We start from the raw sequence: 144179 nt of genomic DNA on the forward strand, positions 1-144179 counted from the left end.
GGGCGTGACCCCCGAACAAGAGTCTTTTCTCAATGACCCCTTATTAGAGCAAGAAGTGCAGGAGGCTATGCAGCAGCTTCAGAGTGGAAAGATGCCTGGTCCTGATGGACTTCCCAGTGAATTAGAACATAGAACATAGAACATAGAACATAGAACATAGAACATAGAACATAGAACATAGAAGAATACAGCGCAGTACAGGCCCTTGGGCCCTCGATGTTGCGCCGATCCAAGCCCACCTAAACTACACTAACCCACTATCCTCCATATACCTATCCAATGCCCTCTTAAATGCCCATAAAGAGGGAGAGTCCACCACTGTCACTGGCAGGGCATTCCATGAACTAACGACTCGCTGAGTGAAGAACCTACCCCTAACATCAGTCCTATATCTACCCCCCCTTAATTTAAAGCTATGCCCCCTTGTAATACCCGACTCAATACGCGGGAAAAGGTTCATACTGTCGACCCTATCTAACCCCCTAATCATCTTGTACACCTCAATCAAGTCACCCCTAAACCTTCTTTTCTCCAGAGAAAACAGCCCCAAGTGCCTCAGTCTTTCCTCATACGATTTTCCTTCCATACCAGGCAACATCCTGGTAAACCTCCTCTGCACCCGTTCCAATGCCTCCACATCCTTCCTATAGTATGGCGACCAAAACTGCACACAATATTCCAGATGCGGCCGTACCAGAGTCTTATACAACTGCATCATGACCTCAGGACTCCGGAACTCAATTCCTCTACCAATAAAAGCCAGTACGCCATATGCCTTCCTCACCGCACTATTTACCTGGGTGGCAACTTTCAGAGATCTGTGTACATGGACACCAAGATCCCTCTGCTCATCCACACTACCAAGTATCCGACCATTAGCCCAGTACCCCATCTTTTTATTATTCTTCCCAAAGTGAATCACCTCGCACTTAGCTACATTGAATTCCATCTGCCACCTTTCTGCCCAGCTCTGCAGCTTCTCTATATCCTGCTGTAACCTGCCACATGCTTCCTCACTGTCAACAACTCCTCCGACTTTCGTATCATCCGCAAACTTGCTCACCCAACCTTCTAACCCCTCTTCCAGGTCATTTATAAAAATGACAAACAGCAATGGTCCCAAAACAGATCCTTGCGGAACACCGCTAGTGACGGCACTCCATGAAGAAACTTTGCCATCAACTACTACCCTCTGTCTTCTTCCATCCAGCCAATTCCTAATCCAAACCTCCAACTCACCCTCAATGCCATATCTCCGTATTTTCTGCAGTAGCCTACCATGGGGAACCTTATCAAACGCCTTACTAAAATCCATATATACCACATCTACCGCTTTCCCCTCATCAACCTCCTTCGTCACCTTTTCAAAGAATTCAATAAGGTTTGTGAGGCACGACCTGCCCTTCACAAAACCATGCTGACTATCCTTGATCACATTATTCCTATCCAGATGTGCATAAATCCTATCCCTTACAATTCTCTCTAAGACTTTGCCCACAACAGAAGTGAGACTCACCGGCCTATAGTTACTAGGGCTATCCCTACTCCCCTTTTTGAACAAGGGAACCACATTTGCTATCCTCCAGTCTTCTGGGACTACTCCTGTAGACAAAGAGGACACAAAAATCAAGGCCAATGGCTCTGCAATCTCCTCCCTTGCTTCCCAGAGAATCCTAGGATAAATGCCATCAGGCCCAGGGGACTTATCTATTTTCACCTTTTCCAGGATTTCCAACACCTCTTCTCTACATACCTCAAAGCCATCCATTCTACTTATTTGTGCCTCAGTATTCTCATCGACAACAATGCCCTGTTCCTGAGTGAATACTGAAGAAAAGTATTCATTCAGTGTCTCCCCAATCTCTTCCGCCTCCACACGCAACTTCCCCCTACTATCCTTGACTGGACCTATTCCTACCCTAGTCATTCTTTTATTCCTAACATACCTATAGAAAGCCTTAGGGTTTTCCCTAATCCTATCTACTAAGGACCTTTCATGTCCCCTCCTTGCTGCTTTTAGCTCTCTCTTCAGGTCCTTCCTGGCTACCCTATAACTCTCAATCGCCCCAATTGAACCTTCACGTCTCATCTTGAGATAGACCGCCCTCTTCCATTTAACAAGGGATTCCAATTCCTTATTAAACCACGGCTCCCTCGCACGACCCTTTCCTCCCTGCCTGACAGGTACATAATTATCAAGGACACTCAATAGTTGCCCCTTGAACAAGTTCCACATATCATTTACACTCTTGCCTTGGAGTCTACTTTTCCAAGCCACACATCCTAAGTCATGCCTCACCGCATCATAATTTCCCTTACCCCAGCTATAATTCTTGCCCTGTAGTACACACTTATCCCTCTCCATCACGAGTGTAAAAATCACCGAATTATGGTCACTATCCCCAAAGTGCTCACCTACCTCTAATTCTAACACCTGGCCTGGTTCGTTACCCAGAACCAAATCCAGTATGGCCTCACCTCTTGTTGGCCTGTCTACATATTGTGTCAGGAAATTCTATAAGGAATTTATAAACATATTGTCAGGCCCAATGATCAACATGTTTAATGACTTGTACAGTCATGATTGTTTCCGACCACCTCTAAGAGAGGCCAATATTTCACTTATTCTTGAAAAAAGGGAAGGTTCTGAAGGACTGTGCTGCTTACAGACCCATTTCACTCTTAAATGTAGACTTTGAACTCCTCTCTAATACTCTTGCGTTAAGGCTGCAGACTGTGTTACCTTCTATTGTTAAAGAGGACCTGGCGGGCTTCATAAAAGGCCACAGATTCTCCAATAATATTAGGAAGCTGCTTAATGTAATTCAAGCATGCCAACAACAGTCAAAACAGGGATTGGTGATTTCTGTAGATGCAGAGAAGGCGTTTGACTGAGTTGAGCAGCCATATCTTTTTTATACACTGGAGCGGTTTGGCTTAGGTGAAGCCTTTATAAGATGGGTAACAGTTCTCTACAGTGTCCCTTTCCCTGTGGTCATTACCAATGAAATACAATCAAGCAATTCTAACATTTTTAGGGGCAGCCGGCAGGGCTCTCCCCTTTCGCCATTGTTTTTTACATTGGTGATTGAAGTGTCAGCGGAAGCCATTTGTAGAGATCCTAATTTATCGGCTCCACAAGTAGGGTCAAAGTTATATAAGATTTCATTGTACATGAACGATATCCTCACTTTTTTGTCAAATCCAGCAGTTTTGGTGCATCACCTGATACAACACATCTATTCGTTTGGCAGCTTTTCAGGATACAAGATTAATTTGCAAAATCAGAGGCTACGCCTATGGGTGGTCTTAGAAAGGTGCTAGGTCTTGAGGGCGAATCTCAATTCCCATTTAAGTGGTCACAGGGGGTTTTTATGTATCTGGGCATATTCATCACTCCAGTTTTTGATCGGTTGTTGTAAGCTAACTTTGTTCAAATATTCAACAAAATCAAACAAGACCTTCAAAGATGGGAAGCACTTCCAGTCTCATGGTTAGGTCAGATAGTGCTTATTAAGATGAATATTGTCCCCCGCTTGTTGTAGCCTGTACGGATGCTCCCCCTGATTTTTGATAAGCAAAAGTTCAGGAGACTGAACGACTGGTTCAGCTCTTTTGTTTGGCATCGTAAATGGCCCCATATTAAAATAGCTTAACTGCAATCGCCTCAGAGATTGGTGGGAGTGGCTGTCCTGAACATTAACTACTATTGACTACACTCGCTTTTATCTTACATGAGTGCTTGGACTTATGGGGACCCTCCTTCAATATGGTTAATATCGAAACCTCTCAAGCAAAGTGACTCCTTACTAGCTTGCTGTTTTTGGACAAAATGAGGACAGTTAAGGAATATTGCCACAACCCAACAGTTACTTATACTGTTAAAGCATGGAGGACAATTCGGCAGAGGGAAGGTAATATTGGCAAAACATCTTTTCTTACACCTGTAGTGGGTATGCTGGATTTTTAACCAGGGATGATGGATTCAGGATTCAAACATTGGGCAGCTTGTGGTGTGTCTTGCATGAGTGATTTATTTGAGGGAGACATAATGACGTCCTTTGATCAGTTAGCATGGAAATAAGTGCTATCTAGCAGGGACGTCTTCCGTTTTTTTCAAGTTAGGGATTTTATTCAAAATAAGACTGATCCCTACAAATCCGACATAGAGAAGAGGGTGCTCAGTGTGAAGAGTACACTTTATGTCAACACTTTATATCATCATTTTGGGGGAGCGGCCCATCAGATAGTTTCGATCGACTCTGCAGAGTGTGGGAGAGAGAGCTATGCATTGAGGTCACCTGGGATGGGAAGATACTTGGGAAAATGCAAGAATGATATCAATTTGCAATTGGACCCATGTTTTACAATTGAAGATTCTCCACAGACTCCACTTGGCTCAGATTGTTTGCCAAAATTTAAACCGGGGCATCTTCAACATGTCACAAGTGTAAGGTTGGTACGGCACTCTTACCCATTATCCCTGATCCTGTGATAGGCTTCAAACATACTGGAGTGCTGTAGCGGGTGCAATGAAGGGGAGTTTGGGTGTAAAGATGGAGAACAACCCAATCTCTCTTCTTCTTGTCTTGCTCAGTGTGTTCCCTGTAGATGCGCATAACATAAACTTTACAACATTCACACTTCCTGTTAGGTTGGGTATCCAAAAATCTCCTGGGCCCGTTGGGTTGGCGATTTTCTCACAAGTATTTCTATAAGACATGGCAGCCCTTTTTGGAATACCTGGACACAAATTTGTTTGCCACACCAAAAGGGCTTTTATATAGCCATTTACGATCCAATATCCAGAGAGAAGGAGCTGCGAACATATGAATAGGTGAAAATTAATGCTGTCAATATACAAGAGTTAGTGTTTTGTTTGGCTGAGCTGTATTATTATTATTTATTAGTTTGTTGTTAGTTATTATTTATTTAGTTAAGTAGTTGGAGTTTTAAATTTTTTATACATATTTATACATTTGTACATGAGGGTGGTTTGGGTTTTTTTACATTATTTTGGTGCTCTTTCTTTGTATTGTTTTGAATTGTGTTGTCTTGTATTTGATGTAATATTAAAAAATCTATTTTCAATAAAAATATAGTTCTAAAAAATGATATCTTAATGTGGAAATGGAGACCATCACATACTCAGACAGATGAGAAATGGGCAGAAGTTCATCGAGTCGTGTTTCCAGTGGGTTATAGAAAGGAGGTGTTGCACGTAGTGCATGAACTACCAGTGGGAGTTTATTTAGAGGTAATAAAAACTCAAACTAAAATGCATAAACATTTTTACTAGCCTGGATTGCATAAGGATGTAATTGAATTTTTCCAGACATATCACACATGTCAGGTAATTGGAAAACCTCATGCATGAAACCCTCACCTTTAATACCCATTCCGACATTTGAGGAACCGTTTACAAGAGTCTTAATTGATTGTATAGGACCCCTACCGAAAACAAATCAGTATTTGTTGACAATAATGATGTGTCTACTGGATTCCCAGAGGCCATTCCATTATGCAATATCACAGCTAAAGGGACTGTAGAAGAGTTACTCAATATTCTTTCTTTGGTTTGTGTTTCAACTGTAGTGTTTAAATAAATTCTGTTTTGCTTAAAGGCAAGTGGTTTGCCCAGCTGCATCACACCTGGAATATTTTAAAATAAGGAAAAGTTAGTTTCTGGGTTAGTTTCTTTTTTAAAAAGTATATGTTTATTGAAAAGCTGATGTTTTAATATTACAACAAATACAAAACAATACAAAGGAAGAACACCAAAAAAAAGTAAAAAAAACCAACCACCCTAATGTACATATGTATAAACATGTATATATATAAAAAAACCCAACTACTTAACTAAATAAATAATAACTGACAACAAACTCATAAATAATAATAATATAGGTCAGCCAAACAAAACACTAACTCTCGCATATCAAGAGCATTAACTTTCACCTAATCATACGTTTGCAGCTCCCCCGTCTGGATATTGGCTATATAAAAGCCATTATTAGTGTGGCAGACAAATCTGTGTCCAGGTATTCCAAAAAAGGGTCACCATGTCTCATAGAAATGCTCAGTTTTGTAGTGTACCATACTTGTGAGAAAATCCAAGGGGATATGCTCCATAACAATCTTCCGCCAACCCGGCGGGCCCGGGGGATTTTCGGATACCCAACCTCACAATTTGGAGATGCCAGTGTTGGACTGTGGTGTACAAGGTTAAAAATCACACAACACCAGGCTATAGTCCAACAGGTTTAACCTCACAAGGTATTGTTATGAAGATGTGGGTGTACCACATGTTAAAAGCAGCAGAACTGCCGGACAGCACTAAGTGTTCTCAATAAGGCAATAACGTACATAACATTGGGTTGAACAACTTGAGTAGTTTGTTGCCTGGAGACAAAAACAAATTTGAATCTGGCCAATCAGTTTCAATTATACCCTGATAAAAATACCAATTTCCAATCAAGTTTAAATTGAGTATATTGACAATCTTAAAAGCCAATGACACAATTTGATGCTCTTGGGGTATAAGACCGAGGGAAAATTGAACAGTTGAGGGGAGATCTGCCACATCTAAGCATGGAAGAGACTGCTTGAAAAAAAGGTCTCTGAAAAGTCCCTTTTCAATCAGTAACCTGTAATGTGGAAATTCCTAACAAGGAGAAAAGAAGACACAGGAAGCTCAGAAGACAAGAACTTACAGCTGCTTGGTTTTGAGATAAGAAGTGTCGTTTTGTAAATCTTAATTGGGTGTTTTATCAGACTAGTATTATAGAAAGGAAGCTATAAGATAGGTTAGAGGAAAGAGTTGTAAATAGTGGTTAGTTACTTATTCTCTGTTATACATTAAAAAATAAAGTTGTTAATTTTTACTTTAAATAGTTGTTGGCCACTCAAATTTTTACAGATTACTGCACGGGATAAATCTTTTCTGTGTTGCTGGTTTTAAATTTAGCAGGAGGGTTTACCCCATGTCAGAACAGTTTGGGGACTCGGGTCGCACTGAATAGGAAAACTCACCCCCTGCCCAAAGGGGCATCAACACATCCCAGAACCCATCTTCCCACTCTGCTGCCAATACTGCAGCCAGGGCATTTAAATATCTGATCCAGGCATAAAATGCCCATAAATAGGCATTAAGCCATCCCAACCATTTTCCCTCCTCCTAGCTGGAGCCGCACCACAAAGACAAGTGTAAAATAAAGAAAATACACCACAAAACAACAATGTGAAAAAAGAAATTTTGAAAAAAAAGGTTAAGTACCCACCCATCCTCTGATATAACTTAAATTAGAAATTGAAAATACACATCCCTACTACCCCTGAACATAGTTTAGACCAGATTATTACCAATAATATAAAATAGGAAAAGAAAACCCGAGCTGGACTTCCTCTTTTTCCTAAAGGAAAACAGAGACATACATAAACAACCACTACTATTTATACATACTAAATTGTTCAGATTAAGTTAATTTGTCCACAAAGTCTCTTGCCTTCTCCGATGTGTCAAAGAGATGCACAGATCCATCTAAGGTGACCTGAAGCACTGCCAGATACCTCAGAGAGTACTGGATCCTGAGCTCCCTCAGTCTTCTCTTGACACCATCATAGGATTTTCTTTTCCAGATCACCTCGGCTGAGAAGTCCTGGAAGGACATGATCTTGGAGCCCTCATAAACTAGGGCCTTTAGATCCTTCCCCTGGATTCTGGAAGCTTCCATGGTTCTCTCCTTATCTCTATAGTGATGAAACTGCACCAAGATAGGATGAGGACATCAGTCTAGACCTTATCTCTGCACCGTGACCCGGTAAGCCCACTCAATCTTCAAGTCTCGCATTCCTGCCTCGAAGTTAAGGAATTTTGGCAACCAGTCCTCAATAAATTCCATCGGTCGCTCACCTTCCTTACCCTCCGGCAGACCGATGATCTAAATATTTTTCCACAAGGCCATCAACCTGGTCAAGCAAAGTCCAGATCTACGTCTCTAGGGCCTGGATCCTATCCTTGGAAGACCCGGTATCAGCTTCCATGACTGCGATTCTGTGTTCTACCTCAACTGCCCTTTTCCCCAGGTCTCCCAGCTGCTGTTCATTCTTCTGCAGCATGATAGAGATTGGCCAGCTTCTCCTCTAACTACTTGCCCAACAACTCGCGAGATTTCACAAGCTCCTTCACCAGGACCTCTTAAGTAATCGAGTCCAAGGATCCTGCAGCTTGGGGCACGGGCCTGGCCTTGGACATATCTCCTCCCTTCGTTGGCATCCCTGGATAGTGAAAACCAAGGTAAGTTGCTCTCTGACCGTTCCCTGGGACTCCATGACTTTTCCAGTGTCCCACAATATTGCGGTGGTCAGAGTAGGGTGGGCTAGGACTTTGTCCCACTTGCAATGCAGTGCGGAGCTCTGCAACACAATCATCCTAGACCGCCGCCATCTTGAATCCCCTCGGCTACCTTCTTAACATATTTTGAAGGAGTTCTGGCCTGGTCCAAAACACATGTATGGCATGTCTTACAATACTGCATTATGTCCTTATGAAGTTTTGCCCAGATAAAATGCTTGTTTATTGATGCTTGAGTTTTTTGGTTTCCTATATGCACTGTTGTAAAGATTTTTTGTGCCACTTGCAATGGCTTATACCAAAAGAGAAAATGCTGGAAAATCTCAGCAGGTCTGGCAGCATCTGTAAGGAGAGAAAAGAGCTGACGTTTCGAGTCTAACTGACCCTTTGTCAAAACTGTTTTACACTGAGAGAGAAAAGCAGTGAAGGTGGACAGGGGGAGAGAGAGACAAACGAAAATCCTGTCGGAGAGAAGAGCAGTACTTCTTCAGGGTAGGCATTCCTGGAAGAGAGGTGGCATTGGGTTAAACACTGGATACAAGCAAATTACTGCGGATTCTGGAACCTTGGTTTCAGATTCCAGCATCCGCAGTAATTTGCTTTTATGCAATGTCTTATAGTTGGGTATTCGTCAAATAGTGGTACCACTCATCTATTCCTTATTCACATGTCTCTTTGTGTATTTTGGTTAGCCATTGCTCTGATTACCACATGAAGAAAAAAATACATTGAACTTGTTTCTGTAACTGTTCTGTATCCTCATTTGGGCTTTCTGTGATTGGAGGCAAAGCAATAACTTTTACTTCCATCATATCATTTCTAAATGTAAGCCAACTCTATCCGTGGGTAATTTATTCACAACTGCTACTGTCACTGTTCTGGACACAGCACTTGACACAGTTCAACTTGGATATATTCCATGCTTATCCTGTTCATTGACACTTTGGCTTTCATTTCATTATTTAGAGGGAAACCTGTGCCCTTCTCCCTCAAAAGACTTCGACCAGATTCTATATCTCTAAATATGATTATGGTTTAGCTACATCATGGTGACATCTTGAAAAATATCCATATTACAGAGGAGGAGGTGGTGGTTTATTTGAAAAGGACAAAAGTGGATAAATCCCCAGGATCTGATCAGGTGTACCCCAGAATTCTGTGGGAAGTGATTCTGTGGGAATTCTGGCTATTAAGGGAGTGCAGCGTAGGTTCATGAGGTCAATTCCTGGAATGGCGGGATTACCTTACACTGAAAGACTGGAGCGACTAGGCTTGTATACCCTTGATGTTAGAAGACTGAGAGGGGATATGATTGAGACATATAAGATTATTTAAGGATTGGACACTCTGGAGGCAGGAAACATGTTTCCGCTGATGGGTGAGTGCCGAACCAGAGGACACAGCTTAAAAATACGGGGTAGACCATTTAGGACAGAGATGAGGAGAAACTTCTTCACCCAGAGAGTGGTGGCTGTGTGGAATGCTCTGCCCCAGAGGGCAGTGGAGGCCCAGTCGCTGGATTCATTTAAGAAAGAGTTGGATAGAGCTCTCAAGGATTGTGGAATCAAGGGTTATGGAGATAAGGCAGGAACAGGATACTGATTAAGGATGATCAGCCATGATCATATTGAATGGTGGTGCAGGCTCGAAGGGCTGAATGGCCTACTCCTGCACCTATTGTCTATTGTCTATTGTCTATTGCTGGGATATTTGTATCATTGATAGTCACAGGTGAGGTGCTGGAAGATTGGAGGATGGCTAACTTCATACCACTATTTAAGAAAGGTGGTAAGGAAAAGCCAGGGAACTACAGACCGGTGGGACTGACATCAGTGGTGAGCATGTTGTTGGAGGGAATCCTGAAAGACAGTATTTACATGTATTTGGAAAGGCAAGGACTGATTAGGGATAGTCAACATGGCTGTTTTTGTGGGAAATCATGTCTCACAAACTTGATTGAGTTTTTTGAAGAAGTAACAAAGAGGGTTGATGACAGCAGAACGGTGGACGTGATCTTATATGGGAGACTAGTTAGCAAGGTTAGATCACATGGAATACAGGGAGACAGAGCCATTTGGATACAGAAGTGGCTTGATGGTAGAAGATAGATGGTGGTGGAGGAGGGTTGCTCTTCAGACTGGAGGCCTGTGACCAGTGGAATGCCACAAGGATCAGTGCAGGGTCCACTACTCCTTGTCGGTTATATAAATAATTCGGATGTAAACATAGAAAGTATAGTTAGTAAGTTTGCAGATAACACCAAAATATGATGTGTAGTGGACAATGAAGAAGGTTACCTCAGAATACAATGGGATCTTGATCAAATGGATTTTAAGTTAAATAATGCGAGGTGCTGCATTTTGGAAAAGCAAATCAGGCAGGACTTAAACACTTAATGGTAAGGTCCAAGGGGGTTTGCTGAACAAAAGACCTTGGAGTGCAGGTTCATATTTCCTTGAAAGTAGAGTCACAGGTAGATAAAATTGTGAAGAAGGCATTTGGTATGCTTTCCTTTATTGGTCAGAGTATTGAGTACAGGAGTTGGGAGGTCATGTTGCAGCTGTACAGGATGTTGATTAGGCCACTTTTGAATATTGTGTGCAATCCTGTTCTCCTTCCTAGTAGAAGGATGTTGTGAAACTTGAAAGGGTTCAGATAAGACTTACAAGGATGTTGCAAGGGTTGGAGGATCTGAGCTATAGGGAGAGGCTGAATAGGCTGGAGTTGTTTTCCTTGGAGTGTCGAAGGCTGAGGAGTGACCTTTCAGATGTTTATAAAATCATGAGGGGCTAGATAGGATAAATAGAGAAAGTCTTTTCTCTGGGGTGGGGGAATCCAGAACTACAGAGCATAGGTTTAGATTGAAAGGAGAAAGATATAATAGAGATCTAAGGGCAACTTCTTCACACAGGGCATGGTGTGTACATGGAATAAACTGCCAGAGAAAGTGGTAGAGGCTGGTAAAATTGCAGCATTTAAAAGGCATCTGGATATGTATATGAATAGGAAGAGTTTAGAGTGATATGGTCCAAGTGCTGGCAAATGGGACTAGACTAGGTTAGGATATCTGGTCGGCATGGATGAATTGGACAGAAGGGTCAGTTTCCATTGCTGTACATCAATATTACTCTGTGACCATTTGAAGAGTCATATTTCCATTTGACAAAAAGTCGCAAATGTAATACACCAAACATAAATATTAAGAATTATTGCATCCAGATGGAAAATAACATGGACCTTCAAGACGCTTGGCCCTTACAGTACACTACACCTCCTTCATTATACTCATTACCAGAAACAGTATCCAGTTTTTGAAGTAAATGTGAGACAGGATTCAGATAACTAATGGGAATTCCCTTATATTCTTCTCTTGAGTCTCATAAATGACAATCTGTAGGGTCAGAATCTTAATTATTTTCCAATTGACAATCCCAAATCTCTGCTCTGCTGTTATAACAACACCGAATGATATTACTAATCCAGCTAAGCTTCTAGAACATAGAACATAGAACATAGAAGAATACAGCGCAGTACAGGCCCTTGGGCCCTCGATGTTGCGCCGATCCAAGCCCACCTAAACTACACTAACCCACTATCCTCCATATACCTATCCAATGCCCTCTTAAATGCCCATAAAGAGGGAGAGTCTACCACTGTTACTGGCAGGGCATTCCATGAACTAACGACTCGCTGAGTGAAGAACCTACCCCTAACATCAGTCCTATATCTACCCCCCCTTAATTTAAAGCTATGCCCCCTTGTAATACCCGACTCAATACGCGGGAAAAGGTTCATACTGTCGACCCAATCTAACCCCCTAATCATCTTGTACACCTCAATCAAGTCACCCCTAAACCTTCTTTTCTCTAGTGAAAACAGCCCCAAGTGCCTCAGTCTTTCCTCATACGATTTTCCTTTCATACCAGGCAACATCCTGGTAAACCTCCTCTGCACCCGTTCCAATGCCTCCACATCCTTCCTATAGTATGGCGACCAAAACTGCACACAATATTCCAGATGCGGCCGTACCAGAGTCTTATACAACTGCATCATGACCTCAGGACTCCGGAACTCAATTCCTCTACCAATAAAAGCCAGTACGCCATATGCCTTCCTCACCGCACTATTTACCTGGGTGGCAACTTTCAGAGATCTGTGTACATAGACACCAAGATCCCTCTGCTCATCCACACTACCAAGTATCCGACCATTAGCCCAGTACCCCATCTTTTTGTTATTCTTCCCAAAGTGAATCACCTCGCACTTAGCTACATTGAATTCCATCTGCCACCTTTCTGCCCAGCTCTGCAGCTTCTCTATATCCTGCTGTAACCTGCCACATGCTTCCTCACTGTCAACAACTCCTCCGACTTTCGTGTCATCCGCAAACTTGCTCACCCAACCTTCTAACCCCTCTTCCAGGTCATTTATAAAAATGACAAACAGCAATGGTCCCAAAACAGATCCTTGCGGAACACCGCTAGTGACAGCACTCCATGAAGAAACTTTGCCATCAACTACTACCCTCTGTCTTCTTCCATCCAGCCAATTCCTAATCCAAACCTCCAACTCACCCTCAATGCCATATCTCCGTATTTTCTGCAGTAGCCTACCATGGGGAACCTTATCGAACGCCTTACTAAAATCCATATATACCACATCTACCGCTTTCCCCTCATCAACCTCCTTCGTCACCTTTTCAAAGAATTCAATAAGGTTTGTGAGGCACGACTTGCCCTTCACAAAACCATGCTGACTATCCTTGATCACATTATTCCTATCTAGATGTGCATAAATCCTATCCCTTACAATTCTCTCTAAGACTTTGCCCACAACAGAAGTGAGACTCACCGGCCTATAGTTACTAGGGCTATCCCTACTCCCCTTTTTGAACAAGGGAACCACATTTGCTATCCTCCAGTCTTCTGGGACTACTCCTGTAGACAAAGAGGACATAAAAATCAAGGCCAATGGCTCTGCAATCTCCTCCCTTGCTTCCCAGAGAATCCTAGGATAAATGCCATCAGGCCCAGGGGACTTATCTATTTTCACCTTTTCCAGGATTTCCAACACCTCTTCTCTACATACCTCAAAGCCATCCATTCTACTTATTTGTGCCTCAGTATTCTCATCGACAACAATGCCCTGTTCCTGAGTGAATACTGAAGAAAAGTATTCATTCAGTGTCTCCCCAATCTCTTCCGCCTCCACACGCAACTTCCCCCTACTATCCTTGACTGGACCTATTCCTACCCTAGTCATTCTTTTATTCCTAACATACCTATAGAAAGCCTTAGGGTTTTCCCTAATCCTATCTACTAAGGACCTTTCGTGTCCCCTCCTTGCTGCTTTTAGCTCTCTCTTCAGGTCCTTCCTGGCTACCCTATAACTCTCAATCGCCCCAATTGAACCTTCACGTCTCATCTTGAGATAGGCCGCCCTCTTCCATTTAACAAGGGATTCCAATTCCTTATTAAACCACGGCTCCCTCGCACGACCCTTTCCTACCTGCCTGACAGGTACATAATTATCAAGGACACTCAATAGTTGCCCCTTGAACAAGTTCCACATATCATTTACACTCTTGCCTTGGAGTCTACTTTTCCAAGCCACACATCCTAAGTCATGCCTCACCGCATCATAATTTCCCTTACCCCAGCTATAATTCTTGCCCTGTAGTACACACTTATCCCTCTCCATCACGAGTGTAAAAATCACCGAATTATGGTCACTATCCCCAAAGTGCTCACCTACCTCTAATTCTAACACCTGGCCTGGTTCGTTACCCAGAACCAAATCCAGTATGGCCTCACCTCTTGTTGGCCTGTCTACATATTGTGTCAGGAAACTCTCCTGCACACATTGAACAAACACTGACCCATCTAACGAACTTGAGCTATAGCTTTCCCAATCAATATCAGGAAAGTTAAAGTCCCCCATAACAACCACCCTATTACTGTCACTCATCTCCTGAATCACCTTCCCAATCCTTTCTTCAATGATTCTAGGACTATTAGGAGGCCTGTAAAAGACTCCTAACAGGGTGACCTCACCTTTCCTATTCCTAACCTCAGCCCAAACTACCTCAGATGGCAAGTCCTCATCCATCGTCCTTTCCACCGCTGTAATACTATCTTTCTGTTCAATTATAAATTGCAGGCTGTTCCTCACTGTGAGTTAGTAAAGGCAATATAGTTGAATGTAAAGGCCTTGCCTGTATAGACTCTTTCCCATTTGAACCGAGCTAGTGCCTGATATTCATGTGGAACATATCACATGCAGCACTCATTTGATCAAATCCTGGGTTAGGAGCACTGGGGTCATGTTGACAAATGATCTAAAGATAGAACTAGGTTCCATGTCCAATGAGCTTCTTTGTCAGGAACGAAAGTATGCATGGGTGTAGTACAGGCTCATCAGTGAAAACCGATGCACTGTGCTCCTTCTAAACTGGACTGGCGAGATAATTTGGGGAGGAATTTATCTCATCCAAAGGATAAGTATCCTGTAATATATCATATAGGAAATCTTAGTGAGTTTTGAGAAGATTTGTATCTCAGGTTGAGGTTCTGGATGTAGGTTTGCTCACTGAGCTGGAAGGTTCATTTTTAGACATTTCACTAACACCTATGGACGCAATAAATAAGACCAACTTCCAAAAAATGAAACCAGATGGATCCAACGCACCATGCTTCTACAGATTACCTAAAATTCACAAACCAGGAGCCCCTCTCAGACCCATAGTCTCACTACCTGGAACACCAACTTACTGATTGGCCAAGGAACTACACCGGAAGAGAAAGTGAGGTCTGCAGATGCTGGAGATCAGAGCTGAAAATGTGTTGCTGGAAAAGTGCAGCAGGTCAGGCAGCATCCAGGGAACAGGAAAATCGACGTTTCGGGCATAAGAAGGGCTTATGCCCGAAACATCGATTCTCCTGTTCCCTGGATGCTGCCTGACCTGCTGCGCTTTTCTAGCAACACATTTTCAGCAAGGAACTACACCAAAGACTAAAGCACTTAGTAGATAACTCACACCACTCTATCCACTCCATCCAAGAATTCCAGAAGACCATCAAAAACACTAAGATAGAAGAGGATGAAATAATGGTCTCCTTTGATGTAACAGCCCTGTTCACATCAATCAACATCAACCTGGCCAAGGAAACACTGACTATACTATTAGAAGACTCAAAGACACATACCAACTTCATCAGCAAGGAGAGTATCGTCAAGCTTGTGGACCTATGCCTTACCACCCACTTCACCTTCAACAACAAAACCTACAGACAAACCAACGGAACACCCAATGGATCTCCAAAATCAGCGTTCTTAGCAGAGACAGTAATGCAGAGACTTGAACAAACAGCTCTGCCAACCATTCAATCCAAACTTTGGGTCCGCTATGTGGATGACACCTTTGTCATCACTAAATGAAACAAATTAAAGTCTGCTGAACCTACATACATACTTTCAGCAATTGGTATACAAGAACATCCAAGTCTCATTGTACCTCCCCACTGCCCAATCTATCACCATTCAGATAATAATCTGCTTTCCTATTTTTGCAACAAAAGTGGATAATCTCATATTTATCCACATTATACTCCATACACCATGCATTTGACCATTCACAATTTGTTCAAATCACACTGAAGAATCTCTGCATCATCCTCAAAGCTGAGTGAGAGAGAGTTATCTATAAATATGGAAACATTACATTTTGTTCCCTCGTCTAAATCATTAATATATATTGTGAATGCTGGGGTCCAAGCACTGATCCCGTGGTGCTCCATAGTCACTGATTTTTTTATTTATGCATTTGTTGGATCTAGGCTTCACTCGCTGGCCATTTATTGCCTGACCCTAGTTGCCGTTGAGAAAGTGGTGCTGAGCTGCCTCTTGAACCGCTGCAGTCCACCTGCTGTGGATTGATCCACAATGTCATTAGGGAGGGAATTTCAGGATTTTGACCCAGTGACAAAGAGGGAATGGTGATATATTTCCAAGTCAGGATGGTGAGTGAATTGGAGGGGAAATTGAAGGTGGTAGTGTTCCCATCTATCTGCTGTCTTTGTCCTTCTAGTGGGAAGTGATTGTGAGTTTGAAAGATGCTGTTTGAGGACCTTTGTTAAATTTCTGCAATGCATCTTGTAGATAGTACATACTGCTGCTACTGAGCGTCGATGGTGGAAGGAGTGGATAGTTGTTGTTATAGTGCCAATCAAGCAGGCTGTTTTGTCCTGGATGTCAAGCTTCTTGAATATTGTTGCAGCTGCAGTCATTCAAACAAGTTGGAAGTATTCCATCACACACTTGACTGTGGACAAGCTTTGGGGAGTCAAGAGGTGAGTTACTTTCCATGCTGTTCCTAGCCTCTGACCTGCTCTTGCAACCATTGTGTTTATGTTGTGAGTCCAGTTGAGTTTCTGGTCAATGATAACTCCCAGGATGTTACAGTGGGGGATTCAGTGATGGTAACACCATTAAATGTCAAGGGGAGGTGGTTAGATTGTTTCTTATTGGTGATGGCCATAGCCTGGTATTTGTACGGCGCAAATGTTACTTGCCACTTGTCAGCTGAAGCATGGATACTGACCAGATCTTATTGCATTTGAACATGGACGGCTTTTCAATTTGAGGAGTTGCAATTAGTGTTGAACATTGTGCAATTATCAGCGAACATTCCCACTTCTGACCTTATGATGCAGGCAAGGTCATTAATGAAGCAGCTGAAGATGGTTGGGCCAAGGATACCACCCTGAGGAACCCCTGCAGACATATCTAAGAGCTGACATGACTGAACACCAATAACCACGACCATCTTCCTATGTGTCACGTATGACTTTAACTGCTAGAATGTTTGTCCCCAGATTCCCATTGATTCCAGTTTTGCTAGAGCTCCTTGTTGCCACACTGGGCTGAATGCAGCCTTCATGTCAAGGACTGTCATTCTCACCTCACTGTTGCAACTCAGGTCATAGAGACAAAGATTCATAGAGATACACAGCAAGGAAACAGACCCTTCGGTCCAACCTGTCCATGCCAACCAGATATCCCAACCCAATTTAGTCCCACCTGCCAGCACCCACCCCATATCCCTCCAAATACTTCCTTTTCATATACCCATCCAGATGTCTTTTAAATGTTGCAATCGTACTAGTCTCTACCACTTCCTCTGGCTGCTCATTCCATACATGTACCACCCTCTGTGAGAAAATGTTGCCTCTTAGGTCTCTTCTATATCTTTCCCCTTTCACCCTAAACCTATGTCCTCTAGCTCTGGACTCCCCCACCCTAGGGAAGAGACTTTGTCTATTTAGCCTATCCATGCCCCTCATAATTTTGTAAGCCTCTATAAGGTCACCCGTCAGCCTCCAACGTTCCAGGGAAAACTGACCCAGCCTATTCAACCTCTGCCTGTAGCTCAAATCCTCCAACCCTGGCAACATCCTTGTAAATCTTTTCTGAACACTTTCAAGTTTCACAACATCTTTCCAATAGAAAGGAGACCAGAATTGCCACAAGGATCACTACTTTTCGTCATTTATGCAAATGATTTGGATGTGAGCATAAGAGGTACAGTTAGTAAGTTTGCAGATGACACCAAAATTGGAGGTGTAGCGGACAGCGAAGAAGGTTACCTCAGATTACAACAGGATCTTGATCAGATGGGCCAATGGGCTGAGAAGTGGCAGATGGAGTTTAATTTAGATAAATGCGAGGTGCTGCATTTTGGGAAAGCAAATATTAGCAGGACTTATACACTTAATAGTAAGGTCCTAGGGAGTGTTGCTGAACAAAGAGACCTTGGAGTGCAGGTTCATAGCTCCTTGAAAGTGGAGTCACAGGTGGATAGAATAGTGAAGAAGGCGTTTGGTAAGCTTACCTTTATTGGTCAGAGCATTGAGTACAGAAGTTGGGAGGTAATGTTGCAGCTGTACAGAACATTGGTTAGGTCACTTTTGGAATATTGCCTTTTGTCCATGTTTGAACCAAGGTCAGGAGTTGTGTTGTGTGACCCTAGTTGAATCCGAACTGGGCATCAGTATGTTATTGCTGAGCAGGTGCTGCTTGATAGCATTGTTGATGATACCTTACATCACTTTCCTGAGATTGAGAGTAGATTGATGGAGTTGTAATTGGTTAGGTTGGATGTGTCTTTTTTATGCACAGGACATACTTGGGCAATTTTCCATATGGTCAAGTAGAAACCAGTATTGTACGAGAACAGCTCGCCTAGGGGACCAGCATCTTCTAGAGGACATCTTCAGTGCTATTGCCAGAATGTTGTTAGGGCCCATAACCTTTGCAGTATCCAGTGTCTCCAACTCTTCCTTAATATCATATGGAATGAATCGAATTGGCTGAAGACTGGTAACTGTAATACTGGTGGCCACTGGAGGATACCAATTTGGATCATCCACATGGCACTTCTGGCTGAAGACTGATACAAAAGCTTCAGCCTTATCTTTTGTGCTGGGCTCTTCCATCATTGAGGATTTGGATATTTGTGGTGGATCCTCCTCCAGTAAGTTGTTTTATCGTCCACCACCACTCAAGACTGGATGTGGTAGAACTGCAGAGCTTAGGTCTGATCCATTGGTTGTGGGAATGCTTAGCTTTGTCTATCACTTACTACTTATGCTGTTTGGTGTGCAAGTAGTCTTTTTTGGTGGTGTCACAAGGTTGACACCTCATCTTCATGTATGCCTGATGCTGCTCCTGGCCTGCCCTACAGCACTCTCCATTGAATGATGGTTAATCCCTGCTTGATCATAATGGTTGAGTGGGGGATATGCCAGGCTATGATGCTACAGATTGTACTGGAGTACAATTCTGCTGCTGTTGATGGTTCACAGTGCCTCATTAATGCCCAGTCTTGAGTTGCTAAATCTGTTCAAAATCTATCCCATAGCTTGTCACTTAGAAAAATGCGTTTATTCCTACTCTTTGTTTCCTATCTGCCAAACAGTTCTCTATCCATATCAGTACACCATAAATCCCATGCACTTTGTTTACATGTGAATGTCTTATGTTGGATCTTACCAAAAGCTTCTGAAAATCCAAGCAAACCACATTCACTGGCCCACACCCATCAACTCTACCAGTTGCATTCTTGAAAAGTTCCAGATCTGCCAAATATGATTTCTCTTTTGTAACTACAAGCTGACTGCCTGATCCTATTATTCATTTCCAAGCATTCTGCTATTAAATCCTTGATAATGAGCATCTTCCCTACTACCAACATCAGAAGCACTGGTCTATAATTCCATCTTCTTACTACTGTCTTTTTTCCAATATGGTGTAGTTACAGTAGTTACCTTTTAATCCATAGGACTTGTGCCAGAGTCTATTGAAAGAAGATTGCCAAAGCATCTTCCATGTCTATGGCCACTTCCTTATATACTCTAGGATGCATATTATGAGCTCTGGGGATTGTAGCAGCCTTTAATCTCATCAATTAGCCCAAAAGCATTTCCTTACTCATACAGATTTCGTTCACTTTCTCACTTTCCTTGGACCCGATGTTTCCCAATGTTTTTGGGATGTTGTGTCCTCCTTTGTGAAGGTTGAACCAGAAAGTATGTATTTAATTAGTCTGCCATCTCTTTGCTCCCCATTATAACTTCCCCTCTCACCAAAAGCAGGAATGGACATGGGAAGGACCGTGAGCCAGAAAAGGTGGGTACTTTGAGTAGACGGAAGTTGGGAGGGACAGGTGTTTTGCTAGGTTGCCAAGGAGTGCCCATGATATATTTGCACTGTTTTATTATTTGGTTTATCAGACTGTCTGTGTGAGATTGCATTTACTGTTTCCTCGATCGACATAAGGTGGGATTCGAGGTTCGTCCTCATTTTCCTGTGAACTGATTGTATGATGGGTTTTGGCTTTGCTGCCCCTTTCCCCTATAAACAGCTGGTTCTTGTATATAGCTGTTAACATTAACAGTTTGTTTGTAATTTGTATTGGTTAATAAAATATAACTTCCCCTCTTTCTGACATTTGCCAGAAATAATATTTGCCTTCGTTAATCTGTTCCTCTTCATGTGCCTATAGAAACCTTTAGTTGTGGTCTCTGTAAGCTTGCTCTCATACTTTATTTCCTCCCTCTTAAATAACCCCTTGGATCCCTTCAGCTGATTCTCTGATCAGCTGTTTCCTTTTTAAATATGTCCCTTTCTTGGATTTAAATTTCCTTATTAAGCATGGTCAGGTCATCTTTTTCATTTTATGCCAGAGAGGAATGAATAATTGTTGCAATTCATTGCTCATTCACTATCATCACTTTAAGTAATGACAATGTTCCTCAATTTATCACAGACAGCTTGAGCCTCATACCATTATAGTTTCCTTTTATGGCCAATCTTCCCCAAGGGGATCGCACAGCTAAATTGTAAATTATCTCTTATTTGTCTTTGTCATTTTCCTCTCTCGTGTCTTCCGGTCTTGTACCTTCCAACTCCATACCTTAGTGCCATTTTTCAAGGATCATGGCTACAGCTAAAAAACATTTTTCTTATAAACCGACAGGAATGACCAAATTATTTCCACACATTCAAAATTCCCAAAAGGCATCTCCATCTCAAGGGTGTGGTACTTTCCAGTGCAAGAAGGCCCTTAAACTGACTGTTCAGACTCAGAAATCCACTCATTGTCAGAAATGACCATTTAAATGAGAAATTTCTTCAACCACAGGGTTGAGAATCTTTGAAATTATCCACTCTAGAGGTCTGTAGATGCCTAGACAATGGATATGTTCAAAACATCACACCAAAGAGATTAAGGGATTATAGATATAAAGTGGATAAGTGAAGTTGAGATGGAATTTTAGCCTTTTCTTCCACCAGCTTGAGAACCAAAATTTCTATTCACCTTTAAGTATAGCTTTGTATTTATCCCTAATTTTCAACACTCTCCGCTTAATAGATATGCTATCAACTGTCTTAATCCAAGTATCTGGATTCCATCTCTAACTGTATGTGCCTATACTCCTTTAAGAAATTTCTTAAAACCTTCCTCCTTGCCCAAGCTTTTGGCAATCTATCCTAATATTTTCATATATAACTTGGTATCGTTGGAGCAGCGGTCGTATCCCCACCCATGGCCAAGAGGCCCTGCTCCAACTCCCACCAGCTCCAATAACATCTCTGAACAAGACAAAGGAAAACATTGATGACTTGGTGGAGAAAGTGAGGACTGCAGATGCTGGAGATCAGAGCTGAAAATGTGTTGCTGGAAAAGCGCAACAGGTCAGGCAACATCCAAGGAACAGGAGAATTGACATTTCGGGCATGAGCCCTTCTTCAGGAATGGAAGGGCTCATTCGCCAAAACGTCGATTCTCATGCATTGATGACTTGGTGTCAAGCTTTAACAAGAATCTCCTAGAATATCTTGGGACATATTACATTCAAGCTGCTACATAAACCTAAGTTTAGTCAATAATAGCAAAAGTATCATAAACTGTAACACTTACTCAAATGCCTTTGCTGTTTAGAAAGCAGAAGGGTTATTCACACCAATGTATAGAACTTGGCCTCTTGAGTTATCTGCAGCAAGATTTACAATAACATTGATCCAAAAGTGCTACCCCTTCCGACTCACTAGGAAAAAAACTAAAGATTCAATTGCCCAATAACGCTATCCCAACACTGAGCTGAAGGATGTACCGAACGTGTTAACTGCAATACTCATTTTGAGTGTTAACACTAAATTACTTTTGTTAAAAATAAATTGTAATATCCTGCTGGTAACTATAAGTAGTTGAGATATGCAGAACTCGAAATAATCTAAATAGAAAACAAACTGAATAAATAATTTGAAAGCCAAGATATAAACTCGCTTCTATTGTACATTTCTGCTTTAAAAAATGTGGCTGAAACCCCACTACTCTACGCTGAGTTCATCTTTAAATAAAATGTCATGAATAGTCTTCCCAAATTCCATGAGCTTTAGTACAGACACAGAAATTAACTACTATAGTAATTCAGAAACTTTTAATCATTGTGCTCCAGACCGACTGTTCATGCAGTTTCGTCTGAAATTGTTTTGGTTTCAGATTTTTTTTTTTTTAATCATGGTTTAAATATGGACTCTTACAAAGGTGAACAATGTACAAAAAATGTAAACTATTGGTTACATGCACAGCCTCAATCATCACCATTTTGGTTCAGTGTGCTGCTTATACAAGATTCTGGAAAATAAATACAACAGACATTTTACATTACAATAACCAGGTACTGTACATCTGTAAATATTTTATGTTTACCACCTTGTAATTATGTTGGCAAGACAATAGAAAATCTGCATTGCTTTCATATGAGGTAAATACTGGAAAAATGTCCATGTAATAATGCGTTGCAGGCAATCACAAGATTACTTCTTTGACAGGAAGTCTCTTTGGGTTAAGGTGTTGGTAACACTTTTCATCACTACTTGGTAATAGCAAAGAACGATCAAACATGAATTAACTAAGTTTGTTAGTTTATCTCAACCTTTGAGTACCAATACCTTTTTCTCTGCTTCCCAGGTACATATAATTAAAATCTACTTCTGTACAATCTGATATAAGGAAGTACCTGATAAAAGCAAGGATTTACCCAGTTCATATATGTTCCTGACTTTGCCTGAATTGATATAAGCATTCCCATTATATACAAGTTTAGATATATGCAACATTGTGACATATTGCATTTAACAATTATACTGTACACATCATCTGTTATAGTATTTGTAGAAATTGTGTAAATTTCAAAAGTGGATTATAAAATACAATCACTGGAATCTAAACATAGAATTGCTTTTTATGTCACAGTACTGTATTTTTTTCAAAACTGTTGACTTCTTTTGTTGCAGGAACGTCATTAAGTCTTCAAAAGGTTTAACTGGTGAGTGGAGAGACCTCTGTCAGTTCTGAAATGTGTAAATGGAAGCATTATCACATTGTATTAATACTGTATGATGTGTGGACTCATCTTTGCTCACAACGTGTGAGTCAACTGTTCCTAGCTGTGTGGGTTAAATCCAAAAGTCCTTGGTGATGTACACAATGGCTGGGATGTCACTGGCCAAACACTGCAGATGCCCTACCTGACCCCAGACATCTCTGATATAAACAGGTCCCACCCCACATCCCTCCCCTACTATTCCCCTAAAATTAAAATGCTTCAAGGCAAGAAGCAAACAAAAATCTTCAATGAAAGCTCACTCGTTACTAGATTTCATACAGCACTATCCTTTGTACTTCAAAGTGGAGCTACAGCCAGATAGTTACTGGGATTGTGTCATCAGTCAGGGTTCAGATAAATCCAGACACCACATTTACTCTAACCATTTAAAAGCAAATATAAAATAATTTAAAATTGCATTCAAATTACACACTAATGTTATTGACAAAAATAACATTCATTTTCACGCATTATCATTCTCCTATCTCTCCTATGTGCAAGAGAAAACTCAAGAGTGCCTTGGGTGATGCTGTATTGAGTAATGCACTCTGCGTTACATTCCTTTTTTTGCAATATATCTTTTCTTTTTGCTGTAAAATTCACAGCTTCTGTAACATGGAAAGCTTTCCATTACCACTACCTGCTAATGTCAATTCTGCTTTACATTTACTGGAAAATCTACTAAGCATATACGGATTCAAATTAAGACTTTTTTTCCCAAAGCTGTCATCAAAAATATTTTGATATGACATAGGCCTGCCTACCTATGCATGCTATAATATTTTTCGTCACCTAGCAACATTGAAGTTCAGACTAAATTCAAAAGCCCAATGAAGGTTTGTCTTTCCATTAGATAACATTGACAGAACAAAGCAGAGCCAAATTCAATACAAAAAGAGGGCAACTACCACAAAATGCCAACAATCCTCAAATATATATTTCTGAAGAATTTTAATCACAGCTGGAGAGAAAAATATAATGGAATAATCAATGTGATTCCTCCAACATCGAGACCTGAAAATAAGCAAAGAAATTATTTCCTAATTTCAACGTCCTACATCTAATTTAATGCTTGGTCACAAGTGTATCTTTTCATAGTACTTCTGAAATTATAGGCCACCTATAGGTCATTAAAAATTAAAACCAGTCAGAACCTTTGTGAGAATGCAAGCTGAAAGGAGAAATAATTCACTTTGCATTAACCTGTCAGCAGTAACTTTTATGATATATTCCCTTTAATTATTTTGAGAAGATTTATTCCCTCTTGCATTGAGGGGAAAGTTAAATAATAGGAAGGAATGATAGTAGTATGTCTTTCTTGTCTTATCAAATGGTTTGATTTGTCCTGGATTTGAGGAACAGTGAAAATATTTTTCCACACCAAAAGTAAAAATATACATATTTAGGGTGTGCTTAACCAAATATCAAGCTCTACATTTGCAAACTAAATGGATAGGAAAACTTAATTTTTCTTTAAACAAGTCCATTTACCTGAAATTTAGTTATGTACAGGCAAGCAATTTTCAGCAGAACTAATTTTCTAATGGACCACATTTTCACTGTATTTTATGTACAGCCAAGTATTAAATTCATTCTTTATAAATATGTTTACAATTTTATTACATCTGACATGAGTCTCCTATCAATCTGCTAGCAAATGATAAAACTGAGTTACTGAGTAGCCAATTAGTGTTCAATTACTACATACATTCATATCAAGAACAGAACTTTTCTAGTGTGATTATTTTGAAACAGGAATCCAGAAATGATTGAGAGGAAATTATTATACCACACTAACTAAAAACCTGTTGACGCAAAACCTTATTATTTATGGAGAAAGTTTAAATTCCATGGAGATTCCCAACTTCCCAAAAGGAAAGCTGTTCTTGATCTAGCTCAAGATGCAGGAGGTTCCACAAATGGCCCAGCTTTCTGAGTTTGCAGTGAATTGACTTAACAATGACAAATGGCTGAAACTAAAACTGTTTATATAAGAAAACACTATAGAGGTAGAAAATTGTACTTCTAGGCAAGTTCAATTTCTCGGGTTTCATGAACTTATTGACTGTTCTACAGACTATCAATACTCTACTGAACTCCTGACTCTTGTGTAATTAATCTCAGTATGTTATTCAATCATGAAGATATTAAAGTTTAATCCTGTCCTTTTTCACTCAGCATGACCCAACTTTCCAATTCACAGCAATTAGGAGTCAGAATCATGACTGCTTTAATCTGACCCTAACCCAAAATGGACTAATGCCAATTATAACACCCCTACATTGTGCCAAAATGGCCAATTATAGCACTCCTGCATTGTGCAAGTTGCATTTCTTCATCCAGTAGAGCCCAAAAAACAAATTATACATGCATGGTCTACAGTTACTCCCTTTTTTAAAAATTTCAAATGCTGTCAACTTGCACTGTAACATAAGTCATTGTTTCACCAAGCCAATGAAATTAGATTACATAAATCAAAATCACATCATCCATCATTCAATAGATATGATTCTTTTTGAACACTTCCCTGACATAAATCATGTAAAGTGGACCTCTTTTGGTAATTAGAATGGGCAAAATTATAGCCCCATCAACTTTTTGTCTATGTAACTGCATAACAGAGAATCTTGAAGTTGTGGCATGCAATTTAACTTCAAGATTATTCTTTAAGACTACTAGCTAAGTTGATTTATAAATTCAATCAAATTTGCTCAAGTCTAACATTTGACACTTATTGTACTATTTTATTAATCTCACCATCTTCATCTGTTTTCAAAGTCCAGATCACTTTCCAGATTTGACTATGTCTTTAATCCATAAGTAATTTATTAAAAAAACTATAATTGCAAATTCAATAGCTACTAGTACCTTTACTAATAATGTTAACTTTAAATGCCACTGTTAGGTCAACTTGTGCAAAAAGGGATCTCAATACATAAAAGGCCAGGTTTGCAATGGTGAGGTACAGTTATGTAAACATCTGGGAGGAAATATGCATTTTAAGTTTTGCATCATATATTTCTGCACAACAAAATTAAGTAGAAAAACTTGGAATAAACAAAATATGAAACACTGAAACAAAGAATCAGATCAACTGGTACAAATACCAGCCCTTTGGCAGACCAGTGTGAAAGTTAACTACCAAACTGGTGGACATCCTATTTGGTGTGGAAGACCAGATAGATGTTGTTGATTAAATTGTCAACGTAAAACTTTAACAAAATTATAAATTCCGAACAGAAACTGAAATAATAATCTAGTTTCTTATCTTGCCAATAGGATTGGTATTGCATGATGCAATACACCTATTGCAATGTCACTGGACCTGAATAGTGCCATATTTATGTTACCATAGCAGCTAAAAGGTCAGTAAAAGAGGTAGATGTGTAACCTCACACATGGAAACTAAAAGGTCTCCTTACATAAGTTCAGAATAAAATACTCTTTTTTTTCTATGAGTGTTAAATATATACAAGAATGCAAGTTGCATCTGCAATGAAAAGCCAGTGAGCTCTTAGATTCTCCATCCATATTTAAAACCATATAGTTGAGTATTTTAGTTCCCATTAATATACATAGTTCTCATTTATTCTGCATGTTTGCTTCAGAACCATCTTACATTTTGTCATAGAACTATATAAAACCAATTAAAATGGTTTTTAACAGACAACACATTCCCATGCACAGACCAGGGATGTCCCAGATTCAATGCCAAGTCAATTTTGCATTGGTTAATCTTAACTGAGATGGCAACAGTGGGTTCTAAAAAATAGCTCTAGCTTCCCAAAATTTGGAGGGAAACAAACTGGAAGCCATTCCTAATTCCATGATTACTGCCAAGTGGCTCCAATTGGACAAGCAGGTGTGTGAACATTATGTGATGGTACAAATCAGGTTATAGAAGCCTGGCTGCAACTCATTAACAATGGTCACAACTTTCAGCAGGCAAAATCCCAAAAGGAGTCATATCAGCTGAGTGAGTGTCTTAAAGATAGGGAAGTAGCAAAAAAATAAATTTGGACAGTTTAGTAAAAGCTATTATACACTTAGTCAACACTTTGAGAAAATTACATGAAACTGTGACCGTGCCCTGTTAAAACTGCATGTTTACAGGACTTGATATGAGGTGGCAATTTAGTTACCACCTAGTTCGTTCTTTGAAACAAAAAAAGTGAAAAATATCTGCCGAGGTCTTTTTGAGCTGTGACATTAATAAATCACACCCTTCTGGATTTTTCAAAATCCCAAGCTATGGTTTATCCTACATATTAGGACAAGTAGCTCAGAGGAGATAAGGAGTACGAGCACCAATAAGAACACATGCAAATCCAGACCATACATTTGAGGTGTTTTTTTGAATCTTCAAATAGTAACAAATTACAAAACAAGCTGCCAGCATATCTATGCAATTTATAAAGTAAACAGGATTCTGCAATAAACAAAAGGACTGGTACTGATGCTGCTGATGCTTTTAACAAAAGCCATTTACAAAGGCATTGAGAAAGAGGACTATTATGACGTTTGACTGGCTCTCCATGCATATAAATTTTTCGAAGTTAACAAAACAACATTTTTCCCATGCTATGGCATTTCACTTTGTATTGAGTGTGTGCACGCATTATATACACAAAACTGAATGAGTTTCAACCAAGGTTTCTACTTTTTGCTCTAAACTGAATCAGTTAAAATAAACTCCAGTATCCCAATGCAGCTGCTACTCAGTTGAAAAGATTTCTTGCAGCTGTAGGTTCAAGGACTGAACTTAACAGTCTTTCCTTTTTTTGAGCAATTGCTCACTTCAAGTAGCTGGTCATCAGTCAAGCTTCTATTATCAATCTGCCACAGAGTTCACCTCAGTGCCAGCTTTATTTCCAGAGCTTTCTAAGATCTGAAGCTTCAGTTCTTTAACCATGGCTTCCAGTTTTTCTCGAGCTTCACGCTCACATCTCAGTTCTTCTTGAAGTTCTCGGCGATCTGCTTCTGCTCGGTCCAGTCTCTGCCTCAACTCTGATAACTGTACAATATAGTGGAAACGAGGGGATAAGAACAGACCGAAGTTAAAGCTGGACTCAGAGCTACTTCAGCAGCAAGTTTATTTGACTAATATTTAAATAATATTTCAGTAACAACTTAGAAAAAGAAAACAGAAACTTCTGTCAGACTGCGTGAACTTCATGTCTGGAACATGCACAGTTCGGAATGGGCAACCCTACCAAAAACTGTAATTTTCTGCCATTGCTACTATCCCATTGGAGGCCAATAACTTTTAATAATAAATTCAAACTATCACTCATTAACAGAATTGCTACTCAAGGTTTCACATCTTAAAGAAAAATAATTACTGTACAGGTTTGAAACAAGGCAAGTATTACTAACAATGTTATTTCATAAATGCTTATTTATGTCAAAAAAATATCAACAGACACTGCCACTCTACTTCAAAAGATCTTCTGAACAACTAAACCACTCTATACAATTCCTGGGATGATATCCAAATGTGCCACATTTCTGAAGGATTCATTCTGATTCTCCTCAGTACTCCCGCAGCTGGGATATGAGATTTCCTGGGGCCTTTACATTAAGATCTGACTAGACAAACCCAAACACTTAACTATGTATTCCACGGTTCAAGCATATGCTTCACGTCCTTTTTGCTTAGTGATTCCAAATCTGATAATACCTTTGCTTTCTGATAACCTTCTGTTATGGGTCTACAGCTTTTGCTTTAACAAACAGCTCCTGACACACTAACTCTTATCTCAAGCTGCTCCTAAGCTGACTACCAGCTTCTGCCCAAAATCTCACTAATAAACCCAAAACAAGAAAACTGCTTCCAGTCTATCTCTCATGGCAACTTGGCATATCTGGGATGTCAGATACAGAGATGTGACAAAAGTAACTTAGCCTTCAAATCATCCCTTCAATTCTGGGACCCAATTTGTAACTTTAACGGGAGTAACTGCAATCTCACCAGGTTCACTCATACCCTTATAAACTAAGAGAGGACCACCTGCTGTTGAAGGTTTTTACACCTCTAATTCTAATCCCTTTAAATAAACATGCATTTTATCTTTAAAAGTGGAAATCTTGGGCGTGTTCACCTGTTTATCAAACACAGGTTGTCTCATCGTTTATTCACAAACATTCAATCCTCAAAATATTGTTCAAAAAGCCCTTCATTAATGAGATAATGACTTCGCTGGCTAGGCCAGCATTTATTGCCTATTCATAGAGGCCCAGAGGGCAGTGAAGAGTCTACCTTGTCACTCTGGATCTAAAGTCACAAGTAGACCAGACCACGTAAGGATGGCAATTTCTTGCCCTGAAGGACATTTGTGAATCAAATGAGTTTTTCTGACAAACAACAATAGATTCATGGTCATAATTAGATTCTTAATTCCATGCTGTTTTTATTTAATTCAAATTCCACCATCTGCCGCTACTGTTTTGCTTTAAATAGAAATTCAGATACACACCAGTCATGATTTCCATCCATTAAAAAGAGTGGTTATAAATCAAATCTCTACTTGACAAATTACTATTTTGCAATGAGAAGCATTATTCTAACACACAATGTCATGCAGATCCAAAATAGATCTCAATCAAAAAATTCACGGGTATCTTCCAAATATAGTTGAGTCTGCATTACTGATTCAAACTTAGAAATGTTCTCTATAAAGATATGTGTTGCAAATATAGCATTTTATTTTTCATTTCTTTTAAGCTTAGCCATGAATTTATAAGTCTTGTTTTCTTTTTATTTCTATTGTAAATAACACTTTCAGTAAGCCTATACCTGTGCTGTGTACTCAGCCTCTTGGCTCCTTTCTGTTGTATGGTCACACAAACAACCCTGCTTCAGCTGATCCAGTCGCCACTCCAACTCTGCCTGTTCATCGCAGACTGCATTCATTCTCTGAGCATGCTCAGACTGCAGAGAATCCAGCTCTTGCTGCAGCCCAAGCTTCTCTTCAGTCAATTCTTTGAGTTTCATTCGCTTTGTAACTTGCAATAATTCCACTTCCTGAACAGAAAATAAGCAGAGATTTAAATTATATGTCTAATAGATTGGTCACTTGATCCAGGTTTTCTACACTCCCACTCTTTGTAACTGTGCAAAGCAATAGATAATCCTGACCACAAATTCTAGCCAGTAAACCCAAAAATATTATTGCACCTGTGATTAAATACATAAATTTTATAAAGTAGGTTAAAAGTTACTTTTGTTACTTATAAGAAAATGGTATTTGTTATGTTAGAAAAGCAGCTTTAGATTCTTCAGTAGTTGTCATTCATTTATGCAGGTCAATGTCACAACAAATGTGAAATTATCAATATTCAAATACTCAGTAACAAGCATAGATCTTGGAATCAATCTTAAAACATTAGTTTTAATACACGAGAGCAAATATGCTCATATGCATGGTCATCTTAATAAGCAAATGCTTATTATAAATTAACACACTGAAATTTTACGCTATTTATGATCATCTTCCATTGTGATACAAGTAGTCATGATTCAAAATAACAAGACTTCCAGTTCAACTTCTACTTCTGGTTCAACATGTAGTTCAGTTCTGAAAGGTCACTCAACCAAGAAACACTCTGATCTGACTCCACAGACGCTGCCAGACTTGCTGAGATTTTCCAGCAATTTCTGTTTTTATTAAACTTGGTGGTTAGTTTTTACTCTGCAAAATTGTGCTGTCTAACCAATGTAATATTTTATGACAAATCTATGCCAACCTGTTTAAAATAGAAAAGGCTAGCAAGTAATGACAGTGTAAAGAAGGTTCGTGACATACTAGTTTTGTTTGGAATTTCGACTTCAAAACTGGACAGAACAGTGTGTAGCTTCAAGTTTGATTTCTGTTGTTTCATTAAGGAGGACAGCATTAGGAAACCTCCTACTGATTACACTTCTTCAGCTGTTCAGTCAGTTCCTCTCCATGTTGAACACTATTTGGAGGAAGCACTGAGGGAGAAAAGGGCACAGCATGTACTCTGAATGGAGGACTTTGATATCCATCACTCAGAATGGCTTGATAGCAACATAACGGACTGCGCTAGTTACACCCTAAAATTTAAGGCCACTAATCTGGCCCAGCAGTCAGTGGTGAGGAATCCAACAAGAAGCCATCATGTATTTGACCTCATACACCCAAATATATGTGTCACAGATGCAGTTACCCAGGTCAGTATTGGAAGGAGGGACAACCACATGGTCCTTGTGGAGAGAAAGGACATTGAGGATACTATCCATCGTCTGTGGTGCTACCAACATTTTGAATGGGATAAACTTCTAACTGAAACTAGGCATCCAGGAGGTATTAAAAAGCCCAACAGCAAAATTCCAATACTTACTCTTCAATTAATATCACTTCTTTAAAAAAAGCGTTTGGATGTTATTAAACTGCTGGGTTGTATTTCTTAATAAAATTGTGGTCGCTCTGAGCATTTTGCTGCATTTCGTACAACAGTAACTATACCTCTAAGGCACTTTGTTGAATGGAAATGACTTTGGAATGAGCCATATTATGAAATGTGCTACATAAATGCATTCCTTTCTTTCTATTGGCAAAAGAACACCATACAGCCCTATGGCAGATGCAGATTTTAGGTCAATTCCATTATAACTCAAAATTCATTTTTTTAAAAATATATTGCTTATGAAAGCTAGTATACATGCTTCCTCATGTACAAAACTTTTTTAAGTAAACTGTTGTTAATATCTAGTTTATGGTTCATATTAACATTTTTGACGTAATGCTTAGTTCTAGCAAGATTATTGTTGTAAAGATAAGGTAATTAACATGTAGAATCTAGTTTTAGCCAGAAACAAAACATGGCATTCTGTGGGATATGCATTTTTGTCTCCATCCTGGCTCTACTTAAGAGTTATAAAACAGCTGATGGAGTACTCAGTTGAAGACATGATGTCTATAATGCTTGCAAATAAAGTAAGTTCCTAAAGAAGTTTTTGTTTTGGGAATTAGATCTAAATTAATTTAAGAGCCTTCAGAAAGCCTTGAAAGGCTGCAAAACCCTTTTACTTCATCAGATTTTTAAAAATCATAAATGTGGGATAATTATTTTAGAAGTTAGTTTAAGATAGTCTAAAGCAGGTACATTGTCATGAAGAAAGGTAGAACTTAGGAAGTCTCTCTGGTTTCAATTTATCTGAATTTATCAGTGGCTGCCAAATGTTAGTTACATTGTTGACCTGGTGCAGTTTTCAGCTCAATGACAAAAGTTAGCCACAATAAGTGACAGCTAGACAGACCTGCGCCGTAAGCCGAGAAAGACCCAAATTCATTATCAACTGTGTAAAAGGAAAGTGAGACTTATTCTTTGAATCTTGCGAATAACACAAGCTGGAAAATTACCTAATTTGAAGCTAGTAGGAGAATATACAATAGTCTTCATAGTGTTTTATCAGAAAAGGAATCAGCAGTTTAGCTTGGACATTTTGAAAAGTTATCAGAGTAAGGTGCCGTCAAGACAAGGCAAATGAAAGTTTAACGTCTGAGAACAGATGAAGCGGAGGAAAATTCTTCAGCCGATTGTCAGTATATAGTGTTACCTACAAAAGTAAATAAAATTAAGATTCATGGGTCTGATAAAAGGAGAATTATTGGAAGCAAAACTAAATAAACCTATGACTTACATATTTATAAACCTTATCAATAGTGCTTTTGTTTAATTTTTTGTACACATTACCTTTTGTTTGTTTTTTGAAAAAAAAATATTAAATCTCGTGGTGTAGTTCTATTGGTTAAAATAAGATATTTGGGTTTCTTTTTGAAATGTTAATGATCCTGAACCAGTTGGTAATAAGTTGAGTGTGTGGTGCTGGAAAAGCAAAGCAGGTCAGCCAGCATCCGAGGAGCAGGAGAATCCATGTTTTGGGCAAAAGCCCTACATCAGGAATTCCTGATAAAAGGCTTTTGCCTGAAACATCAATTCTCCTGTTTCTCGGATGCTGTCTGACCTGCTGTGCTTTCCCAGCACCACACTCTTGACTTTAATCTCCAGCATTTTTTCCAGTTGGTCATAATAGCCAGTATTGCTCTTTACCATTTGTAAATGTTTCTTCTGTTGAATAGTTGTGTTTAGCTTCTCTTGCTGTTTACAGTAAGTTTTCATAATTTGTTCCACTATTTTTTCATTCTCCTCTTCCACATTCATTCCAATGCGTTGAGGTGAATTCCCAGTCTCTCTGTTAGCATTTGTATTTTCATTCGGTTCCACAGCAATCCCGTGTTTATTTTTGTGGTTGGAATGTTTAGATTTTATGTATTCTTCTGCATGTTCAGTAGAGGGCTCTGAGGCTCGATAACCTATGAATGAGATAAATAAACCAAAATTTCAAACACCACCTAGATGGTCCTAAGCGCATATAAATCACCACATTTAAAGGTCAATATAACAGGACCAGTGAACTCATTATTGCCACACAGACTAAAACAGAAAATAAAGTTCCAAATTGTATAACCAAGATCTCAAGAAAATACTTTTCAAGGATCACAAATTAAGTCACCATTAAAATAAACTGGAAGTTAGGTAAGGATCTAATCCAATAATAAAAATGAAATTTTGTCATTTATATAAACGATTTGGGTGTGAGCATAAGAGGTACAGTTAGTAAGTTTGCAGATGACACCAAAATTGGAGGTGTAGTGGACAGTGAAGATGGTTACCTCAGATTACAACAGGATCTTGATCAGATGGGCCAATGGGCTGAGAAGCGGCAGACGGAGTTTAATTCAAATAAATGCAAGGTGCTGCATTTTGGGAAAGCAAATCTTAGCAGGACTTATACACTTAATGGTAAGGTCCTAGAGAGTGTTGCTGAAAAAAAGAGACCTTGGAGTGCAGGTTCATAACTCCTTGAAAGTGGAGTCGCAGGTAGATAGGATAGTGAAGGTGGCGTTTGGTATGCTTTCCTTTATTGGTCAGAGTATTGAGTACAGCAGTTGGGAAGTCATGTTGCGGCTGTACAGGACATTGGTTAGGCCACTGTTGGAATATTGCGTGCAATTCTAGTCTCCTTCCTAGCGGAAAGATGTTGTGAAACTTGAAAGGGTTCAAAAAAGATTTATAAGGATGTTGCCAGGGTTGGAGGATTTGAGCTACGGCAGAGGCTGAACAGGCTGGAATTGTTTTCCCTGGAGCATCGGAGGGGAAGGGGTGACCTTATAGAGATTTATAAAATCACAAGGGGCATGGATAGGATAAATAGACAAAGTCTTTTTCCTGTAGTGGGGGAGTCCAGAACTAGACGGCATAGGTTTAGGGTGAGAGGGGAAAGATATAAAAGGGACCTATGGGGCAACGTTTTCATGCAGAGGTTGGTGCATGTATGGAATGAGCTGCTAGAGGAAGTGGTGGAGGCTGGTACAATTGCAACATTTAAAAGACATTTGGATGGGTATATGAATAGGAAGGGTTTGGAGGGATATGGGCCAGGTGTTGGCAGGTGGGACTAGATTGTGTTGGGATATTTGGCTAGCATGGACGAGTTGAACCAAAGGGTCTGTTTCCATGCTGACTCTATGACTCTAAATGATAATTCATGCTTCACTATCAAAACTGATTATATAGGTCATTCAGCCTCTTCACCCCATTCCATGATTCAACTAGATCACGGTCTAATCCTATCCCTAACCTAACCTGGGGAGTAAGTTTCAAAGTACACCCTCTATGTCACTTTTTGTGAAATATAAGATTATGAAAGGATTGGACACTCTGGAGGCAGGAAACATGTTTCCGCTGATGGGTGAGTGCCGAACCAGAGGACACAGCTTAAAAATACGGGGTAGACCATTTAGGACAGAGATGAGGAGAAACTTCTTCACCCAGAGAGTGGTGGCTGTGTGGAATGCTCTGCCCCAGAGGGCAGTGGAGGCCCAGTCTCTGGATTCATTTAAGAAAGAGTTGGATAGAGCTCTCAAAGATAGTGGAATCAAGGGTTATGGAGATAAGGCAGGAAGAGGATACTGATTAGGAATGATCAGCCATGATCATATTGAATGGCAGTGCAGGCTCGAAGGGCTGAATGGCCTACTCCTGCACCTATTGTCTATTGTCTATAAGTATTTCCTGATTTCACTCCTAAATGGATTAGCTCTAATTTTCAGATAGCATCTCCTTCAAGACCATTCAACTACTAGAATCAACATTTCCACTTGATCTACCCTATTGAATCTAACACTCAAGTTAAATCATCAGTCACTTCTCAACCGTATAAAGTCAAGGGAACACAAATCAAGGTCATGCAGCCTGTGCTCAATTTGAATCTTTCAGCTTTAGCATCATTCTGGCGATTTTTCAGGGTCAAAACTGCCGAAGGATTTTGCTGCAGGATTTCTTCGGGACAGTGTTGCTCTGAGGCCCAACAATTTTCAGCTGCTTCACCAATGACCTCTCCAGCATATAACCAACACTCAGAATATTCACTGACAGTCTTGCAATCCAATTTGCACCTACTCAGATAAAACCTAGCAGTTTGTGCCTGCATGTAGAAATAACAGGGCATCTTTTGGGTTGGAGCTGATGTGATGCAAACATAATTTACAACTTAAATAGCAGCCGGTGAAAATCTCCAAGACAGAATAAAACTTACAACCTTCATGTTCAAGGGTATCAATTTTGTTGAATCCCAACTATCAACATTCGGGGTTACGACTGACCAGAAACATAACATATAATCAAACAAATATTGACCAGAATGGTTATGTAAGAACTGTGGCTATGGGATCAGGTTAGAGACCAGGAATATTGTGAATAACTCACTTTTTGACTCCCCAAAGCCTGTCCAACATCTCTAAGGCACAGGTCAGGAGTGTGATGGAATACTCCCCACCTGTCTGGATGAGTGCAGCTCCAACAACACTCAAGAAGCTTTACATCATTCAGGACAAAACAGGCCAATTGATTGGCACGACATCCACAAAGATTCAGTCCCCCACCACCTATATTCAGTAGCAGAAGTGTGCATTTCAGAAATTCCACCAAAGATCCTCAGAAAGCATTTTCCAAACCCACAACCACTACCACCTAGAAGGACAAGGGCAACTGATGTATGAGAACAGCACTACCTGCAAGGTCCCTCCAAGCCATATCACTGTTCCTTCGGGGTTGCTGGGTCAAAGTCCTGGAATTCCCTGTCAAGTGGCATTGAGTGTACCTCTTCTGGGCAGCACGGTGGCACAGTGGTTAGCACTGCTGCCTCACAGCTCCAGAGACCCGGGTTCAATTCCCGCCTCAGGCGATTGACTGTGTGGAGTTTGCACATTCTCCCCTTGTCTGTGTGGGTTTCCTCCTGGTGCTCCGGTTTCCTCCCACAGTCCAAAGATGTGCAGGTCAGGTGAATTGGCCATGCTAAATTGCCCGTAGTGTTAGGTAAGGGGTAAATGTAGGGGTGAGTTGCGCTTCGGCGGGGCGGTGTGGACTTGTTGGGCCGAAGGGCCTGTTTACACACTAAGTAATCTAATCTAATCTAATCTACACCAGACAGACTGCAACAGTTCGAGGTAGCAGCTTCTCAAGGACACAAAACCAGCAATAAAGAAAGCAAATGAAATGTTGGCTTTTGTAGCTAAAGCAATAGAATATAAAGATAAGAAGTACTGTTGAAACTATACAAGGTATGGGTGAGACCACAACTGGAGTATTCTACACAGGTTTGGTCCCCTTATTTGAGGAAAGATGTAGTGGTATTGGAGGCAGTTCAGAGGAGGTTCACTACATTGACCCCAGAGATAAGGGGCTTGTCATATGAAGAGAGATTGAACAGTTTATGCCTACAGTCTTTGGAATTTAGAAGAAAAAGGGGAGATAAAATTGAGGTATTCAAGATGATGAAAGGTATGGATAAAATAGACATGGAGTGATGCTTCCTCTTGTGTGGCATTCAAGGACAAGAGTTCATTGCGTTATGAAGATGTGGATGTACTGTACCTATAAAAAGAGTTAAAAGCTAGCAAAACCTACCCAACAGAACCAAGTGTTCTGAAAAAAAAATGTAACATTTGGTTGAACAACTCGATTAGCTGGTTGCCTGGAAATGTCAAAACAGATTTGAATTAGGCCAATCAGTTTAAATTATACCCCTAAAAAAAAAACAAACTCCATTCCAGTTTGAATTTAATATATTGACAATCTTAAAAGCCAATGACAATTCGATGCTTTGGGGGTATAAGACTGTGGAAAATTGGACAATTGAGAAGAGAACTGCCAAGCCAATGACATGTGCACACTGCCCAGAGAATAGTTCTCTTAAAAAGGTACCTTAAATCGATCAGTAACCTGTGAAGCAGACTCCCAAGAAGAAAAGAAGACAGGAATTCAAAGAAAAATGAAAGCTGCCTGATTTGGAGATAAAAAATGTTGTTTTGTAAATCTTAATTGGGAGTTTTATCAGACTGGTATTATAGATTGGAAGGTAAAATATAGGTTAGAGGAAGTAAATGTAAATAGTGGTTAGTAAATAATTCTCTGTTATACTTTAAGAAATAAACTTGTTAGTTTTCACTTTAAATACTTCTTGGCCTATCAAATTTTCACAGATTACTGCACGGGATAAACCTTCTGTGTTGTTGGTTTTTAAATTAACTAGGAGAGTTTACCCAGTGTCGTAGTAATAGTCTTAGGATAAAGGGGTAGCAAATTTAAAACAGAGTTGCAGAGAAACTAGTTCTCCCAAAGGGTTGTAAATCTGTGGAATTCACTACCCCAAAGTGCGGTGGATGCTGGGACAGAGAGTAAATTTAAGGAGGAGTTAGACTGATTTTTAATTTGTAATAGGTTGAAGGGATATGGAGAGAAGGCAGGAAAATAGGGGTGAGGAGCATATCAGCCATATGGCAGAGCAGATCTGATGGGCTGAATGATCTAATTCTGATCCTATATCTTATGAACTAAAGATGGACAATAAATACAGGCCTAGCCAGCCACAGCCACATGCCATGAATGAATTTTTCAAAAAAGATTAATGCTACAGCAGCAGGTTATATTCTGGAAATACAATGTCCCTCCACCATCTGCAGGGCACAGGTCAGGAATGTGATGCAAACTCTTCATTTGCCTGTATGTGATCAGTTTCAATTACACTCAAGAAGCTCAACATCATTTGGAATAAAGCAGAGCTCTTGATCAGCACTTCAGCTAACACTTTCAACACAACCAATGCAGTAAATAATGCTCTGCTGCATAATTTATAAGGTGTACTGCAACAACTTGTCAAGACTCCTTTGGCAGCACCTTCTCCTGTGATCGCCAACGGTAACGGATGCGAGGGAACACCATGATCTTCAAGTCCCTCTCCCAGTTGGACACCATCTGCCTTGGAATTATATTGCTGTCCCAGACTGCCACTAAATCAAAATCTAGGAACACCCTGTCTGAGAGCATTGTGGGTGCAGCTACACCATATGACCTTGCCAGCCTTTCTCCCATGAATTTAAAAAAACATGTTCCCCAAGGTTCAGAGTCCAATATTTAATATGTACCACAGTTGGGGTTACGTTTTCACATTTGATTTCCAAACTTCGAGTTAAAGTTGACATCCCATTAACCTTATATTTACTTTCAAACTGTATCAAATTTTCGTGACTTAAGTGTATGTACACTATAGATCCTTTGCTTCTCCACAAAAGCCTAGCCTCTCAAGTAAGATCTAACCCGATTTGACTTTCCAAGATCAGATTGAATTATGTCTTTTTTACAGTTATACAGTGTTAGAGATGTACAGCACAGAAACAGACCCTTTGATCTAACTCGGCCATGCTGACCAGATATGGCTCCAAACCACCCCTATTCATATACCCACCCAGATGTCTTTTAAATGTTGTAATTGTACCAGCCTCCACCACTTCCTCTGGCAGATCATTCCATACACACACCACCCTCTGCATGAAAAAGGTTGCTACTCCGATCCCTTTTAAATTTTTCCCCTGCACCCTAAACTTTTGAACTCTAGTTTTGGACTCAACCACCCTGGGGAAAAGACCTTGGCTATTTACCCAATCCATGCCCCTCAATTTTATTAACCTCTAAAAGGTCATCCTTCAGCCTCCAATGCTCCAGGGAAAACAGCCCCGGCCTATTCAGCCTCTTCCTATAGCTCAAACCCTCTAACCCTAACAACATCCTTGTAAATCTTTTCTGAACCCTTTCAGATTTCACAACATTCTTCCTGTAGCAAGGACACCAAAATTTTATTTCCTTAAGTGTATGAGTCCTGCCCTGACTTGACTTTCCAAAATGCTGCACCTCACATTTATCTAAATTAAACTCCATCTGCCCTCCTCTGCACATTGATCAATCTGATCAGGATCCCGCTGTATTCTGAGATAATCTTCTTTGCTATCCACTACACCTCCAATTTTGGTGTTTCCTTATGTTGAAATCCAGTTTCCACAGTTTTCTGCAATAACTTTATGACTTTACTCTCTTCTTTAAGAACTTTTATGCTATTAACATTGTCTCTTCAAACTTGCATATGCAGTTATCTATTATCTTATTCAAGTTAATATGCACAACATAAAGCTGAAGTCACAGACATATTTCTAGGTTTCACACTTTTAATATCTTGGAAACTTGAGAATAAAAAATTTATCACTGGGTTTCACCTTGCCAAAGAATTTCCAACTCATGACAAGGCAACTTCGAATTCCACACGCCCTAGGTTTTGCTTACATGCAAAGTATTTAATGCTCAAAATCACTTGAAATTAATTTTATTTTTTAAGACATTATCAAATAATCCAACCACATGTTTATGTCCCGTTGTTACAAAAGATCCATTTGAGACTCAATAGCCATATGAAAATGGATCTGTCTACAGAAAATAATGTAATATCATCATACTGAACTCACATGGATTGTAGGAATCTGCACTCGGAATGTTATTCACTTCCTCTTCTGGAGAGGATGCAAAACGAGAAATCAATTTCTTATTCTTATTATCCTTCTGACGTTTTGCCTCTTCTTCGAAGGTTGTTGGTGCGCTCATCACAGAATCCTTGTTCACTGACTTAGTAGCATCTCTACATCGTTGTAAAGGTGGAGCCAATGAGACATTTGGAGCTATCACCTTATCGTACATATAGAGAAGACAGCTGCAGAATTTCAAACACAGCTTTTTAGTAAAAATAAATTATATACATACTTGTATCATATATTGTGAAATCTGTGCATCTATCCTAATAGCCTTGACAGGGATACCAAATTTTGCTTTTTAATAATGTGTGGGGATATTTTCCTGCATTAAACGCAAATTGTTACTGTTGTTGCACTAGTCCTTCCAAACAATGGCTAAAGTTAGAATGCTGTTTCCATTCCCTGGGAAGCTACTTCAATGAATTAAGTCTTTTTCACATTCCAAAGCTATGAACTGTTATTGCATTTGATTTTGTATGTTAATGTCTTTGTAATTCATTTGTTTTCTTTCTTCAAAGAAATTAAGCAGATAAAACTGGTATTAGCTTGCAGGCTCCTTTATAAAATCCAGCTGTGCTATACGGTCGCACTGAATTGACCTACTAAAGTGAACTTCCAAATAACTGCTTAAGCTTAAAACTGGTATTGCAGTTCAGCTGCCTGTTATGCCCAAATGGAACTCAAGACCATTTTTACAATGGTGGAAAGGTCCAACCTGCCACACCAGTTGCACACCCAAACAGCAAGCTATCCACATTATTTATAATTCTACCCAATTTTATTTGAATCTGCAGCCTATGGGCAATGTTTGGTGTCTATCTGAATGAGACAACATGAGACAAGTCTAAGTAGTTGTAATGGAATTAAGATAAAGTTAAATCCATAGATCGGCATATATTCTTTGGGAAAGCAGAGGAGGAGTCCATTTATAGAAATTGGGTTCAAATCATTAATGTGCAAACAGTGCAAAAGAACTTAAAATTGCAACAGTTCGTTTCATTATATTTAAAATTGATTGAGAATTTAATAATTCCCAGCTCCATTACATCTATAACTTTTGACTCTTGCTTCAACCAACATCTATTTGAATAGATATAAAACAAGGCAAAGTGAAATAATTAATATTTTCTTAAATAAGTGCTACCAATACAATTGGATCGTTTCTGGTTCTAAATGGTTTCCCTATAATTCTTCTTCATTAATGTCATTTAATTATTAGCCACTAGGTGGTGCCCAAGTGTAGGTGACAGCTGTCCACAAAGCAATGCACTTTAGATAGAACTAAAAATCATTAGTTACATTTTCTCAATTACATTAATTTAAGAAAGAATAAAGATAAAATGTTGAGCTCCGCAAAAGACAAACTCTTCCTAATTTAGAAAAGCACCGTTTAATTGCACTGGGTTCCAAATGGTGAAGAAACCCAAGACTTTCAGGTTTAGAATCAAGTGTCACAAAAAGATTGCAAAACTTGCATGCAACTACAGTATCCTGCAATCACATACTAAACGTCCAATTTCTGATTCTGAGTCAGAGGCCATTCAGCCCATTGTGTCTATGCCAGTTCTCTGTAAAGCAATCTAATCAGTTCAATTTTCCAGCTCTAGCCATGTGATTCATTAAATTTAATTTTCATTCAAGTGCAAACCTAATTTCCTTTTGAAATAATTAATTGTCTCTGCTATTATCATCCTTGTAAGCAGCAAATTCCAGGTTATTACAACTCACTGAATAGAAAAGTCCTTCCTCAATTCACCCTCCTGCCCAAACCCTTAAATCTGTGCCCCTGAATGTGCAATTTTAAATCCAAATATGATTAGCATCAAACTTTCATATACATATTATTATTACAGAAGCTTCAAACGTTTATTTGGACAAATATTCAGAAAGAAGCCAGAAGGAATAATATACCTGAAGTTTAACTGAAAGCTTTAGTGAAGAAGTGAGTTTTCATAGGTTGATAAAAGATGGACCAGCAGAGAAAAAAAATCAGTTCCAAAATTTTTGATTTTGCCACTGAAACATCCTTGCTTTGAGGGGGCAGGACAGGATGCATGAGATGTCAAGGTCAAAGAATCAACTAGTTGAGGAGATAATAGAAGGCTACAAAGACTGTGGAAGTAAGAGTGGAGTGATATGACAATATGGGGTCTATAAGTTGAGAAGAGGACTTTGAATGCATTACATTGTGACTCATCAGACTATGTAGATCTGCAGTCATTGTTTTTACCTCAGACTATGTAGATCTGCCAGGATGGGATGATGAGTGAACAGAGCAATGTGGGACAGAACATTAATAAAAGAAGTTTCAACAGTTTATGGTGGGTGAATCATAAAGCAGCAGTAAGGAGAAAGCGATGGACAAGTCTAGAGGTGACTTTAGATGGACAAGTCTCAAGGCATGTCTAAATATTCCAGGAGTAGAGGAGCTAAATAGCCAGCAAGGAGGAATTAAATTCTGGAGTTGAAAGCAAGCAGTCTACACAGTGGAGGGATTTCAAGCTCAGTTCAGGGTTGAACAGAATGTTAAGAATGCAAACAGTCTGATTCAGTACGAGAGAAAGTGACAAAAGAGGAAATAAAAGTGAAAATTCACTAAATATGGGGAAACTGAATCAGAGACAAGGAAGCACAAATTGTACTATTGGCTGAAGGTTTTGGTCTGACTATGGGCTACAGTATGGATATGTACCATCTTATTTAGTTTGGATTTGTACTCCTTTGTCTTAGTACTGTTGGAATGGTCTGCAAATTCAGCTGTGATCAAGAACTATACTAAATTAATTACACACATTGCATTGGCATCTCACTTTTATTGAATTAATGCCTTTCTATAGAAAGGCTGCTGTTAAAATTGAGAGGGTGTAGAAATGATTTACAAGAATGTTGCCAGGACTGGAGGGTTTGGGCTAAAAGGAGAGGCTGAATAGGCTGGGGATTTTCTCTTTTTCATGGAGCACTAGAGACTGAGGTTATATAAAAGTTTATAAAATCATGAGGGGCATGGATAAGATGAATAGGCAAGAACTTCTTCCTATGGTCAGGGAGTCCAAAACTAAAGAACATCGAAAAACTAAAAGATATCCCAAGATTAACTTTTTCACGCAGGTGACGCACATCTGGAACTAGAGGAAGTGGTGGAGGCAAGTACAATTACAACATTTAAAAGACATCTGGATGGATATATGAATACAAAGGGTTTAGAAGGATATGGGCCAAATGCTGGCCAATGGGACTAGGCCAGATTGGGATGGCTGGTTGGCATGGATGAACTCAACTGAAGGGTCGGTTTCTGTGCAGTGCGACTCTATACAGAGGAACCTCGATTATCCAAACGTGATGGACGAGCAGTATTTCATTTGGATAACTGATTATTCGGATAACTGATTCAATGCCTCTCCTCTGGGACGTGGAGTTTTCTGAAGTTGCCTTTTTCCTCACTCTGTCTATCATGCTCCCTCTTTCTGTCTCAGGGTTTGTTTCTGAGCAGACACCCACTTGTGTGCAAGGGATCTGCAGCATAGCTGAAGTTTCTCCCCGTTGCTGCTTCACTTCAATGGGACTGAGAGTGAGCACTTGCTATGTCCGTTCACACTTCAGGAGACTAGGCAGCAGCACACAGCACAACACCCCCACCCCACCCAACCATGCCCTCAACCTCCCCACCCCGCCCCCAAATGGAGACAGCAGCCGAAAATGACACAAACAGCAAGACACTGCTGCCTTTGGGGATGAGTCTCAAAATGGCACGCACACAACTTTTTGACAAGTTCCCACTCTGCCCTGTACAGGACAATGTTGGGGAGATTATCTAGGGAAGGGGGCTTAAGGTACACCCTGTGTAGAACTCTGGGGCAACTATGGGGAAAGAGGGGGGTGGCGGGAGGTCAGTCATTTGGAGATGGTGCCTGGTTCCCATAGATGTCCAGGACTGTTCTTGGCAGCATTTCAGTAAGCCAAATTCACCTTTAATCACTATAAACAAATGATGCGATCAGTGTTGGTAACACCTCTTTGACGTAATGTTTCTATCAGGACCTTGAGATCTTCTTCAGATAATCCCAAGTTTGGATAATTGATACTTGGATAATCGAGGTTCCTCTGTAATGGGCAGAAGTTCCCAGCCCTGAATGACATGAGCAATGGTGAGTCAATTGGGAAAATATGAAATGATCAGAATAATGAGATTCTTGTCATCAAGAAAAAAAAAGTCAGCATTTCCATCCAAGGTATGAAAGTGAACCAGGAATCTTACTAGTGACTGGCATTATTTAATTAAACTTCATTTATATACAGCTTCTAATATTCCACATGATGTGGAGGAGCCAGTACTGGACTGGGGTGGACAAAGTTAAAAATCACACAACACCAAGTTATAGTCCAACAGTTTTATTTGGAAGTACTGGCTTTCAGAGCGCTGCATCTCCTTCAGGTGGTTGTGAAGCAGGACCGTAAGACCCAGAATTTATAGCAAAAGATTAGTGTTCCGTAAGTAAAAATGATATATTTAACAAACTTAGATTGCTGTTGAGTGTGTGTTGCTGGAAAAGCACAGCAGGTCAGGCACCATCTGAGGAGCAGGAAAATCAATGTTTCGGGCCGGAGCCCTTCATCAGGAATGAGGTTGGGAGCCTCGGGGTATTGCTGTTAAGTCTTTCATCTTTTAGAATGGGTTACAGGTTTTGGTTCATTAGCCATTAACATTAAAGATTTGGATGTGAGCATAAGAGATATAGTTAGTAAGATTGCAGATGACACCAAAATTTGAGGTGTCATTGACAGCGAAGAAGGTTACCTCAGATTACAACGGGATCTTGATCAGATTGGCTGAAACGTGGCACATGGAATTTAATTTAGATAAATGTGAGGTACTGCAGTTTGGGAAAGAAAATCTTAGCAGGACTTATACACTTAACGATAAGGTTCTAGGGAGTATTGCTGAACAAAGAGACCTTGGGGTGCAGGCTCATAGCTCCTTGAAAGTAGAGTCGCAGGTAGATAGGATAGTGAAGGCAGCGTTTGGTATGCTTTCTTTTATTGGTCAGAGTATTGAGTACAGGAGTTGGGAGGACATGCTGCAGCTGTACAGGACATTGGTTAGGAATATTGAGTGCAATTCTGGTCTCCTTCCTATCGGAAGGATGTTGTGAAACTTGAAAGGGTTCAGAAAAAATTTACAAGGATGTTGCCAGGATTGGAGAATTTGAGCTACAGAGAGAGGTTGAATAGACTGGTGCTGTTTTCCCTGGAGTGTCGGAGGCTGAGGGGTGACCTTATAGAGGTTTATAAAATCACAAGGGGCATGGATAGGATAAAATAGATATAGTCTCTTCACTGGAGTGGGGCAGTCCAGAACTAGAGGGCATAGGTTTAGGGTGACAGGGGAAAGATATAAAAGAGACCTAAGGGGCAGCTTTTTCACACAGAGGGTGGTACATGTATAGAATAAGCTTCCACAGGAAGTGGTGGATGCTAGTACAATTGCAATATTTAAAATGCATCTGGATGGGTATATGAATAGGAAGGGTTTGGAGGGATATGGGGTGGGTGCTGGCAGGTGGGACTATATTGGGTTGGGATATCTGGTCAGCATGGACGAGTTGGACCAAAGGGTCTGTTTCCGTGCAGTAAATCTCTATAACTCTACGACTATGACTCTATGTAAATCCCAGAACTTCTTTTAAGTCACATTCTCAAGATAACTTAAGGTTTTATACAAAAAAAAGGTGACATCTCAGCTCAGACAATGCATTAAAGGTCAGAGTCTGTCTGGATTCCAATCTGGAGTCAGACTGGTCCTATTTCCAAAGTAAAATTTACAAAATATTATGTGGATTGACTGGCTGCAATGACCGCCTACAGGTTGTGAATTTTTTTTGCACAAAATAGAATGCATCTGCAAATATAATTCAGCAAATGCATAAACACATGAGTTATTTGTATGTGCAGGAATGAGTGAGTGTGTGAGAGAGTGTGTGTTTGCGTATGTGCAAGCTTGGTAAAGTGTGTGAGAGAGTGCACGATGGGGTATAAGCCTGAGTGAGAGGGTGTGTGTGGGTATGTGCGTGTGTGCTTGCGTGTATGAGAGAGCGCGCGCGAGAGAGCGCGCGAGAGAGAGCGCGCGAGAGAGCGCGCGAGAGAGAGCGCGAGAGAGAGCGCGCGAGAGAGAGCGCGCGAGAGAGAGCGCGCGAGAGAGAGCGCGAGAGAGAGCGCGAGAGAGAGCGCGAGAGAGAGCGCGAGAGAGAGCGCGAGAGAGAGCGTGTGACAGAGAGCATGTATATGAGAGAGGGTCTGCATAAGCATGTGAGTATGTGGACGAGAGAGTATAAGATGTAGTTGAGTCACCTGTAGTGTGACATGAACCCAAGGTCCCAGTTGAGGCCATCCTCATGGGTACCAAATTAATTTCCCACATGGCAGACAGAAAGCAGATCGCAACAGCTGTCAACATGAGCAACCCCTGGCAGCTCTAGCTTTGCCCCCTTGCTCTTCTGAGCCTCCACATTGGCCAACAGTCCTCAATACCTCAGGGCACAATTCCTGGGTAGCAATTACCTGAAACTTTGCATCCATGGAGACTGACATCAGACTTACACTTGCCTCACCACGTCATGGGCATATTTGCGACTGATTTAGAATGTAGTACCTACTTTCATGCTGCAGTGTGAAGTGCAAAGACACCTTTCATTACAATTCTGCTGCAGGCCTCTTTGTGCACCAGGACCAGCAACCAACTCATGCAACAGTGTAGGAGCGCCTCAGTGTTCTTCGCTTGCTATCTTAGACGTTAATCATTTTATGTCCACTTGAATGTTCACAGCATTTCTGCCTTGCCTTTTGCATTGATGGGTAATCTTATTTAAACATCCAAGATTTTGACAGGACTTGATCGAGTGGATACTGGGAGGAGATTTCTTTTTTGTGATAGATTCTCAAACCAGGGGCACCGTTCAAGAATAGAAGAACTCCCTTTTAAGGCAGAGAAGTCTTTTTTCCCCCTCCCAGAGAGTTCCTAGTCTGTGGCGTTCTCTTCCCAGACAGTAGTGTAGGTGGGGTAACAAATGACCCAATTGCGTTCTTAATTCCATGTTCCTAAGTGCTATAGGCGATGTAACTTGTAATGCAAGCTTGAAACTGATACAGGTTTACTTATTGCATTGATGGGAGAGAATTCAAAGCTGTTTTAATTTAACAATAAATATAAATTTAGATGGGTTGATTACTGTCAAAGTACAATACATCATTAGGTTCAGCAGATAATTTGTCATCATCTATTTCCAAAAGAAGAAAATTAGTCAACAAAGTGTATCCAAGTTTTTCCAAGTCATTTTCTACAGCAGATGTTGACTGAGTAAATGTAATCCAAATGATATTTACCTGGGATGGATAACCGAAGTATGTTGCTGAGTCAGATGATCCATTTCTTGTTTGATGACTGGATACCAGTGCTGGAATGTCAAAGGATGCTGGGAGTCAGCCTGCAATAAAACAAACATGGAAGGAAGAGAAACATTGACAAATTTAGAATAAAACAGATGCCAATACCATCTCAAACCACCATTTCTAAAGTACCAGTCTTTTGTGACACTAAATTAACAACAGCTTCCATTACATCAAAAGTGACACCTTTCAGCAAATCATGTAAAACTAAAACATTACAGCAGTATTTTACGGTGATGATAATATGATAACTATAGCTGCTAAGCTGTTCTACAAAAATGCTTTGAAAATATACTGGACAGGAGCAGATACTACTGCTATTCATTTAAGTGAGAAATAAGTAATTATAAAACCATTAGGTATAGGAGGAGAAGTAGGCAACTCAGCCGACTCAGCAGAGTCTGCTCTGCTATTCAATGAGATTATAGACGATCTGATAATGCTCATGCTTAGGCAGCATGGACTGCTGTCAGTACATTCAACACAAACTTCATCACTTAAGGAAACAGCAAGTTACTAACAGTTTAGAAAGACTTGATAAATTGTTGGTGGTGTAACAATGATTTGTTGGGCAAACAACCATTCTCATGCAATTGAACTGGAAACCACAAGACTATAGCGATTGAGTTTCTTTCCTCAGCATTTTTATTTCCAAAATTACAAACTAAAGCAAAAGAAAATGGGTGGAGTAAGATCATTTCCAAAATGCTGAAATCTTTCTAGTGATGCTGAACCACATCCCAAAAAAAGAATTGGGCATTGCATTTATAGAGTACCTTTCTGTCAAGACTTTTCTCACACAGCTCATCCTGAGGATCTTTATGCTCCACCCGCATTTTTTTCAGCTGAAGTTCTTCAGAATCAGATTGCTACAAAAGAGAAAAAAAAAATTACATTTGAAGAATCAATACATTTGGCGAACATAAAAGTCCATACTTCTTTGTTGTATTGTGGTGTTTTCATGTATTTGCTGCCCTTGTCCTTCTAGATGAAGTGGTTGTGGATTTGGACTTAGAGACTTTGGGATGTCAGACGGTATTTATATAGTTAGTCCAGTTTAGGTTCTGGTCAATGGTCATCCCCAGGGTGTTGATAGTGGAGGACTCAGTGATAGTAACACAGTTGAATGGTAAGAGACCTGATTAGATTATCTCTTATAGGAGATGATCAGAGCCTGGCATTTATGTGTTGTGAATGTTACTTGCTACTTCTCAGGCCAAGCCTGGATATTGTCCAGATCTTGCTGCATTTGAACATAAACTGCTTCAGTATCTGGAGTTGCAAATGATGCAATCATTGGTGAACATCCCTACTTCTGACCTTATGATGGCGGTAAAGTCATTGAAGAAGCAGCTGAAGGTGGTTGGGCCTAGGACACTACCCGGAGAAACTCCTGCAGTAACTGGCTAAGCTGGATATGTCCTGATTTTTGTTTATAGGACATACCTGGGCAATTTTCAATATTGTTGGGTAGATACCTGTATTGAAAGACCTTAGCTAGGGGAGCGGCATGTTCTGGAACACAAGCCTTCAATAATATTGCCAGCATGTTGTCAAAGCTTTTGCAGAATCCAGTGCCTCCAACTGTTTCTCGATATCACACTGAGCAATTTGAGTCAGCTGACGTCTGGCATCTGTGGTGTTGATGACCACTGGAAGAGTCTCTGTTGCCAATACAATAGGACATATCCAGGGATGACGAGATGGTATCTGGGGCATTGTAAGGTTTGATTCTGAGTGTGTGACTATCTCATGATGTTGCTTGACTATGTGAGACAGCTTCCCAAATTTGGCGCAAGTCCTAGATGCTGGTAAGGAGGACTTTACAGGTTCGATAGAGCTGTTTTTGAATAAATGAATGATTTATTGTAACATACAGGTTTTTCTACTGAAACATGCATTATGTTAACGTGAATTTGCTGTTAAGTGATTGGCGAGTTGGGGACATTTATTCTAAAGTGCAAACTTTAAAATGTGTGTTGGCTGTAATGTGATTACAGCGCCAACATTTTAAGCACTATTTCTAAATTACGATTGTTCTATAATATGGGGTTGCACAAGAATGCAACCATCGTGTTATAGAAAAACTATCTGTTTATTTAGGGAGATATAGTTAAAAGTGTTCTGTCATCACAATCCGGTACGATTTTGAGGTATAAAGGGAAAAGAAAAAGAAAACACTCACATAGACATTGGCTGGTGTCCCAAACACAGCTCCGGGACATCTGCAGGGTTCCGACTCAGGGCCTACCACAACAGGAAGCCTCTGCTCTAGGCACCGGCACCACCACAGTTGATGCCTGCTGCTGCTTGCTGCAGTCAAGAGTCTCCGCTGCGCCATTCCAGGAGGCCACACATTGGGCCTATGAGCCAGGAGTCACTGCTAACACCATTCTGGCCAACTCGACTCCAGTGAAACATCCACAAAGAGAATGCTGTTCTCATTTCTGGTGCCTAAGTTGATGCCAGATGGTCTATCTGGTTTCATTTCTTTCTTAAGTATGAAAGGTTTTGGGGGGGGGGGGGGGTGTAAAGTGTTTTAAAATGTACACAGAAGAGCTCTTTCTGTCAAGACGTAAAGTGGTCCAACAAAGTATGCTGCAGTGCTGGTCCTAATTCTGGAGAATGAAGCTAGACAGGTGTTCGAGGTGGCAGTGGGGCAGCATTTTAGCTATCATAATTTCTTTAAGAATACAACATAATTGTCTAATGTTGACAAAAGGGGGTAACATGTTGGAACAACTTGAAGATGACCAATCTTACTCTGACAGGTTTGGCAAGCATTTGTCAGTAAAATTCTGGGTGATCAATATTACCTTTCCTCTTCAAATTTTAGTTTAATGTTTGCATCATGTTTTCCCTTGAATTACTGATTTGCTGAGAAGTGCAGCAACTGTGTTACTATCACTGAGTCCTCCACTATCAACACCCTGGGGGTGACCATTGACCAGAACCTAAACTGGACTAACTATATAAATACCGTTTGACGTCCCAAAGTCTTTAAGTCCAAATCCACAACCACGTCATCTAGAAGGACAAGGGCAGCAAATACATGAAAACACCACAATACAACAAAGAAGTATGGATGCTGAAGATCTTAAACAATACCTGAAATTGTTGGTGAAACTCAGCAAGTCTGGTTGCATCTGAAAGCAATCAAACATAGTAGTGGAAAGTTGTGTGTTAAATCCGAGGACATGGGGAAACGCTTAAATGAATACTTTTTGTCAGTATTCACATTGGAAAAGGGCAATGTTAGAGAGAATATGGAGATACAGGTTACAAGATTAGACGGCATTGAGGTTGACAAAGAGAAGGTTTTATCAATTTTGGAAGATCTGAAAATAGCTAAGACCCCTGGGCTGGATGGGATTTATCTTCAGATTCTCTGGGAAGCCAGGGAGGAGATTGCAGTGCCTTAGACTTTGATCATTATGTCTTCATTGTTGACAAAATTAATGCCATAAGAGTGGAGGATAGCAAATGTTGTTTCCTTGTTTAAGGAGGGGAGTCGGAAGAACCTTGTAACTATAGGCCAGTGAGGCTTACTTCGGTTGTGGGTAAAGTGTTGGAAAAGGTTATAAGAGATAAGATTTATAATCATCTGGAAAGGAATAATAGGATTAGGGATAGTCAACACTGTTTTGAGAAGGGTAGGTTATGCCTCACTAACCTCATTGAGTTCTCTGAAGTGGTGACAAAACAGGTGGATGAAGGTAAAGTGGTTAATGTGATGTATATGGACTTCAGTAAGGCATTTGATAAGGTTCCACACAGTAGTTTCAGGATTGAAGGTGATTTAGCGGTTTGGATCAGAAATTGGCTAGCTGAAAGAAGACAGAGGGTAGTGGTTGATGGGAAATATTCATCCTGGAGCTCAGTTACCAGTGGTGTGCCTCAAGGATCTGTTTTGGGACGACCACTATGTCATTTTTTATAAATGATCTGGATGTGGGCATAGAAGGATGGGTTAGTAAATATGCAGATGGCACGAAGGCAGACAGCATTGTGTTCAGTGCCAAAGGATCTTGTGGGTTACGAAGGACATAGATAAGATGCAGAGCTGGACTGAAGTGGCAAATGGAGTTTAATGCAGAAAAATGTGAGGTAGTTCACGTGAGAAGAAGTGATAGGAAAGCAGAGTATTGGGCTAATGGTAAAATTCTTGAACAGAGATCTTGGTGTCCTGGTGCATAAATCCCTGAAAGTTGCCACCCAGGTTGATAGGGTTGTTAAGGTGGCAGATGATGTGTTGGCGTTTATTGGTGGGGGGATTGAGTTTCAGAGCCATAAGGTCATGCTTCAGCTGTACAAGACACTAGTAAAGCTGTACCTGGAGTATTGAATACAGTTCTGGTCACCACATTATAGGAAGGATGTGGAAGCTTTGGAAAGGGTTTAGAGGAGATTTACTAGGATGTTGCCTAGTATGGAAGGAAGGTCTTAAGAGGAAAGGCCGAGGGAACCGAGGCTGTTTCCATTGCAGAGAAGACGGTTGAGAGGTGACTTAATCAAAACGTATATGATAATCAGAGGAATAGATAGAGTGGACAGTGAGAGACATTTTCCTTGGATGGTGAAGGCTAACACAAGGGGATATAGCTTTAAACTGAGGGGTGATAGATTTAGGACAGATATTAGGGGTAGTTTCTTCACTCAGTAGTAGGGGCATGGAATGGCCTGCCTGCAACAGTAGTAGTCCCACTGATGTTAAGGGAATTTAAATGGGCATTGGACATACATATGGATAATAATGGAATAGTATAGGTTAGATGGGCCTCACATTATTTTCTCAGGTTGGTGCAACATTGAGGGCTGAGTGGCCTGTACTGTACCATCAGCTGCAAAGTAGAACAGGGACCACAAGGTGACTGAAATGTTTCCAACATTTCCCTTTAAAACATTTAGGATTGTACACCAATTTCAAACAGCAAAGCAGTCCAGGGTATATGTTTGTCTAAAACATAGGAGCTAGAGTGGGCCATTCAGTACATCAGGCTGCTCCACTATTTAGTTAGATCATGGCTGATCTACCTCAATGCCACTTTCCTGGGTTATCCCAATAACCTTTGATATTATTACATTTCTGTGTTGTTAGTTATGAGTCTCAGCCAAACCTATACTATGTTGGAAACAATTTGAAAGTGAACATCGTAAATAGATCTTACTGAACTGAACGTGTGCAGTTATTTCTCATGACTTATCTTTAGGGCAGTTAGCGATGGGAAATAAACCCATATTGGCCAGTAACACACACATCATGTGAATAAACTAAAACCAAATCATAGGGCAAGAAAGCCAAAAATGAAAATGTCATGAGGAGTTCCAAACAACATGCCTGGCCATGTTAGTACTTTGTCATTCATTGTTCAGACTCATGGGCCTTTCTGTCCAACACAAAATAAAATGCCTCTGTGAACTCCTCCACCCAACAGATTATATGCCATCAGATAAGATTGCTGATTTAACCTATAATTTTAGATTTTATGCCACATTCATAATTGATTTATTGTCGTCATATGTACCAAGATACAGTGGGGGAAAAATGTGTCGGTGGCTTTGTGTGCTACACAGGCAGATCGTATCATACAAAGTGCATCAGGATTGCAGAAACTCAACCAAGTTCATGAGACATGATTTCCCACACACAAAGCCATGCTGACTATCCCTTATCAGTCCTTGTTCTTCCAAAGACATGCAAACCCTGTCCCTTAGAATTCCCTCCAAAAACTTGCCCACCACTGATGTCAGGCTCACTGGTCTATAATTCCCTGGCTTTTCCTTACCATCTTTCTTAAATAGTGGCACCATGTTAGCCAAACTCCAGTCTTCTACCACCACACCTGTGACTACCGATGGTACAAATATCTCAGCAAGGGGCCCAATAATCACTTCCCCAGCTTCCCACAGAATTCTCAGGTACACATGATCAGGTCCTGGGGATTGATCCACTTTTATGCATTTCAAGACATCCAGCACCACCTCCTCTGTAACATGGACATTTTTCAAGATGTCACTACCCATTTCCCCACATTCTATATCGTTAATGTGCTTCTCCATAGTAAACACTGATGCAAATTACTCATTTAGTATCTCCCTCATCTCCTATGACTCCACACATAGGCCGCCTTGTTGATTTTGAGGGACCCTCTTCTCTGGGGGAAAGTGAGGACTGCCGATGCTGGAGACCAGAGTTGAAAAATGTGGTGCTGGAAAAACACAGCAGGCTGTCTGGACCTTCTTCTCTCCCTAGTTACCCTTTATCCTTAAAGTATTTGTAAAAGCCCTTTGGATTCTCCTTAACTCTATTTGCCACAGATATCTCATGTACCCTTTTTTCTCTACTGGTTTCTCTCAAGTATACTCCTACTTCCTTTATACTCTAAGGATTTACTCGATCTCTCCTGTCTATACCTGACATATGCTCCCTTCTTTTTCTTAACCAAAACCTCAGTTTTTCTAGTCACCCAGCATTCCCGACACCTACCAGCCTTTCTTTTCACCCTAACAGGAATATACTATCTCATTTTTGAAGGCTTCCCATTTTCCAACCATCCCTTTACCAACGAACATCTGCCCCCAATCAGCTTTTGAAAGTTCTTGCCTAATACTGTCAAAATTAGCCATCATCCAATTTAGAATTTCAACTTTTAGATCCAGTCTATCTTTTTCCATCACCATTTTACAACTAATAGAATTATGATTACTGGCCCCAAAGTGCTCCCCCACTGACATCTCAGTTACCTGCCCTGTTTTATTTCCCAACAGTAGATCAAGTTTTGTACCTTCACTAATAGGTACATCCACATACTAAATCAGAAAATTTTCTTGTATACACTTAAATTCCTCTCCATCCAAACCCTTAACACGATGGCAGTTCCAGTCGATATTTGGAAAGTTAAAATCCCCTCCCATAACCACCCTATTATTCTTACAAACAACTGAAATCCCCTCACGAATCTGTTTCTCAATTTCCCACTGACTATTCAGGATCTATAATACAATCTCAATAAGGTGATCATGCCTTTCTTATTTCTCAGTTCCACCCAGATAACTTTCCTGGATATATTCCCAGGAATATCCTCCCTAAGTACAGCAGTAATGCTATCCCTGATCAAAAACGCCACTCCCCCTCCTCTCTTGCTCTCTTCCTATCCTCCAATAGCATTTGTATTATGGAACATTCAGCTGACAGTTCTGTTCATCCCTGAGCCACGTTTCTGTAATTGCTATGATATCCCAGTCCCATGTTCCTAACCATGCCCTGAGTTCATCTGACTTCCCGGTTAGGCCTCTTGCATTGAAGTAAATGCAGTTTAATTTATCAGTCCTATCTTGTTCTCTGTTTTGTTCCAGCCTGCCCTGACTGTCTGCTTTGCTCCCTTTCCCAACTGCACCAGTCTCAGATTGATCTCTTTCCCCACTATTTCCCTGGATCCCATCACCCCACCTCACTAGTTTAAATCCTCATGAGCAGCTCTAAGAAGTAGCAAAGAGGATTGATGAGAACAGAGCAATGGATGTGATCTATATGGAGTTCAGTAAGGCATTCAACAAGGTTCCTCATGAGAGAGTGGTTAGCATGGTTAAATCTCATGGAATACAGGGGGGACTAGACATTTGGATACAGAACTGACTCGAAGGCAAAAGACAGAGGATGGTGGTGGAGGGTTGCTTTTCAGATTGGAGGCCTGTGTCCAGTGGTGTGCTACAAGGATCGGTGCTGGGTCAACTACTTTTCATCACATACATGAATGATTTGGATGTGAACAGAGGAGGTATACTAAGTAGGTGGAGTCCACAAGGATCAGTGCTGGGCCCTCCACTTTTTGACATCTACATAAATGATTTGGATGCGAGCTTAAGAGGTACAGTTAGTAAGTTTGCAGATGACAGCAAAATTTGAGGTGTAGTGGACAGCGAAGAGGGTTACCTCAGATTACAACAGGATCTGGACCAGATGGGCCAATGGGCTGAGAAGTGGCAGATGGAGTTTAATTCAGATAAAAGCGAGGTGCTGAATTTTGGGAAAGCAAATCTTAGCAGGACTTATACACTTAATGGTAAGGTCCTAGGGAGTGTTGCTGAACAAAGAGACCTTGGAGTGCAGGTTCATAGCTCCTTGAAAGTGGAGTCGCAGGTAGATAGGATAGTGAAGGTGGCATTTGGTATGCTTTCCTTTATTGGTCAGAGTGTTGAGTACAGGAGTTGAGAGGTTATGTTGTGGTTGTCCAGGACATTAGTTAGGCCACTGTTGGAATATTGCATGCAATTCTGGTCTCCTTCCTATCGGAAAGACGTTGTGAAACTTGAAAGGGTTCAGAAAAGATGTTGCCAGGGTTGGATGATTTGAGTACGGCAGAGGCTGAACAGGCTGGGGCTGTTTTCCCTGGATTGTCAGAGGATGAGGGGTGATCTGACAGAGGTTTATAAAATCATGCGGATAGGATAAATAAACAAGGTCCTATCCTTCGGGTGGGGGAGTCCAGAACTAGAGGGCATAGGTTTACAGTGAAAGGGGAAAGATATAAAAGGAATCTAAGGAGCAACTTTTTCACGCAGAGGGTGGTACATGTATGGAATGAGCTGCCAGAGGAAGTGGTGGAGGCTGGTAAAATGACAGCATTTAAAAGGCAACTGGATAGGTATCTGAATAGGAAGGGTATAGGAGGGATATGGATCAAGTGCTGGCAAATGGGACTAGATTAGGTTAGAATGTCTGGTCGACATGGACAAATTGGACTGTAGGGTCTGTTTCCGTGCTGTATTCTGCACTCTGTTATAGATGTAGAGTGGAACAGCTGCAGAGAAAGTGCAGAGAGAGTGGAAGAGAGAGAGATCTGAAATAACATTTGAGAGTTCGGTTCAACACTGATTACAGAAGTGGAGAAACTGTTCTTGTATCTACAGCTCGTTCTGTTATAACACGTTGCGTCACTGCAAATTAGCTATAATGCAATTGACGAATCGGAGACATTGTTTCTCATGCACGAACTTTTAAAACATGTATTGGCTGTAATGTGATTACATCGCCAACACCAAGCACGGTTTTTCTTTAACACAGGATTGCACAAGAATACAACAATCACATTATAGAAGAACTACCTGTTTTCATACGTGCATTCAAACTTTTATATCTTCTTCCCGATGGGTGGAAGAGAGCATAACAAAGGTGAGAGGAGTCTTTGATTATGTTGATTGCCTTCCCAAGGCATCAGGAAATATAGATCGGGTCAATGGATGGAAAGGGCTCTGTTCACAACCTTTGTAGTTTCTTGCTGCATTGAGGAGAGCAATTGCCAAACCACACTGAGATGTACCCAGGTAGGAGGCTTTCTATTGATAAAAATTGGTAAGATTCCTTGTGGACATGGCAAATTAGCCTCCCGAGGAAATAGAGATGTTGTTATTCTTTCTTGACTGTTGTTTGAGAGAAGTCTTATGACAACAATGTAGAACTATGTAAGGTGGTGCATGCAAGTATCAGGTAACCACTAGGCAGTTTTAGCCAGACTTTACCTTGAGAATATTTATCAAGTTCACAGAATGCTTATTATATTATTCTTTAGATAATACAATCAAATTAATACAAAACAACTGACTCAAACACCTGTTGAATTCACTGAACTACATAGGAATTCAGCTCAATTAAGAAAGGTCTTTTACTGTAAGTTCTGACATCTTGCAACTCTTTTTTTTACATAATAATCTGCTCTCCTGCTATCCACCCATGTGTAGTAGCTTGACCAAATTTCAATTCAATCTTTCACCTATGCTCAGTACTAACCTGGACCTCTACAATCTGTGTTAACCAGAGTTGGTTTCTTGTCTTGAAAATGATTACCAGGCAGAAATGTACCAAAGGCTTTAAATTGTGATATTAAATACTTCTCCTGAGGCTGACGCCCAAGCAACAGTATGATGTTCAGTCTTTGGCTGCTAACTTCTCACGTCTGTCCCACTCACCATTGAATTAATTCTGCCTTTTATGATACAGGATTCCCTCACAGTGAAATCGACCTTTCGGGCAAAAGCCCTTCATCAGGAATGAGGCCGGGAGCCTTGGGGGTGGAGAGATAAATGGAGATGGATGGAGGTGGGGATAATGGTGATAGGTCAATGGAGAGGGGGGGGGGGGGGGGGGGGGGGGGGGGGGGGGAGGGAAACGGATAGATGGGAAGGAAGATGGACAGGTGGGACAGTTCATGAGAGCGGTGTTGAGCTGGAAGATTGGATCTGGAATAAGGTGAGGGGGAAGGGAAATGAGGAAAGGGTGAAATCCACATTGATGCCATGGGGTTGGAGACTCCAAAGGCGGAATATGAGGAGTGCTTCCTCCAGGTGTCATGTGATAAGGAAGTGGTGATGGAGGAGGGCCTGGACCTGCATGTCCTTGGCAAAGTGGGAGGGGGAGTTGAAGTGTTCGGCCAAGGGGCAGTGGGGTTGGTTGGTGCAGATGTCCCAGAGATGTTCTTGAAACGCTCTGAGAGTAGGCATCCTGTCTCTCCAATGTAGAGGAGACCGCATCGGGAGAAACAGATATAGTAAATGATATGTGTGGAAGTGCAGGTGAAACGTTGATAGATGTGGAAGGCTACTTTGAGGCCTTGAATGGAGGTGTGGGAGCTGGTTTTTCAATCCTGCTGTGGCAGGGGAAGGTGCTGGAAGGGGAGGGTGGGTTGTTGGTGGGCGTGGACCTGATGAGGTAGTCGCGGAGGGAACGGTCTTTATGGAAAGCAGATGGGGTAGGGAGGGAAATATATCTCTGGTGGTGGGGTCCGTTTGTAGGTGGCGGAAATGGCGGAGGATGATGTGATGTATACAGATGTTGGTGGGGTGCAAGGTGAGAACCGGGGCGTTCTGTCCTTGTTGCGGTTGGAGGGATGGGGCTTGAGGGTGAAGGTGCGAGAAGTCGATGAGATGCGCTGGAGGGCATCATCAACCACGTGGGAGGGGAAATTGGAGCCTTTAAAAAAGGAGGCCATCTCACGTGTTCTGTGGTGGAGCTGGCCCTCTTGGAAGCAGATGCAATGGAGGTGGAAGAATTGGGAAAAAAAGAGATAGCATTTTTGCAGGAGGCAGGGTGGGAGATGGTGTAATCCAGGTAGCTGTGGGAGTCAGTGGGTTTGTAGAAAATGCCAGTGTTGAGTCTGTTTCAGGACATGGCTGAAGAGCTTCAGGGCAGAGGAGATGACCTGGGGGTTGCAGTGTGAGAGCAAGAGCGAGACGCACTGAGATCTTTGCAGAGACATGAGGAGAATTTCTTCAAGGTAGGCATCCTTGGAAGAGGATTCACAGGGAGGTTAAAATCAACTAGGCACAAGTGAGGACTGCATATGCTGGAGATGAGAGTTGAGTGTGGGGTGATGGAAAAGCACAGGAGGTCAGGCAGGAACAAAAAACCAGGAAAATCAACGTCAGTCAAAAACTCTTCATCAGGAATGAAGCTGGGATCCTTGGGAGTGGAAAGATAAACGGGAGGGGGATAGGACTGGAGGGAAGGTAGCTGAGAGTGCAATAGGTGGATAGAGGTGGAGTTAATGGTGAAAGGTCGGAGGGGAGGATGGAGCAGATTGGTGGGAAGGAAGATGGACAGGTGGGACAAGTCACGAGGGTGGTGCTGAAGTGGAAGGTTGGAACTGGGATAATGTGGGAGAGGGGAAATGAGGAAACTGGTGAAATCCGCATTGATGCCATGGGGTTGGAGGGTCTCGTGGCAGAAGATGAGGTGTTCTTCCTCCAGGCATCGAGTGTACATCTGCTACAGATTGATTGATGAAGTTGAGGTCAAGTGTGGTACTTCCTCACATTGGTAGCTTCACCAGCTCATGTAAACCCCATCTTTCAAAAATAAGATTTACTCATAATCTGCTATAGCACATTTGTTCAGACAGGCATTGTGCTCACCTTTGACTCATTGGGGAAATTAGTGGCTGAAGTTCTAACTAAAAATTGACAAAACAGCATTTAATCCATTAGATGCCATTAAATGTGATCCACCCAATCAAGCTATTGCCAAGAACATCCAAACTAGATCTGTACTATGGGGCAAATAGACTCCATAAGGACATGAAAAATAGGAATTGGAAGCTGGCCATTCATACCTTCAATATTGCTACACCATTCACGATGAAATCATGGCTGATCTACAATGCTATTTTCTTGCCCAATCGGTCCCAGACTTGAACAAACTAAATGACTGGTCTCCACAGCTCTGTGACGCAGAATTTCAAAGATTCACAAACCTGAATGAAGCAATTCCTCCCCATCTCAGTACTAAGTGTTCTGCCCATTTTTCTGTGACCATGTTCCCCAGTTCTATGTCCTCCAATGCTGCAAGCTTTTCAAACCCCATTTTCAGATGAACTAAGATATTAACTGTTCACAGCTTATGTCAAGCCTCTCATAGATTCCAGGACCGTCAAATCCTAACTCTAATACTTAACTGCATTTTCTAGCTTCTAGGACTTCCACCAAGAGCTGTCTAAATTCTCTTGAGACCTCTCATTGAGTCCCAGTTACACAGTATCAGTGACTTTCTCAGCACAGTTTAACACTTGTACATTTCTACATGGACTCTGCTTCTGTCTGACTCTTTCTTACATGTCTCCAACTAACTCAAACAAACTTCTTAGTAACTGTTGATCTGTTCTGAATGATCTATTGAAAACATCATAAACCCCATCCTTCATCCTGAACACTGAACATAGTACCCATTTGAGAACACCTTCTCAGAATGTTATAACATTCAGAAACTGCCCACTTATCCAGTACAAATGAATACAAAAATAAACCTGTCAAGCTCTGTAAGAGTTTTGAATGTTTGAACGACATCACCCGTCATCCTTCTAAACTCTAGAAAACAAAGGCATTGTCTATTAAATTTTTTCCCATACAACCACTCTCTCTATTCCAGGGATTAGTTTGATGAAACCTGTTTGAATTTCCCCTGTCAAAGATAAGCAGATATAAACTGCTCACAATAGTCAAACTGGGATCTGATCATTTTATCAAACTTTCGGCAAGGCTTGACATAATTACTGCAAGTCACTTTTATCCTTATATCCAAACCCTATCGTAATCAAAGGTAACATACCATTTATTTTTTTAAAATGCTTGCTGCGCTTATGCAGTTAAAACTTTATTTGTTTTATACTTTGCAAAACTCGGCAATTGGAATTCTTAAAATCTAAGGAGGAAGCATTTTTATCAGGTGAAAGTGCAAATGCGATGCACATCCAAGATCACAGCTGTGATTATGCCCAGTGCCTATTATAACCTGCACCATCAAAAACAGCTTTTTTGGAGAAAAACCAGAGTTAACATTTCAGGTTGAGTGACCCTTCCTCAGAACCTACTGCAACCCGTTTACATAAAAAATGCTAACAGATATTTTAAAAAGTCAGTTTCATTGCTATGTGTGATGCTTACAGACAACTTTGAAAGACAACATACTTTTCCCACACATCCTCTCCTTTCACGTCCAGTTGATAGAAAGATCAAGCTGCTGAGGATGTTTTTCTATACTAAAGTGCAATAGATGTACAAACTGATGGTGTTCCCGGAGTTCGATGTATCAACTCTATATGAGCTTTCTTTAAAGATCAAAATCCATTAAAAATGAAATCTGCAAGGTACATAAAGGGTAATATGTCAGTATACCCTTATTTAAAAAATAATTTTTTAATCATTTTCTTTGAAGTAATTGAATCGAATTCATTATCTAGCAGTCTCATCAACGTATAGTGTTATGATTTTAAAAAGTTAGCTTCAGCACTGATGTTTTTGCCATACAATTAGGGGCAATGCTCTTTCGGGTTATAATACCGAGGGCAATTTCAACTTAACAAGGTCCCTAAAATGAATCATTTCATGGAGAAGGCAAGGCTGCAAAACATGACTAAGACCATTTGATGAAGGAGCATAGTTAGACCATTCAGCCCATCAAGTCTGCTCTACCATTCAATAGGATCATGCTGCTCTGAGAATCCTCAGCTCCACCATCCAACCTTTTCCCCATAACCTTTGATCCTCTTATTGATGAAAAATCTGTCTATCTTAGCCTTGAATATACTTAAAGACCCGGCCTCTACACAAAAGTATTCAGACAGTATTATCAAGAAGGAAGCTCATTCTAAATTGCAGTTTGAAAAGAAAAAGCTCTTCCAGATGTTCAAATGAAATGTATTGAGCAAACTAAGTGAAGAATTTTCCAGACAGCTACTTGGTATTATAATATATGCATTCTTGAATTTTACCACATACTTTACCTACCACAGAAAACATTCTCACGAACAAAACAAAAAGAGGATTGGTTTTAATTGTAAACCCTGAAAGTAACTCAATTCAAAGCAAATATTTTGAGATTTCTTTGCTCTTCACCAATCGCTTCTGAATTCACAATCTCTCAGTTTAGACATTAGATCTCTGCCAAGTGAAACCTTCTGCATCCTTTCTTTTCATCATCATTCCTAATATACACCCCAGGATAGAAGAATCATTTATTTTTTTTTCCCCAGAGGCCAGTGCCAACCAAGGGGTTGAAGAATACATGGAAAATTCAATAGCACAAGTTAATTGACCAATGCGTTGTCTTTCAGTGCTTCATGATCAAAATAGAAAGGACATAGTACCAAGAGAGAAAACAAGACTGATTCTTACAGATTAGATTACTGACAGTGTGGAAACAGGCCCTTCGGCCCAACAAGTCCACACCGACCCGCTGAAGCGCAACCCAACCCATTCCCCTACATTCACCCCTTCACCTAACACTACAGGCAATTTAGCCAGGCCAATTCACCTAACCTACACATTTTTGGATTGTGGGAGGAAACCAGAGCACCCAGAGGAAACCCACGCAGACATGGGGAGAATGTGCAAACCCCACACAGAGAGTCGCCTGAGGCGGGAATTGAACTCGGGTCTCTGGCGCTGTGAGGCAGCACTGCTAACCACTGTGCCACTGTGCCGCCCATTCTCTTTTTATATATAAAATTGAACCTCTAATAAATTTATTTTATTCTCATACTTTCTCATAAAAGAGTCTCAGAGTCCCTACAGCGTGGAAACAAGCCCTTCAGCCCAATAATATGTGGAAGAGTCCATCTTCCGCAGCTACACTGGCACCACCCCCCACCTTTTCCTCTGCTACATCGATGACTGTATCGGCGCTAACTCGTGCTCCCACGAGGAGGTTGAACAGTTCATCCACTTGACTAACACCTTCCACCCCAACCTCAAATTTACCCGGACCGTCTCAGACTCCTCCCTCCCCTTCCTAGGCCTCTCCATTTCTATCTCAGGCGACCGACTCAACACGGACATTTACTATAAACCGACCGAATCCCACAGCTACCCAGATTACACCTCCTCCCACCCTGCCCCCTGTAAAAACGCCATCCCATATTCCCAATTCCTTTGCCTCTGCCGCATCTGCTCCCAGGAGGACTAATTCCAATACCGAACAACCCAGATGGCCTCCTTTTTCAAAGACCGCAATTTCCCCTCAGACGTGGTTGACGATGCTCTCCACTGCATCTCCTCTGCCCTTGAACCCCGCCCCTCCAATCGCCACCAGGACAGAACCCCACTGATCCTCACCCACCACCCCACCAACCTCCAGATACATCGTATCATCCTTCGTCATTTCCACCACCTCCAAACAGTACCCACCACCAAGGATATATTTCCCTCCCCTCCCCTATCAGCGTTCCGGAAAGACCACTCCCTCCACGACTCCCTCATCAGGTCCACACCCCCCACCAACCCAACCTCCACTCCCGGCATCTTCCCCTGCAACCGCAAGAAATGCAAACTTGCGCCCACACCTCCCCCCTCACTTCCCTCCAAGGCCCCATGGGATCCTTCCATATCCGTCACAAATTCACCTGCACCTCCACACACATCATTTACTGCATCCGCTGCACCCGATGTGGCCTCCTCTCCATGGGGAGACAGGCCGCCTACTTGCAGAACGTTTCAGAGAACACCTCTGGGACACCCGCGCCAGCCAACCCAACTGCCCCGTGGCTAAACAGTTCAACTCCCCCTCCCACTCCACCAAGGACATGCAGGTCCTTGGCCTCCTCCATCGCCACACCATGGCAACACGACGCCTGGAGGAAGAAACGCCTCATCTTCTGCCTAGGAACCCTCCAACCACAAGGGATGAATGCAGATTTCTCCAGCTTCCTCATTTCCCCTTCCCCCACCTTATCTCAGTCCCAACCCTCGGACTCAGCACCGCCTTCTTGACCTACAATCTTCTTCCCAACCTCTCCATCCCCACGCCCTCTCTGGTCTATCACCCTCCCCTTAACCTCCTTCCTCCTATCGCATTCCCAACGCCCCTCCCCCTACCTTTTATCTTAGCCTGCTTGGCACATCTTCCTCATTCCTGAAGAAGGGCTTATAACCAAAATGTCGATTCTCCTGTTCCTTGGATGCTGCCTGACCTGCTGCGCTTTTCCAGCAACACATTTTTCAGCCCTTCAGCCCAACAAGTCAACAACAACCCTTTGAAGAGTAACACACCCAGACCTATTTCCCGATTGTACTAATCTACGTTTTACCCCTGACTAATGCACCTAATCTACACATCCCTGAACGCTATGGGCAATTTAATGTGGCCAATTTACCCAACATTTACATCTTTGGATTGTGGGAGGAAACCTGGGCACCTGGAGGAAACCCAAACAGACATGCAAATTCCAAACCAACAGTCGCCCGAGGCTAGAATCAAACACAGGTCCTTGGTGCTGTGAGGCAGCAGTGCTAACCACTGAGCCACCATGCCACCTTGTTCCAGAAATCTGAAACGTAAGTCCTTAAAGAAGAAGATCAATTTGTATGCATCTCTGTAACACTAAACTCCAGGATCCAAATGGTTCTCTTTCCTATAATAATAATTTGTATCATACAGCACTTCTAATATGGCAAAATCCCCTGATGTTCTACACAGGGGCGATTTATTATATGTACAGAGCCAAATGTGGATATATTGGGTCAGATATTTTGCAAAAGAGACAAAGATAGAGAGGTAAATTGGAAAATCCAGAACTTAGAGCTTAGCAGCTGAAAGAATACCCAAGAAAATTGAAAACATAAAAGAGGCCAGAATTTGAAGAGCAGAGGTATCTCAGAAGGTTGTAGACTGGAATTAGATGGAAAGGGTGGGGTAAAACAATGGAAGGAACTGAAAACAAGGATGAAGCTTTTGAAATTGAGATGTTACAGTACTGGGATTTAAAGCAGACATGCACAAGTAATAGATGAAAAGGATTTGATGAGAATTAGGAAATGGGTGGGGCAATTTAGAACCAGTTAGGGATTACATAGCATGTAAATTGGAAATCTGTCTGAAAAGCACTGCAACAGTCATGTCTAAATATAAAAGATTTGCAGCAGGATTTAAGTAGCAGAACGGGGCAATACGACACCCAACGTTAAGGGCTTTTGACTGTCAGGACCCTATAGACTTTATTGAAATTGATCATTACTGTATTTTCCTCCAATGCTACAAAAACAGCATTAAAATCAAAACTAACAAGATTGATTCCTGCTTGCATCACAAGAAGAAATAGGACCAGGTAGAATTTGTCACAGTTGGCAGAATGTTCTCAACCCCTGAACAGCATGGCAATGGCAAACCAACTGGGAAAATATGGCTAGATCAGAAAAATGAGATTCGTAATGTCAAGAAAAAAAAAATCTGATTTTCCAACCAAAGTTGCCTTGAGAATCATGCTAGCAAACGGCCACAGACCTATTTGCATGCATTCACATCATGCTATTACTTATTTTTGTCTCATTTATAGATAATTTCCTATTCTCACACACAGCAGAGAGAAACTAGATGGTGACAATTGTTAATAATGAAAGGTTAAATATAAGTCAGAAGAAGTGAAATTGTCCACGTGTAAGAAATAGAAACATACCAAAGATGTGCCCTGTGCTTTCATGCAATAATGTTTGATTGCCAATGTCATAATTATTAAAACTACATTAAATAGTCCCATAGGCAGTTTGACGATAGAATATCATGGAATGAAGACTTGAAGTAGAGGTTGAATAGAACGGCATGAAACCTTCTGCGAAAATAGGTTGCAGTCCTATCGGCAGAAATTCCAAGAAGCAACATAAAGAAAGGCAATAAATAGCAAAAGATGTGGAATCTTGAATATTCTGGAATGAAAATGTGAGAGGAGGAGGAAGAAGAGGCAAAAAAGAATCCCTACAGAGAATGTGGTTGACTCTTATTTTCATCTGGACAACTTGGGAGAGGTTTGCTAATTTTGCCCATATCCCAAAATAAATGTCAAAGATACGATGGACATTTATGATTAGAAAGCAAGGAGGATTCTAGGAAAGTAGATCACGGAAAGTGACGAATTGTAGAATTTTACAGTACAGAAGGAGGCCATTCAACTCATCATGCCCGTAACTCCCAAAACAAAACCACTCAGTGAGTCCCAAACTCCACCCCGAACACCATAACACTCTAAAATCTCTACTTTCAAATATATATCTAGCACCTTTTTGAAAGCCCTCTTATGGAATTCTCCTTCACCACTCTCCTAGGCAGTGCATTCCAAATCCAAACAACTCTCTGAGTAAAGAAGTTTCTCCTCACACCATGCTCTCCTGCTAACAATCTTGAAATTGTGACCTCTGGTTACAGACATACCAACTTTTAAAAACAGAATATCCTCGTTACCATGTCAAAATTATAAATAATCTATAAGATCACATCTTAATCTTCTCTGCTCCAGCAAGAACAAGCCCAATTTCTCCAATATTTCATTTAATCTAAAAACCCTCATTCTTGGTTTCCTTCTCGTAAATTTCCTTTGCACTCTCTTCAGGCCTTTAAAGATCAGGGTTAGGCTTAGTTATTCATAAAAATGAATAGCACAGACTTGATTATGTCAAGAATGTGCTTAATTCCAGTCACTTTTTTAAAAAAAAGACTAACTAAAATGCATTTGCAGTTGTGGACAGTTTGAAATCTAGGCTCAAAAGATTATCGTTTATCACAGACCAAGGAATTTTCAGCAAGAAAAGGTTAAATATAAGATAATGGATTGGAAAGGACATAGGAATAAAGGATGAGAATTTTGCAAATCAAGGAGATGACAATGGGTAGAAAGGGGAACAAGTCATTTATGAAATTATTTAAAATGATACTTTTTTAAACCAAGGACAAAGTAGTAGTGCCAAATGTCAACTTCTCTTGTCTTTGCTCCCAAAGTTAATAAAGAACAAGGTCATTCATTGTCATATGTAATCATTCTGCATTTATACAGTAATTACATTTTCTGGGGCTCTGATAGGGCTGGAAATTATGCTGGAAATTAAAAATTCAACTGCCTTGCAGTTACAAACTATCATAAGCGAGGAAAAAGAACTAAATTATTTTCAGAGAAGCAGATATTTAACAAAAGCACAAGAATGAGCAGCAGTCAAGGATGAGCAGCACAGATGGTTAGCAGTGTTGCCTGACAGCAGCAGGGACCCCGGTTCAATTCCATCCTTGAGTGACTGTCTGCATGGAGTTGCACATTCTCCCTGTGTATACATGGATTTCCTCAGAATACGCCGGCTTCCTCCCGCAGTCCAAAAATGTGCAGATTAGGTGAAGTGCCCTTGCTAAATTACTCAGTATACAAGGATGTTCAGGCTAGGTGGATTAACCATAGGAAATGCTAGGTTACAGAGATTGGATAGGGTGGTAGAATGCTCTTCGACAGATTGGTGTGGACTCAATGGGCTGAGTGGCCTGTTTCCACACTATGGGTATTTTATAAACAAAGAAAGAACAAAAGAATTTGCAGCCGGGGAAGAGGCCCTTCGCGCCCCCCACCCCCCCAAGCCTGAGCCGATCTAAATCCACATTAAAAGGCAAACTGTGAAGCTACATCAGCAAATGTAGCTTCTTTTCTGTGCAAAATATTACTCTGCAGCACTTGTTCTTTCCATTCCCATATTGCAGTATATGCTGTATTATTAAACCATAACTTATAACATACGCAAATTGCAAGGTGCAAATTCACACATGACCAGCTGTTTTCTAAATTTATAATAGAAAGATCCTGAAATGAAAATGAAGAGCTAAAGGCTTTACAGTAGACATATAAAAGATATACAGAAGTTAGCTTTATGGTTAGTTAACTCCTTATTATCTCTCCATCCTGAAGGGCTTTTGCCTGAAACGTCGATTTTCCTGCTCCTCGGATGCTGCCTGACCTGCTGCGCTTTTCCAGCACCACTCTGACCCTAACTCCTTATTATGCGCATGGTTTCCATAAGAACAGGCACGGAAACTATCCAGTAATAGGCAGCAGAAAATCACATTAAAAAACTCAGTCCAATTTCTAATCTAAATAGTTATTAAGAATATAATAAGTAAGTAATTTTTTTGTATTCAGTGTTTTGAATCAACTGGTTTGCTTCACTGTAAAATAAACACTAAATGTTGGAAGACTAAGATTTTGCAGATGATCATTTTTTAAAAAAGCCAAAATCCTAAAGGATAACACACCATTTCCCACTCACTGTTACTGTTTTGATTCCCTCTAACAAACTCCTGCCTTCCCAAAATTTTCTTATTTTCTTTCTTGTTATTGGAGACACAGGATCATGGTTAACAACTGCAGCACAGGTGACAACTGAAAGCAGATGCAGAAAGACAGAGTTTCATGAGAATGCAGAAAATCAAAACCAAATAAAAACAAAAGACAGAAAATGACAACCATCAGCTGGTCTTTGGTTTCTAGCCCTCAAGGATAAATTCAAACTTTATGATGTGGATAGTTGCATTAATTATATTTTTATGGATTGCAGCTTATCCTTTTTAATGCAGTAGCACTGCACTGAGAGATCAGAAAATATCTCTCCCAATCTAGATTAGTATATTGCCATAGAAATTGCAAGATGGATATATAATCCCTAATTTATGCTTCAGATTAGGGGATATCTCGAACAAATCATCTGCTACAATTAAGAAGCAATATGTCATCTTTAAAAACCGCGTGATGTTTTAAGTTGAACGAGGCTCTTAGCAACCTTAAGATTTCAATTTAACCCTGAGTGGAATTCCTGATTCTATAGCCTCCATATCAGAATAACTGCCTACTTCCACCTCCATAATATCACCTACTTTCACACTTGCTTCAACCCATCTGCTGCTAAAACTCTCATCCATACCTGGCTGGCCTCCCATCTTCCACCCTGCATACATTTCAGCTCATCCAAAACTCTGCTGCCCATATTCTGTTATGCAACCACTTCAGATCACCCATTTGCTTCGCCTTTGCTGATCCTCATTTTCTGCTAATCCTCCAAAACTTGGACTGAAAATATTCATCTTCATGTTTAAATCGCTTCATGGTCCAACTCCACAATATAATGAACAGTTTTCCAGTTCCAAACCAAGAAAACTTTGAACAGTCCAGTGGTCTGCTCCAGCCCCCACCTTTGCCAGCCATGGCTTCAGCCATCTGGGCTCAATTGTCAAGAATTCTCTCTCTAAAATCCCTTTGACTCACCACCACATCCCTCAAGATGCTCCTCAAAATCTATTTCTCTACTCAAACTTAAAATTCCCCCAGCTAATATGTCCCTCTCTGGCTCAGTGCCCCATTTTTGACTGATTTGCCTACACAAAACAACTCATGACATTTTCCTACATTTAAAGTTACTGCATAAATGCAAGTGATTGTTGCTCTGAATACTCACAAGTGCCTCATGTTATGGTGTAATTAATTCTGTTCCTTTTGAAAAATAAGTGTGTGTATATATGCTGGAATTCATAAATGAGAAAATGATACATATATGCCAGAATTTATAGATGAAAACATTATAAATAAATAACTCATTATTAATCTAGCATACAGAGTAACACAACTATAGTTTCAATTATGAAAATTAATTAGAAGTTAAAGGTCAAAAATCAGCCTTCCCTCCGAGCTGGATTGAAGCTTAAATGCTTTCACAAAGAATTATAGCAAATTTAAGTTGTGCAGTCAGACTTTTTTTTTAAACCTTGAATACTATATTCTGTGATGAAATAAAGACGACTCTGTCTATGAAGGAGTGTAAGGAGAAGCCGAGAACTACAGACTTCAGAGTTTGACTTCAATGGTAGGTAAGTTGTTTGAGGTGATTCTGAAAGATCGGATTTACATGCACTTGGAGAGGCAAAGAAGGATTACGGATAGTCAGCATGGTTTTGTGTGAGGGAAATTGTGTCTCACAAACTTAATTGAATTTTTTGAGGAAGTAACCAAGACTGATGATGGCAGAATGGTAGACGTTGTTTACTTCGACTTTAGTAAAACCGTTGACAAGGTTCCACATGGTAGACTAATTAGTAAAGCTAGATCACATGGGATTCAAGGTTAGCTTGTCAGTTGGAAAATTGGCTTAATGGCAGAAGATGGAGTGTGGTGGAGTGTTACTTTTTTGGACAGGAAGCCTGTTACCAGCTGTGTTCCATAGGGATCATCCATTGGGTCCACTTTTGCTTACCATTTATATGCATGATTTAGATGAGAATAGAGAAGGTGCAATTAGTAAGTTTGTGGATGACATCAAAATTGGTGGTTTAGTGGACAGTGAAGGAGGTTATTTAAAATTACAAGAAGATCTTGATCAATTGGGTCAATGGGCTGAGGAGTGGCAGATGGAGTTTCATTTGGATAAATGTAAGGTGTTGCATTTTGGTAAAACAAACAAGAGCAGGATTTGTACAACTAAAAGTAGGACTTTGGGCACTGTTGTAGAACAGAGACACCTAGGATACATCATTCCTCGAAGTTTGCGTCAGATGTAATTAAGAATGAAATTTAGAAGGCATTTAGTACGTTTGCTTTCATTGCTCAAATCTTTGAGTATAGGAGTTGGGATGTTATGTTGAGGTTGAACAGGATATTGATGAGACCTCTTCAGGAGTACTGTGTCCAGTTCCAGTTGTCTTGTTATAGGAATGATATTATTAAGCTGGAGAGGGTTCAGTAAAAATGTACAAGGATGTTGCCAGGAATGGAGGTAATTGAGTTATAGCAAGAGGCCTGGAAGGCAAGGGCATTTTTCAATGGAATGTAGGAGGTTGTGGGGTGATCTTATAGAGATTTACAAATCGTGAGGGGTATAGATAAGCTGAATGGCAGGTGTCTTTTCCTTAGGGTAGGGGATTTTAAGACTACAGGGTATATTTCTAAGGGGAGAGGAAAAAGATTTTAAAAAGATATGAGGGGCAACTTTTTTTAAAAGCAGAGAATGGTTGTCTGGAATGAACTTCCAGAGGAAGTGGTGAATGCGGGTACAGTTACAATGTTCAAAAGAAATTTAGTTAAGTGCATGAATAAGAAATGTTTGGAGGGATATGAGCCCAACGTGGGATTAGTTTAATTTGGCATTATGGTCGGCATGGACTGATTGGACCAAAAGGTCTGTTTCTATGCTGCATGATTCTATAACACATGAAATAGAGATTTTTTGTTTGCCTTTAAAGTTGAAGTTGAACCTACATGGCCATGAAGGGATTCCCTCATTCTCGCACAAGAGTTTGAGGGTGGGGAGGAGAATTAACACTGTTTTTGTGAAATCTCACAGGAAGTGGAATGACACCTTTCCCATCTCTGGTGATTCATAGACCTTGATATTTACAGTGAGGTGAGAAGGGAGATGCAGCAACAGAGAACCTAAATGTGAGTTTTGTGCAGTTCACTGTTCTCAGCAGAAAATCCAGACTATTATCAATTGTGCTTCCCAGTCATTTTCTGGCTAATAATTGAGCATGAAAGCCTAAGATTCAATGAAGGCAAAGGATGATAGGAGTGGAGGATCAGTGAGTTGGATCAATCGTGGGAGGGTTAGGGAAAATATTTGGAAGACTCCACAGGGTACAACAACCAGGAGTTAGGAAAGGACCTGACAGAGATCACAGGCTGCAATGGGTGAGATAAGAGAATAGGTCATAAAGCCAATAATTGATCATTGGTGATTGATATCTGATTGCAAGACTTGAAGCAGGCCAATCATTAAGTAATCAAATGGAAGTTCCAACTCCCACAGCCTCAATATTTAAAGTTCTAGCATATTTCATCCAAAAATCAAGTACCCTTTCTAAATTAAAAGTGGTTGCTGGCAAGTAGGTTAAGGTCAGGTTTCATTGTTGGGTTTTCACACTTTCCTGCCCACCTCTCTTCTCTGGCATAACCTCAGTCTATGTGGACAGGGGGGTTTAAAATCCTCCCTCCACCCTCAAGTCTCAGATGTACAGTTCTAAGACTTCAGGAAACAAGAAGACCCATAAGAACCCTCAGACTTTTAGCGAGACAATATTAACCCAGTAACTGCTGCATTCAACCAAGTTTACCTGAGCTGGAAAATAAAAGGTTTATTTGATCCACTCAGTCATACAAGCGTGTGCATTAGAAGTAGGAATAGGCCATTCAGCCCCTTAAGCCTGTCCATCACCTGACAAGATCTTAGCTAATCTGATTATGGCCTCAATTCAGTCTTCTTGACTATCCTCTTTCACACCTTTGTCAATCAAGAATTTATCCTCCCAGTCCTAAAATATTATTAATTGGCCCTGCCTCCACTGCTCTCTGGTGAACAGAATTCTCCTTTGGAGGGGGTGAAAAATCCATATCTCCATCTTAAATGAGTGACCCCTAATTTTGAAACCATGCTCCCTTCTAGTCTCTCCCTCAAGGGCATCATCCTCTCAACTTTCATCTGTCAATTCACCTCAAGCTCTTACATGTTTCACCTCTCATTCTTCAACACTCAAATGGATTCATTCCAAAGTGTCCGAACTTTCATTAAAGATAACTCCTTTATCCCAGAAATCAGTTGAAAGAATCTTCCCTGAACTGTACATAATACTACTACGTCATTACTCAAGAGACCAAAGGATCACAGTTAATTCTAGCCCTCAATTACCCAGATAAACAAATTCCAAGCCATGTTCCTGTGGCTAATGATCTATCTTCCTCACCTCTGCCTCTACCTAAATCAACATGCAACTGTTCAAGATACAATCTCTACTTTGCCAATACATAATAGCGTTTGTCTTTACATATGTCAGCCTTGTGATTCTACACCTTATTCACTTTTACAAGTGGCAAAATTCCGTTGAATCTATCCCAAAATGCTCTTTTTGTAATTATTTAAATAATTATAGTCAATCCCTCTAACCTACTACAAGCAGCAGTGTGTTAAAGGAAAATAGGCAGTTCTTCTTTAAAGTACAGGCTACTCCAGGTTACTTTGTTTCTTTTGAAACAAAAAAAAGAAAATGCATAAAATGCACTAAAGTGGAAATAATTACTTAAAAACTTGAATTTTTAAATAATTAAAAAATAACCAAATTTCAATTTATACAATCTTATCAAGCAGACAGTGGTTAATCTGCACCTTACTATTCTAACATAGAAGGTAGTCAGTTTATTTTTCCCTCTGTTATATTGTAATCTTCCACATCAGTATAATAACCTTTTACATCCTTCAAAATCGCTCTTCTGCATCATTGTATAACATCACCTGGGGCATGGGAGAAAACCAGCTTACAAACAAATTCCAGCAATGTCCCTCATTATAACTAAAATCCTTCTCAGGCACAACATCTTCAGTCTTGTACAGACCAGCTCTTTTTCTCTGGTGTTTATATTGAACACGTTAGCATTGAAAGGTTAAAGATATTTAGCTTAATTGCTACAAAGCTACAAAGTTACAATGTAATAACAAAGTCAGTTACAACAAATGACTGCTTCAAAAATTGTTCTGACATTTGTCCAGCGTTTATTTTATGAAATAAATTTAGCTTTCATAAGCTAAAGCAAGTAATTTTAATGCTAGGTCATCTGTGCTGAGAAAAAAGTTAACTAGGACACAGTTAACTCACAAGAATTATATACAGCAGAGTTTGGGCGGTCCCCAAATGTTAATAGTGGTTACTACCTGCCACCTACAGAATTCTGTAGTAGCAATAACCAAAGAATTTCCCTACCAATTTTCAGTAAACTAATCACAGATACATACTAGTTGGTTTTAAAATTTTGTTTGCAGGGAAATTAATCATTTTGTGCATCTCAGCATGATGCTTTGTCAGGTCTAGGTCACTTTTCTGTAAAACTCCTACTTATTTTGAAGCTAAATGAAACTCTGGACTATGTGGGAACTTTCAAATTGTTTTTCTGTTGAAATTACCAGATTACAAACTTCTTTTACTACTGATTTCATAAATATACAATATTGTTTTGGAATGGAGTTACAATCTGATATAAGTTGACAGGTATATACAGTACTCAGTTTTAAAACTCTTGAGTTGAAAATTATCAAAAACTTAAATATTGCAAAGCAGTTACAAGATTTTGTAACTTTAAGACATGTTAAAATTATACATGTAACACTTAAAATTACTTGCTACACACTAATATCTTTATGCTCAAGCTCAGCCTTTCTGACAATCTCTTAAGGGGGCATGGAGCAAAATCTACAAAAAGCCAGGTCTCAATTTACGGTTAAAAAAATAAACAAAATTTAGGAAATTCCTGAAAGAAACCATGTGGAACCAGTGGGGACTCGACTGGTATGGTATCATAGGAAGTCTACAACACTTCACAACTTGAAAACTAAAAACAATTCTGCACAAGAGTACACTGAACCATCATTTCCTTGATAATCTGGTTCCAGGGATGAGAAACTCCAGTTCTGAAGACAGATTGGAGAAGCTGGAACTGTTTCCGTTCAAGAGGAGGGGGCTAAAATGAGATTTTATTGAAGTTTTCAAAATTATGAGGGTCCAGGTAAAGTCGACAAGGAGAAACTAATCCTGCTCATAAAAGGGTAAAGAATGAGAGGGCATAAATTCAAAGTGTTTTGCAAAAATAATAAATACAATGTGTGAAAATACATTTTCACACAATGAGTAGTGCTTAGAATGCACTGCCTGGCAGTGTAGTGGGAGCAGGTTCAATCGAGGTGTTCAAAAGGGCATTAGGTGATTACTTCAGTTTTAAGTAATGTGCGAGGTCATGGGGAAAAGGTGAGAGGTTGGCATTAAGTCAGCTCATTCGAAGAGCTAGTGCATAAACAATGAGCTGAATGGCCATTTTCTGCATCGTAACAATTCCATGATTCTGTAATATGGATTGTGTTGGTACTGCAGGACATACGTAAAATCCAAATATCTGCAATTTCGCCTTTCTTTAAATAAATAACATTTCCCCTTTTTCAAGGAACGAATGCTCCTGCTGTTTTCAGAGCAACAACACATGACAGTGTGCAACTGAATACTCCCACAATGATAGATTCAGTACATTTGGAGTTACCAGTAAACCACATTTTAAAAAGTAATTTATAAATAAGAGGTTAAATATCTGTAGCATTTTTGATATTACATGCTGAAATGAGTCAGTGGGAAGATAGGTAAATGTGTCAGTAATTGACTGGATTGATCAGACTACATGGGTGGCTGAGTGGGAGAGCAAATAGCACTGATATATACTTTACATATTTAAATGGAATACTAAATTTGTTTTTTGGTAGCATTTATCCTGCGCACATGAGCATACATTACAGTTATACCTATCCTGAATGATAAAAAAAACTTTAGGTTCTTGAATTATTTCAAAAAAGTTTAAAAAGCAACCGTACAATTTCAAAATACCAGTCCATTTATTAATTCTATAAGCATCAGCCAAGTGAAGTATTGTTACCACTCGAAAGACCTCATTAGGCTATTATCCATACCTAATTGAAAATGTTGTACACGCACGGGTTCAAGAGCTGACTGCGTCAATACCAGGTCCTCACAATATAGAGTGCTGCAGTACTCAACTCACTACAACATCCAAGTACATGCAACTAAATTGCATCCCTCACTTTAACCTTCCAGTGACAGGAACATTTAAATTTGTTATGATCTGCAGTTAATTATCCAAAACAAAGTACACCCACAGCATTAAGGCTGATAAATGATTCTCTGTCCAATGTTACTTCTTTACATCGCTCCCTCTCTGGCTTTCATACATAGTCTTCATTGAGATTCAAGTAAAGGAGCTGGATTATGAATCCCACTAATCTCCAATGACTCACATCAGTGCTTCAACACACAACTTCTAGATTTCAGCTCCCATCATCACCCTTCAAAGTAGTAATGCTTCAACATCACATTCAAAATTATAGCCAAGACTTTTTTTAAAATGAAATAAAATGCATATTTTATGGTTTTCTGTATTTCTCTACCTTTGACTCAAGACGAATCAAAAACATTTACGGAAAGTTCTTTCTATTTATCCAAGAGATGAGAGTGTTACTCACAAAGTCAGCACTTATTGTCAATTCCTAATTGGCCTTGGAAAGACAGTACTGAACTGACATCTTGAATACAATCAAGTAGCTGACTAGATTATTTAGGAGGGCAGTTAATTTTCAAGTGCCCCGCTGTGGATCTAAAGTCACATATCGATCAGTCAAGATAGAACAGCAGATTTTCTTCCCCAAAATGACAGACATCATTCAGGTGGGCTTTTATGGCAATTGACACATTTCAGCTTTTCAACTCATTATTTAATCGTTAAATTTAATTATTTAATTATTGAATCTAAATTCCTCAGCTGCTATGGTGGGATTTTAATTCATTCTCTGATATTAATCCAGATCTCTCAGTTCCTCATCCAGCAACAATTCCTAAGTAAAGTGTGTCTTTACGAGTTGGCTTGATAATTTGTTCAAAATGCTTTGTTCACTCCCTCTGATCCCTCAATGTTGTCCTGCACACTCCCAAAAAAGTCTTAGCATGTTCGAAGTCGTACCAAGAAATCTTCTCCATTTTAATCAGGCACAAGCCAGTGTCTCCAATGAAGTGACATATGTTTCACCTCTTCAGAGAGAGACATTAGGATTAGGGTTATGGATAGTCCTGATGTGATTCCATTGTCCTGTGAGCCTCCTACCGCTATGAAGCTCTAAGGAGAGCAATTGCTTCCATATTCTGGTGTCAAACTACAACCACATTATTCAGTACTGGTTGTGCTGTGTTGGTAATCAGGACCTTGATTTAGGGCATGAGCATGGGAGATGTTGCTGTTGGACTGCCTTTTCTGCCATTAAATTTGGCAGACCTTGCAAAGAAACTGCTGGTGTACTTCTACATTGCCTTAAAGTGCAGGTTATAGCTTATCCACACTTCTGATGCACTAAAGAGAACAGGTATTACTCTTTCCCAGTAAATCGTGAACAGAACCTCGTCTTCAAACACCCTTTTCCTTAGGTGGCTAAAGGCTAAACTGGCACACTAGAGGCAACGATCAATTTTGTCATCTACGTCTACCTTCAACCAGTAACAATTATCCTACCATAACCAATAAGTCATGTTTGCTGCTCTTCATTACAGAAAAAGGTTTATAAATAAATACATTTAGAGAAATGGTAAACCCATAAATTAGATTAATTCCCTACAGTGTGGGAACAGGCCCTTCGACCCAACAAGTCCACAATGACCCTCCAAAGAGCAACCCACCCAGACTCATTCCCCTACATTCACCCCTGACTAATACACCTAACACTACAGGCAATTTAGCATGGCCAATTCACCTGATCTGCACATCTTTGGACTGTGGGAGGAAACTGGAGCATCTGGAGGAAACCCACGCAGACACAGGGAGAATGTGCAAACTCCAAACAGACAGTTGCCCGAGGGGGGAATTGAACCTGGGTCTCTGGCGTTGTGAGACAGCAGTGCTAAGCCACCGAGTTAGCCTTTGAACCAGAATACTACAGTTCTCAAAATACAAATGTGCTTTTATAATAATCTGCAGCAATAACTTATCAAAATGCATGGCACTATATAATGTTTCTTATTTAATAATTTAGGAATAAATATTAAAATAAACGTTTGTAATCAGATTACACTTTTAACTTGGCTTTAGTAACATCACTGGAATGATTGATGATGTCATTTACCAGAAGCAAAATGCTACTAAAGTTACAAATTAGTAAATGATGCACTTGGATTTAAATGAGCAATTTTGTTTTCATTTTTTGATTTGGTCCATTTATGCTGCTATATATTGCTTCAATAGATGACTGTGCCCAGTTTTCCACTATGCAGAAGGAACAGAAAATTATAATTATACTGCTGCAATGCAAAAGGGTGACGTAACATCCAGTGTAATCAAGATTAGCTATTGTACAATGTACTGCAGGGAGCATCCAACCTGTGTAGGTTGCACTGGGATACGGCTGCAAGACTATTTTACAGGATAGTTGTGTATTTTTTTTTAAGTAGGCATATGTGGATCAGAAAGCAGGCCTCAGACACAAGAAATCCAGTTAATTTTACAAACAGTTCAAGATCTTCTGGAAAAGATTATTCTCTTACCACTTCTTCTGTTAATTTCCAAATACTTTTTAAAGAAGTGCCATTTCAAAGAGGCACAACGTAATTCTTGTTCTATTAATACACTGTAATCGGCTAATAGAATCAAAGTCCAGGAGCTATTTAAAGTCCATGTACATTCCGAACTGCAAGGTAACGTATACTGAAACACTTCAATCGGAAAGCTGTTGGTTTTTCATCAAGATATCCTTCCTCTCAATCTGAATTAACCGATCTTGCTGATTTCAACCTGTCATCTCGTCTTGCTCCCTCGCCTCTGTATTCACTGTTTTCCTCTACAATACCAAACCCCACCTCACCCCCTTGCCCCAAACCACCACCAACCTCTTTTACTATTTAAACTCAGCAGTTCCTTTCTCCAGGAAATTAAACAAATTTTGTTCATCAACTATCATGCTGGTGAACACTAAATTTCTGGAGATACTTCTGTGAACTGCCTGGGTATATAGAGTCAGAGATGTACAGCACAGAAACAGACCCTTCGATCCAACTCGTTCATGCCGACTAGATATCCCAAACCAATCCAGTCCCACCTGCCAGCACCCAGCCCAAATCCCTCCAAACCCTTCCCATTCATATACCCATCCAGATGCCTTTTAAATGTTGCAATTGTACTATCCTCCACCACTGCCTGTTAGTTCATTCCATACACGTACCACCCTCTGCGTGAAAAAGTTGGCCTTTAGGTCTCTTTTATATCATTCCCCTCTCATCCTAAATCTATGCCTTCTAGTTCTGGACTCCTCCACCCCAGCGAAGAGACTTTGTCTATTTATCTTATCCATGCCCCTCATTATTTTATAATCCACTATAAAGGTCACCCCCCCCCCCCCTCCCCAGCCTCCAACGCTCCAGGGAAAACAGCCCCACCCTATCCAACCTCTCCCTATAGCTCAAATCCTCCAACCCTGGCAACATCTTTGTAAGTCTTTTCTGAACCCTTTCAAGTTTCACAACATCTTGCCGATAGGATGGAGACCAGAATTGCACGCAATATTCCAACAGTGGCCTAACCAATGTCCTGTACAGCCGCAACATGACCTCCCAACTCCTGTACTCAATACTTTGACCAACAAAGAAAAGCATACCAAACGCTTCCTTCACTATCCTATCTACATGCGACTCTACATTCAAGGAGCTATGAACCTGCACTCCAAGGTCTCTTTTTTCAGCAACACTCCCTAGGGCCTTATCAATAAGTGTATAAATCCTGCTAAGATCTGCTTTGTAAAATGCAGCACCTCACATTTATCTGAATTAAACTCCATCTGCCACTTCTCAGCCCATTAGCCCATCTGATCAAGATCCTGTTGAAATCTCGCTGTCCACTATACCTCCATTTTAGTGTCATCTGCAAACTTACTAACTATACCTCTTATGCTCACATCAAAATCATTTATAAAAATATCTTTATATTTAACGATCTGAACTTATTTCCAGACATTCAGTTAATGACCTTTAGCTGGAATAGGTCATCAACCTGAAATGCTGGCAGAGCTATTCAAATCAAGGTCAGGAACCCACATACCTTTAAATCAGTTCTACATTGCCGATTCCTTGACAGAAATGTCTTGTTATGGAACAGCATAGTCCTGATCAAGAGATATCAGAACGAGCAGAGGAAAGAATCATCAGCAAAACTACCATTTGAAGCACTAAGTTTGCTGTACTCTGTCCAGCACCACAGCCAACCATTTTGACAGTGACTGCAAAACAGTCAGTATGTAAGCCAAGAATGGGAGTAGGGTAGCAGGTAAATGAAAAAACCAAATGCAGACTGGCTAACCACTTTGCAAAACACCTCTGGTCTGTGCGCAAACATGACTGTGCCCTTTCCACAGCCTCTTATTTTAACACAGCGTCCCACTCGCATGGTCACATGCCTGTCTTCGGCATGCTGCAACATTCCAGTGAATAACAGCACAAATTGGAGGAACAACATCTCATCTTCAGACTCAGCACTTTATAGCCTTCTGGACTTAATATGGAGTCCAACACCTTCAAATTACGAACCATTTCTTCCTTTTGTTTAGCTTGTTACATTGCTATAATTTATAGAAGTGATTTGAATGTGAACATAGGAGATACATTTACTAAGTTTGCAGATGACACCAAAATTGCCATGGACAGCAAAGAAGGTTACCTCAGAGTACAATGGGATCTTGATCAGATTGGCCAATGAGCTGAGGAGCGGCAGATGGAGCTTAATTTAGATAAATGTGAGATGCTGCACTTTGGAAAGTCAAATCTTAGCAGGACTTCTACATTTAATGAGAAGGTCCTGGTGAACAAAGAGACCTTGGAGTGCAGGTTCATAGGTCCTTGAAGTCTCAAGTAGATAGGATAGTGAAGAAGACATTTAATATGCTTTCATTTAATGGTCAGAGCATTGAGTATAGGTGTTGGGAAGTCGTATTTGTGGCTGTACAGGACATTGGTTAGGACACTTTTGGAATATTGTGTGCAATTGTGGTCTCCCTCTTATCGGAAAGATGTTGTCAAACTTGAAAGGGTTCAGAAAAGATTTACAACGATGTTGCCAGAGTTGGAGTGTTTGAGTTTTGGGGGAGGCTGAATATGCTGGGAATGTGTTCCCTGGAGTGTCAGAGGCTTGTAAAATCATGAGGGGTATGGATAGGGTAAATAGACAAGGTCTTTTCCCTGGTTTGCGGGAGGACATAGGCTGACAGTGTGAAGGGAAAGATTTAAAAGGGATCTAAGGAGCAACTTATTCACGCAAAGGATGGTGCGTGTTTGGAAGCTGCCATAGGAAATGGTGAAGGCACTCCACCACTATAGTACAATTACAATATTTAAAAGGCATCTGGATGGGTACATGAATACAAGGGTTTAGAAGGAAATGGGCCAAGTGCAAATTAAATAGAACTTGATTAATTTAGGATATCTGGTCAGTAGAAGAGTTGAACTGAAAGGTCTGTTTCCATGCTGTACATCTCTATGACTCTGTGGAGAAAAGATCCAGTGACCCTACATCAGAACTGGTTTTAGCTTGAAAAAGCTTACTATATATGGTGAAGATTGGGTGGGGGAGGGGTGAGGAGTAACATATTGGTGGAGATACAACCCAGAGAGAAAGAGAGAGAAATACTGCTGAGCAAAAGAATGGGTAAAAGACAGTCTGGTGCAGAGTTAGGGGACTATAAGCTTAGAGATGGTGGTAGGTGAATCCCCAGATGAAATTAGATTAGTGACTGTTGTGGACAAAATTACCTGGTGTTCAATGGTGGAATCATGATCTGTTGAGGAAAAGGAGGAGGCATCTGAGAGCTAGCGCTCAGCCTTCACAACGTCTGGCAGTACCCCAGACAACAACAGCATCACACTAGTCGACAGGCTTGATGACAAAATCAGGATTGGATCGGAGCGCATGGAGTATATCAGTTCACAGGGAGATAGGTGCGTGGGGTAGAGAAATCGATACTGCCAGACTCATTGAGTTTTTTCCTGCAATTTCTGTTTTTGTTTATGTATTTAATTGATTTGCCATCTCTGTTTCCCCATTGTAGCGTTGCATGCTTAGGATTACTGGAAGTTTTTGCAATCAGTTTGTATGTTCTCCATAAGCTTACGTTCATACTCTTATTTTTTTCCCCCTTTTTACTCAATCCTTTTATCTTTCTTTGCTAAAATCCAGTTTGCTCCCAATTTGTCTTTGCTTCAGTCTTGACAAATGGCAGTGCTTGCCTTCTGCCCTGGTGTGTATGTAGTTCCATATCTACTGGGAAAGCAAAGGTCAGAACATGGGAAACATGACAAATGGAGTGGGGGCTAGGACCCAACTTTGCTTTGTTCCATTCTTCACTCCAAAACTGTCAGAGGTGGAGCCATCAAACTTTTACAGTGCACGTTGTCACTGAAGGTGCAGAAAAAACTGAGGCACTTTGGTGGATAGCCAATTTTCCCAAAATCTTACACAACCCTACACCGCTGACACTGTTGAATGCCTTTAGTGAAATCCACAAGAATAAAATGCTCAAATGAAGCTGAGTGTCAGTTTGAGGAACAATGCCTTATCAGGTAATTTGACATTTTACAGCCCTTTGAACTCAATACATTTCTGCCCCCCTTTAAAACAGCAGCTCTTGTTAATTAATCTATTCCCATTTATTCTTTCTCTTGATAAATATTGTTTATTTGTTACATTGACACCTTATTTGGTCTTTCACATCATCCATCGTCAGTCTTACAGCCTTTGAGAGCAGTTTTTCTGTTTGTCACCCTTCCCCTCCCCACTACCCTTACCCTGTCTCTGAACTTGCTACATCTCTATCTTTTCATAGTCCTGATGAACGTTAACTATATTGTGCTTTGATATTGTCTGACCCAAGTATTTATTGCAATTAATTCTATTTCAGACTTCTAGCATCTGTAATATTTTGGTGTCAAAACTGTACCTACATGATAATTTTTTTAAAAGTTTACAAATCTTTGTGACATGTACTTGCTTTGAGCAATCAGCTTATAAAATAGAGCCACTATATCTGAATAATTCACAGCACAATACATAACAAATATGCTAATGACCAACTGTGATTTCTGACAATTGCTCTCTGTGATAGGATTATCTTGATGAACTAAGTGTAGATTTGAACTGATAGCTCAGAAATAGGGAGGGTTTTTCAGCATAGTGATAGCATCCCTACCAGTAGGTCAGAAAGTCCAGGCTTAAAATCCACATGATAGCCATAGAGGTGTCTCATTAAATCCGGACAAGCTGATTTAACAAAAACTCAGGAATATGCATCAACTGTTTGTAGCACTCTACTTTACTGAGTGACATATTTTCCAAGATACAAATGGCTTTAGCTTGTTTTTTATATTCTGGGCTCAAAGCCAAAACATAGTATTTACATTTATATAATGCCTGTAACAGAGAGAAAAAAAATTCCATATGTTTCGTTGCAGCATAACAAAAGATTCATTTATTTAAAGTGTATATTTAGCCAAACAAGGAAATGTAAGATAGAAGTCCAAAAGTTCAGTAGAAGAGATGGGCTAAAGAAGACTGCACAGTAGCTGGAACTAGGGGTACAGGATGAATTCTGGAGAGTAAAATCTGCACAGCTAAAATAATATCTGCTATTGGTAGGTAAACTGAGTTTGATGAAAAAAGACCAAAATCTGATGGCTGGAGAGTTTGGTTATGTGGTTGAAGGAGACAATCCATCTTCTAGTCAAACATTTGCAAAAATAATTTTACAAATGATATCTTCCTTAAAATAATCCATTTTCAAAGTAACAAATTCCACACAAAGAACGCAAAATTCATGAGCAAATACACTCCACATATGCCACATTCATGATTTAACTAAACAAAATTGTTAATAAATGTTTAAAAAAAAAACAATTATAGTTCAGATTTTTCTGCTCCAATGGAATAGCCCATGTTCTCAAGTCTCCCCTCATAAATAGGTTTTCCTTACCAATATCATCCAAGTGAATTTATGCCATATAATCTCTGTGAGATATTGCATTTTGGTAAAAACAAAGAAAGGCAGGACTTATACAATTAATGGTAGGGCCCTCCGTAGTGTTGTAGAACAGAGAGATATAGGGATTCAGGTACATAATTCTTTGAAATTTCCATCACTGGTAGACAGGGTGGTTAAGAAGGCATTTAGCATGCTTGCCTTCATTGTTCAGACCTTTGAGTATAGGAGTTGGGACATCATGTTGAGGTTGTACATTTGTGAGGCTTCGTCTAGAGTACTGTGTGCAGTTCTGATCGCCCTATTAGAGGAAGGTTATTATTAAACTGGTGAAGATTCAGAAGAGATTTAACTGGATATTGCTGGGAATGGAGGGTTTGAGTTATATAAAGAGGGTGGATAGGCTGGGACCTTTTCATTAGAGCATAGGAGGTGGCAGGGTGACCTTACATAAGTTTGTAAAATCATGACAGACACACAAGGTGAATCGCAAAGGTGTTTTCCCTAATGGTTGGTATCATCAAAATGAGGGGACATATTTTTAAGGTGAGAAGAGAAAGATTTAAAAAGGATGTGAAGACCAAATCTTTTTTTTACACACACACACACACACACACACACACACACACACACACACACACACACACAGTATTAGTATATGGAATGAAATTCCAGAGGTAGTGGTGGATGCAGGTACAGTTACAACATTTAAAAGACATTTGGATAAGTCAATGACTAGGAATGATTTGGAGAGATATGGGTGGGTGTAGTTTAGTTTGTGAACTTGTTTGGCTTGGACTGGTTGGACTGAAGGGGCGGTTTCCATGTTGTATGACTCTACGACTTTAATGCCTTCTTTTTATAAGGAGGTGGCAGAAGCCTGACCATTGCCTATACAAAGTGGGTGGCACACCGCATGCTACCCAGCATGAATATTTCAGAATACTGACCACAAATGGGCATCAACTGGCTGATGAAATTACAACTGTTAAAATGGGACTTAGTATGGTTTCATAAGCTCAGCCTTGCACTATGTACACAGCAAATCCAAAAATTACCTCATTGTATACTGTCCCTCTCTTCCCATCTTACTCTACAACCCACATTAGACCATAAAATGTAGTGGAAGTAGGCCATTCAATGAGATTACTGCTGATAATCTTTCAACTCCACCTTCCTGCCTTTTCCCCATAATCCTGATTCCCTTATGATTAAAAATCTGTCTATCTCAGCCTTGAATAGTCATAATGATCCAGCCTCAACAGCCTGTTGATTCACTACCCTCAGAAAAAAAATTCCTCATCTCTGTCTTAAATATGTATGGGCCCCAGGTAAGCCTGTCTCTTTGTTGGCTACGTAGAACAGTCGATCTTCTGTAATTACACCGGCACCACTTCCCACCTCTTCCTCCGCTACATTGATGACTGCATTGGCGCCATCTCATGCTCCCGTGAGGAGGTTGAGCAATTCATCAACTTCACCAACACATTCTACCCTGACCTTAAATTTACCTGGACCATCCATCTCCCTCCCCATCCCTCCCTCCCCATCTCCATTATTGACGACTGACTTGACACTGACATTTTTTACAAACCCACCGACTCCCACAGCTATCTGGATTACACCTCTTCCCACCCTACCTCTTGCAAAAATGCCATCCCGTATTCCCAATTCCTCCGCCTCTGCCGTATCTGCTGCCAGGAGGACCAGTTCCACCACAGACACACCAGATGGCCTCCTTCTTTAGAGACCGCAATTTCCCTTCCCACGTGGTTAAAGATGCCCTCCAACGCATCTCGTCCACATCCCGCACCTCTGCCCTCAGACCCCACCCCTTCAACTGTAACAAGGACAGAACGCACCTGGTGCTCACCTTCCACCCTACCAATCTTCGCATAAACCAAATCATCCACCGACATTTCTGCCACCTCCAAAAAGACCCCACCACCAGGGATATATTTCCCTCCCCACCCCTTTCCTCCTTCCGCAAAAACCGTTCCTTCCGTGACTACCTGGTCAGGTCCACGCCCCCCTACAATCCACCCTCCCATCCTAGCATCTTTCCCTGCCACCGCAGGAACTACAAAAACTGCGCCCATACCTCCTCCCTCACCTCCATCCAAGGCACTAAAGGAGCCTTCCACATCCAAAGTTTTACCTGCACATCCACTAATATCATTTATTGCATCCGTTGCTTCCAATGCAGTCTCCTCTACATTGGGGAGACTGGACGCCTCCTAGCAGAGCACTTCAGGGAACATCTCCAGGACACCCGCACCAATCAACCACACCGCCCTGTGGCCCAACATTTCAACTCCCCCTCCGCCGAGGACATCCAGGTCCTGGACCTCCTTCACCGCTGCTTCCTCACCACCAGACGCCTGGAGGAAGAACGCCTCATCTTCCGCCTCGGAACACTTCAACTCCAGGGCATCAATGTGGACTTTAATAGTTTCCTCATTTCCCCTTCCCCCACCTCACCCTAGTTCCAAACTTCCAGCTCAGCACTGTCCCCAGGACTTGTCCTACCTGCCTATCTTCTTTTCCACCTATCCACTCCACCCTCCTCCCTGACCTATCACCTTCATCTCCTCCCCCACTGACCTATTGTACTCTATGCTACTTTCTCCCCACCCCCACCCTCCTCTCGCTTATCTCTCCACGCTTCAGGCTCTCTGCCTTTATTCCTGATGAAGGGCTTTTGCCCAAAACGTCGATTTTGCTGCTCCTCGGATGCTGCCTGAACTGCTGTGCTCTTCCAGCACCACTAATCCAAAATCTGGTTTCCAGCATCTGCAGTCATTGTTTTTACTTCTGTCTTAAATAAACCACCCTTTACTCTAATACTTGCATTCTGGTCCTAGACTCTCCCACAAGGAGAAGACAGCCTTTCAGCATCTATATTGTCAACTCCCCAAAGAACCTTGCATGTTTCAAGAAGATTGCTTCTCATTCATTAAGTTCTTTAAAATTTAGAAAAGCAAATATGAATCCATCAATTCTGCACTGGTTCAAGTGAGCATTCAAATTAAGATATTTCTACAAACATGGACATTTTTAGTGATCCCAAACCTGTTACTATAAACAGCACAAGATGCTTCCCACCACTTTTAAATGATCATAAAAATGTAATGATTGTGTTCAAAAACTCTTGTAACCACCCTGCCCAACTAAACTTGGGTATGATACTTCCATTGACACAAAGCTACTGTTTTCATTTTAAAACAAGTGATAAAATTTTTATTTCAATTGGAAAAATTAACTCTTTCACAGAAAACTGCCCTTTACCTGGCACAACACTGACTGGAAAGCACACTGGCGATGACAGTAGTGGAAAGATAATCAGCAGTCCTAAAAATAAATGCACTGCCATCTGAGATAAGGACATAGTTGAAAGAATACAGACAAAAAAAAACTGCTCACAACAGCAAGACAGCAAAATCAATGACTGGCACTTAAAATATCATTCCCAAGCCTTCAGCATTCCTTTGGCTTTGGCTTTCCACACGTTCCTTACCTGACTCTTTTATCCTGTCTACAACTGATGGATATGCCTTCTGCTGACTGGGTGCCACTCTCTACAATAATTCCAATTCCTTATGTCCTTTTAAGACTTTCCTAAGTTCATGTCTTTAAATACGACTTTGTTTGTTGATCCTGATTGCAATTCCATTTCAAATGTACGAAATAAATGGTTTTTTTATTAACCAATTCCATGGAAGCTGCATACAACTTCTAATGACACAACTAGATTTAAAATAAAGAATTTGGAATTTTGACATACAATTTGTTTTCAATTTTATCAAAGATGAACTAAGCCTTCGGCACCACAACTGGTCAGCCAGCCCTTTGCAGCACTAATCCTTATGGGCAAATTAGTTCTGAATCGTTCCAAGTTCAACAGTGATTTTGCACATCTCAGCAGAGTTGCTCTAATTAGAGACAGTTTCCTCAATCTTTAACATACCGTAACTGTTGCTGTAAAGTACATATATAGATATACCCTGCAAGAAAACAATATTAAGCTCATAACTTTCAGTAGCAGCAAATTGCCTATTAGTAACACTAATATTTGAAAAGGAAGTTAAGATTCACTATTTTGGTACGATATCACATATCAAAATAAGTGAATGGAACATGAATACCAGACATCATCTTGAAAGAGAAGAAAGGGGAATGTGGAAATCGATACCCTGGTGCCTGGAAGACTAACATCCTAAACTGTTTTTATCAAACGCCACACTTGGAAAATGAACAAGACAACAATTAAACAGATCATGGAAGTCAACTGAAAGTATGCCCAGTTGTGGCAATTTCTTATTGCTTTACAATAAGTTCAAACCAGCACTCAAAGACAGTATGAAACATTTCCCCACACAAGGGATGATAGAAATTTGAAACTCTTTTGCACAAACAACAATTAATAGTGAAATAAATGTTCATTTCAAATCTGAGATTGACAGATCATTGTAAACCAAAAGGGGTACAGTTCTCCTTGGAGAAAAGAAGGCTGAGAGGAAACGAGATAGACATTTCAAAATCATGAGCGGACTCGATAGAGTAGGGAGAAGCTGTTCCCTCTTGTAGAACTTTTTCACACAGCAATTATTAGGGTGTGGAATGCACTGCCTGGAAATGTGGTGGAGACAAATTCAAGTGAGGCATTTAAGAGGGCATTGGATGATAATTTGGATAGAAAGTGTGTGTATGGGGAGAAAAGCAGATGATTGGCACTAGGTAATGATGGCCTTTTGAAAAAAATGGACAGACATAATGAACCAAATGGCCTCCTTCTGCGCCTTAACAATTGTGTGATAAGGACAAAGGTACATAAATGGATTTAGATTACAGATCAACCATAACCACATTAAAGAAAAACAGGCCGATGAGGCAAAGTTCCTATAATTTTCCAGTTAAACACTACTTACTGAGAGCATGTAAAAAAAGAGTAAGTTTTGCCCTCAAATGGGTTTACATGACCCCTGATGTACCAAAGCAGTTTACAGCCAATGACTTACTTTTTGACCTGTCAGGATTCTAGAAATGTAGGAGGCTCATCACACACAGGCACACAGCAAGCTTCTACTAGCACCAACGTTCATCTGAATAATCTGCTTTATTTTCAAATTGAAGACCCTGACATGCTGGAGTGTACTCTTCTTCAAAATCATGCCATGGGATCTTTTACATGGCCTCAGCTTAGTGTCACTTACGAAAGTGGGTACCTCCATAGTGCAACACTCCTTCAGTTATTAGTGGCCTTGATTTTTACGCTCAACTCTTGGAGGACTTGGGATACTTATTCAGAAGCAATGAAGCTGCTGTAAGTTTAAACTAGATCTCCTGGAACAATATTAACATGATTAGAATTTCCCCTTAATTTTCTTTTTTTTGGTAATTAAAGTGGACATCTCCAGAATATTTACTGACAGTTGATAGCTTAATAAATGAGTGAAGGAAGATGGAGTTAAATTTAATGAAAGCAAAATGCTGCCAATGCAGTATGACGTTATATGAAATGACAACAAATACACTTGAAAATATTGGCAGCTCTGGCAAAAAATGTGGGGAGAGAAATAAATCAAGTATGGTTTCTGCACAATACTAGGGATTAAATCTTAGCTCAATCATACGTACTTTGTATCATCATCACAAATGACTTGCATATCCGCAGTTTTTTTTTTAAAAAGTGGCTACAATAATCATGGCACAATATTGAAAAAATTGGATTTCAAGAAAATCATTGATACCATATGAACAAAATATACTAGAAATGGGAGTAAATTGAACACCAATATATGTTAAACAAATAAAACTAGATTTCAATAATTCATTTGCTAATTATTTAAGAAATTTTAATTAAAAGAGCAAACGCAAGGAAAGTTTGCTATGTGAGTGAATGACACAATAAATTGGGTTGTATTGCTCATCTTTCACATGACTGCCAATCTTTCAATAATCTAGTACTGCTCCAGATACAAGGTGCCATAGTGAGGAGGGGAGGCAAACTACATGACACAATCTCCTTTTATCAACTGGAAATGCCAGTGATGTCAGCAGGACCTATACGGGTGGGGTGGAGAGGACAGGTTTCAGGTAGGAGTGGGAGGGGACAGTAATGACTCACTTAGTTCCATGTAAAAGAAAAAAAACTGTGATTGCCACAGCCCTAACCACTGGATACACATCAGGTCCACAGAGATTACTTATTGACACTTGCACTTCCTGTTCCTTTATACCGTCAACCACAAGAACATTCCGGCATACTTACAGCTATATCAAACATAGAGAATTACGGTACTTTCAGCCAGAACTGCAAACGCACCCACAAAAATTTTTTGAAAAGTGCCATGTCAATGCACATTATTTCTTAAAATGAAGCTCAAAACTAATTGATATGGTTTAATCATCACCTAGTCCCATGCATCCCAAAATGCAAAATTCAACAGTTCATTAATACCACTAGGCCAGCAATGCTCAAGCAAGAAAATGGATGTATTTTCATAAAATTTATCATCAGCAATCATCTAAAGAGACGCTTGCATTTATATAGTACCTTTTACAACCACCAGAGGTCTCAAAAGCACTTCACAAACAGCCTTTGCAATGCAGTCATTCACTGTTGTAATGTAGGAAATGCAGCGGCCAATTTGCCCAGAGCAAGCTTCCACATCAGTCTGATAATGACCACATCGATCTGTGTTTGTGATTTACAGATAATTAATCCACAATAATTCTCAAGAACTTCAATCTCCTATTTTTCTTCAAAATAATACCATTGGGGTAGTTTACATTTCCCAAAAGGACAGGCAGGGCTATGGTGTAACGTTTCATCTACAGGTCAATGCCTCCAACTGTGCAATACTCCCTAATCACCGCACTGGAGTGAGAGACATGACATCTGTGCTCATATCTTTAGAGAACCACAACCTTCTGACTCAGAGGTGAGAGTGCTGACATGTCTGAAACAGATTTGTCCATAAAGGCCAACCATAACACTGCTGGTCAAAACTGTAATTGTGCTTTACACCAAGAGATCGTACCACTAGCAGGCACAGTGCCTCCAGTTACCCCAAATCTCTGCTCCCATTTCCCTATCCAAGGCTGCAGTTCACAAAACAATTGGAAATTGCTAATTCTACAGAAACTATTTTAAAAAGAAAACCATATAAACTTGGTCCATTGTCCACGATGCCTTTGCATTTTAAGTCCCCAACCAAATGCTTCTTGAATGCTGTGAGAGATTCTGCCTCTAACACACTCTCAGACAGCTCAGTCCATATGTCTACCACCTTCTGGGTGAAAACCTTTTCCTCAGATCTCCTCTAAACCAATTACTCCTCACCTTAAACTTGCGCCGCTTTGGTTTATCAGGTGGCAGGACAAGACCCATATAAACCATGTTTGTAACACTTTGTATTGATGTTCTAGTTAATATAGAACGTTATAATAATATGAGAAAATTGATGAGGGAATATCTATACTCCTTTATTGTACTACTAAAATTACAGTATTCAAAAAAACTGGTTTTACATATGTTGCTATTTGAAAAGTGGAAAATGTTTTGGTCATTAGTGACCTCTACCTTCTAGGTCAGGCCTGCCAACCGAAGGCACACTGCTGACTCAAGCCTTTATGTTTGGGTTCTGTTCTGAATTAGACTGTCTGTTTGTCAAGCCAAACCTATGACAACCAGCTGGTACAATCTGTGAGCAGTAATCAGGAGGGCCCATTTTTACCAAGATTTCCCAACTGTTGCTGCACATTCTGTAAATGCAGTATTCTAGATGCATTGCAGTCCTTTTGATACATTGTTTCAGTATGTTGATTATACTGACAATATTGAAATGGGATACTTTTTTCAAAACCACTGAAGCTGATGTTTCTAAGTGTTACAAACATGTTAGAAACATCAGCTTCAGTGGTTTTGAAAACAGTTCACATATTCAGGCTTTCATAGGCATCGAACTTCAATGTAACACAGCAAATGCAGCATGACATGCATAATGCTGTCAGTATTACTCCAGTTCAGAGGTATATGGAACCAATTACCACAATCTAAAATTAAAACATTCCCTTCATTTCAGAAGCATTTATCATTGGCCAAACTTATCTTTGGGAAACCCGACCACAAAATCACAAAGTGAAGATCACTTCTGAAGTCCCCTTCTTTCCAAAAACAATGTACCTCTTGCATAGTAAGGAGATTAATCAAAAGCAGGTTATCTAAAACAAAATTCATCACACAAGTTGGCAGAAACTAATCAATTATTTCTTATTCACATGGTTAATTACAGAGCTTAACAGCTGAAAACATGCAATGAGGAAGCCTCAACTACTTCACTGAGTAGGGAATTCCACAGATTCACAACCCCTTGTGTGAAGAAGTTCTTCCATAATTCAGTCCTAAATCTTAATTTTGAGGCTATGCCCTCTTGTTCTAGCTTCAGCCACCATAATGTTATTATGGACATCGACTATAATGCTGCTACATAAATATTCTTACACTGAATTATGTTCCACCATATCCAGTGGTACCATAAATCCTCTACTGAGAGGAACAGAGACCACCCATTTAGCCCCAATCCTGTACCCTAACTGCAAATTCCATCGCACTCGCTGGAAACAAAGACTTTATCTTGCTTTCAAATCTGACCCAGACATGAGCTCTGACCACATATTTATAGCATCACCAAGATCACCTATTACACCTCCATAATACTGCCAGACTTCTTCATTGTCAAGCTCTTCTGTTGCAAAAACCCTTATGCATATATGTTTGTTTCCTCTCATATTGTCTGATTGAAAGCACTCTGAGCTGGTCTCCAACATTCTACCTCATGTAATCTCGAGATTATCCAAAAACTGCTACCATTTCTTAATTCAGAGGAAGTTTTGTAGTCATAGAGTCAGAGATGTACAGCACGGAAACAGACCCTTCGGTCCAACCCGTCCATGCCGATCAGATATCCCAACCCAATCTAGTCCCACCTGTCAGCGCTCAGCCCATATCCCTCCAAACCCTTCCTGTTCATATACCCATCCAAATACCTCTTAAATTTAATGAACTTGCCTACAGAATAACTAAATTTAGTTCTGTTCACCTACTACCATTTGCTGACCTCCAATGGCTCCTTGGAAATTTTCAACTTCAAAATTCTCATCCTTGTTTTCAAATTCACTCATAGCCTCACTCCACCCTATGTTCAACATCACCTCTAGCCCTACAGCCCACAATAACCATCAGAGCTAATCAGATTTGAGACTGAAACAACTTAATTTTAGTCACTCCATCACTGGTGACCGTGCCTTCAGTTGTTGTATCAGAGTACAGCAAGGCAGTCCAAGCAATTACAGCGCCTCACAGCGCCTGAGACCCGGGTTCAATTCCCGCCTCAGGCGACTGACTGTGTGGAGTTTGCACGTTCTCCCCGTGTCTGCGTGGGTTTCCTCTGGGTGCTCCGGTTTCCTCTCACAGTCCAAAAGATGTGCAGGGTCAGGTGAATTGGCCATGCTAAATTGCCCGTAGTGTTAGGTAAGGGGTAAATGTAGGGGTATGGGTGGGTTTCGCTTCGGCGGGTCGGTGTGGACTTGTTGGGCCGAAGGGCCTGTTTCTACACTGTAATGTAATCTAATCTAATCTAATCTAATCTAATCAATTAAGAGCAAATTCAGAAATAGCTACAGCAAAATGATGGTACTTATGAACAGAGCTATTCTCTGACATTATAAATCTTTGTTCCAGTTGCTCTAAATATTACCAGAAAGTTTCAGATCAACAATCATCAAATTGATCAACTAATAATGCGAAAATAAGACATCTGCTATGGAATTGGTTTGTGAATTCTACCAAGTAGTGTACTAAATCAAGTCTTACAAATGACAATTAGCTGCAAGCAGTTCCTCAAATGCAGAAAAAAAAATACTATTGCATAGGTACTTATATAAAGCTGGCAATGTCACCAAACTTTTAGACTTTTAACATTTTTAGGGATCACTATTGCAGATCACAATGAGGAAGATTTCAATTTAGTTTAGCGCAAACTTCATCACAATGCAATCATATTCAAGAAAATAAAACATATCAGCTAGGCAATAAATCTAATTGATCCATGATCAGCTCACACAGAAGCTGCATCTAGGAGATAAAACAATCATTACTGATGCATCTTTTATGATGCTATACTTTAGTTATAAGCTCATTGACTAAATAAGTGAGAAAAGAAATCAAAGAGTTGCTGCTAGGGTGAAATAGACTAGGAGAATAAGAAGTGATTTCAATGAAACATATAGGATTCCTAAGGGGCTTGACAGGGTAAATGCTAAGAGGATGTTTCTCTTCAAATGAGAATTTAATACCAGAGGGCACAGTCTCAGAATTAAGGGACACCAATTTAAAACTGAGATGAGGAAGAATTTCTTCTCAGAAGGCGGAGTCTTTGTCTGTGGCAAGGAGTTCCAAAGCCCTTGTGTATTTTTAAGGCTGAGATATATAGATTCTTGATCAATGGAGAAATTGAGGGTTATGGGGAAAGGATAGGAAACTGGACATGAGGAGTGTTAGACTACCCATCATCCTACTGAATGGTGGAGCAGGCTCAAGTAGCTGGACAGCCTTCTCCTGTTCCTATTTCTTATGGAATTATGGGAGATAGTTCATTTGAAGTACAAGACCAGCAATGTTCAGTCAGGCCAAATGGCCTGTTTTGTAAATTCTATGCAATTAATTTTAAAGGTTAAAACTAATGCAAAATAATTTCAAATCTTGTCTGGATTCAGAGCCCTTTACTGATAAAAGCATTTCCTCAGGGGGTATCTCTATTCACTATCAGTCCAACATTTTCTGCAGTTTTAGAGTCATACAGCATGGAAATATGGTCCATGTCGAATAAGTTTCCCAAACTAAACTAGTCCCACTTGCCTGCATTTAGCCTATATCCCTCTAATCTTTCCTATTCAAGTACCTATCCAAATTGTTTTTTTAATGCTGTAACGGTACCTGCATCAACCATTTCCTCTGGCAGTTTATCACATACAATCCACCCTGTATGTGAAAAAGTCTCCTCTCACCTTAAAAATATGCCCTTTAGTTTTGAACTCCCCTACCCTAGGTAAAAGCCCTTACCTATGCTCATGATTTTATAAACCTCTGTAAGGTCACCCCTCAACTTGCTACACTCCAGTGAAAAAAGTCCCAGCCTATCCAGCCTCTTTATGTAAGTCAAACCCTCCAGTCCTAGCAATATCCTAGTAAATCTTTTGGAATAATATGGAAGTAAACAAACAAATACAAAAACAAACAGAATGAAGAATTCTTGGAACCCTATGTTCAGTTTTTGCAAATCCAGGCAGAAGAAAATTTTTTTGACTTCTGATTTTTAATGTCATTGAGTCAAATTCAAGCATTCCCGCCCTAACGCTAATGTAGGTCCACCTACAATACATGGACTGCAGAGGTTCAACAAGGAAGCTCACCACCAACTTCTCAAAAGCAACTTGAAATGGACAATAAGTATTAGCCCAGCCAGTGAGACCCATGTCTCATGAGTGTTTGTTTTAAATCCTTGTACACAGCTTGCATACGTATTGTATACTTATTCTGGTGAGGAAAAAAAATCTGAATCAAAAAAGCACAAATTTTTTTATTTAACACATTCTTATTCTATTAAATTCAGGATGTTAATGAGAGTGGTTGACAACTTGTCAGGGAAAAATATGAATGACAACCACTGCACTCACTTTTTCCAGATAGCAGCTGATGATTCTTCTTTTCCCATTTACACTTCCTCTACACCCATTTTTCATTTTTTTCTATTTATCCAATTATCACCTCGCCACTTCCTCACACTAGACATTTAATCATTCATGACATTTACCGCAAAGACTTTCCTTTTTTGTTCCCCCCTCCACTCTCTTCTTCCCTGCGTCTGTACTTGCTTAAATTATTTCTATTTAACTCTTAAAAATAAAATCTTTAAACCTGACATTTCTCATTTCTAATGAAAAAATCAACCCAAAACACTGCTCACCCACTGAGTATTTCCGACACTTTGTTTTTGTTTCAGATTCCAAGCAAGCTTTTATATCACATTGTGCACCCTATTATGTATAAGTTCCAAAGACACCAGGGTATTAACAATTACAGAGTGATATTTTGTTTTCTATTTCCCAAACCAGAAGCTGTGGTCTAAGGAAGACTGTCAATCAGTGCCAAGTTACAGGCAGTTTTGTACTAAAGGCTCATTGTGCTCACCTGGAATTGGAGAGATAATTTGCAAGCTTTTTTCCCCACTTGGGACCATTTAGGCAGCAGGTAGAGAAGACTTTTTTTTTGTCCCATCAGTCTGGCTGAATTTGAATGATTTCTCAGACATGAAAATCACTATGTTGAAGTTAATACACCACTGAGCTCACACAAAACACAGATTTATGACATCTTGGATAAAAGGTCTCCAATTGACTACCTCACACTATTTAGACATCTCAAAGTGCTGTACAACCAATTTAGTATTCACTATTAAAATGCAGTTCATAGTAACATATATCATTAGCAAAGCTATCCTTCAAGTGAAATGTGGAATTTACCTTTGGAAGCATTCTTTTCTGCTGGTTATTGAGGTTGAATCGCTCTTTCATTTCTTCCAAACATTGCTGTAAGATCTTTTCTTCAGATGTTTCTGCGTATTTACGGCTCAACTGCACATAGCAGCGCCATTTAGCTGAATCAAAGCCCCAGTGGCAGGTTCTCTTGTCTGGAGACCTGTGTGAATGCAGGACAAACTTCTGGGGAGAAAACATCATGTGGCAGTCCAGACACTGAATGCAGGTAGCATCGGGGTGGCTGTACAACTGTGGCACAAACAGACCTTGGCATTTCCCAAGACACCAATGTTCCACTTCAAAACTACAACCAGTGTTCTGTAACTGGGCAAGGCATGTTTTGCCAGGGAGTTTGTTGGCATCTGGAGGCAGTATGCCTGGATGAACCAAGGCATTACATAACCTCTGTGCATCAGTCTGGGTTATAAGTCCACAAGAGGGAGCATTGAAAGGCAAGATGCCTAGGACCTTGAGAATTTGCAGCTGTTCTGCAGTACATCTTGAGCAATAAATATACAGCTCATCACAGACAGTGTTGATCTGTTGAAGAGAGAAATCTCTCAGCACTGAATTCAGGACCTGTGGTAAACATAGTCTCTTCTCCCCACCAACCATGAAGCATGAGATAGTTTCTCCCTCCAGTAAAGTATGCGTGAGCTCAGTTGAACTGTCAGAGGGTATAAGTAGTGGTCCTGGCAGCACTGGAGGTGATGTCATGGGCACAAGCCCTCCTGGTGACATACATTCTTGAGTACAACGTGCCGAAAATGCTGCTGGCCCACCCAGAGAACTCTGGCTGCTCAAGTGAAACTGTGCCAACGTGTGTTTGAGAGCAGGGTTAAGATCCAATGGACGAACTCCTGACAACAGGCAAGCTTTGGACACACTCATGTCTGTGTGTGCTGTCTCCTCCACTCCAAGGCCCTGTCCACTTTCCTGCTTTACTCCTGGGGTTTTGAGCATGTTTGTAATACTACCATCAAACTCCTTTTCCGCATTGCTTCGTTCTCCCACTCCATCATATATTGGCTCCTTTTTTACGATTACCTCACCCAAGTTAACTCCATCCATCACTCTCATAGCTGCTTGTGCACTTGTCATCATTACTGGGAAAACTGCCAGATGATTTTTTTCCAATATATATGCCACAATTTTAGGTTAAATGACTGTCGCCTACAAAATCAGAACACGATGGTCTTCATGCATTTCAACACATTCTGGTCACATATCATTGATAAAGATTAGAATGTCGCGAACAAAATGTCTCAAGTCTCTGTATGATCAAGCTACTTAAGGCACAATACGAGTTTCGGTTGATTCCACATCTGCACTCCTCTATCAAATCAATTCCATCAACACAGTGCCGGGTTGTGCAGTCTGATTCCGCTGCCAATATTCAGACGAGTAACGAAAACCACACACACATACAAACACGATCTGCTCAGCAGGTGGCGAACCAACCTTCTCCTCGTTTGAAATTTCTCAGCACTGATTTGATCATTCGCCAGATGGGAGGAAATACACCTTCTAACCAGAAAGGGACTTGGATCCAAATCACTATTTCACGTGGGATGTGCCAAAGGCACGGCAAATCGTCCGTACTTCTGTCGTCCTAATTTAAATTTCCTCTTCCTTTCTTTCTCGAGACTGAATTTTAACACATTGTCGATCCAAAGCACGCCTGGTGCGACTGACTGAAGACTGATATTGAGCTCCTTACTTTGGTAGAGTGAACAAGAGAGGGGGGAAAAAAGCAGGCGCCGCTGTCCTCTCTTCGATGAAACGACGATTCTCCCTCGCTCTCTCCCTCCGTCTCGCTCCTTTGCAGCGACGTGCAGGGAGGGCCTGCCGACTGAAATCTTGCCTCCCCCAGGGATTGGGGGTGGGGGACAGCCTGTTTCTTGAGATCGACGGCGGCTCCTCTAATCCACAAGCAGGTTGGAAATGTAAATGAAGAAGTGGGAGTGGGGGCGGGGGTGAGATTCCTGGCGACTGAGGACTGACAGTTCCAGACCGCTTCCAATTTTATATCCCCTCACATGTATCTCTCTGAATTGTATTCATAATAATTATATAACCACTATATGTCAATGATTGTACAGTCCCAGTGTCGGATGGATTGGTGCTTGCTGACAGGCCGAGGGGGGCCTTCTCGTTGTCCCGGGGACCTGTCAAATACTCGAGCCCCCTCCTCTTCCCAGCGGCCGGCCTTCCTTCCTCCTCTTCCCTCACCCGCACAATTCTCCCGCTTCTCTTACTCGCAGTTCGTGCTCCTCAAGACTTCTTTGACCATCCTCGCCTCCCCCGGGAGCCAGCTGTTTGCCGCAGACAGGCAGACTGTCGTTTCCCCCGTCTGACTGTCTGTCTCCCTCCCTCCGCCGCGGACCACCTATGCCGGTGACGTCACCGCCGCACAGAAAGCGTCGACGTCACCGCCGCCCACTCAGGAAACGTCGACGTCACGCGGCCGGCGAGACGGAGCGCTGACTCACACTCTCCGACCCAGTGCGGACGCCCGGTCACCTGACCACATCGCCCTTAAAGGGACACCCTGACTGCCCAGAATGCTAGTAAGTTACCCTGCGTTGGCACGCCAACCCTGGAAATCCCAAAGAACCTTCACAATCAATCAAATACACTTTATAAAAAATTCATTCAGATAGATTACTGGTCCGGTGGCATTACCACGACCGCCTCCAGTGCACCTCAGATGTAATGTAACTTTATTATGTAATATTTAATCAAGACTAGACTTCTGCAGAAAACCTTGTATGGTTATCCTTCCCATTTGTTTTTTTAAAACTGAGACCAATGCACTAAAAAGATGGGTGGCAGTGAATCCACCAAAGTTAAACCAGATAGTTCCAGTCACTATTATAAGATAATGTCAGTGCTGATCTGGGGATGTAGATTAGTCACATCATTATAAAACCATCCACACAGCAACTCACTGAAGCACTAACGTGCCCCACAAGTGAAAGAGGTTTTGGGGTAGATGGTGACGTAGTTCTACCATCATTGGACTTAGTAATCAAAAGGAAGGTTCTCTTTTGGGACAAGGATTCTAACAGCAGCAGGCAGAATGTAAATTCACTTCAAAAATCTGGAATTGGAAGATAGTATGTATTGGTAACAGTGAGCTTGAAACTATCATTGATTATGATGAAAAAGAAATCTGGTTCACTAATGTGCTTAGGGAAGGAAACCTGCTGTCCTTAATTGTCTGGCTTACATGTAAATCCAGATGCACAGCAATGCAGTTGAACCCTACTTTCGCTCTGAAATGACCTGGACCCATTCAGTTCAAAGGCAATTAAGGATGGGAAACAAAAGCTGACCTTGCCTTTGATGTTCACATCCCATGAAAGAATAAAGAAAAATAGTGTGTAAATCACTGGATTTATCAGCCATCTCAACAACCATTGAAACAAAGTTGAGGCAAAATATCCTCAATTCCATGGGCCTACCTGCAGAAAAGGGACACTGTTTTTTTGTTTAGCACACAGATTAATCCCCTTACAGACTAATGTGACCATTTTATCTGAAAATACGAGAGGATGGCACAGTCCAATGCATATTTGTTTGGGAACACTGACTGGCTCTGATCCTTTTCCCAGGATGCCCACATAGTCCAGCTCCAGCTGGTAATGGACATAATGAAGAAACAGATGTCCTGTTTAAACTAGACACAACCAATCACATAAAAGCCATCTGAAGGGATGAAGAAAGAAACAACAAAACGTTGAAATAAGTTGAACTTCAGGTGATAACCTCTGCCTTCATCTTTCTCTGCTCAGTGCAACTAGACTGAGATTTTATTCCTGCACCTTTTCTTTTTATAATATTATTATGGTATATACTGTGTTCAGCGATTTCTCCAATCCTACTGAACAGAATCTGCTAAGCTACACCCATTTTATTGGCTGACTACAGAGAGCTTGGTGTCAGATGGATCCTGATTTGAACCTGCATAACCCTTAATAGTTCAGGAATACACTGCCCATGGTTAAAGTTGGTTAATTCAGTTGGTTAGATAGCTAGGATATGGTGCTGGATCTGTACCAGCTGTGGTATTCGTGGAGGCCCATCGGCCTGAATTTCCCAATGATGTGAAGTTTTCCCTGGAGCATCAGAGGCTGAGGCTGACCTTATAGAGGTTTATAAAATCTAGAGAGGCACAGATAGGCTGAATAGGCAAGAGGGTCAGATTTAGGAGGGATCTAATGGGTAATTTTTTCATGCAGAGGGTAGTGCATACATGGAACAAGCTGCCAGAGTGTTTGAGCTAGAGGGAGAGTCTGAATAGACTGGAGCTATTTTCCCTGGAGCATTAGAGGCTAAGGAGTGACCTTGCAGAGTTTTATAAAATCATGTCGGCCAGGGATAGGGTAAATAAACAAGGTCTTTTCCCTGGGGTAGTGAAGTCCTAAACTGGAGGGCATTAGGTCTAGGGTGAGAGGGCAAAGATTTGAAAGGGAGCTAAGGGGCAACTTTTTCACGAGAGTATGGAACAAGCTGCCAGAGGAAGTGATGGAGGCAGATACAATTACAATTTTGGATTAAGAGTCCTACTGCGCGGAGGCAGGCCTTTGATCCAAACTGGTCTATGCTGACCAAAATGTCCATCCATGCTAACCCCATTTCCCTGTACTTGATCCATATTTTTCTAAACCTTTCCCTTTCATGTATTTAAATGCCTTTTAAATGTTGTTAATGTAACCGCCTCAACCACTTCCACTGGCACCTCATTCCATATCCATACCACTCTATGTGTAAACCTGATGCCCCTCAGGTTCCCTTTTATTCTTTCCCCTCTAACCTTATACTGATGCCCTCTAGTCCTCGATTCCCTAACCCTGGGAAAAAGGCTGAGTGTAATCACCCTATCCATGCCTCATAATCTTATACATCTCTATAAGGTTCCCTCCTCTGTCTCCTATGCTCTGAAGAAAAAAGTACTAACTTGTCCAACCTCTCCGTCTAACTCAGACCATTGCATCCAAACAATTTCCTTCTAAATTTCTTCTGCAGTTTTTCCAGTTTAATAGCATCCTTCCTAAAGCAAGGTGACCGAAACGAACCACAACAGATCCAAGTGCAGCCTCACCAACGTCCTGTATAAGTGCAGCATAACTTCCCAATTTCTATACTCAATGCCCTGACTGATGAAGGCCAGTCTGCCAAAAGCCTTCTTCACTGCCCAGTCTACCTGTGAGTCTACTTTCAGAGACCTGTGAACCTGAACACATTTTCTAAGATCCGTCTGTTCCACTGCACTCCTTACGGCCCTACCATTCACCATGAAACTCCAACCTTGGTTTGATTTTCCAATATGCAAGAGCTCACACTTATTCTATATTAAGCACAATTTCCCATTTCTCGGCCCACTTCCCCAGCTGATCAAGGTCCTGCTGCAATTTCTGACAGCATTCCTTACCATCCACAATACCTTCTATTTTAGTGTCATCAGCAAACTTACTAATCATGTGTTGTACATTCTCATCCAAATCATCGATATTGATAACAAACAGTAATGGGGCCAGCATCAAGCCAAGGCACTCCACTAGTTACAGGCCTCCAGTCCAACAAGCATCCTTCCATTATTACCCTCTGATTCTTACCATCAAGCCTATTTTGTATCCAATTTGCCAGCTCCCCCTGGATTCCATGCGATCTAACCTTCCAAAACAGCCTACCATGTTGAATCTTATCAAAGGCCTTAGTGAAATCAATATAGACTACATCTATAGCTCTGCCCTTGTCAACCTTCCTGGTCACTTCTTCAAAGAACTCGGGCAAATTTTGTGAGGCATGATCTCTCCCTCACAAAGCCTTGCTGACTACTCCTAATGAAACCCTGTATTTTCAAATACACATATATCCTATCTCTAACAATCTTCCCAAATAACTTACCCACCACAGATATTAAGTTTGCCAACAAGAACTCCCAGGCTTTTATTTGCAACCCTACTTGAACAATGGCACAACATGTGCTACCCTCCAGTCTTTTGGTATCTCACCCATGGCTAACAATGATGCAAAAATATCAGCCAGGGCCTCTGCAATCTCCTCTCTAGCCTCTTGCAGGGTTCTTGGATATATCTGGTCAGGACCAGGAGATTTATGGTCACCTCCTCGACTGTGAGATGGACTGTCCCCAAGATATGACCATCAACTTCCTCAAGTTCTTAAGTCTTCATGTTTTTCTTTATTGTAAACACAGAGGAGACATATTAATTGAGAACCTTGCCCATCTCCTGCAGTTCTACACATACATGTCCACCTTGGTCCTTGAGGGGCCTTATTCTCTCTCTAGTTCTTTTTTCTTAATATTCTTAAAGTACCTCTTGGATTCACCTTAATCTTCTCAGCCAAGGCTATCTCATGCCCCTTTTCACTCTCTTGATTTCTTTCTTCAGGAAACTCCTACATTCCCTGTAGGTCTCCAGGGATTCCCTTAATCCCAGCTGCCTGTACCTGAGCCACGCCTCCTTTTTTCTGGTCTAAGCCTCAATACCTTGTCATCCAGGACTTGCTATTCTTGCCAACCTTGCCCTTTACCCTCACAGGAACATATAGACCCTAAACTCTAGCCATCTCACTTTTAATGGTCTCCCGATTGCCAGAGGTCCTTTTACCTGCAAACAAATTACTCCAGTCAACCCCTGCAAGTTCCTGTCTAATTCCATCAAAATTTGCCTTGCCCAGTTTAGAACTTGAACTTGTGGAGCAGTTTTGTCCCTCTCCATAATTAATTTAAAATTAATAGAAGTATGGTCACTGGTCCCAAAGGTATTAAAAGGTATCTGGATGGGTACAGAATAGGAAAGGTTTAGAGGGATATGGGCCAAATAGGACTAAATCAGTTTGGGATGTCTGGTTTGCATGGATGAGTTGGATTGAAGGCTTTGTTTCTGTGCTGTATAAATCTATGACTCTATGATGCCCCTCAAGCTTAACCAATTGTCTCATTCTAATGGAGAGAGATTTCTACAGTCCTAATGGACTACAGCTAATGACCAGTCACCACCACTCATTCGAGTGAACTGGTAACATTGTTTGGCTGAAGACAGAGTAGGAGAAAGTAAGGACTGCAGATGCCGGAGATCAGAGCTGAAAATGTGTTGCTGGAAAAGCGCAGCAGGTCAGGCAGCATCCAAGGAACAGGAGAATCGATGTTTCGGGCATAAGCCCTTCTTCAGGAATGAGGAAAGTGTGTCCAGCAGGCTAAGAAAAAAGGTAGGGAGGAGGCATTTGGGGGAGGTGCGTTGGAAATGCGATAGGTGGAAGGAGGTCAAGGTGAGGGTGATAGGCCGGAGTGGGGTGGGAGCGGAGAGGTCAGGAAAAAGATTGCAGGTTAGGAAGGCGGTGCTGAGTTCGAGGGATTTGACTGAGATAAGGTGGGGGGAGGGGAAATGAGGAAACTGGAGAAATCTGAGTTCATCCCTTGTGGTTGGAGGGTTCCTAGGCAGAAGATGAGGCGCTCTTCCTCCAGCCGTTGTGTTGCTATGGTCTGGCGATGGAGGAGTCCAAGGACTTGCATGTCCTTTTTGGAGTGGGAGGGGGAGTTGAAGTGTTGAGCCACGGGGTGGTTGGGTTGGTTTGTCCGGGTGTCCCAGAGGTGTTCCCTGAAACGTTCCACAAGTAGGCGGCCTGTCTCCCCAATATAGAGGAGGCCACATCGGGTGCAGCGGATGCAATAAATGATGTGTGTGGAGGTGCAGGTGAATTTGTGGCGGATATGGAAGTATCCCTTGGGGCCTTGGAGGGAAGTACCTACCACCCCACTAACCTCCATATACAGCGTATCATCCGCCGTCATTTCCGCCACCTCGAAACGGACCCCACCACCAAGGATATATTTCCCTCCCCTCCCCTATCAGCGTTCCGAAAAGACCACTCCCTCCGTGACTCCCTTGTCAGGTCCACACCCCCCACCAACCCAACCTCCAATCCCGGCACCTTCCCCTGCAACCGCAAGAAATGTAAAACTCCCCCCTTACCTCCCCCCTTACTTCCCTCCAAGGCCCCAAGGGATACTTTTTGGAAATACTGACTCAACAGGCAAAGGGCATCTTCTGTTTTTGGATTAGACCATAAGACCATAAGACATAGGAGCGGAAGTAAGGCCATTCGGCCCATCGAGTCCCCTCCGCCATTCAATCATGGCTGATGGGCATTTCAACTCCACTTACCCGCATTCTCCCCGTAGCCCTTAATTCCTTGCATTTGCTCACATTGAATTCCATCAGCCATTTCCTGGACCACTCTTCCAAACTGTCTGGATCCTTCTGCAGCCTCCCCACTTCCTCAGTACTACCTGCCTGTCCACCTAACTTTGTATCAAGAATTAACATCAAGAATTTATCAATTTCTGCCTTGAAGACATTTAGCGTCCCGGCCTCCACTGCACTCTGTGGCAATGAATTCCACAGGCACATCACTCTCTGGCTGAAGAAATGTCTCCACATTTCTGTTCTGAATTTACCCCCTCTAATTCTAAGGCTGTGTCCACAGGTCCTAGTCTCCTCGCCTAACGGAAATAATTTCCTAGCGTCTACCCTCTCCAAACCATGTATTATCTTGTAAGTTTCTATTAGATCTCCCCTTAATCTTCTAAACTCCAATGAATACAATCCCAGGATCCTCAGCCATTCCTCATATGTTAGACCTACCATTCCAGGGATCATCCGTGTGAATCTCTGCTGGACATGCTCCAGTGCCAGTATGTCTTTCCTGAGGTGTGGGGACCAAAACTGGACACAGTACTCCAAATGGGGCCTAACCAGAGCTTTATAAAGTCTCAGTGGTACAACAGTGCTTTTATATTCCGACCCTCTTGAGATAATTGACAACATTGCATTCGCTGTCTTAATCACGGACTCAACCTGCAAGTTTACCTTTAGAGAATCCTCAACTAGCACTCCCAGATCCCTCTGTACTTTGGCTTTACGAATTTTCTCACCGTTTAGAAAGTAGTCCATGCTTGTATTCTTTTTTCCAAAGTGCAAGACCTCGCATTTGCTCACATTGAATTCCATCAGCCATTTCCTGGACCACTCTTCCAAACTGTCTGGATCCTTCTGCAGCCTCCCCACTTCCTCAGTACTACCTGCCTGTCCACCTAACTTTGTATCATTGGCAAACTTCGCTAGAATGCCCCCAGTCCCTTCATCCAGATCATTAATATATAATGTGAACAGCTGCGGCCCCAACACTGAACCCTGCGGGACACCACTTGTCACCAGCTGCCATTCCGAAAAAGAACCTCTTATCCCAACTTTCTGCCTTCTGTCAGACAGCCAATCCTCAATCCGTACCAGTAGCTCACCTCGAACACCATGGGTCCTCACCTTGCTCAGCAGCCTCCCCTGTGGCACTTTATCAAAGCCCTTTTGGAAGTCTAGGTAGACCACATCCACTGGGTTTCCCCAGTCTAACCTACTTGTCACCTCTTCAAAGAACTCCAACAGGTTTTTCAGGCACGACCTCCCCTTACTAAATCCATGTTGACTTGTTCTAATCAAACCCTGCTCTTCCAAGAATTTAGAAACCTCATCCTTAATGATGGATTCTAGAATTTTACCAACAACGGAGGTTAGGCTAATTGGCCTATAATTTTCCATCTTTTGTCTTGATCCTTTCTTGAACAAGGGGGTTACAACAGCGATCTTCCAATCATCCGGGCTCCAGTGACTTTTGAAAGATCTCAACCAATGCCTCCGCTATTTCCTCAGCTACCTCCCTCAGAACTCTAGGATGTAGCCCATCAGGACCAGGAGATTTATCAATTTTAAGACCTTTTAGCTTTTCTAGCACTATCTCTTTTGTAATGGCAACCATACTCAACTCAGCCCCCTGACTCCCTTTAATTGTTGGGATATTACTCATGTCTTCCACTGTGAAGACTGATGCAAAGTACTTATTAAGTTCTCCTGCTATTTCCTTATCTCCCATCACTAGGCTTCCAGCATCAGTTTGAAGTGGCCCAATGTCTACTCTTGCCTGTCGTTTGTTTCTTATGTATTGAAATAAACTTTTACTATCATTTCTAATATTACTGGCTAGCCTACCTTCATATTTGATCCCCTCCTTCCTTATTTCTCTCTTTGTTATCCTCTGTTTGTTTTTGTAGCCTTCCCAATCTTCTGATTTCCCAGTGTTCTTGGCCACTTTATAGGATCTCTCTTTTTCTTTGATAGATTTCCTGACTTCCTTTGTCAGCCATGGCTGTCTAATCCCTCCCTGGATAATGTTTCTCTTCTTGGGGATGAACCTCTGTACAGTGTCCTCAATTTTACCCACAAACTCCTGCCATTTTTGCTCTACTGTCTTCCCTGCTAGGCTCTGCTTCCAGTCTATTTTTGTCAGTTCCTCTCTCATACCCTCATAATTACCTTTATTTAACTGTAATACCATTAAATCCAATTATTCACATGTGAAATGTAGGCATCGCTGGCTGGCCAGCATTTATTGCCCGTTCCTCTGTGTGTTTGAGAAGGTGGTTGTGAGCTGCCGCCTTGTTCTGCTGCAGTCCATGTGCTGTAGGTTAACTCACAATGTCCTTAGGGGAGGGAATTCCAGGGTTTTTGACCCAGTGACAGTGTCATAGAGTCATAGAGATGTACAGCATGGAAATAGACCCTTTGGTCCAACCTGACCATGCCGACCAGATATCCCAACCCAATCTAGTCCCACCTGCCAGCACCCAGCCTATATCCCTCCAAACCTTTCCTATTCATATACCCATCCAAATGACTCTTAAATGTTGCAATTGTACTAGCCTCCACTACTTCCTCCAGCAGCTCAGTGAAGGAATAATGATATATTTCCTTGTCAGGATGGTGAGTGACTTGCAGGAGAGCCTTGGAGAGGAACTTGTAGGTGATGTTGTTCCCGTAAATCCACTGCCCTTGTTGTTCTCGATGGAAATAGTCTTGGGTTTGGAAAGTGCTATCTTTGATGAATTTTTGCAATGCATTTTGTAGATCGTACACACTGCAGCTACTGATCATTGGTGGTAGAGTAAGTGGATGCCGATGGATGTGGAACCTCTCAGCATGCTGCTTTGTCCTGGAAGATATGAAGCATCTTGAGTGTAGTTGGAGCTGCACCCAATCAGGCAAATGGGGTCACACTTCTGACTTTTGCCTTATAGATTGTGGACAGGCTTTGGGGAGTCAGGAATTTAGTTACTCACCACTATATTCCTAGCTTCGGACCCCTCTTATAGCTGCTGAGTTTCTGGTTACCGGTAACCCCAAGATGTTGATAGTAGCGGTTTCAATGATGGTAACACCATTGAGTGTCAAGGGGTGGTGATTCGATCAAATATTATTGGAGATGGTTATTGCTTGGAATGAATGTTCCTTGCCAGTTGTCAGCCCAAGTCTGGATATTGCCCAGATCTTGTTACATTTGCACATAGACTGTTTCAGTATCTGAGGAGTCATGAATGTTGCTGAACATCATGCAATCATTGGCATGTATCCCTACTTCTGAACTAATGATGGAGGGAAGGTTAAGATGAAGCAGTGAAAGATGGTTGGGTCTGGGATACCAACCTGAAGAACTCCTGCAGAGATGCTCTGGAACTGCGATGACCATAACCATCTTCCTGTGTGCCAGGTATGACTCCAACCAGAGAGAGATTACCTCCAAAACCAACCATTTTCAATTTTGCTGCAAGTTCTTGATGTTACATTTGATCAAATGTGGCCTTGATGTTAAAGTATGTCACTCTCACCTCACCTCACCTCTGGCAATGTTTGAACAAACACTGTAATGAGGTCAGGAACTGAGTGGCCTTGGTGGACCCCAAAGTGGGCATCAGTGAGCAGGTTATTACTGAGCAGGCGCTGCTGATGACATCTTCTGTCATTTTACTGATGACTGAGTGTAAACTGATTGGGTGGTAATTGTTTGGGTTGGCTTTGTCCTCCTTTTTTTATAAACAGGACATACCTGGGCAATCTTGGCTTGTGGAGCAGCAAGTTCTGGAGCACTAATCTTCAGGGCTCATAACCGTTGTAATATCCGGTGCCTCCAACTGTTTCTTGGTATCATGTGGACTGAATCGAATTAGCTGAAGACTGGATAACGCTGGGAATCTGAGATGGATCATTGACTTGGCACTTCTGGCTGAAGATTGCTATGCATGTTTCAGCATTATCCTTTGCACTGATGTGTTCCATCATTGAGGATAGAGATACTTGTGTAGCTTCCTCCTTCAGTGAGTTCTTTAATTGTCTACCACCATTCATGACTGGATGTAGCAGAACTGCAGAGCTTAGATCTGGTCCTTAGGTTCTGGGATTGCTTAGCTCTATCAGTTGCTGCTTATGCTGTTTGGCATGCAAGCACACCCCTTTGGTAGCTTCACCAAACGGACACCTCATTTTTAAGTGCTGCTCCTTGTATACCTTCCTACATTCTCCATTGAACTAAGATTGATGATAATGAATTATTGGAACATATGCTAGGCCATCAGGTTCCAGATTGTACTGGAGTACAATTCTATTGCTGTTGATGACCCACAGTGCTTCATGGATGCCCAGTAGTGAGTTGCTTGACTTGTTCAAAGTCTGTCCCATTTAGCACGATGACAGTGCCACACAACATGGTGGAGAATATTCTTAATGTGAAGATGGGATTTTATCTCCACAAAGACTGTGCGGTTCTCACTCTTATTAATACTGTCACAGAAAGATCCATCTGCAACTGTCAGATTGGTAAGGCTGAGATCAAGTATTTTTCCTCCTGTTCATTCCCTCAACATCTGCTTCAGACCCTGTCTAGCAGCTTTGTCCTTTGACCTGACCACCACGATCAGTAGTACTACTGCAGAGACACTGGTGGTAGTGGACATTGAAATCCCCCACCCAGAGCACATTTTGCACCCTTACCACCTGCAGTGCTTCCTCCAAGTGTTGTTCATAATGGAGGAGGTACAGATTCATCAGCTGAGGGAGGATGGTATGTGGTAACCAGCAGGAGGTTTCTTTGCTCATGTTTAACTTGAAACAATGAGGCTTCATGGCATCTAAATATCGATGCTGAGGACTCCCAGGTCAACTCCCTCCTGGCTGTATACCACTGTGTCATCACCTCTGCTGGATTTTTCCTCTAGATGTGATAGGACATATCCAGGGTAGGTGATTGTGACATCTGGCACATTGTAAGGTATGACTCCATGAGTATGACTATGTCAGGCTATTGCTTGACTAGACTATGAGACACCTCTCCCAATTTTGGCACTAATCCCAGACATTATTAAGGAGAACTTTGCAAGTTCAGCGGGGTTATTTTTGCTGTTGTCTTTTCCAGTGCTTAGGTCAATGCTCAGTAGTCCATCAGTTTCATTTCTTTGTTGAAATTTCATTGTGATTGATGTAACTGAATGGCTTGCTGGGACAATTCAGAGAGCAGTTGAGAGTCAACCACATTACTGTGGGTCTGGAATCACATGTCAGCCAAGCCAAGTGAGGATGGCAGATTTCCATCCCTGAAGAACATTAGTGAACCAGATGGGTTCTCCGACAATTGACAATGGTTTCATGGTCAACAGTAGATTCTTAATTCCAGATTTTTAAAAATTGAATTAAAATTCCAACATTTGCCATGATAGGATTCCAACCCAGGTCCCAAAACATTAGCTGGGTTTCTGGATAATACTACGAGGCCTTGGTTTAGCAAGACCTCAATGTATTCACCCTGCATTTCCTTTGAAATAAAAACAAACAGTCAATTTGTCTTCCTATTGCCATTAAACATAGATACTACATTTGTATGATTTATGCATAAGAACCACCAAGTCCCTTTGTGCTATAGCTAGAACATAGAACATTACAGTGCATTATAGGCCCTTCAGCCCTCAATGTTGCACCGACCTGTGAAATCAATCTAACCTATATTATTCCATTATCATTCACATGTTTATCCAATGACCAATTAAATACCATTAAGTGGTCACGTCTACTACTGTTGCAGGCAGGGCATTCCACATCCTTACTACTCTCTGAGTAAAGAACCTACCTCTGACATCTGTTCTATATCTATCACCCCTCAATTTAAAGCAATATCCCCTTATGCTGGCCATCACCATCTGAGGAAAAAGGCTTCCATTGTTCACCCTATCTAATCCTCTGATTATCTTATATGTCTCAATTAAGTCGCCTTTCAACCTTCTCTCTAACGAAAACAGCCTCAAGTCCCTCAGCCTTTCTTCATAAGTCCTTCCCTCCATACCAGGCAACATCCTGGTAAATCTCCTCTGCACCCTTTCCAATGCTTCCACATCCTTCCTATGATGCAGCGACCAGAACTGTACGCAATACTCCAAGGGCGACTTGCAAAGTCCTCCTTATTAATGTCTGGGATTAATGCCAAAATTGGGAGAGGTGTCTCATAGTTTAGTCAACCATATACTCCACATCAAACACTTTACCCTCCTCCAGCTGTTTGGTCACCTTCTCAAAGAACTCAATAAGGTTTGTGAGGCATGACCTACCCTTCACAAAACAGTGTTGACTATCCCTAGTCAAGCTTTCTATGTTCTTCCCATTTAAATAATATTCAGTTCTTCTACTATTCATACCAAAGTGCATCACCTCACATTTTCCTATAATATATTTCACCTGCCAAGTTTTCACCCACTCTCTCAACCTGTCCATATCCCTTTTTGTTGACTATTTGTGTCATCCTCACTAATTGTCTTCCCACCTAGTTTTGTGTCATCCACAAACCAGGCTGCAGCACATTCATTTCCATCATCCAAGTCATTAATCTGCATTGTAAATGACATATACCATAAATGTTACCGTTTTGCTCTTGCTAAATTATTTTTAGTTTCTGAGTCTTCTAAGTAGAATATGCTACAGAAAGTAATGTGGTAAAACCACCATATAGATTTGGTCTTCTCATATGTTCCTATGTAGTGTATTTCAGTGCAAGAGACTGAACAGGGAAGGCAGATGAACTCAGGGCATGGTTAGGAACATGGGACTGGGAAATATTCCAGTCAAGTCAATTATGGCTGGTTCTGTTGTTTGATCACTCATCTTCAAGAGAGACTTTGTTTCCCTCGAGTTCTAATGACAACATGAACTTAATTTCATCCTGGCAAAACAAGCAGGATCTTGTACATTCTGGCCTTGTTTTGTCTATTAAGCCCTAATAAAAACATTATGCTTTAAAATGTAATGTTTCTACTTCTCAATCCATGGTTTATCATTCATACGATTTCTAATAGTTTAATATAGGCAGTGTTAATTAAAGAGCTGGGATTTTTCAAAGCAGGGTATGTTCAAGACCAATGTCAAGAGACTTTTGGGTGCTAAAGGAAGGTGAAGATGTGGTAGAACATCAGGTAGCATTGAGTTGAATGGTGTAGTAGGCTCAAAGTTAAATGGCCCAGTCTTCTTCTAGGTCTTCTCAAGCAACCTTAAAGAAACCATTTCTAGATTTTCCAAACCTATGAACGAATGGCCTTCACCTTCCTAACATGGACACAGAGGTTAAATTCTGAATTTGTGAAAACATTAAAACTGCACAGCATTTGCATATTTTCAAATATAAATTGAACCTTTATCTCAATCGTTGATCATTTTGGTACTAAGACAGCACACAATTATTTTTTAATCAGCTTTTAGTGACAGCATTGTGAAATTTGCCATTGTATAAGGAAATTCACAATCGGAATTGACTTTTGTAATTTACATCTCATAAGTTTTAATGAAAGGTGTGCCAAAAAGCCAAAAGTTCTGGGAAAAGATGATGAATGCACCATAAGTAATGGCTTAACTTACTTACACCATGATTTCTTCACTATTTTCTCCCACTCAAGAATGTTATATATATGCTATCACAAAGGCATTAGTCTATAGGAAATTCTTGGTCAGAAAAGTGCAATTGCAGCACATGTTGTCAAGGGGAATAAACAGACAAGTAAACAGAAACCATGCATGACAATGTATTAGGAAAATAACAATGTGTAGTCTATGGCTGAAAACAGATGTCATCTGGGTTACACCTTGACTTAAGGCTAAACAATTACTTTCATGATTGCTAAAGAGTCAGTGCCTTTAATTGTAATCAATTGTTTGCAAACATTTTCTTTGAATTCAGACAAGGACCTTTGCCCTATTTATGTTGCAATTATAAATGAGATAACGCAGAGTTTTTTTTAGAAAAAGAGAAATGAATGAAGGATTGCAAAACAGCTTTGATTTACAGTTTGTGAGAAGATTTGTAGCTCGGGTGCTCGTTGTTGTGGTTCTGTTCGCCGAGCTGGGAATTTGTGTTGCAGACATTTCGTCCCCTGTGTCTCTGGCTTGTGGGTTGTTGACTGGTGGCAAGTCAGAATGGACACAGCTAGACAGAACGGATTCAGGCGGACAGCTGGAACTGACAACCGGAAGCGGCAGAGACAAACCACTATAAATGCCGGAGAAAACAACACAGAAGCGCTTCACCTGAGGCTCCCAAGCACTGAGGATGTCACCTAGACAGGGGACGAAACGTCTGCAACACAAATTCCCAGCTCGGCGAACAGAACCACAACAGCTTTGATTTACACTTGAAACAGAAAATAAATTCAGGGCTCGGGGAAAATCTATCACCCAAGACTTTGGATAGCATGGAAATGGCTCTGATCAGATTGCATGTGTAATTGCATGTGCAAAATCTAGGAGAAGTCTGGGCCATTTGACCTTCCAAGCTTGCAACACAAATCAATACATTGGAAACTGTTGTTCTACCTCATCTTCACCTTCCCTTAGTACCCAAATGTCAATTGAATCTTGAAAAATACCCCACTACAAAGAATTCCATCTCTTTAATTGGCTGAGCACAGCACATATTAAACAAAGCATGATGGCTATAAGCTTCTTCTATGTTTGTTTTGATTCTGGGATGCCACTGCTATACATCTGCAGAAAGTCAGCTCTGAATCATTTATATAGAACTTAGAACTGTATAGCATAGGAACATGCCCTTTGGCCCACAATGTTGTTCTGAACACGATGCCAAATTAAACTAACCCTTTCTACCTGCCCTTGGACCAAAGGCCTCCATTTCTTGTATATTCATGTGCTTATCTAAAAGTCACTTAAATGCCCCTAACATATCTGCCTCCACCACATAGAAATTTCTGGTGAAACTCAGCAGGGCTAGCACAATCTGCATGAAGAAAGAAGAGTTTTTGTTTCACGTCAGGTGACACTTCATCAGAACTGACATAGAAGCAGTGTGCAACCAGCAATAAGAACCTCTTCTGCATAAGTACAACCTTTTTGTAGCTACCATCGAATCTAAAGAAGGGTCACTGGACTCACAATGTTAACTCTGCTTTCTGTCCACAGATACTGCCAGACCTGCAAAGGTTTTCCAGCAATTTCTGTTTTTGTTGTAAGAATTTCTTGTACTTTATGTAAAAATTTCATTCTAACTTGTTATCTTGTAGAAAACATATTTTAAACACAAAACCATTATTAAGTTGTCAATATACACTCTATGGATTAGCAGAGTACCTGTGCCTGTTGTTGGATTAAAATCATCACAAAATTGCTGTCTTGTTAAGTTAATGAACCATAATTTTTCACCTTTCCTGATCCTGGTGTGAACTGCTCCAGCAGCATTGAAGATTGTTAGGTCCTCAGGTGTTACATGTCTCACATTTCCCATGCTTCTCATCCCTAGAGATGTTCAAAAAATTCTATCTTATCAATGAATGATGCAAAACAGAAGGAACCTATTTGGCCCATTGTATCTGTACTGTCACTTTGAAAGAGTATGTGGATTATTACTCTCAATCTTGAGGATATGAGAGGTGTTGCACTAATGCAAGTCTTTCATTGAGCTGGATCTTTGATTTTTGACACTTAGATGGCAGATGGAGTTTAGTCCGGGTAAGTGTGAGGTGTTGTGCTTTGGGAGGTCAAATGTTAAGGAAAAGTATATAGTTAATGGCAGGACCCTGAACAGCATTCATGTACAGATGGATCTTGGGTTCAAGACCATAGCTGCCTAAAAGTGGCCAGTCAAGTAGATATTAAAGCTTGCCTTTATTGGTCAGGGAATTGAGTACAAGAGTCAGGATGTCATGTTGCAGCTTTATAAGAGTTTGGTTAGGCCACACTTAGATTATTGCATCCAGGTCTGGTTGCCACATTACAGAAAGGACGTGAATGCATTGCAGAGGATGCAGAAAAGGTTTATTAGGATGCTGCCTGAATTTGAGGGTATGAGATATAAGGAAAGGCTAGATAAGCTCAGGTTGTTTTCTCTGGAGCGGTGGAGGTTGAGGGGAGACTTGATAAAAGTCTATAAAGTTATGAAATGCAGAGATAGGATTGATGGTTAGAATCTTTTCTACCAGAGTTGAAATTTCTATAACTTGAAGGCATGTATTTAAGATGGGGGGCAGGCGGAGAAGCAAGTTCAAATGAGATGTGTACACAGAGAATGGTAGGAGTCTGGAATACGCTGCCAGGGAAATGTGGTGGAGGCAAGTTCTAGTTAGGCATTCAAGAGGCTATTGGATGATTATTTAGATTTTTAAAATGTGCACATGTACAGGGAAAATGCAGGAGTTTGGTGTCATGTAATGATGCTTATTTAACGAGTGGATGCAGGACCAATGGGCCTCCTTCTGTGTCAGGATAATTTTGTGATTGAAGAGTGCCTCTCAAACATCAGGATTCCCAAAAGCTAAGTAGTTTTGAAGTGTAATCAGAATGGTAGTGTTGTAAATAAAGCAGCCAATTTACACACAGCAAGTCCTCATCAACAACAATGAACTAAAATGATCTTCTTGTGAAACTTGGAAGAGTTCAAAGAGATTTACAAGGATGTTGCCAGGGTTGGAGTGCTTGAGCTATCGGGAGAAACTGAATAGGCTGAGGCTGTTTTCCATGGAGCGTAGGACCCTATAGAGGTTTATAAAATCACGAGGGGCATGGATAAGTCTTTTCCCTGGAGTGGGGGAATGCAGAACCAGAGGGGATATGTTTAGGGTGAGAGGGGAAAGATACCAAGGGGACCTAAGGGGCAACCTTTTCAAATAGAGGGTGGTGCGTACATGGAATGAGCTGCCAGAGGAAGTGGTGGAGGCTGGTACAATTGCAACATTTAAGAGGCATCTGAATGTGTATCTGAATAGGAAGGGTTTGGAGGGATATGGGCCAAGAGCTGGTAAATGGGACTAGATCAGGTTAGGATATCTGGTCGCCATGGACGAGTTGGACCAAAAGGTCTGTTTCCATGCTGTACATCTCTATTATTATATGACCTGCTTAAGTTGTTGATCAATGGAACCATGCCAATTGGACTGCATTGTCTTCTGTTTTTCAAAGTAGGGGTCCGGGATATTTTACATCTGCCTGAGAGGACTGGCAGTTTAACATATTATCACAAGGTCACCATTTCCAATACCTCCAGAAATGTCTTACTTCTGCAATAAATAAGCTGAACCTAGTCGCTTAATGGTTGGAGATGACTCACATAATACTGCTCCATTGAAATCCAAACTTAAACTGTGCCACTATAAAAATGACTGTAGGTACAATTACGCTGTTTAGACTGCCACCACAGGACTGCTGAGAACAGATTTAAAGCTAATATGCTTCAAATGAAATGACCCATTTGGAGGAATCCTCAAAGGAAATAGTGTGTATCTAGAATTAGGAGATTTGTTAGTACTTATAAAATATGTGCCTCTAGAAAATGAAACATTAGAGGTTTTTCAGCGCAAAAGGCAGGCCACTTGTCCCGACTAGTCAATATCGGCATTCATTCTCAAAATAAACATCTTCCTATTCTCTCCAGCTCAGCAATTATTCTACCCAATTTTCTTCACACGCTGTATAGGTATTTCTTCCCATTTACATTCTCAATCTCTCATTATGAAGACTAACATGCACAAGGGATGCCTTTAATTAATTCTTAGGATGTGGGCACTGTTGAGAATGTTGGCATATATTGCTCAATCCATAATTACCGTGGAAAGGATTTAGAGGTTTGCTCAGGTATTTCGATGGTCAGTTAAGAAATGACCACAGTTGGGAAGCTTTATGCAACAAAGAACTGCAAATGTTGAAAAAATGAAAACTGAAGTTGCTGGAGTCCAGTGACAAAGGGTCTGAAAGGTTCTGAAGAAGGCTCATTGGGTTAACAAAATGTTAACCCAGCTCACTCTCCACTGTTGCTGCCAGATCTGATGAGTTTCTGCAGCTATTTCTGATTTTGTTTCATGGTATAGCTCCATATTGTGGAAATCACTATGTTAACATGGGGCAATCACATTTTTACTGAACTGTATATCTGTCACAGCCAGGATCATGGGTTTTATAGCAATCAACTTGTCCAGAGCTTTGCTTTTGCTTCTCTGGAACCTGCTGACTGGATGTTCCCCTTCTCTCCATGTGGAAGCATTTATTCCTTTTGAGCGCTTCCTCAAAGTGGTGTGGCTCTGACAAGAATCTCCAGGAATGGAACATATGAAAAAATCATGGGCATTCACCCCCTTGGACATTCATGATTCCTTAAACCAATGGAGTGCTTTATTCATGCTAAGGAGGTAACCAGTGATGATAAATTTCAATTTTGAACAATTCAAGAAATGAGCTTATTCTCATGAGAACAGAGAACTTTGAGCGGAGATTTTAACAGAAGTAGAGGAAATAAAGAGAACTGTTTCCACTGGCAAATGAGTCAGTAACCAAAGGGGACAGATTCAAAATAATTGAAAAAAAGAACTAGAGGGAGGTAAAAAAATTCTTTTTAATTCAATGTATTATGATCTGGAATCTTCGACAATAACTTTCAAAATAAAATTGAATAAATATGTCAAAATAATGTACTTCAGACTATGGGGAAAGAACCGAGGGGTGGGACTAATTGGCTTGTCTTTTTCAAAAAGCTACAGTAGGCATGACATGCAAGATCCTATGAATAATTTATTTTATAAATGTTTATATTCATTAAGGCTCATTACAGTGTAGGAAAACAGGTATATACTTAATTTTATTTAAGTTAATTGACTTTTCTGATGAGCTATAATCACTGTCTCAACCAGGCTGACTGCAACCTCATGATCATACTCACCTGAATTTCCACATACTAGAGGCAACAATGATATAGAGGTTACGTTGCTGAGTGCAAAATCGTGAGATAAATTCAAATCTCACCCCAACTTTAGTGATTTTAAATTTAATAATTTAAATGGAAAAAAAATCTGGAATTAAAAAGCTAATATTAGTAATAGTTACAATTAAATAAGAATTTTTCTTTTAAAAAACCTACTGTGGTTATCATAATGAGGTCAGCCAGGGTCACAATATCATAGAATATGAGTTCCCTAATTGGATCAGATTAACAGCTCCAAACAGGGACCCCTGACTGACATAAGAACAGGAGTATTAGACATCTTATTCACTCAGCAAGCTGGCTCTGAGGGAGCCGGACCTGTGTCAAGGACTTTCCACGTGTAATTAATGGGTGACTTGGTAACGGGATACCAGCCTATGTGGAATTATTTGATTCATCTGGTTCGCTAATCTCCTTTTGGGAAGGAAACCTGCCATCCTTACCCAGTGAGGCCATTATGTGACTCCATATCTACAGTAATGTACTCTTAACTGCCCAGTGAAATGGTATAGCAAGCTAATCAGTTATAAAGAGGAAAGTGGCTTAACACCACCTTCAAGCTTTTGGCAATTAGATGCTGTCATTACTTGTGCTGCCACATTCCATGAATGATCTAAAAAGGATCTGCTGCATCACAGAGACTATGCACTTTTAGCCCTGGGACTTCAGTCTTTGCAGCTGTGTCCTTCCACATTGTCAGAATTGAATGCAATATTGACCCTTTAAATAGCTACTAAAGCCCACATGCCAGGAGAGGTCACTGGATCACGGTCAGGATTGAACCCTTGGGCTGATAACACTTTCTCTCACTAAATAGTTTGGTGAACAGTTAAAACACCTTATTGTTACGTTGGCTTTCATCAACTATTGCAATACAGACTGAGGAGATATGTCAGCTTTATCAAACTCTTAAGCATTTCTGACACATTGCAATTCTTTGCATGACTCCTGTTGGATAGTGTGTGTCAGATCAAATGCAGACAAAACTGAGTAACCCACTGTGTAAAATTATCATACATCCTCTCCTCAATCTGTGGGCCCCAAAAGAAGACACTTGATGAGTCATTAAGATGTTGGATAGAACAGGTACACGAGTAGCAGTCATTTGGAAATCAAATGTTACATTTAAAGCATTCAGAATTCACCTACTCATTCCACATCTAATTGGAATTCTTGCAGCCTCCTCATCAGCAAACTTAAAAGGGAAATCAAAAAGTGCTCAGGGAAGGAAAGTATCCTTGCCTTGTTCTCATCACTCTGTATGGTGACACAACTATTTTGAAATATTGTTGGTAAACCTATGCACTTCCCAAGCTGAGGAAGTTCAGCACCAATGGTCGCTCTGTCTACAGAGCATCTTAGTAACAAGAATGGCAGAGAAAAGAGTGCTTTCTCTTTGCTATGCCTGTCAACTTGTCAGAGTACACTCTTAGTGAAAGGCCTTGAGATGCCTTACTATGTCAAAGATTCTACGTAAATGAAAGTTACAGTTATTGATGAATTGACATGCCATTCAACTTACGTCAAAAATTGATCTGAACTTGAAGTGTCATTGAAGTAGAGTCTAGCTTGTCGTGCTTCATGTAGAGAAAGAATAATTATGATTTCCCTTGAAAAGTGATTTTGAAGAGACATGAGCAAAAGTAGCTATATCTTCTTCAGACTCCAATCATTCAGAAATAAGGTTCAACCATGGAATCATAGCGCCTTGCAACTCAGAATGTGTCCATTTGGCAGGCCTTAGACAGCATACCAGTGAATGCTGAGACCTATAAACATCCAGAAAATCTTTCATCAGACAAGAAAATAAGAAGCAGGAGAAGGCAGCAATTCAGCTCCTTGAGACTGCTCCACCATTTAATATGATCATGGCTGATCTCATCTTGGCTCTAACTCCACCTTCCTGTCTGTTCCTCACAACCCAATAATCCATTTATAATTAGATTAGATTAGATTAGATTAGATTACCTTCAGTATGGAAACAGGCCATTAAGCCCAACAAGTCCACACTGACCCTCCATACAGTAACCCATCTAGACTCATTCCCCTACCCTATATTTACCCCTGACCAGTGCACCTAACACTGTGGGCAATTTAGCATGGCCAATTCACCTAACCTGCATATCTTTGGATTGTGGGAGGTAACCGGAGAAAACTCATGCAGACACGGGGAGAATGAGCAAACTCCACACAGACATTCACCCGAGGCAGGAATTGAACCCAGGTCCCTGTGCTAAGCACTGAGCCACCGTGCCGCCCATTAAAAATCAGTCTATATAATCCTTAATTTTCTTCAGCATCCTGGACCCCACCACACTCTCAGGTAGTGAATGCCACAGATTCACAACTCTTTGAAAGATGTAATTCCTCCCTACCCTTATTTTAAATCTGCCAGCCCTTAACCACAAACTGTGACCTCTCATTCTAGATTGCCCCACAAAGGGAAACATCCCTCTACAACTATTGCAAGTAGTCTTAAAACAATCGGGATTTCTTAGCAGGGGTACAGGAAAGAGAGAAAGAAATTGCATTTCTATTGTACTTTACAGCCAATGAAGAACATGTTCTGTTGAAACGTAGTCATTGTTGCAGATTGGGAAACTCGACAGTCAATTTTCACACAGCAAGATCCCACAAAAAGGCATATCCATTGTCTTAATTATGTTGATTGAGAGAGAAGTTTTACCCAGAACACAAAGATGATCTCCTCATCTTTACTTTAAGGTAGTGTTGTGGAATGATGGAGGAACTGAGTAGATATTTTATATCGGTTTTCACAGTGAAAGACACCAGCAGCATACCAGAACTTCAAGACAGTCGGGGGCAGAGATGAGTGTAGTGGCCATCACTAAGCAGAAGGCACAAGAGAAGCTGAAATTTCTGAAGGTGGATAAATCACCCATACTAGATGGACTTCATCCCTGAGAGAGACAGCTAAGGCGATTGTAGAGGCATTAGTGGTGATCTTTCAGGAATCACTGGAGTCAGGGAGAATCCCAGAGGCCTGAAGAATGCCGAATATAACATCCTGATTTAAGAAGGCAGGGAGGCAGCAGATAGGAAAGTATAGGCTGGTTATTCTAACCTCAGTGTTAGTATGATTTTAGAGTCAATTATTCAGGATGAGATTGTGCAATACTTGGAAGCACATGGCAAAACAGCGCAGAGTCAGCAAAGCTTCGACATGGGGAGGTCATGCCTGAAAAATCTGTTAGGATTCTTTGAGGAGTTAACAAGCAAGTTAGACAAAGGTGAGACAGTGGACATGGTCAGTTTGGATTTAGAGAAGGCCTTTGACAAGGTGCTGCACAGGAGACTGCTAAACAAGATAACATCCCATGATGTTGGAGGCAAGATACGGCATGGATCGAGGATTGACTGATTGGCAGAAAATAGAGACAAAGGGGTCTTTTTCAGGATGGCAGCTGGTGACTAGTGGAGTTCTGCAGAAGACAATGTTAAGACCTTAACTATTCACATGATACATTAACAATCTGGACAAATGAACTAAAGGCATTATTGCTAAGTCTGCAAATAACACAAAGATGCGTGGATGGACAGGTAGTATTGAAGAGGCAGGGAGGCACATGCTAGCGGAATGGGTAAAGAAGTGGCAAATGGAATATTATGTGGGAAAGTGTGATGTTCTGCACTTCGGTAGGAAGAATAGAGGTGTACACTATTTTCTAAATGGGGAAAGTCTTTGGAAATCTGAAGTACAAAGGGACTTGGGAATCCTGGTTCAGGATTCTCTTAAGGTTAACTTACAGGTTCAGTTGACCATTAGGAAGGCAAACACAACATTAGCATGCATTTCAAGAGGGCTAGAATACAAGAAAGAGGCTGTACAAGGCTCTGGTCAGACCACATGTGGAATATTGTGAGCAGTTTTTGGGCCTGTATCTAGGAAGAATGTGCTGGTATTGGAGGAGTGCAGAGGAGGCTTAGAAGAATGGTCCTGAGGATGAAGGGCTTGTCATATGAGCAACAGTTTAGGGCTCTGGGTCTGTACTCAATGGAGTTTAGAAGGATTAGGAGGAATCTGATTGAAACTTACGGAATACTGACAGGTCTGAATAGACTGGGCAAGGAGAAGATGTTTCCACTGTGGGAGAGTCTAGGACCCAAGGGCACAGCATCAGAGTAAAGAGATGACCCTTTAGAACTGAGATGAGGTGGAATTTCTTCAGTCAGAGGGTGGTGAATCTGTGGTACTCATTGTTGCAGAGGGCTGTGGAGGCCAAGTTATTGAGTATATTTAGGACAGAGAAAGCTTGGTTCTTGATCAAGGGTTATGGGGAAAAGGCAGGAGAATAGGATTGAGAAACACATTAGCCATGAACAGTGGAGCAGACTTGATAAGCTGAATGGCCTCATTCTGCTCCTATACCTTATGGTCTTATGGAATCTTACACGTCCACCTTTGAAGAAAGAAATCCTGATTTAATATCTCTTCCAAAAGACAGGACCTTTGACAGTGCAGACCTCAAAATGCCAATCTAGATTTTACGCTCAATTTCCTGGACATGAATCCAGTCTTCTGACTCAGAGCTGAGAGTTCTAACCAACATAAGTCAACAACAGAAATTAAATGATTCTCCTCCCTGATTCAATCTTCCAGGAGCATGCCACAAATCAATCTGAATCACCTTTGTGGTTTCTTTGAGGTTGCCAGCTTTGTAACAAACTAAGGATAGCTTATTGCTGTTGGTCGCTGGTCACTGAGAACTGGGTTCATACTAACAACACTCAGCAATCCACTTATCATGTTGCTATGAGATAGAAATGGAGAGGTCTAGGAAGGGGAGGGATGAGTCTGAGACGGTCCAGGTAAATTTGAGGTCGGGGTGGAAGGTTTTGGTAAAGTGGATGAACTGTTCAACCTCCTTGTGGGAGCACTAGGCAGCGCTGATACAGTCATCCATGTAGCGGAGGAAAAGGTGGGAGGTGGTGCCAGTGTAGCTGCGGAAGATGGACTGTTCCACGGTACGGCGGGAAAGGAAGAAGCGGAGGGCTTTGAGTCCTTCGTGATGGGGGATGGAGGTGTACAGGGACTGTACACCTCCATCCCCCATCACGAAGGACTCAAAGCCCTCCGCTTCTTTCTTTCCCGCCATACTAACCAGTACCCTTCCACTGACACCCTCCTTCGACTGACTGAACTGGCCTCACTCTGAACAACTTCTCTTTCCAATCTTCCCACTTCCTCCAAACCAAAGGAGTAGCCATGGGCACCCGCATGGGCCCCAGCTATGCCTGCCTCTTCGTAGGATATGTGGAACACGAGGAGGTTGAACAGTTCATCCACTTTACCAACACCTTCCATCCCGACCTCAAATTTACCTGGACCGTCTTAGACTCCTCACTCCCCTTCCCAGACCTCTCCATTTCTACCTCGGGCGACTGAATCATCACGGACATTTACTATAAACCGACCGACTCCCACAGCTACCTAGACTACACCTCCTCCCACCCTGCCGCCTGTAAAAACGCAATCCCATATTCCCAATTCCTTCGTCTCCGCCGCATCTGCTCCCAGGAGGACCAGTTCCAATACCATACAACCTAGGTGTCCACCTTCTTCAAAGAGCGCAACTTCCCCCCAGACGTGATCGGCGATGTGCTCCACCGCATCTCCTCCACTTCCCGCTCCTCCGCCCTGGAGCCACGCCCCTCCAATCGCCACCAGGACAGAACCCCACTGGTCCTCACCTACCACCCCACTAACCTCCATATACATCGTATCATCCGTCGTCATTTCCGCCACCTCCAAACGGACCTCACCACCAGGGATATATTTCCCTCCCCTCCCCTATCAGCGTTCCGAAAAGACCACTCCCTCCGTGACTCCCTCGTCAGGTCCACACCCCCCCCCAACCCAACCTCCACTCCCGGCATCTTCCCCTGCAAATGCAAGAAATGCAAAACTTGCGCCCACATCTCCCCCCTTACTTCCCTCCAAGGCCCCAAGGAATCCTTTCATATCCGCCACAAATTCACCTGCATGTCCACACACATCACTTACTGCATCCGCTGCACCCAATGTGGCCTCCTCTAGCTTGGAGAGGCAGGCCGCCTACTTGCGGAACGTTTCAGAGAACACCTCTGGGATACCCGGACCAACCAACCCAACCACCCCGTGGCTCAACACTTCAACTCTCCTCCCACTCCACCAAGGACATGCAGGTCCTTGGACTCCTCCATCGCCAGACCATTGCAACACAACGGCTGGAGGAAGAGCACCTCATCTTCCGCCTAGGAACCCTCCAACCACAAGGGATGAACTCAGACTTCTCCAGTTTCCTCATTTCCCCTACCCCCGCTTTGTTTCAGTCAAACCCTCAAACTCTGCACCACCTTCCTAACCTGCAATCTTCTTCCTGACCTTTCCACCTCCACCCCCACTCCGTCCTATCACCCTCACCTTAACCTCCTTCCACCTATCGCATTTCCAACGCCCCTCCCCCAAGTCCCTCCTCCCTACCTTTTATCTTAGCCAGCTTGGCACACTTTCCTCATTCCTGAAGAAGGGCTCATGCCCGAAATGTCGATTCTCCTGCTCCTTGGATGCTGCCTGACCTGCTGCGCTTTTCCAGCAACACATTTTCAGCTCTGATCTCCAGCATCTGCAGTCCTCACTTTCTCCTTTCACGAGATGACTGGTATGCTTCACATTGCCAAGTTTTCAGGCTTCTCATTGAACTTGCATAATCACATTTTACTATCTTTTTACTTGTTTTTTTTTGGTCTTTCATTCCTTTTACTATGCTCCCAGTGCACATCACCTTTTCATTTAAAGATTACCCTTTTCATTTTAAGATTCACATATCATTTTTTTGACTTTTCTGTTGCAGATCTGTTCATTGTGTATCTGCTTTCTACCTTGCTTTTGCAATCCTTTTAAAAGTTGTTAGGAGTGTAATAACTTCTAGGTTTTCCTAAGAATTGAACAGATACCAGACAAGAGGAAGATAGGATTAGTAACAGGCAAAACAGTCCCTCAAGCCAGTTCCATGGTTCAATTAGATTATGACTGATCCATAATTTGGCTTCAATCAATCATTTTGGTTTTATAATCCTTATTACTCTGACCTACCAAAAATAACCACCAATCTCAGATTTTACAATTTCAATTGACTACCAGCTTCAATGACCTTTTGAGCAAGTAATTTCAGATTTTCACTACCTTTATGTGAAGAGGTGCTTTCTAACGTCACCCCTGAACAGTCGAGCTCAAAATTTACAATTATGTCTCCTTGCCATTTACTCTTACACATAAAGAATTCACCCCAACTTTCCCCCCTTTAATCAGCTTTAATGTCGCATGTCACTTCTTAATCATCTGAAATAAAAACAATACAAGCCCAAAGTGTGCAACAATCCTCAAACAAAATTACCCACCTCCATAACCAGCACTCCTCAAACATTCGAGAAGGTTCCCCCGGCCTGTGGAACTACTTGGACTCCATTAGCCATGTGGCTGGTGCAGCTGCCACCCCCACGCTGATTGATTATGTCACTTCCGCCCCCATCATGGCCACTCCCTCAACCACTTCCACCCCTCACAATTCCTCATACATCACACATGACATCACTTCCGCCCCTCACATCATCGCTGATGTCACACGTTCAGTGACTTCCGCCACCCCTACTGCCGTGTCTGCCACCACTTCCGCCCCCACCAACGCCACTCACCTGCATTCTGCTGACACGCCCCTCCCACAGATCCCACTGTCACAATTCCCGGCCCCCAGAACCCTGAGGGGAGCACCACCCCTGCTCATGACTCCACCCCCATTCCCCCCACCATCACACCCACTCTAGTTACTGGCTCCACCCCCACTCCCAGCTCCACACACACACCAGATCCCAGCTCCCAGCCCTGCCGAGTTTTCACAATCCCTTCAGACCTTCCCTTCACTGAGGATGAACGATCAGTCCTCAGCAAAAGACTCATCTTCATCCCCCTCCGTCCACGCATCAATGAATTTAATACACGCCGTGACATTGAACACTTCTTCTGCCGCCTCCGCCTCCGAGCTTACTTTCACAATCAGGACTCGCGCCCACCTTCCGAGGACCCCTTCGCCCACCTCCAACACACTGCATCCACCTGGACACCCCACGCTGGCCTATTACCCGCCCTCAACCTCTTCATTCCCAACTGCCTCTGGGATATTAACCGCCTCAACCTGTCTACCCCCCTCCCCCACTCCAACCTCTCACCCTCACAACGCGCAGCCCTCCAATCCTCTGCTCCAATCCCAACCTCACCATCAAGCCAGCAGATAAAGGGGGCGCAGTGGTAGTCTGGCGCACTGACCTCTACACCGCTGAAGCCAAATGCCAACTCGAGGACACCTCTTCCTACTGCTCCCTCGACCATGACCCCATCCCCCATCACCAAACCATCATCTCCCAGACCATACAGAACCTCATCATCTCAGAAGATCTCCCACCCACAGCTTCCAACCTCATAGTCTGCCCGGGTAGAGCACTGCCCGGCTCTACCTCCTTCCCAAGATCCATAAGCCTGACCACCCTGGCCGACCCATTGTCTCAGCATGCTCCTGCCCCACTGAACTCATCTCTACCTACCTCGACACTGTCCTATTCCCCCCTAATCCAGGAACACCCCAATTAGGTTCAAGACACCACCCACGCCCTCCATCTCCTCCAAGACCTCCGTTTCCCCAGCCCCCAACACCTCACCTTCACCATGGATATCCAATCCCTCTACACCTCCATCCACCATGACCAGGGCTCCAAGCCCTCCATTTTGTTCCTCTCCCGACGTCCCCAACAGTACCCTTCCACCGACACTCTCATTCATTTGGCCGAACTGGTCCTCACCCTTAACAATTTCTCCTTCAAATCCTCCCACTTCCTCCAGACCAAAGGGGTAACCATGGGCACATGTATGGGCCCCAGCTATGCCTGTCTCTTTGTTGGCTACATAGAACAGTCGATCTTCCGTAATTACATCGGCACCACTCCCCACCTCTTCCTCCGCTACATTGATGTCTGCATTGGCACCACCTCATGCTCCCGCAAGGAGATTGAGCAATTCATCAACTTCACCAACACATTCCACCCTGACCTCAAATTTACCTGGACCATCTCTGACACCTCCCTCGCCTTCCTGGACCTCTCCATCTCCATTAATGACGACTGACTTGACACTGACATTTTTTACAAACCCACTGACTCCCACAGCTACCTGGATTTCACCACTTCCCATCCTACCTCTTGCAAAAATGCCATCCCGTATTCCCAATTCCTCCGCGTCCGCCGAATCTGCTCCCAGGAGGACCAGTTCCACCACAGAACACACCAGATGGCCTCCTTCTTTAGAGACTGCCATTTCCCTTCCCATGTGGTTAAAGATGCCTTCCAACACATCTCGCCCACATCCCGCACCTCCGCCCTCAGATCCCACCCCTCCAACCGTAACAAGGACAGAACGCCCCTGGTGCTCACCTTCCTCCCTACAAACCTCCGCATAAACCAAATCATCTGCCAACATTTCTGCCACCTCCAAAAAGACCCCACCACCAGGGATATATTTCCCTCCCCACCCCTTTCCGCCTTCCGCAAAGACCGTTCCCTCCGTGACTACCTGGTCAGGTCCACGCCCCCCCTACAACCCACCCTCCCATCCTGGCACCTTCCCCTGCCACCACAGGAACTGTAAAACCTGCACCCACACCTTCCTCACCTCCATCCAAGGGCCTAAAGGAGCCTTCCACATCCATCAAAGTTTTACCTGCACATCCACTAATATCATTTATTGCATCTGTTGCTCCCAATGCGGTCTCCTCTACATTGGGGAGACTGGACGCCTCCTAGCAGAGCGCTTTAGGAAATATCTCCGGGACACCCACACCAATAAACCACACCGCCCTGTGGCCCAACACTTCAACTCACCCTCCCACTCTGCCGAGGACATAGAGGTCCTGGGCCTCCTTCACCGCCGCTCCCTCACCACCAGACGCCTGGAGGAAGAACGCCTCATCTTCCGCTCCAGGCTCTCTGCCTTTATTCTTGATGAAGGGCTTTTGCCCGAAATGTCAATTTTGCTGCTCCTCGAATGCTGCCTGAACTGCTATGCTCTTCCAGCACCACTAATCCAAAATCTGGTTTCCAGCATCTGCAGTCATTGTTTTTACCTCAAACAAAATTGCCCTGCTTTGGCCATATTATAGTTTTGGTGCAGCAGTTCTTCAGGACCAATGCAGTCCTCCAATGCCCATAATTAAAGGATTATGAAGAATTCTGAATAGTGATGAAACACAGTTTAATAACTGTTCCAAAAAGCCTTTCTTAATTTTGTGTGCCAATAATCAAAACTTCTTTTAAAAAATCATAACACTGAAGGACTGTCAATGCTTGTGGGCACAGAAAATCTAATTTGATATTTTATTGCAACCTAGTTCAGTATAATATCAAGGCTCATTTCATGGCAGAAGATAATCGTCATTGCTTGCTTCTGGTGAAAACCATCCTCTCTATATAAGATTGAATAAATGAATCATATGGAACGTTGTACAAGGATGCTTTGTGGTCACCTGCAGAAATTGGTGCATATGTACAGATGGGGTGAATGCCCCATCTTATAAAGCTCCACTGCTTCTAGGTAACAGGATGTGGTGCAGACAGGATGTGATCCACCCTTCCTTCAGCTGCTTTAGATTAGTTCTGCCTTCACAGTTCGTTAATCTTTGGTACCATTTTATAATCTTAAAAAACACCAGTATCAGAGGGACAAACAACATGTACTATTACCAATTATGGCTAACAGACTGTACATATTTACAAAGTAACATCAAGGAAAAGCACTCAAATGTAACAACTCCTCCTTGAGCTCGTTCTAAACTGTTCCTTGACAGACGATCTTATCTCTAATCTCAAATGTTCTGAAGCTGTTTTCAGACAGGAATACCATCAGATGAAGGTGCAACATATGTTTCTAAAAAGAGAAAGATTATATTAATAGACAAGACACGCCAAACTCTTTTTAAAGTTGCCACACAGTCTGCTTCCACCACCCTTTCAGGCAGTGCATTCTAAATCCTCATACTTCCCTCATTCTCTTCTGATTCATCAGCCAGTTACTGAAAATTACCACTTCCCTTGACCAATCCTCCTGTCAACTTTCCTCTCTAACTACATGATTAAATGTCTTTAGGATTTTGAACGGGAAGTTTATAGCTCTGTAAAAGTGGATCGCAGGTAGAAAGGTTAGTGAAGAAGGCGTTTGGTATGCTTTCCTTTATTGGTTAGAGTACTGAGTACAGGAATTGGGATGTCATATTGCAACTGTACAGAACATTGGTTAGGTCACTGTTGGAATATTGCGTGCAATTCTGGTCTCCTTCCTATCGGAAAGATATTGTGAAACTTGAAAGGGTTCTGAAAAAATGTACAAGGATGTTGCCAGGGTTGGAGGATTTGAGCTATAGGGAAAAGCTGAACAGGCTGGGGCTGTTTTCCCTGGAGCGTCGGAGGCTGCGGGGTGACCTTATTGAGGTTTATAAAATTATGAGGGGCATGGATGGGATAAATAGGCAAAGTCTTTTCCTTGGGGTCGGGGAGTCCAAAACTAGAGGGCATAGGTTTAGGGTGAGAGGGGAAAGATATAAAAGAGACCTCAGGGGCAACATTTTCACGCAAAGGATGGTACGTGTATGGAATGAGCTGCCAGAGGATGTGGTGGAGGCTGGTACAATTACAACATTTAAGAGGCATTTGGATGGGTATATGTATAGGAAGGGTTTGGATGAATATGGGCCAGATGCTGGACGGGTGGGACTAGGTTGGGTTGGGATATCTGGTAGGCATGGACGGGTTGGACCGAAGGGTCTGTTTTCGTGCTGTACATCTCTATGACTCAATGTGTGTATTAGACCTCTTCTTAAACATTTCTGCTATGTGGAGAATGAGCCCAATCTTCAGTCTCTCAATATAATTAAAGTCCATCATCCCTATTACATTCAAGATTACTTCTTTTCTGAAATACCTGAATTGGACAAGAAAACTGCAAACAGGTCTGACAAGTAATATAGGGGGTGTCTAATAATTGTTTATTTTGTACTTCCTCGTTTTCTTAGATCATGTTACGTAAGAAATGTTACCTTAAAATGTTAAATTAATTTGTGATAAATTTCAGCAGGGTAGTCCCTTGGAAGTCAATGTTTTCAGGCATAATTTTGCCACCATTTGTGCTACATAAATCCCAGTGATCGTCAACTTCTGGACCATTTGCTGTGTAGCCTTTCACATACCTGAAGAATATTCACAAATTGCCACTTTGCTGGATTTTATAATTGGATATTTGAACATTTGGAATTCAAAGGAAATGAGGAGCTGATGAGAAGGTGGAGTTAAGGTAGATCAGCCATCATCCTGTTGAATAGCAGTGTAGGTTTAGCAGGGTGTAAGGTCTACTCCTATTTCCATTTCTTCTGTGCTTAAAGTGAATCCTCCTGCTGGAAGATAAGCCACGAGCTGCTGAACAGCTTTGGACAGGCCACCTCCATGCAAGGAACATTTCTGGCTGATTAGTTGTTGCCACAAGGGTAGAATAAATTAATTTAGTTAATGTGAAGTCTATTGTAGTTCCTGTAGCTGGGTACAGCAGTCTTGATTCAAGGTAACCCTCCCAATCTAAGCAAAAATGTTGAGTTCAAACTCTACTCAAGACACTAAGAACAAAAAAAATGGATGCAGGATAGATCTTAAACCCTGTTAAATGTACACAGCAATTCAATGGGATGATGGTGGATCTTCTGTTGTAATTCCACTTTCTCATCAGCTCATTTTCTTTGAATTCCAAAATATCAAAAATCTATTCATAAAATTCAGCCAAGTGGAAGTTTGCGAATAATCTTCAGGTATAAATGGAAGGCTTCTTTGACCACGTGCAATGAAAGGTGCAGCAGCTGAACATCACTGGGAAATATGTATCACAAACTGGGGAATAAATTATATATTTTAGAAAAAGTGTGAAGATGAAATAAGTAGATTGTAAAGGAACACATTCCAGAAAAACACTATTGCTTTATTGTCTGTAACTGTTCAGGCAATATATGCAAAAATGTCCAATTTTAAATGTCCAGATTTCTCATAACACCACCTCCCTGATCATAATGCTTTGAGAGCTCCTTGTGGCCTTCCAAAATACACGTGCCTTATAGAGATCAAGCACCAATACGTTTGTATTAAATCCTGATGAAGGGCTTTTGCCCAAAATGTCGATTTTCCTACTCCTCGGATGCTGTGCTTTTCCAGCACCACTGCAATCTGTTCTTGTATTAAGACTTCAACCATGGTCCTGGTATGGACTGTTAACATTTAGAAAGAAATTCAAACAGAAAGTAATGAATTGAAAGAACCAAGTCACACTTTAGAGAAAACCTGCTTCAGTTTTTTTGGTAAATATTTGAAGTATACACAGCAAATTGAGGAAAGATTGGAAAAGTTGTGCTAGAGTTTAAAATAATAAGAGGTATTCTTACTGAGACAGACAATTTCCTGAGAGGACTTGTTTGGACGGATGCTGAAATAAGTAGAATGCAAAGGAACACAAAGTATATGCAAAGTTTCTTCTTCTAGTCAAGCACGAAGGGTGGGTATAAAACATAAGCTGTCTTCTATTGAAGATGCTGTGAAGAAACTTGGTTTTTTACTTAGAGTCACAGAGATATACAGCACAGAAACAGACCCTTCGGTCCAACCTGTCCATGCCGACCAGATATTCCCAACCCAATTAGGTCCCACCTGCCAGCACCCAGCCCATATCCCTCTAAACCCTTCCTATTCATATACCCATCCAGATGTCGCTTAAATGTTGCAATTGTATTAGCCTCCACCATGTCCTCTAGCAGGTCATTCCATACACGTACTACCCTCTGCGTGAAAAAGTTGCCCTTTAGGTCTCTTTTATATCTTTCCCCTCTCACCCTAAACCTATGCCATCTAGCTCTGGATTCCCCCACCCCAGTGAAAAGACCTTGTCTATTTATCCTATCCATACCTTTATAAACCTCTACAAGGTCACCCCTCAGCCTCTGACACTCCAGGTAAAACAGCCACTGCCTATTCAGCCTCTCCTTATAGCTCAAATCCTCCAACATTATTTAAATCTTTTCTGAACCTTTTCAAGTTTCACTATACCATTCTGATAGGAAGGAGACCAGAATTGCATGCAATATTCCAACAGTGCCTAATCAATGTCCTGTACAGCTGAAACATGACCTCCCAACTCCTATACTCAATGCTCTGACCAATAAAGGAAAGCATACCAAACGCTTTCTTCACTAACCTATCTACCTGCAACTCTACTTTCAAGGAACTATGAACCAGCACTCCAAGGTCTCTTTGTTCAGCAACACTCCCCAGGACTTATACACTTAATGGTAAAGTCCTGCTCTGATTTGCTTTTCCAAAATGCAGCACCTTGCATTTATCTAAACTCCACCTGCCACTCCTTAGCCCATTGGCCCATCTGATCAAGATCCCATTGTATTCTGAGGTAACCTTCTTCACGGTCCACTACACCTCTAATTTTGGTGTCATCTGCAAACTTACTAAATATACCTCTTACGTTCACATCCAAATCATTTATATAAATGATAAAGAGCAGTGGACCCAGCATCCATACTTGCGGCACACCACCGGTCACAGGCCTCCAGTCTGAAAAGCAACCCTCCACCACCACCCTCTATATTCTACCATCAAGCCAGTTCTGTATCCAGATGGCTAGTTCTCCCTGTATTCCATGTGATCTAACCTTGCTAATTACTCTCCCATGAGGAACTTTGTTGAACGCCTTACAGAAGTCCAGAAAGATCACATCTACCATTCTGCCCTCATCCATCCTCTTTGTTACTTCTTCAAAAAACTCAATCAATTTCGGAGACATGATTTCCCATGCACAAAGCCATGTTGACTATCCCTTATCAGTCCTTGCCTTTCCAGATACATCCCGTCCCTCAGGATTCCCTCCAACAACTTGCCCACCATTGATGTCAGGCTCACCGGTCTATAGTTCATGGTTTTTCCTTACCATCTTAAATAGTGACACCACGTTAGCCAACTTGCCGTCTTCCAGCACCTCACCTGTCAGTATCGATGATACAAATATCTCAGCAAGGGGCCCAATAATCACTTCCCTAGCTTCCCACAGAATTCTCGGGTACACCTGATCAGGTCCCAAGGATTTATCCACCTTGACGCATTTTCAAGACATCCAGCTCCACCTCATCTGTAATATGGGCAGTTTTTAAGATGTCACAATCTATTTCCCCACATTCTGTGTCCTTCTCCATAGTAAACACTGATGCAAAATAGTCATTTAGTATCTCCCCCATCTCCTGCAGCTCCACACATAGGCTGTCTTGCTAATCTTTGAGGGTCCTGATTTGATCAGAAGTTACCCTTTTGTCCATAATGTATTTATAAAAGCCCTTTGGATTTTCCTTAACCCGATTTGCCAAAGCTATCTCATGTCCTCTTTTTTTCCCTCCTGATTTCCCTCTTATGTATACTCCTACTAACTTTATACTCTAAGGATTCACTCGATCTTTCCTGTCTATACTTGATGTATGCTTCCTTATTTTTCTTAACCACAACCTTAATTTCTCTAGTCTTCCAGCATTCCCAATTCTACTAGCCCTTCCTTTCATCCTAACTGTCTCTGGATCTCATTACCTCATTTTTGAAGGCTTCCCATTTTCCAGTCAAATCTTTACCTGTGAACATCTGCCCCCAATCAGCTTTTGAAAGTTCTTGTCTAATACCATCAAAATTAGCCTTCCTCCAATTTAGAACTTCAACTTTAAGGTCTATCCTTTTCCATCACTATTTTAAAACTAATAGAATTACGGTCGCTGGCCCCAAAGTGCTTCCCCACTGACACCTCAAACACCTGGCCTGCCTTATTTCCCGAGAGTAGGTCAAGTTTTGTACCTTTGCTAGTCGGTGCATCCACATACTGAATCAGAAAATCTTCTTGTACACACTTAACAAATTCCTCTCCCTTAACACTATGGCAGTCCCAGTCTATGTTTGGAAAGTTAAAATCCTCTCCCATAACCACCTCATTATTCTTACAGATAACGGAGATCTCCTTAAAAATTTGTTTCTCAATTTCTCTCTGACTATTAGGGGTCTATAATACAATCCCAATAAGGTGATCATCTCTTTCTTATTTCTCAGTTCCACACAAATAACTTCCCTGGATGTATTCCCAGGAATATCCTCCCTAAGTACAGCAGTAATGCTATCCTTTATCAAAAACGCCATTCCCCCTTCTGTCTTGCTCCCCTTTCTATAGCATTTGTTTCTTGGAACATTAAGCTGCCAGTCCAGTCCATTCCTGAGCCACGTCTTTGTAATTGCAATGGTATCCCAACTCCATGTTCCTAACCATGCCCTGGGTTCATCTGACTTCCCTGTTAGGCCTCTTGCATTCAAGTTAATTTATCAGCCCTACCTTGGTCTTAATAATTCAAACATTACAAAAGGGTTTGGGGGTGGGCAGTGTCATTGTTCTTAGTTTTTTTTTCAGGTCTTTGGTCCTTGCTACTTACTTCATAGATTTATGAATCTGAACATTTTTTTCCCTAGAATTGGAGGTGGTTCATTCAACTAGATTCTTGATTAACAAGGCAGTTAGGTAGGAATATGGAGTAGCTGCCACAATCAGATCATCTAGAATAAAACAGAAATTGCTGGATAATCTCAGCAGGTCTGGCAACATGTGGAGAGAAATCACAGCTAACCTTTTGGGTCCAATGACCCTTGTTTAGAACTGGTGGTGGCTTGGAAAAAGATGCAAGACAGGTTGGGGTGAGGGGAAGAGTAAATGATAGGTGGCAATAGAGCCCAAAGAAATAGAACAACAGTTGAACAGACAAAGTGGTTAAAGAGCAGCTTGGGGAATGAATAGCTCCTAATAGGAGCTACTAGTGGCTGACAATGGGCTATAATTAGCCATATTCTGGATCAGTGGTGCTGGAAGAGCACAGAAATTCAGGCAGCATCCGACGAGCAGCAAAATCGACGTTTTGGGCAAAAGCCCTTCATCAGGAATAAAGGCAGAGAGCCTGAAGCATGGAGAGATAAGCTAGAGGAGTGTGGGGGTGGGGAGAAAGTAGCATAGAGTACAATAGGTGAGTGGTGGAGGAGATGAAGGTGATAGGTCAGGGAGGAGAGGGTGGAGTGGATAGGTGGAAAAGGAGCTAGGCAGGTCGGACAAGTCCGGACAGGTCAAGGGGACAGTGTGGAGCTGGAAGTTTGAAACTAGGATGAGGTGGGCGAAGGGGAAATGAGGAAGCTGTTGAAGTCCACATTGATGCCCTGGGGTTGAAGTGTTCCGAGGCGGAAGATGAGGCGTTCTTCCTCCAGGCGTCTGGTGGTGAGGGAGCGGCGGTGAAGGAGGCCCAGGACCTCCATGTCCTTGGCAGAGTGGGGGGGTGAGTTGAAGTGTTGGGCCACAGGGCGGTGTGGGTGTCCCGGAGATGTTTCCTAAAGCGTTCTGCTAGGAGGCGTCCAGTCTCCCCAATGTAGAGGAGACCGCATTGGGAGCAACAGATGCAATAAATGATATTAGTGGATGTGCAGGTAAAACTTTGATGGATGTGGAAGGCTCCTTTAGGGCCTTGGATAGAGGTGAGGGAGGAGGTGTGGGCACAGGTTTTACAGTTCCTGTGGTGGCAGGGGAAAGTGCCAGGATGGGAGGGTGGGTCGTAGGGGGGCATGGACCTGACCAGGTAGTCACGGAGGGAACGGTCTTTGCGGAAGGCGGAAAGGGCAGGGGAGGGAAATATATCCCTGGTGGTGGGGTCTTTTTGGAGGTGGCGGAAATGTCGGTGGATGATTTGGTTTATGCGGAGGTTTGTAGGGTGGAAGGTGAGCACCAGGGGCGTTCTGTCCTTGTTATGGTTGGAGGGGTGGGGTCTGAGGGCGGAGGTGCGTGATGTGGACAAGATGCGTTGGAGGGCATCTTTAACCATGTGGGAAGGGAAATTGTGGTCTCTAAAGAAGCCATATGCTGATGAGGCCTGATGTATGGGGATAGGGGAAAGCATGGGGAAAGGTGCTCAAAATCTAAAATTGTTGAACTTGACACTGAGTCCAGAAGGCTGCAGGGTTTCCAAGTGGAAAATGAGGTGCTATTTTTCCAGCTTGCACTGAGCTTCACTGGAACATTGCGCAAGCCTGAGACAGAGGTGTTGGCTAGAGAACATGGTGGCGTGTTAGAATGGCAGGCAACTGGAAGCTCAAGGTCTTTGTTTGAGGACAGAACTTAGGTGTTCTGCGAAGTGGTCACCCAGTCTGCACTTTGTTTCTCCAATGTAGACCACATTGTGCGCAGCGAATACACTGAATGAAAGAGGCAAAAGTGAGTAGTGCAGATGCTGGAGATCAGAGTCAAGATTAGAATGGTGCTGGAAAAGTACAGCAGGTCAGGCAGCATCTAAGGAGCAGGAAAATCAACATTTCGGGCAAAAGCCCTTCATCAGGAAATGCAGGTAAAGCACTGCTTCATATGGAAGGTATGTCTGGGGCCTTGGATAGTAATAAGGGAGGAAGCAACGGGCAGGCGTTACACCTTCTGCGATTGTAGGGGAAGGTGCCATGGGGCTGTGGGGACATGCTGGGACTGAAAAAGTGGATCAGGGTATCCCAGAGGGCACAGTCCTTGCGGAAGGCTGACAAGCAAGGGAAGAGGAACTTGATATCATGCTAAAATATGATCTGTAAACAAAAGGAACTATGCAAGATATACCTATACAAGGACATAAAACATTCTATTCAGCCCATAGAGTCTGTTCTGATTGAATAACCCACAAATCCACTTTTCTGCCTGTTCCCTACACCTCAATTCCCATACTGATTTAAAAATCTATTGGTTCTAATCTATAGTCACACAAGATACCTTATTTTCCTTACCCTTTCTTTCTGTCTACTCCAACATTGCAAACTTCCTAGCACGGCAAGTTTCTCCAAATCATCTGACAACAACTGTTTCGATGTGACCCTGCCACAAAGTCACTACTTCACCATTCAGCTTATTGGAGAGGCAGTGATGTACGGTAATGTTACTGGACTATCAATCCACAATCTCAGGCTAACGTTTTGGAACATAGGTACAGATCTCATTATGGCAGACTGCTAAACTTGAATTAATTAAAATCTGGAATAAACAGCTGGCCTAATATCTGCCAATTGTCATAAACATCCATCTGCTTCATTAAGTTAGGGAAGGACATCTGTCATCATTACGCACTCTGAATGATATGCGATTTCAGACCCACTTCATCATGGACGCCTATTAACTACTTCCTAGCCAATTAGGGATAGGGACATAAATGCTGGTCTAGCCAGAGATTCTCAGATGTGCGATGAATGTGAAAAGAGCTTGGACCTGATTTTTGCTTCTGCAAAATGTAGACGCATACACACACACACGTTTACCTAGTTTCAACAGCTGAATGTGTTGGACATCTTGTGGGTTTGGGTGTGTTCAAAAGTAACTAGGGGGGTTTTGACTTGCAGTTAACAGCTTTCATTTAAACAGATGAGTAGATTATTGTTATTACACCTTTCTTTTGTCTCACACCATATCAAATTTGTTAACTTGGGACATCTGAGGAAATCTGCGAGGTTGCCCCTGCACAGCAGTGCTGCTTGCTATGCTGTAGATTGTTTTTATACTTTCTGAACCTTTGGGTCAGTTTGATCATTGCCTTGTTGCAATGGTTTAAATTGTTATTCCTCAGTGCAATAAACATTAGATGCTAAGGATGACTAGACTTTCCTTACTAGGGACTAAAATTTTAATGCATTATTTTTGTTCAATAGGAATCTGACCTGTTGTGGGCTATGCAACTTTGTTTAATATACAATCATAGCTATATTGTAAAGAGCAGATTGTCCCCTCATTTCTTTATACCACTTACGGAAATGACAAGAGAATTGACAACAGCTTCTTCTGCCATCATTATTTAATATTTTCTTCAATGAGATAGTTCAGGATGAGATACTTGGATTCATCAGCATTACCTCCTGTATATATTTACCTATCAACCCATTACACCCAAAGTACTTTTGCAAAGGCCATTGTAGTCTGAAAATGCCTAACCTTGGGAGCTAAGCAGACTCTGGCCTGGCTAATAATTGGATGACAACAATTTGGAGTACCAGGTATAGTATGGTTGTAGCTCATGTGGGGCAGTGGAAGTGTTCGATAATGAGTCAGACAACCAGAGATCAAGTCCTACCGACTCCTGAGGCGTATTATAACACGTCTGAACAGTTTGATTAAAAACATCTGCTCTAATACCTATAACTTCTAGATTTAGACATAATACTGATTACGCACCTCACTACGCTACTGTGTAATCTGCCCATCTTTTGCCCCTCAGTCTTCAGCTTTTTTCTTCAATTGCTCACATAAGTTTCAATTTTCAATTTCAATGAGCAACATATGACTGGGCAAAAGAATACATGAAGTCTTGTGTATTTAGTGTCAATAGGTTAATAGCCCAAAGAATCTCTCATATCCAAGCAGCCACTGTATGGTGGGATTGTAGCTTGTTCACCATCAAGAATTCACTGATTCTACTATGGCCTGCGTTCACAAACTCGAATTGAAGACATTACGTTTTTCCTCAAAAGGAACTCCAATTAGGAAAACACCGACCTTTGAACATAATGCAAAATACACTATTACCAGAACGACTCCAAATGATATCCTTTTTATATACTGAGGAGATAATTGAATGAACCAACTTAGTTCAAGATTTGGTGTGATATAAACCAATATAAAAATCATTATACTGGCCAATAAATCAAATCCATCTTATTCCCCACAGCACAGCAAGTTTGCCATTCAAGTACTTATCAAATTTTTTAAGTTATTTAATCTGTTTGTACCATCGTTTCAGATCACAATTTGCCACTTAATCTTCACAAAAACCTGTTTATTTTGCTGTAAGCTTACATTGTCTGGTTATTGATCATTTTATCAGAGATAGTAGTCTCTTATTTACTTTATGAAAACCATGACTCATTTGTAATATGTCGAAAGATCAAAGTTTGTGAGAAGATTTGTAGCTCGGGTGCTCGTTGTTGTGGTTCTGTTCGCCGAGCTGGGAATTTGTGTTGCAGACGTTTTGTCCCCTGTCTAGGTGACATCCTCAGTGCTTGGGAGCCTCCTGTGAAGCGCTTCTGTGATCTTTCCTTCGCCATTTGTAGTGGTTTGAATCTGCCGCTTCTGGTTGTCAGTTCCAGCTGTCCGTTGCAGTGTTCGGTATATTGGGTCCAGGTTGATGTGCTTATTGATTGAATCTGTGGATGAGTGCCATGCCTCTAGGAATTCCCTGTCTGTTCTCTGTTTGGCTTGTCCTATAATAGTAGTGTTGTCCCAGTCAAATTCATGTTGCTTGTCATCTGCATGTGTGACTACTATGGATAGCTGGTCGTGTCGTTTCGTGGCTAGTTGGTGTTCATGGATGCGGATCGTTAGCTGTCTTCCTGTTTGTCCTATGTAGTGTTTTGTGCAGTCCTTGCATGGGATTTTGTACACTACATTGGTTTTGCTCATGCTGGGTATCGGGCCCTTCGTTCTGGTGGGTTGTTGTCTGAGAGTGGCTGTTGGTTTGTGTGCTGTTATGAGTCCTAGTGGTCACACTAGTCTGGCTGTCAGTTCGGAAATGCTCTTGATGTATGGTAGTGTGGCTAGTCCTTTGGGTTGCAGCATGTCCTTGTTCCATTGTCTTTCCCTTAGGCATCTGTTGATGAAATTGCACGGGTATCTGTTTTTGGCAAATACATTGTATAGGTGTTCTTCTTCCTCTTTTTGCAGTTCTGGTGTACTGCAGTGTGTTGTGGCCCTTTTGAATAGTGTCTTGATGCAACTTCTTTTGTGTGTGTCGGGGTGTTTGCTTTCGTAGTTTCGGACTTGGTCTGTGTGTGTGGCTTTCCTGTATACCTTTGTGGTGAATTCTCCGTTCGGTGTTCTCTGTACCATCATGTCTAGAAATGGGAGTTGGTTGTCCTTTTCTTCCTCTCTAGTGAATCGGATTCCTGTGAGTGTGGCGTTGATGATCCGATCATCTACATATCTGACCCAGAGTTTGGGTTGAATTTTAGATTAGATTAGATTACTTACAGTGTGGAAACAAGTCCACACTGCCCCGCCGAAGCGCAACCCACCCATACCCCTACATCTACCCCTTACCTAACACTACGGTCAATTTAGCATGGTCAATTCACCTGACCTGCACATCTTTGGACTGTGGGAGGAAATCGGAGCACCCGGAGGAAACCCACGCAGACACGGGGAGAATGTGCAAACTCCACACAGTCAGTCGCCTGAGGCGGGAATTGAACCCGGGTCTCTGGCGCTGTGAGGCAGCAGTGCTAACCACAGTGCCACCGTGCCGCCCACTATTTGCGGTAAGACTGTTTGTTCTAACCTTTGCATTACCGCTTCTGCTATGAGTCCAGAGATGGGTGAGCCCATGGGTGTGCCGTTGATTTGTTAATATATTTGGTTGTTGAATGTGAAGTGTGTTGTGAGGCACAGGTCCAGTAGTTTGAGTATGCCGTCTTTGTTGATGCGTTCAACGTCCTGTTGTCTGTTCTGTATGTCCAGCAGGTTGGCTATTGTTTCTCTGGCTAGGGTTTTGTCGATAGAGGTGAACAGTGCCGTTACATCGAATGAGACCATAGTTTCTTCCTTGTCTATGTGCATATTTCTGGTGATGTCCAAGAATTCCTGTGTTGACTGTATAGAGTGTCTGGATCCGCTGATCCGGTGTTTCAGTTTCTGCTGTAGTTCTTTAGCCAGTTTGTGTGATGGTGTCCCTGGTAGTGATACTATTGATCTGAGTGGGATGTCTGGTTTGTGCACTTTAGGTAGTCCATAGAATCTGGGGGTGTTGTTGCTTTCAGGTTTCATTCTTTGTAGGTCAAACCTGGTTATCTGTCCATTTTTTTGTAGGTTCCTCAGTGTGTTGTTTATCCTATTGGTGCAACCCAAAGGATTAGCCACACTACCATACATCAAGAGCATTTCCGAACTGACAGCCAGACTACTGCGACCACTAGGACTCATAACAGCACACAAACCAATAGCCACTCTCAGACAACAACTCACCAGAACGAAATACCCGATACCCAACATGAGCAAAACCAATATAGTGTACAAAATCCCATGCAAGGACTGCACAAAACACTACATAGGACAAACAGGAAGACAGCCAACGATCCGCATCCATGAACACCAACTAGCCACGAAACGACTCGACCAGCTATCCTTAGTAGCCACACATGCAGATGACAACAACATGACTTCGACTGGGACAACACTACTATTATAGGACAAGCCAAACAGAGAACAGCCAGGGAATTCCGCGAGGCATGGCACTCATCCACAGATTCAATCAATCAATAAGCACATCGACCTGGACCCAATATACCGACCACTGCAGCGGACAGCTGGAACTGACAACCGGAAGCGGCAGATTCAAACCACTACAAATGGCGAAGGAAAGATCACAGAAGCGCTTCACAGGAGGCTCCCAAGCACTGAGGATGTCACCTAGACAGGGGATGAAACGTCTGCAACACAAATTCCCAGCTTGTCGAAAGATCTCTACACAGATTTAATTAGTAATAGAAGGAAAAAAACTTGCCATGCAGCAAGTAATTAGGGTCTGGAATGTACTGTCTGACAGTGTCAGGGAAAGAGATTCAATTGAGGTATCCAGAACTGACTGTAGTTATTTGAAAAGGATCAATGTGCAGGGTTGCAAGAAGGTAACAGAATGGCACTAGGTGAGATGACAAAGACATGAGCTGAATGGCCTCCTTCTATGCAATAACACTGCTATTAAATCTCCCTTTTACCATCTGTTTTCCATGTCTCTATGCATAACTTAAGCCCTGGAGCCCAACTATCTACCCACTAAACCTTTTCTGTATTTTTTTTCTAAGGACTTTATATCCTTCTTAAGATGGGTCTTCCAAACAGGGATCACTTAACATATTGTATAGCTTGGTTTTGTACTCCACACCTATTTTATAAAAACATGGATCCCATTTTTAAACCAAAATGAACAGCCTTCTCAATATACTGCATTAAACTTTTAAAAAAAAAAAATGTATTCACTTGTGCGACATGGGCACCGCTGCCTGGCCAGCATTCAAAGGTGGTGGTAAGCTGCCTTTTTGACTAACAATGATGTTAGGGAGAGAGTTCTATAGTTCAGCCAATCAACCATATTTCCAAAATGGGATGGTGAGTGGCCAGAAGGGGAACTTAACCTGTGAACACCACCAGCTGTATCAGCTGCCCTTGTTCACAGCCCTTATGGAACTAACTGGGCCTCCAAGGAACTAAGCATCTTTGGAAAATTTCTGCAGTGCATCTGCTACTGCTGCTACTGAGCAGTGGTGGTGGAACGACTGAATGTTTGTGGATGCAGTGTCAATCAAGCAAGCTGCTTTATCCTGGATGGTGTCAAGCTTGTAGCTGTTGGAGCAGTACTCATCCAGACATTGGGGAACATCCAATCACACTCCTGACTTATACTTTGTAGCTGGTGTTCAGGCTTTGCAGAGTCACTTGTAGTATTCCTCACCTCTGAATGACTCTTATATGGTGTTCAGCTCTGTTTCTTGTCAATGGCAACCCTCAGGATGTTCAGAGGGGAGGATTCAGTGATGGTAATCCTATTGAAGGTCTGTTATTCGATTGTCTCTTATTTGATATGGCCTGGCATTTTTAAAAAAAATCATTTATAGGATAAGTTGTTGCTGGCAGAACAGCATTTATTGCCCATTGTTAATTATCCAGAGAGCAGTGAAGAGTCAATCCCATTGTTGTGGATTTGGAGTTGCATGTAGGTTAGACCAGGCAGGAATGGTACTTTCCTTTCACAAAGGACATTAGTGAATCAGATGGGTGTTTCCGATGATCGACAATGGTTTCCTGGTTATAATCAAATTCTTAATTACAAATTTCTTATTGAATTTAAGCTCCATCTGCTGTGGTGGGATTTGAACATGGGTCCCCAGAACATTACTTAGTTCTCTGGATTAACAGTCCAGTGACAACACCACTACGTTATCACCTCCCACATGTGGGATACAAATGTTACTTACCATTTCTCAGCCCAAGCCTGGGTATTACCCAGTATTTGTTGTATATGGACACTGATTGCTTCAATATTTGAGATGTTGCAAATGGTGCTAAATATTGTGCAATTATCAACAAACATACCCATGCTGACCTTGATAGAAGGATTGATCAAACAGTTGAAGATAGTTGGGCTGACGACACTATGCTGAGGAACTTCTGCAGAGATGTCCTGGAGTGGAGATGGCTGACGTCTAACAACCACAACCATCTTCCTATGTATCTGACATGACTCTAACCGGGGTGGGTGGGTGGGGGGGGGGGGGTTCCAATTTCCACCTGACTCTGGTTTTGTTAGGGCTTCTTGATGCTGCACTGAGTAAAATATTGTCTTAATGTCAAAGAAGTCACTCTCACCTCAGAAGTTCATCGGTCTTATCCTATGTTTGAAACAAAGTTGTATTGAGGTCAGCAGCTGAGTGGCCCTGCTAGAACCTAACGTGGGTGTTAATAAGCAGGTACTTCTTTTAGCACTGTTAAGGACACATTCCATCACTTTACTCATGATTGAGACTAGATTGATGGGACAGTAATCAGCCAGGTAGGATTTGTCCTGCTTTGAGTACAGGACATGCATCTACCTGACAGAGGAAAATCACCCATAAAATTGTTGTAATTGTAGTGGAACAGCTTGGTTTGAGGTGCTAATCTAAAGCACAGGTCTTCTGTATTATTGCTAGAATATTGTCAGGGCACCTAGCCTTTGCAGTATCTAGTGCCTCCAACTATTTCCTGATATCACGTGGAATGAATCATGAATCAAATTGGCTGAAGACTGGCATGTGTGATGCTTGCAACCTCCTCCAGAGGTCTTTAGCAATGGATACTTCAGCTTTACCTTTTGCATTGATGGGTTAGGCTCTCCCATCATTAAGATGGATATTTGATAAGTTTCCTCTTCCCAGGAGTTGTGACATTCCTTCATGATTCTTGATGGGCAATGTTGCAGGACTGCAGTTTAGATGTGACCTGTTGGTTGTGAATTTGCTTAACTGTCACATCACTTGCTCCTTATGCTGTTTGACATGCAAATAGACCTGCTTTGTAGCTTCACCAAGTTGATGCCTCATTTTTAGGTATGCGTAGTGCTGCACCTAGCATGCCTTGGTGTACTCTTCATTGTTCTAGGTCGATCGCCTGGCTTGATATGATCAAGTAGGGGATTATGCCAAGCCAGTGGATTGCAGATTATGCTACAGTACATTTTTACCTCTGCTAATGGCCCACAGTGCCTTATAAAAGTACCAATGTTGAGATGCTAGACATGATCGAAATCTGTTCTATATAATGGTGATGTGATTGCATTAATTGCACCTAAAAACAATGTAAGGTATAATCAAACTGAAAATCGGATTTTATCTCCACAAGGGCTGTGTAGTGGTCACTCTCACCTATAATGTCATGAACAGATGCATGAGGTCACATATATTTTCCCTCTTTTAATTTCATCACCAACTGCCACAGAATCATTCCAGCAGCCTTTAGGACCTGATCAGCTCAAAGCAGCCACTCTTGGTATTGGACATTGAAACCTCATGAGTACAAACTCTGTGGTTGCCGCCTTTAATGCTTCCTTAAAATGATGATTCTGTGAACACTTGAAGGGAAGGTGATATGTAGTAATCAGGAGGGGACTTCCATGCTATTTTAACCTGATGCCGTGAGACTTTATG

The 144179-nt window shown here is 41.4% G+C and overlaps 1 protein-coding gene across 1 annotated transcript; it reads right to left on the reverse strand.

The window, feature by feature from the left end:
* Positions 1-22338: 22338 nt before the first annotated feature.
* LOC122556150 (ski-like protein) lies at positions 22339-98507 on the reverse strand. Its single transcript, XM_043702654.2, has 7 exons — positions 96135-98507; positions 48464-48556; positions 47625-47725; positions 40185-40426; positions 33382-33644; positions 30101-30328; positions 22339-28318 (listed from the first exon to the last, which is right to left on the reverse strand). Exons 1-7 carry the CDS (start codon positions 97251-97253, stop codon positions 28136-28138), a joined length of 2229 nt encoding a protein of 742 aa, XP_043558589.1. The 5' UTR covers positions 97254-98507; the 3' UTR covers positions 22339-28135.
* Between the last annotated feature and the right edge of the window lie 45672 nt (positions 98508-144179).

The sequence above is a fragment of the Chiloscyllium plagiosum genome, unplaced genomic scaffold (genome assembly GCF_037043375.1).
Source record: "Chiloscyllium plagiosum isolate Xiang-an unplaced genomic scaffold, Cpla_swu_hap1 HiC_scaffold_13, whole genome shotgun sequence".
In the NCBI taxonomy this organism is placed as follows: domain Eukaryota; kingdom Metazoa; phylum Chordata; class Chondrichthyes; order Orectolobiformes; family Hemiscylliidae; genus Chiloscyllium; species Chiloscyllium plagiosum.

What these genes read in the sequence shown, in the direction of transcription:
- LOC122556150 (XM_043702654.2), bottom strand. Translation starts at nt 97,253, where the DNA reads ATGATGACAAGTGCACAAGCAGCTATGAGAGTGATGGATGGAGTTAAC. An exon ending in AGAAAAGTCTTGACAGAAAG is followed by an intron (nt 47,726 to 48,463) that starts GTACTCTATAAA and finishes GTTTTATTGCAG; the next exon opens with GCTGACTCCCAGCATCCTTT. An exon ending in TGCAGATTCCTACAATCCAT is followed by an intron (nt 33,645 to 40,184) that starts GTGAGTTCAGTA and finishes TCTCATTCATAG; the next exon opens with GTTATCGAGCCTCAGAGCCC.